The 117,173-nt window shown below is 40.7% G+C and overlaps 4 protein-coding genes and 2 long non-coding RNA genes across 7 annotated transcripts; 1 reads left to right on the forward strand and 5 right to left on the reverse strand.

Annotated features, from left to right (window-relative positions):
• The first annotated feature begins 2,637 nt into the window (after positions 1 to 2,637).
• Positions 2,638 to 39,967, forward strand: LOC306803276 (V-set domain containing T-cell activation inhibitor 1-like). 2 transcript variants are annotated; one of them, XM_079308503.1, is made up of 7 exons: positions 2,638 to 2,823; positions 5,072 to 5,191; positions 23,689 to 23,770; positions 24,187 to 24,239; positions 28,258 to 28,593; positions 29,743 to 29,778; positions 38,535 to 39,967. In XM_079308503.1, the coding sequence occupies exons 3-7, from the start codon at positions 23,763 to 23,765 to the stop codon at positions 38,606 to 38,608; spliced, it is 507 nt and encodes a 168-aa protein (XP_079164629.1). In that variant the 5' UTR covers positions 2,638 to 2,823; positions 5,072 to 5,191; positions 23,689 to 23,762; the 3' UTR covers positions 38,609 to 39,967. The 2 variants fall into 2 exon arrangements, with proteins under 2 accessions (XP_079164629.1, XP_079164628.1); XM_079308502.1 differs by lacking the exon at positions 38,535 to 39,967 and adding an exon at positions 32,932 to 35,145.
• Positions 9,644 to 13,263, reverse strand: LOC306803649. Its single transcript, XR_013774653.1, has 2 exons — positions 13,189 to 13,263; positions 9,644 to 10,537 (listed from the first exon to the last, which is right to left on the reverse strand). It is a non-coding gene; the product is annotated as an uncharacterized lncRNA (long non-coding RNA).
• Positions 39,968 to 41,494: 1,527 nt separating the features above from the next.
• On the reverse strand, positions 41,495 to 48,737 carry GATD3 (glutamine amidotransferase class 1 domain containing 3). The gene is made up of 7 exons (XM_079320562.1): positions 48,534 to 48,737; positions 45,872 to 45,924; positions 45,130 to 45,243; positions 44,686 to 44,805; positions 43,494 to 43,586; positions 43,017 to 43,173; positions 41,495 to 42,421 (listed from the first exon to the last, which is right to left on the reverse strand). Exons 1-7 carry the CDS (start codon positions 48,645 to 48,647, stop codon positions 42,293 to 42,295), a joined length of 780 nt encoding a protein of 259 aa, XP_079176688.1. The 5' UTR covers positions 48,648 to 48,737; the 3' UTR covers positions 41,495 to 42,292.
• Positions 48,738 to 49,989: 1,252 nt separating this feature from the next.
• Positions 49,990 to 64,673, reverse strand: PWP2 (PWP2 small subunit processome component). The gene is made up of 21 exons (XM_079321195.1): positions 64,593 to 64,673; positions 64,379 to 64,491; positions 63,677 to 63,771; positions 63,239 to 63,338; positions 62,625 to 62,768; positions 62,072 to 62,207; positions 61,415 to 61,635; positions 60,800 to 60,943; positions 60,015 to 60,085; positions 59,170 to 59,306; positions 57,931 to 58,079; positions 57,172 to 57,319; positions 56,008 to 56,158; positions 55,694 to 55,874; positions 54,625 to 54,772; positions 53,582 to 53,690; positions 53,206 to 53,271; positions 52,846 to 53,064; positions 51,629 to 51,779; positions 50,524 to 50,598; positions 49,990 to 50,377 (listed from the first exon to the last, which is right to left on the reverse strand). The coding sequence occupies exons 1-21, from the start codon at positions 64,608 to 64,610 to the stop codon at positions 50,218 to 50,220; spliced, it is 2,736 nt and encodes a 911-aa protein (XP_079177321.1). The 5' UTR covers positions 64,611 to 64,673; the 3' UTR covers positions 49,990 to 50,217.
• Positions 64,674 to 66,936: 2,263 nt separating this feature from the next.
• On the reverse strand, positions 66,937 to 104,394 carry TRAPPC10 (trafficking protein particle complex subunit 10). Its single transcript, XM_079305574.1, has 23 exons — positions 104,176 to 104,394; positions 94,953 to 95,034; positions 94,154 to 94,289; positions 92,846 to 93,042; positions 91,372 to 91,567; positions 90,139 to 90,250; positions 88,889 to 89,136; positions 87,033 to 87,179; positions 85,055 to 85,169; positions 84,530 to 84,606; positions 82,587 to 82,678; positions 81,379 to 81,519; positions 80,445 to 80,557; positions 78,918 to 79,432; positions 76,454 to 76,595; positions 75,087 to 75,245; positions 74,196 to 74,425; positions 73,285 to 73,385; positions 72,822 to 72,948; positions 71,947 to 72,117; positions 70,410 to 70,587; positions 69,809 to 70,003; positions 66,937 to 69,008 (listed from the first exon to the last, which is right to left on the reverse strand). The coding sequence occupies exons 1-23, from the start codon at positions 104,252 to 104,254 to the stop codon at positions 68,770 to 68,772; spliced, it is 3,792 nt and encodes a 1,263-aa protein (XP_079161700.1). The 5' UTR covers positions 104,255 to 104,394; the 3' UTR covers positions 66,937 to 68,769.
• Positions 104,395 to 106,244: 1,850 nt separating this feature from the next.
• On the reverse strand, positions 106,245 to 114,315 carry LOC306807768. The gene is made up of 3 exons (XR_013775814.1): positions 109,493 to 114,315; positions 108,451 to 108,531; positions 106,245 to 108,021 (listed from the first exon to the last, which is right to left on the reverse strand). It is a non-coding gene; the product is annotated as an uncharacterized lncRNA (long non-coding RNA).
• Between the last annotated feature and the right edge of the window lie 2,858 nt (positions 114,316 to 117,173).

Below are 117,173 nucleotides of genomic sequence, written 5' to 3' on the forward strand. Positions count from 1 at the left end.
CTTCCAAGCTCAACTACTCTGGGACTGTGAAAAAGTCATGACTGGATTTTGAAAGCCATAACAGCGCTCCTCCTTCAGGTCACTCAACCTACACTAAATTGAATATGATGATGTTGAGAGAATAGGAAGGATAGGAAGAAAAAAAAAATACATTTCTTCCAGTCTTTTCTGTCAAGATAAACAATTATAAGCCAGTATTGCACTGCTGCCAGGTCTTAATTTTCTTTCAGGTTTGACAACACTCAGGGTAGCACAGTGGAACACTGAGCAATCACAACACCTCCCTTCTGTCATATGAGTCATTGATGAACCTGGGAAAAAAAATCATGCCCAACAAAAAGCAACTCCAAAGCTCAGCCACACACAGGAAAGGCTTATCCTGGTGAGCAGTAACCACAGATCAGTGTGACTCCTGTGTATTTATTACTGAAAATCAAATGGAGTAAAAACTGTGGCCATGCCCACCAGACCCACAGCCTTCACTCCATTAAATGACCACAGGTGTCTGTGGCTCCTGCATTTTTGTACACTGAGAGGTTTGGAAAAAATGCATTAGTGATCCATATCTGCTACCTCCTCCTGCAAGATGGACAGTAACAACATGAGAAAAGAATGGAAGACACAGAGGGTATCCAAGCACAATAGTCTTTCCATTCTCATGATTTTTTTTGCTAGGTGGTATTTAATCACCAAGCCAGAGCACTTGGAAGACAAAAGACAAGAAAATTTGTGTTTAAAAACATAGAACCTTAAAGGGATGTAATGGAAAAAGCTGCTGAAATCATTGGACACAGAGGAAAATTACTTCAGCTGATGGTCTAAATTTAGGCTTGTTCAAAGCACATAAAGAAGGAATTAGCCTAAAAAGCATTAAGGAAACACCCTCACATCCTTAAACTTTGTTATGATTTTCTTTTATCTGGAGCAGCACATACCACCTCTGAGTCAGATTCCAGCAATTAACTTGGACAATGCTCGTCCTGTTGTGAGAGGAGCTCTCAGAGCAGGATTAGGATCTTCCAGAAGAGTAGCTCTCAGAAAAGCACTAGGGGAAAAACCACCAACTTTCTCCTGACATTAGTGCAGCCATAGATGGTTTTGGTACTTCATCAGGAATCACAGTCTTGGATGCCTTCCATTTTTGTGTTTCAGGGCTAGAGAGAAAATAACTTCTACAAACTCACAAGTTTATTCCTCTACTGCATCTTCCACCCATCTAAATATGAATTGCATCAGGCATTCAAAGCTTTCCAAAAGTGAAGTGCCTCTGGAAATACTCTGGATTATCACTGCCACAGGAGAGAATGAGCAACTCCATTACAGCCCTGTTACAGTGAGAAATTACATATTGCTGAAATACTACCGTGAAGCTGACTGATTTATCAAGTCTTACTTTTAAAACAATTAAGTAGAGTGTGGGTGGCTTTGTTTGTTTTCTGGTTTAATGAAAGGTGACTTTTTAGACTTTTTTCAATTATTAAACTTCTAGCTTAATATTTAAAAAAAAAAGAAGAAGAAAAGAAAGACCTAGGCCTATTCCAAAGTTTAAGTGATTTTTTTTGTATGAGTGTTACATATTAATATTTAAATTCATCCAGATGATTAAATAGCAAGCTCTCTACTTAGTCCAAATAGAGGAGGAGGTGAGATGAATGAGAACAGTGGTTGTATTACTATTATTTATTTTTAAGAGTAATTATTAATTCATACTCTTTAATAATAATTAAAACCAATGGGTATGCCTTTCATGGCATGTTTATATAATGTGAAGTTCAACACTTAACAGTGCATTAAGAAGTTTGTATATCCATCTGTAAAGTAAACAGAGGGAGATGTCAGAAGGATTCAATTCAATGCAAGAGACATGACCCAGAAACTGGCACTTTGAATAAGTGTTGAACAGAATCCACCAAATATATTTTTTCACAATTACTGAATTGTGAAATTATGCAACCATGTGCAAAAAAAACCCACCCTAGAGAAGAAATGACCTTGGCAGAAAATGCCAATTGAAAGCAAAACAGATTTCTTTATGAAATGCCACAGCAGATTATGCCAGACCCACAGCTCAGCAAGATGCAGGAGCTCTCAAGGAGAAAAGATTCTGCCATGGCTGGCTGAAAACATAAGGGGTAAATATTGCTCAGTACCTGCACATCAAAGCAGAGAGTCAGAGAAAAATCAGTGCTTGATTGCAGAGCAAATAAAAGGGCTTTTTTTGGCCCTGTAGGGTTTGGAAAGGCATTAGAAACTTCCAGGGGATCCTCTGTGCTCGGCTGTACAGGAAACCAAATACAGGAACATCAGTCAAAACTAAGGTAAGAGGTTCTTAATTATTTTCTTTTCTCAATAGAAAGAACTAAGCAAAGTCACAAGTGCCTGCTTAAGCTAAGAGACAAGAGTTTTTTAGAAACTCTGGCAATCCTTGTTCTGAACATCTAGTAGCACATCCATACAAAGAAATGTTTAACTATAGGGCAAAAGGTAGGCAGTCCTGCTAGAAAGAGCTGCAATAATGGAAGGCTGCATTATCATAAATGGCTATGATTTCCCAGAATACCTAATTCTGGGAAAAGATCAAAGGTGGATGTTCCTGAATTTTTTCTAGGTCACTTGCAAGTCCTTACACTAGCCGTACGTGCTGCACTGAGAGCTGACAGTAATTCCATTTATTCCTCAGCTTGGCTGGAAAACCAGCCCCCAATTTCTGAGTCACACTCACATCCTCTGCTCCAGCACTTCCTCATTCACAGCAGAAGCTCCTTGCAGCAGCACGTTTGGGTCTCAGCACATGCAGAGGGAGCACGGGGAGATTCCACAGAGGTAAGCAAGAGATCAAGTTTTCTGTCTCAGCTGATAAAGTCGAAGTATGTGAGCTCTGGGTTTTGATTAAGGTGTTTTACACTTGTCTCAGATGATGCAGCCGTAGGAAAAATGAAAAAGAAACTGTGTGGATTTGGCTTGGGGGTTGTTTTTTTTCTTTGTCATAAGTGACAGTTTGCCAGAGAGGAAAAGTCACAGGCTGGGGGGTTCCCAGTTGTGTAACTGCTCTCCCTGTGCTGGCTCCCAGCTGGGGTGTGCAAAATGGAAAGTGAGGCCACCACTTCAACAAAAGGCATTTCCAACTAATTTCCTCACTGAACACCGCTTTGACTTTATTTCCAATCTTATCTTTTTGCTTTCCCTTAGTCATTAAAGTGACACACTGACAGAAGTGACTGAACAGGGAGTCCCAGTTTGGTCAAATTCAGAGGACGAGCACTAGGCTGAGAATAATCAAATCACACTTGTTGCCTCAAAACCTCACCTGAGCACAAGCAAAGGCTCCAGACATTCAGCATCCAGCAAAAAGGGAGCTCTAGGTAATTTCTCAGATTCACAGACTGGCAGAGGGTAACAGCAGCTGAAAAGGAAAGCAAGAGGTGCCAGAGCAGCACACAGAGCCCAAGGTCCAGGCTGCAGGTAGTGAAGAAATCAAGTGGCAAGACAAAGAGGGCAAACACCTTCACAGAGGGGTTTTCACAAAGTAAGACACTGTGGTTTCTGTTACAAGTGGTAGTGAGCTTTGGAAGGAAAAAAATAGTTAATTAATTAAAGAAACCAACTTTCATTGCACAAGTAGGCTGCAAACAAACTCGGCGCCTTGGGTTTAATAGATTTATAGTACATTACTTAGAAAACAAACCACAAAAGTACACAGCAATAGATGTACAATCCAGCCCCTAGCAAAGGGCATTTAAAACAGATTTCCTGTCTTATAATGTAATTTTATTCTTGGTAGCTCGTTGCTGGCTTTAGAGGGGGCTGTACCCACCCAATTAGTGCAGGGACAGAGGAAGGTAGGAAAAGGACACCTGGGAAAAGCACAGAGCAACAGCTGCCACAATGTCCAATTTCTCACACCTCCTCAATGTAAGCCTGCTACTCAGACAAGGCAATTTTGCCTTTCTGAAAGCTAAATAGAAATGTTTCACCACTTGACTAAAAGTGAATCCCAAGGAAGAAGTGAAATGACAGAGCTATAGATTTCAGTTCTCATTGAACTAAAATGCTTGCCATTATTTGGAGTTTATCTTGGTAACACAAGTGTAAGTAGTGCAAATGTGGAGATCAGCACAGATTTTTTCATTCCAGAGAAATTATTTGTCTATTTCTGGAAAAGAAAAGGAGATGATAGGAAATTTTCAGCTCCAAGCACTCTTCTTGTAATACAGACCAGGTTATTGAAATATTTGGCAAGATGAGCATTTAAAAAAATCTGTTACATTTTTCCCCATTGGGAAAGCCCTAAAAAAAGAGTGCATGGGTACGTACTATATTCAGGATACTAATCTTTGGGTAGAATAGTCACCACTAAAAGTTCTGGACTTTTTTTTCTCCAGAGAAGCCACTCAGTGGTTGAAGGTGTATGAGAAAAATATTTCATTCCACAAAAGAAAAAAACATAGATATCCTTAAAAAAAAAAAATCAACACCACTAGCACAGAGATGAAGTCAACTCTTTAGGGAGGCTCTTGGATTTTCCCACCTTATCATGGTAAATGGCACCTACAGTTTTCTGCTAACATAAAACAGAGACCTGTTGAAGCAGATACAGAAGTCCACAAAAACAGTCAGGAACACCTCATCTCTGAACACAGGCTGAGAGAACTGAGGTTGTTCAGCCTGGAAAAAGCTCCATGGAGACCTCAGAGAAGCTTTTCATGTGCTGGTAAAAAAAGAGACTTTTTACCAGGGCCTGTAGTGACAAGAATTTTAAACTGAAAAAGAGAAGATGTAGGTGACACATTAGGGAAAAATTCTTTACTATGAGAGTGGTGAGGCACTAAAATGGGTTGTCCAGAGAAGTTGTGGATGCCCCATCCTTGGGAACATCCAGGCCAGGTTGGATGAGCAGCCTGGTCTAGCAGATGTCCTTGCCCATGGCAGAGGGGGCTGGAACAGGATGATCTTTCAAGGTCACTTCCAACTCATTCTATGCTTCTGTGATGAGTACTTGAGAATCCTTTGAAAGAGTTTAGCTGGTTTGTCTTTCACCCCCTTCTCACTTCTTTTTTCTGAACTGTTGCAGCCTTCCCTCCCTCTCAGGACAAGGAGCCTGGAGACAAAACTGCCTCCTTTGGAACCTGGCATTGCAAACAGCCACCAAAGTGACAGGTGACATGTCCATGACTGAGCTGGGGTTCAACAGGTGAGAGGAATAAGGGAAGGGAGGGAGAGGAAAATGCATATAAGCAGTCCTCCGAGCAATTAGATATTTTTCTGCTACTGTCCATTAAATATATACACACACTCTGAATGTGACATACTTCACTGAGTATCTCATTGAACACTGACAATTTTTAGGGGCATTTGGGGATATGTATACATTGTGAATGCACCTACAGTCATATTTCTTAAAGATTTCCATTCATTGTTTTCAGTTCAGATCTGATGATCACAGATTTACATCACAGAACTGATTCACATCAATGCTCCTGCATTTTTAAAACAGCATCTCAACACATTGAGGCAAATCCTAACTCCAGAGCAAGGTGTGGTGCAGAGCTGAGATTGTGCTAACAGGAGCTGGAGATGTGCCACTGTCCTAGTGCAGCATTGCAGGGGCATGAATTCCATGTGCTGAAGGGGGGTTATTAATTGCATCACTCCAATACCCGAGATCTCACTCCAAATTCATTTATTTTCTATTAAAAAACAAACAAACAAAAACCCTCTGGTGAGTGGTGCAATCCAGCTTTTGCATAGTGTAGTTGAAGAATACAACTTTATTGTAGGATGGGTAGGATGGAAAAAACAGACAAATTGTTCATCTAGATCACTATGATGGATTATAATCTATAGGGTTCTAACTTTTTCAATTATTTAATCTAGATCACTATGATGGGTTATAATCTATAGGGTTCTAGTTTTTAAAATTATTTCTACAATTTAGTTTTTCATGTCTTTTTCTCTCACATCCCTCATGTATATCTTACGATTTTCCATATTATTTTATTCCACTTTTAATTTCCTTGCAAGGCTGCTGAAAAGAGCAGGCTAAATGAGATGAAGGTGACTACTGTTTGCTCAATATTTTTTTTTGCCTCCCATCAACTTATGAATATAGTTAATTATTGTACAGTCCAAACACATTTCTCAACTAAGTGCATTGAAATGTAATCTCCACCTCTGGCTTCTCTTCTAATATCTGAGCACCCATGTTCTATATTTGCATGTACTTAAGTTCTGAACCAGAATTTTTTTGTGAAAGCAAAATTGCTTTCAGCTCCTTTATCAGTAGTCTTGCCAGGTCAATGATTGCTGTCACCATAGAGAGAGATCAGAGCTAGAGCCAAGCAGATCTTTCCCATTATATCTCCAAAGAAGATGATTTATTTTGACATCAGGAAAGTGAAGAGAATACAGAACTCCACATAATACCTCCTTGAGGCAGACCAGCTTAAACTTGGTTGTCCCCTTACCCAAATGCAATTCACTATCCAGAGGATGACATTTTCTTTAAATAACAATAACAATGATGAATGGGAAAAAAGGAGATGCCCAGAAGCATTTGAGAAACCCACAAGGAGAGAAGAAATGGAGACAGGAGTGTCACCACTTTTCCATCTCTGCCACAGACCCAGCAAAGGCCATTCCATGGTTAATTCACTCCCATACACTCCTCACTCACCCATGATGCTTCTGAAGACTCAGGCTGCAAGCTAAGTTTTCCTGGCAGCACTGTACTTAGATTTTTGAAAAGCAAAGCATGACCCTGTGTGACTCTAAAGGCCCATAGTGATAGGATCTATAGAGCAAAATCTATCAGAGCTTCTACTGTCTCCTATAACCAAATCAATATTTTTTTTTACAGAATTATTTAAGGAAGGATTTTTTTCTTTGTAAGAAAGTCTGTGACAACATGTGAGGATGGGAGTGAAAGCTCCCTTGGGTCGCCATGTTGTGTTGCTTCTCTTGTACTTTTAAAATTCTCTACTAGGAAAAGGAGCAGGGACATGACATGAAAAGCTTTAGGGCTAAAAGGTTTTCCTGAAAAGATCCCCTCTGCAAGACAAGCTAGAGAGTCAGAGGTCAGAATTTCATTTCATTCCTCACAAAGACCCATATAAGTCCCTGTGCTGTAGCACATTTTATTACATCCTCCTCCATTTCTTCACTCACCACAGAGGAATAGAGCAGAAAAGTGTGTTTATTTGTACCAGAGTGCTGTCATCCATCCAATAAGTGGACTCTGGGGAAGCTTAATTCCAAAGATGTTGCTTGGGCCCATGTTAAGCAGATCTTTGCTGAGCACAAATTCTTTTTATGACACCAGCATAAGGCTGCACAAGTGCCTGGATGAACCCTTCAGAGTCTCAAACCAAAAAGCAAAACACCTGATTAAAGAGCTAGCAGGGTTGTGTGGTAGGTCTGTCTAGGGGATCTTTGAATTTCCTCAAGGGAAATTTCTGTCCTCAAAGATTATCCTCCACACAGTTAATTTCACCTTTTGAGAACCTCACTGTGGCTACAATTTTCATGGTGGTCATGGAATGAGGCCATTTTATTGCAGGTGTTTTCCAAACCCTGCTTTCACTGAAGCTGAACAAGTCAACAGTGTGACCTGCACTAAGCTCAGCTTTACTGAGCCTGACATGGTTGGCAGTGTGTCCCTGCTCAGCCCAACCACAGATGTGTCCCACACCTCAGAAGGGAGAGAATGCTCCAGAATAAATCCAGATTTATTAGCTTGGTTCCTGTTTTCTCTTACTCTTCTGTGTTGAGATGCATGAACAAGTTCCCACTGAGAAACAACCCTGGTGTCAAGGGCTATCTTATGGAAACCAGCTCCAATGTACTTTGCATTTTCAGCCCATAATGCAGGGATTTGGGGATGAAACAGCTGCAAGAGAGCTCAGGGAGGTAACACAAATCATGGCAAGGCCACCACTGACTCCCTACCAGCAAGGTGTGGATCAGAGACACCCCATGTCTTGCTCTGGTTAGACCAAGGCAGGGATTTCACCTTGGGCGGCTCCAGAACAGGAATTGCAAGGCTCAGACGTTTTGCCATCCCTGAACAACTGCACAGAAATAGGATTGCTTCAGTTTCTGAGATCTGTGTTCTGTTTCAGAGCTGCTCTGAGGTGTTCACTGTCCTTCAGCTGCCAATTCAACCTCTCAAATCATGGTTTACAGCTTGAGTGGTTATAAAAAAAGCCAACATGTAACACTTCTAGTTGAGCCCTCTAAATAACCAGTCCTAGAAGCACTTTGAATTCCTCACAATCTGGGACATTGAAAGACACAAATTTAACAAGGCTCTTCAAATCCATCTGGTAGCAGGACAGGAATGTAAGGACTTTGAACCACAAATACATGACCAGCATGTTAAGATTTAGAGAAGATTTCTGTGAGTGCTCTGAGGAAATGCTTCAAAACTAGGTCATGTAAACTTCACATACCTTGAGTGCTTCCTACAAATCATTTTTCTCTTGGGTTGAACCCAGAAGCTACTACTTTGTTTTACAGCTGTCAGTTAAAGCAGGGGACAAATCACACCAAATAACTACAAGTTCACTTTCCACAAATGTATCAGCAAGGGAAGGGTGAAAAAAACCCAACTTATTCCATGACATTCTCACAAATGGACATTTGTGTCTGCAAAAAGGGCAGCAGTAATATTTAATGCCATTCCATACTGCTTAAACATCCCAACTCAATGCTCTGTTTGCCTGCATTATTGCCTCAAGATGTTTGGCAGCTGCCTGTAAATTCTGCACAATGCCATACCTAATCAATTAGCACTTGGTACTTTCCCATCTGAGGACATGACATCCCTTTTCCTTTGAGAGTTGGAGTTGCAGTAGGCTGCACAGAAGTTTCATCCAACACTCCACCCCATTGCCCCAGCTGAAGTTACAAGACACAATTTGGCTAAGAAGGAGGTGATGGCCACATCAAAGATCAATCAACTCGAGTTCCCATTGGATGAATCAGCTCTTTTTTACCAATAAGCAAAGACAATTTGGAGAAGGAATCCCTGCCTTTCCAAATCAAAGTTTCTGTGCAGTTTTCACCTCAAGTTTAGTCATTTCTGAAGCCCCAAGTCTGGCCATCTCTTGCCACAAACAGTCAGAACTCAGGCTTTGGGCAAATCGAAAAGATGGGTTTTTCCTGAAGAGGTGGCAAGAGAGGATGTGAATTCAGACAGTCCAGCTGTGGGAACAGGACAGGCTCAGGAAAACATCTCTTCCCACCCACAAGAAGACCCACTCAGTTGCTTCATCTGTCTAAAGTAGCACATTGCAATGACAAAAATCCTCCCAGATACAGCTTTGTTAGACATCTCCCTGGAAGTGTCTACTTCCCTAGAATCTGATGGCAAAGCAGAAAAATCATCTGTTTACTTTAGCAGCAACAGCTGTGCACCAAAGAATATTGTGTTTTAGGAGAGTTTGACTGTAGTGGAAACACACTGATAAGTACTTTGAGACATGCAAATAAGGACTTCCCTTCCATCCAAATGAAATATCCACAGCATTCTACCAGATGCCAAAAGAGCCCAGCCAGATATGGTCCCTGCACATGGATAAATAATGGGTTATTTGGCCTATGATTTTAAACATTTGGTGCAAGAACAGAATAAAGGAAGGTAGTCTTTTCTAGGGAAAGTACAGCAGGCATTCTTTATTAGAGAGACCCAGAGATAAAGAATGATCTCTCACATATTTAGAAACAGTTCCTTCAGCTGGTAGTTTACATGTCTTGCTCTCACAGAAAACAGAGCTATCCACTGATGTTTACAGTTCTCAAAGTGTGTGATATGAGAGAAAGCTCAGATCCTGTCTCTAATTTGGGTCTGTTTACACCTTAAGAGATCACTAAAGCAGAGACTCTCAGAGGAGCTTGGGGGTAACCAGTTTAAGAGTTATCACAGCTTGGATGCTCAGTGTTCATGTCATGAATCAAAGAAATGTGAACAGAGGAACATTTGAGAAGGCTGACCCTGACACTGCACAGCCAGACCCCTCTGCTCAGTTATGGATGGCCTTATAGGTTACACTGGTTCTCTGATATCCCAGGAGAAGATATCCAAGGATTCAGAGTTCCATTAGAGATTTCCACTCACACACACTCTTGATTTTTGACATGGCTGGAAAAAACAGTGCATCTTTTTGCCCTTTATGCTCCAAGGCACATCATGCACCCAGTCAGCAATTAGCTGCCATATAACACACATATTTAACAGTGTTTCCAAAATCACTGGCACAGACATAGCCTCTGCAGTGCCCCAACCCACTTTTTCCTGGATTTCCAAAGAACTGTTGTTATCTAGGAGATGCAAAACCTCATCACTTGTGCACAGCTCCAGCCAAGACCTCAGAGGGTGCCAAAGCAGAGATGCCACAGGCACTTGGTACTGTGCAGAGGAGCTTTGTGTCTGTGGCACTGCAGAGACTGAAACAGCTCCTGCAGCTGCCCAGAGATACCAGATCACACCTGTGGAGCTGCAGCCTGTCCCTGCCCTTGCAGAAGCAGGTGCTGGATCTCCCTAGGGGGAAAAAAAATAAATTAAAATCTGTGTGAGATGGCAACAGAAGAGATTTCACAGGGTGTTATTCAGTAGAAAGGAAAGAGCACAAGTTCAAGGGAAGTAAGGATGAGTGTTGGGAGCAGGGAGATGTCACACAAGGAGTGCTTCAGCCAGAGCACTGCCAAGACCTCCCAACAGCACTGGTGAAGGTAAATGTTGCTGTTTTGGAAAGGAGAGGGCTCAGTCATTTGGGGGAAGGCAAGTTCTAAACTGTGGGTCAGTGCAATGCTCTGCTGAATTTTCAAGCTTTATCTGGTCTGTGCATTTCACACCCTCAATTTCCACTTCAGGGCTAGTTGAAAATAGGCTACAAAACAAACTTCACCTAAAACTTTCTCAGGGGGATTTCCTACATTGAAAGCATAGAACCACAAAGAGGTCAGGCTGATCTTTCACACCATGAAACCTCGTGGTTCTGCACAAACTGCTGCTCCTTCTTTCCAAACCATTGCTTACCAACCTGCTCCAAACAGCATAAGCATCTAAAAGAGATGGTGCTTGGCACCTCTGACACTGAGAAAGTTTCATTTGGTGCTCTCTAGACTACAAAAAAGACATGACAGCAGTGATCCATGTGCTGCTCCCCTGCTGTAGCAGCAGCTGCCTGCAAAGCCAGAAAGTTTCCTTTATGAAAGGACCTCACAGAGTCGATCCAGTGACTCATTGCTGAGTACTTTGCTTGGACCCAGGGCCATATCTAAGGGGACCTCCACCACAGCCCACAGGATGACCCTGCTGACCACTACCAAGTGACCACCAGATGCTATTGCAACACAGGACATCTGGGCAGAATATATTAGCCTGATACCATCTGGCTGCTTTCAGATATTCATTCCCCAGCCTACTTTCAGCTGTGTCCTATTTTCAGAGGAAAAGTATTGTGCTCTCTGGCACTGAACATATACACTGGTGAAAGAGTTATGTGGCTACAACCAAAATGAGCACCTTCTGAAGTAATGAGACAGTTCATTACCAGAGCTCTTTTCTCACTGAACCATTTCACCTTAGAAGACCAAACTAAAATCTATTTTAAAAGTCAGTAACTTTTAGGACTTCTATCCTCCCCTAGTTCTTGGAAGCTATAATAAATTTACCTATTGGGTTGTCATCTTTAGTGGTAAAGTTCAAGGACCATCTTAACTTTTCCCATTCTATCACAACTCAAAGATCAGCACCAGCCAATTGCACAAAGATGCAATTAACAGTTCACAACCTGCTTTCTTAAGAAAAGCAAGGTTTGTGGGATCAAGAAAAACATCTGCTTAATTTTTCCCTCTTCCCCCCAATATCCCCTGTAGCCCTTTGACAAATCTTGGAAAAATAAGAAAAAAACTCCAAAGAGATTCTCCTCTCAAGACAAGAGAAAAGACAAAACTAAGACAGTCCTCTAAAGTTAGCTCTTGAGTCTAGGGAATTTGTGTTAGAGGGCAAAAGCATTAACATCAGGAGACATCAGAGAACCCATGCCAGAATTGATTTGCCCCTTCCAAGCACTCCTGTGGACTTTTCCCACAGGAGTTATGGAACAAGAGTTTGCCTTCCTCTGACACAGCCAGCCTGTTAGGGAATGCAACATCCAATGCAAACATTTCCATGTCAGCTGCTGCCAACTCTCAGTTCTAAATTCATCCTTTGTGAAACCATCTGTAATGCTACTGTAACTGGATTTTCTATTCTCTGTCCTAGTTATCCTAGATAAGGGAAGTCACAGAAAAATTGCAATAAGAAATGTGACAACATAAAAAAAATGTGGCTTTCACCTTTAAACTGGTCCTTCAATTTCTTCTGAGGGAAGAGACCTCTTATTGTCCACTGGGGGAAAGGAGAGAACAGGAATGGAGGAGATGGGTTTGGATTTTTCAAAACCAGAGCTGTTGGTCATCTTCCAACCCTAGAAGGGCAACACTCTAACCAAGTAGAGGTTTCTCCAACAGGAAAGCCAAAACTCTTAACCACCACAGGAAAAGCAAAAGTAACACACACCCCTTGCCATCAAGACACGAGCACATATAACAATAATGAAACTAGTTGCAGTAGACCTAAAGGAGAGACCAGGCAACATAAAAATTAATTTGCATGCACTCAGCCATGGGAAGAATAGGGCACTGTTATCAGAGAAGGTAGGAGGGAAGATTCTTGCCATGGTTCTGAGCAGAAATCCGTAAGTAGGAAGGAAACACAAGTGATCTTTTAGGGAGGTTCAAAAGAAGGGAGGAGTTCCTTGCTTTGCTTCCAAACCCAAAGCCTTTTACTTTGAAAAGCAGCCAGCAGCTCCCTGTGTGACTGATTAGAGTCAGGGATAAAAAAAATGCTATTAGTGCTATTGGGCTAATAACAGAAATTGCTCTTTTGTTGGTGGGACAAGAATGAGACAAGGTCTGATCATGCTTATGCAATGCTTGAGAAATGGGTGCTCCAGATAGAAAATCATTTGGCTGAACTAAATCTGAACCAGGCATCAAAAAGATCTGAAAGCTTTAAGAACATTGAGAAACATTCCAGAGCATGTGGCCTGCAGGAAGTGATTATGATCCCCACTCTTCCTTCTCCTATTTACACAAATTGACTGTTACAGACATTTTCTTCAGATAAAAAAAAACCACACCCACCTCAACTATTCAGCCAAAAAGTCTACAGTCCTTCAGCACCTGGGCAAAATACCTCTGTATGACAGTTCTGCACCTGGAACAATTATTTATACATTAACAAAATAAGTGTGAAGTGCATACAGGTATTTTTAAAGGCTTTAGGATCCTGCTCATATCTACCTCTGACAAACAGTAGTTAATTGGACATTAATATGTCCATGGTTGTAACACAGCCACACAACTGGAAGCTTTCTGCTCCAACACCAGAGCAGCTAGGTTTAAAAGACTGTGTAGGCTTCAGCTTCACAAATATTTTCAAAAAGCAGGGATTGGGAAAGCAATTCCATGGGGAAGAGAGGGTCAGGTTTAAGCCTGCAATATTTGGCAAGTCTCAGTCTTATTTTTGTCACTGGTTCAAGATTCCTTGAACACTAGGACTCCATCTTTTTACTAATACAGAGTATTCCATGAGTATTTTGAGCTTTACAATGGGCATCCATGGAAAAAGCCAAGATTGGCTCCTGGAGAAGGGATCAGTTTTTCTATGTCTTGATTTATTCATCTGTTTTTTTCCTTGCATAAAAGAAAAAGATCCCATCACGTTTTTTTAACCTGCAGAAATATAAGAGATAATTCTGTGGTATTAGGTTGATGCTATGAATCACTTGGGAAAAGTTATTCTATAAAGAGCTCCTTTCTCCTCTGCTCTCACAAACCACAGTCGTGGGTCTGTTTACAAGAATTGTGAGAAAATACACTCAAATAAAACTCAGACACCTTCACTTTTGCTTTAAGAGAGCAATACTCCTTGAGAGATCACCTCAGGCAGAGACCAGCTGCTTTTGGTTCAGTAGCTCTGACATCAGAGAAATAATTGATATCATTGATTGGCCCAGGATTTGTTCCAGGTCTATAAAAACTTTATGAGGAGCAGTTACTTACAGACATGTTCAAACAACTGCATTTTATAGCTGAGTAGAAGAACACTGGATGTGACTCAGAGGATTTCTCTGGCTCAGGGTTTATCTTCCAGGTGTGCAAACTCCCAGCAAAGGACTCTGTCAGTTCAGTCACAAGTGAACATTATTCTCCAGGGAAGAGCCAAGCAAAGTTACACCACCCTTGATTAACCTCAGTTTCTTTCTCTCCTCTCACCCTGAATTTCCATTTTCAGAGCCACCATTTATTCATTCAGCATTTCCACATCCAGTGCAGCAGCTTCAACAGCATAGGCTGCTAATTAGCCTCATTTACCTGTCAGGCTCATCAGTTTATTGATGAATACTTAACTCCCTTCTATAGAACAAATATATTTTCTGAACTTGGTCCAACTTTCTTCCTCATCTTGTCTCATAGGAAATATAAACACAATTATTTAGGCATTACAAGTTAGGGGTGAAATATATTGTCCTAAGAGGTCTGATAGAGAAAAACATAAACTGACTTTGAGCCTTGGTGGGATTGTTGTATGTACCACTAACAACTGCATCTTGTAGAAACAACCTCTTTTTGAGACATTATGCAAATAAAAATAGCTAAGGGAAGAGAGGAATCATAATAAGGAAAAGAAACTGGTAATCCTGGAGCTTGTTGCTAGCAAAAATAAATATCTGCAGGTCAGGATTTTCCCTGCTTTCACAGTACTGGGCTGGAAAGTCATTTTGGACAATAGAAGTTCTCCAGCATTAGTGTGTTATACTTCCTCCTAGAAAAGGCATCAAACAAAAATAATAAAGGCATTTATTGACTATTCTGTCAGGTCAAAGCAGTCTCTTGAGCCTGAAATAGTTTCCCTTCTGCTTCCTAAGAAATTCCCCTTTCTCCCTCTCCCTTGTGATGAGGCTGTAACCACCACCAAGGGAGGGGGAGTGAGGACTCCTCCTTCCTTCCTTCCTTGGGCTGATTACATTTTCCAAGGGGCTTTTAGAATCCTGGCTTGTGTGAAAGGTAACTGCAGACTGGACAGGAAAAAAGCCACACTTCAAAAATGGATTCTTTTGGAGCTTTACAATCTTAACAGCTCAACACTGTCCATAGGGTGATCTGGGTTTTAATAGATCTTTAAGATCATCTCATTCCAACCCCTCTCCCTGGGCAGGAATATCTTTCACTAGACTGGGTTTCTCAGAGCCCCATCCATCCTGGCTTTGGGCCTTTTCTTGGTGTTAGGAACTCAATTATTGTCAAGTTATATCCTCTCTAAGTTTTATGGTGTTCAGCTGCACTCTGTCAAGACACTGGACAGTCAGGATGGAGAGCAAAAATAAAAGGAATCACTTTTATGAGCTTTTAGACACTTAGCAGCATGAAGCAGTGGAAGGAATTGAAGCTGTTGAGATCCCAGGTGTGGGGTAGAGAGCTGAGGTCAGACAGGAGCATTCTTCCAGCATTTCCAGGCCCAAGCTGGAAATGCATCCCAAAAATTCTGCCACTTAAATCACAGAGCCCAGCTGGACCAGAGGGCTGGAGTCTGGCTGGGCTTGGGAAGCAAGAGGCAGCTGCTGCTCCTGTGATGCTCATCCCTCCTCAGCAAGAGGGAGCATCCTGTGACATCTCTGGCAGCCACAAGCTCTGCCTTTCCATCATTTCACACAGCAATACCCTCCTTACCCTGTTTCTCCAAGGAGCCTGAACCAGCCTTGTACATGTGTAGCTGTGCCTGTACCAGGGGCTCCTTTAGCTTGACCTTCCTTGAGGAAGAGCTCAAATAATCATGGAAATTCCAGTGCAAGCAGAGGAGCTCAGCCCATTGAGCCATGGAGCTGCAAACTGTTGGCAGAAATTTAAACTAGGTGGAGACATTTCAGTGCAGGGAGGTTTTGCAAGTAACAGACTAACAACAGGATTAGGCTTCCACCCTCATCTTTAACTAGACAGAATTATGTCACATATTTCTCTAATCCAGGTGGAACAGAGCCCTTTAAGGCAAGTAATAACTGCAAGAGGAGGGAAAGTCCATGAGACAGAGCAAGGAGAAATACCTGCCAGCCACACCCATACTGTGCAAGAACTTTCCATGTATTTCAGTCCATTTTGGTCCTTCTTGCCTGTATCTGTATTCAGAAATTCCTATCACTTGACATAATTAATAAATAATTCACATGTAGAGAAGCAGAGGAGGGGTGTTGAGGCATTTTTATTTCGCCCATCTTCTCTCCTACTCCAATAAGTTTCTCCCCACTTTGTATCTAGCAAGAAACTCACACACATCCCAGTCAATAAGAAGGCTAAATAATATTTTCAGAGATTATGGCACACTTGCACAGACGTTGAGCTACTAATCCAAACTGGATCATCACTCTTCAAAACCAGGTCTCATTTCTACTTCTCCAGATCACCCACTTTAGAAGTATTGGTCAGTGTTGTATCAATCCAAACATTTTCACTGATATCAGTTTAATCAATAATGCCTCCAGGACTCTTTACATAATTTAATCTAAGTATCAGCTCAGCTGCTTGGTAGCTGAGTACTCCAGAGTCAGGCAATACCACTGATTTAAGGGTTAATTTGAGCAGATACCAGAGGAAAAATGTCCCCAGCAAAGAAAAAAAAAAAAAATTGAATCATTATTTCCATGTTAACATTCTAGCTTACAATACCTCTGTAGGTTAAACAACAGTAAAATAAAACATTATGCAGAGAGTACTAGAAGCAGATGTTCAGGCAGGAACTGTCTCCAAAATATGAAAAAATAGATTCAAAACATGAAACATGGATTTAGCTGGATAAATCCTTGTCTCTTTCTGCCTTGTCACTTGGGAGCTCCTTCTTTAAGGCTACAGTTTCCTAAAAAGTAAAACCTCATGCACCTATGCTATTTTCACATAACTAATCTCTTCAAAGATGATATCTTTATTCTTGATAAGAATAAGTTATTCACCAAAAGAGGAAAAAAGAAAATTGTTTGACTTGGAAAATAAAGAGCAGTGGAAACTCTCAGAAAAGCAAAAAGGAATTGAGAAAAATAAGAACTTTACAAAAAGGAACAATGGGGTTTTTGGTCTCATTCCAGAAGCTTCATCAAAGGGCATGAGACCACCACACACCCCTGGTGACAAGGAATGAACCTCAGCCACGAGCACAGGGTCAGGCAAAGGAGGGGATGCACCTCCTGCTGCTCAGGCTGTGCTTGCTGAGGTGTCAGACCTGCAGAACCCAACCCCACAAAGGATCAGGACATGCAAGGGTTAAGTGGATAATGGATAGGTGGGGCTGGGAACACTTGTTAGGGATTTAGAGGGAAGAAATTCCTCCCTATGCCAAGAGTCTTTCCAACAGGAAGAAAGCAGATGAAAGGCACTGCCCTGCCACACAGCACTCTTGAAAAGCTCAGTGTGGCACAACAGTTCTCACACATGTTTTAAGCATGTTTTGAGAAATGGGATGAGGGCCCACTACTGAAAATTACAGAGATGTCCTGCCAAAACTGCCTGATGCTGGCCCCACAGGCAGCAGTGACAATGTCCCTCTGGAATCTGGGTACAAACATCCCTCTTGGATCTGCCTTCACACCAGGGGATTGAGCAGAGGCAGACACAGAAACTTCTCAGAAATAACAGCTGGAAATATGGATGCCATGGGTCGTGGCTGTCTGAGAATTCAGTCAGACCAGACCTAACATGAAACCACCAAGTGCTCACAGGCTGCAACACTTTTGCTCAGGGCTGAATTCTGCTCCCTCACACACCAAGAGCGTGTTTCCTTCCCCCTGAAACTTGAAATGAAACGTGCCACTTTTAGCACCAGTCCCCTGGGCCACCAAACCCTTCCCATTTTACAAAGCCACAGACTACTTCAGTTTAGTCAGAGCTATTTAGAATGGCTCTTCTGAAATCAAGAACATAGTCTAGTTTCCTGAGGCTTCCAGTCTGCTAAGTGTGCGAGGTCATTCAAAGTCCATTTTGGCCAGGCACCTCTGGAGTTTTGCTATTTTCTTTCAAACCCTTGGGAAGATTTGAATTCTACATTTGAATTCTGGAAACTGATCTATTATAAACTGAGATTCCTGCTTTCTCTACAATTTTATTTCCATATACAGAGATAAATTCCTCCCTTCCAAAGCTATTTATTTAAAGGCCAGGGAAGATCTAAGTTCCTGCTGCAGTACCTGTATGTGGTACAGTGGAGCAAACAAGGGGCAATAGGGATAGAAAAGAGTCTGGAACACAAATCTGGTGAGGAGCAGCTAAGAAAAGAAGGGTCAGGGCAAACCTTATCTCTCTACAATTATTTGAAAGAGGCTGTATCCAGGTGAGGGTCAGCCTCTTCTCCCAGCAAGTGACAGGACCAGATGTGGCCTCAAGTTGAACCAGGGGAGGTTTAGATTGGATATCAGGAAAAAAATAAGGGTTTTAAAGCAGTGGAACAGGCTGCCTAGGGAAATGATGGAGCCACTCTCTGTGGAAGTGTTGAGAAAATAAAGAAAGGTGGCACTTGAGGACATGGTTCAGTGGTGAACACAGTGGTTTGACAGCTGGATGATCTTAAAGATCTTTTCCCAACTTTAATGATTCCTTGATTCTACAACTTTCCATCAGGAGCAAACCATGCACCATCACTCATTCATTATCGCCAAGAAGGAAGATTTTTTTCAGATTAGAAATGCCCTTGAAAGTTTTTCAGCCCCCAGAGCCTGTCTGTGGCCACAAGAAGCCTCAGGCAGGCAATGGGAATTTCCAGCAGCATGGGGAAACACAGGAAAGCCCAAAGGCAGCACCCCACCCACCACCTCCACAGCTGGGCTGCTGTGACTGGAGCACAGACAGAGCACACAGAGCCCCACTGCTCAGTAGATAAGGACAAATTCAGAGAATTACAACTGCATAAAGTCTGCCAAAACAAACAAACAAAGCCAGGCCAGCCCCCACAGCAGGGCACCTGAAGAGGAGCCTAACCCCAGACTCAGCTGTCACCACAGCACATTTTGCAGCCTGGAGCCCCAGGCAGTCCCCCAGGGAAGCAGAGGACACCCCTTCCCTGCCTTGGGCCACAGGGGTGGCTGCAGAACACTCACTGCCATCACCCACATCCTTGCTTTCAAATTAGGGTAATTTCAAAACCTAGAACCCTTGAAAAGGAAGCCACTGTTGTTTTTGACTACATATCAGCATGTGTCCCTCTCCAAGATGCCTTAAATCTCTCTCCTTGAACTAATTATAGGACAGGGCTGTAAGTGATGCCTCATGTTGTTTATAGGTTGCTTTCAGCTAAGACCAGAAGTAATCACCCAGTTTCAGTACAGGCTGTTACATCATAAAACTTTCTCTAAGAAACCAGACTGTAATTTCCACTTGCAAACTCACTCATTAGCTTTCTATTAACTACTGGCTTTTACCTAAAGGTAAAAGGACTGTTACTGTGGTTACATGAGAGGAGAGCATTCAAAGAAATGACAGAAAATTGCCTTGATGTGGGTAAGGATTAGCAAGGTGGCATTTTTCAGCTCTGGGTACTCTCAGGATTTCACAAGGTCGTGGGGAAAGGTGCCTCCCCCACCCTCCTACAAACACCAGGAACAGCCACTTTGCATAAATCTGTTTTCTAAAGCCAAAGGCATAGGAAGGGAGGGAAATAAGAAACATACTTGAAAAACTTACCAGTGACTAAGCTACCAATCTTTGCCAGGTGCACAATGAGAAGGTTCCACCTTGGCAGCAGCTCCCACTGCTCTGCTGGGTGATTTTGGCTCATCCTTTCAGAGTTACTGCTGCCTTCTCCAGCTGGGGTCTGCTCCACCTTGTCTGAACATTCATTCAGTGCCCAGTGCTGGATTATGGCAGATGAAATGGAAAAGCTGAAAAAGCAAATCAGTTCCTCCAGTTTGTCTTGCCCACTAATTTCACAGCTTTGATACCAATGTCACACCCTGTGGTCACCACACAGGGAGAGTTTTAGTGCTCCAAGAGCAAAGCAGCATTTAGAGCCTCTCACCCCATCCCTCCTGCACTGGAAAGGGACAATTGGAACCCATTTGCTTTGGGAAACAAAGCCCTGCTATTCTACTGGGGACTCTTGGTTACTTCCCTACTTGATTAATTTAATTTTATTGCAGGCTGAGTTGGTGTGCTTAATAAATGGCCTTGCACATGTGACACAGAAGTTGGATGACAAAGACTGTCAAGAAGATAATGATTTTACAATTTAATTATATGCTTTGCAATTTAATCATACATTTTACAATATAATAATACATTTTAATTGCACCCAATGCCTTAGTTAGTTCAAGTAGGTTGGCATGTTGAAGAGTTATTAATTAGCATTTGAATTCTTTGGGAAGTGATTATTCTTTACAAAGCCTTACTCAGTTAATTATTTAATCTTTGGGGGGAAAAAGTCCTAAATAATCCCTCCAACTGATTTAAATAAACAATGAATGGGTCAAATTTTAAATCAGAAAAAAAAACTATGAGGAAATAACTGCTATTTTCCAAACTTCCATTTCATTTAAATTAAGAAATGGAAAATAAGAAAAATGAAATATCAAATAGGAGCTGTTTTAAGTGCTTATCCATGTGGTGCATGAAATATCTTGCACCAGCTCCACTGAACAGACAGGAACAAATCTCTCCTTTAGGGTACTAGGAGCATCAAGTTCAGTCAGCTCAAACCAGAAGGAAATGTGATTTTCACTAAACAGCACTGAATTAAGCTAAATTAAGGGTCAGGTGCTCCAGCTAGACCCATCTGAAGCATTCCTGTAGTTCAGTTCTGCTTCCTTTAAAAAGACCTGCACTGCTCTCTCCTTTTGCACAACTTCAGTGGGGAAGTTCCACCAGCACGTGGATGAAAAGAGAGCTCGACATTCCCACGAAATTCAGCCACAGTTTGGTGTCTCGAGTCAGATCTCAGTCACTCCCCAGCCCAAAACTTCCAAAGAGGCATTTCTGAGAACCAGAACTCCACAGGGACTCTGTGGGAGTGAGGCAGCCAGAGCAGGGACACAAACAAAGCAGCTGTGCTGGAACCTGCTCTCCTGAGTCAGTGTCTGACCCTCCAGGAGGGTGAGGCAGAGTTCTGGGGCTCTGGTTGGTGGGGTCTCCTGTCTGCTGCTACTGCACCTCTGAAGAGACCTGGCCACACATCCCAACACTTCCAGCTGCTTCTGAATAAGGATGTGGATGGTTCAGACACCCCTTTAGGACCCCTATGGGAACTTATCCCCTAAGAATAAATCCTTCCTTGGGATGACTCTGTGCTAGAGAAATGTTCACCCCCCTGTAGACCCCTGTGTTATCTTTTAGAAGTTTTTATTGGTCTTTATTTCTTCTAGGTAATTGGTCATTTCCTACCTAAAACCTTAAAGTAATTGGATGGGTTTCAGCTTATAATTCTCTTAGTCAGTTTTCAATTCACCTTAACCCTATAAAACCCGTTTGATATTCTATGTAATTGGATTTGCTGTCGAACCCCTTTGCAAAAATAAAGCTGCCTACAGAATTTCTGTGCAGCATTCCCAGATCTCTGCTTCTCTCACTGGCTAAGAGAGTGCTGCAAGCAAAATGAAATCACAAAAGAGGTGACAGTCTAAGCCTAGACCTTGTTTGCATTTAAGCACCCTGTAGCTGACTTCTGCCTTGAAGCAGTCAGGAGTTTGGTTCTATTCAGAACATTTATCTGGGCTTGCTGGGCAAGGAGATTATCATAAGGAGCACCTACCTGTATGGACAGAGGGATACACAGCCACAGCACCACAGAGCATCAGCTGCTAGGGCAGACACCCCCAGCATGGCCAGAGCTTGCTGTGGAACCCCAGAACAGGTTTGCTCCTGGTGTCTCTGCAGCCTTTCATGGAGTGGAGCATCTGCACAAAGCTGAGAGGGCAGATAAACTCTTGCCACAAGCAGCCACGATGAGAGGACAGCCTCAAACTGCAGCTGGGGAGGGTCAGGCTGGCATCAGGAAGGATTTCTTCACAGAAAGGGGTGTTGAGTATCAGAGTGGGCTGCACAGGGAGGTGGTGCAGTCAGCTGGACATGGCCTTCTGCTCTGGCTGACAAATCTCAGAGGCCTTCCCCAACCTAAATGATTCTGTGATAGGAGTGATCATCAGTGCCTCAGTTTCACTGACAACAGATAGGCAAGAAGGAAACAAATATTCCACAAATGTACACTCTTACCTGAAACATCAATCTCCTCCAGTGGGGAGAGAGGCAAGCACAGGATTCCAGCAGGGACAGGCAGGAGACACACTGCCAATGTGAAAGAAGCAGACAGATGGTTTGCACCCAGCAGCATTAATAATTTGAGAGGAATGATGGATTTGTCTTTGCAAAGAAGCAGGTAGATAAGACTAGCACTGAGCGACAAAAGAATAAATGGGATGGATTCCAGTGATTGGTGAATGGAAAAAAAAAAAAAAAAGATACTTGCCTTTACAAACAAACTGTAGGTTTGCTGATGAGATTGGATATTGAAAGATGAAAGAAGCAATGGGGAAAAACTATGAATTCTATAAGAATTAAGAATTAAAAGGGAGGGTTATACATTGGAGGGGAATCTCAGGTGTCAGGTCTTCTGTGAAGTTTGTATCTCTCAAGTACCTCAGCCAGTGGGGAAAGAGAGGGAAATGAGGCCAGGAAATTGGGATAAAAAGGGAGGCTGTGTCCTCCAGAAATTTGAGAGACCCCAGGGGAATGGCCCATGGCCTCTCCCTTTATTCAAATAAAGCAAAAAAGGACTCCTCTGTCTCCTTTTTGGACATAAGCCTCTGGTGTTTGTGGCTTAATTCTCCTGACAAATTCATAACCAGGGCTTGGGCACGAGGAGAAAAACACAAATTCAGGTCTTGCTCACCCCAGGAAGCCACACTGTGCCAGGAGCAGCAGGCAGGAGAACTGCACCAGCACCTTCCCCACACTGAGCCTCCTCAGGGGGAAGAGAGCTGCCACCATCAGCATTACCTCTGGAGCACACAGAGAGGAGCAGCCACTCAGATATTTGTACTCCTTAACCTCTGAGATCCCACAAGGATGGCAGAAGAAACCCCAAACTCCACATTTCTTCCCATCACCACTCCTGCTCCATTTTGGATTTTTTTCCTGACAAAGCACCTGATTTAAAAGCCTCCTCAAAGAAACTCTTTTCATTTTCCTTACAGAGTTGTTATTTTGTAGGTGGATGTGCAGCTTTGGTGGTACTTGGCAGTTTGTAGGATGGTGCCCACAGCTCCTGATAAATACAACACCCATCAGGTTTCTCCACTTTGTTTGGCTGCAGAACAAGAATCCCTTCACTGGGCTGAGAGCTGAGGGCCAGTCAGTGCAGGGCTCGTGACTCACATCCCTCCTACCCAGGAAAATACATTCTTTGTATTGCAAGAGTGTATGCAGAATGTAAACACCCAGTGAATCTACATGCACAGAGTGTAAATTATACATACCCAGAAATTATGTAACAACACACCATGTTTTACACACACAAAGTGAAAGAAAACAGCCAATGGAGCAGCAGTAAATAACCTATTCTGACTTACAAGGAACACTTCTAACAACAAAAATTAAGAGCCTTTCACTCTTTTGCAGAGACACAAGCAGCAGCTCAAGTGTCTGGTGAAGCTCCTGACAGGACACATTCCCAAGGGCTGGGAGGCACAAAAATGAAATGGTAAGCTATGCTTTTCCTTGGGCTGGGAAGGAGCTGAAGTTTGGGAGCAAAGGGAATTTAATTATCAACAGAAAATAATCTCAAAATCAAATGAATGACTCTATAGAAGCAATTAATCTTGTCTAAATGTGAAGACAAGAGGGAAGCAGAGGTCTAGCAAGGTTGGCAAATGAAGTCTTGTCCCACCATGAACACTGAGAAACCTCAGTTCTACAGGGAGGAGATAAAAACCTCCCCAAGACTAAATGGCAAAACAAGACAGGGTTTCTAACCCATCCAGCTTCATATCCAAATTACCTCCACAGATGAGGGAGCTGGGAAAGAGGGCATCAATTACACCAGAGAAAAGGTCTTTGATCTCTGCTCTAGCATTCCAACAAAGCATTTGACCTTTCTCTTTTCTCTCTCCTCCTTAGGGAGACTGCTCTCTGGATGATTGCCTGCTCACTGCTTGCCTCTCTGCCCACAGGTAAATATTCCATACTGCACACCTAGGAATTTGCAGAGGCATTTACAGAAGCTGCAAGCAGAATCTTGGGGCAAAGCAGAACAAATGAATGCCTTGCTTTGCATACATTTCATCACAGTCCAAGGTTTGCAAACACAGGTCATAACCTTCAGATAAACCTCTGTATCCAAAAGAGGTGGTTTTCAAATTTAAGGTGTTTCACACCCATAAACCTTTACCTATAAAGTTTATCCCACCACATCCTTAAAATTACCCCACCATTTCCATAACATTAAAGATGACTTGGAATCTCATCCTTTACCAACCCCCAAACATCTTGCCTCTGCTTAATTCCAGCAAGGCTGACTTTCTGACATTATATGAATTAGATGCTATCTTCCCTGTGCAAAGGATAAAGTAGCACATGTTGTTGAGAGAACCTTATACAAGGTGCAGTTTCCTTATTGACATTTAAAGTCAGGAGTAAGAGCTCTGTGTGTGGCCAGGACTCCTCTGTTTGCCCAGAAATGCCTCACACTTGCCAGACACTGTGGTTAAGGATGGTTAAGTGGTGGTTAAGGATGCTACACTTCACCTGGAAAACAAGGGGGAATCAAAAAAGCCCCATTTTCATGAGCTTCCCTGCACCACACCTTGATTGCTGAAACAGGAGTGTTTTCTCATTACAGGAATCTTACAGATTGGTTAAATTGTCACATCCAACTTCATCTTAACAGGCTGAAACATTTCAGTAATATTTAAAACATCATTTAAAATAAATCCACAAAATAAACTCATCCCACTTTCCAATCAAGCCTCACAACTGCAAGTGAAAGCTGTGTGGCAACATTCATCTTCTCCAAATGGAGAACTGCCACTTCCATGTGCAGACTTAGTTGGTAGATAAGATGAGCACTATTAATCCAGATTTACATACTTCAGCAACAGCTGCCAGCACAAGGTTACTTCAGTTTTCTGGCCAGGAAGCTCCACAGATGCTTCCACATCTCCTGCTGCAGCAGCATCACTGCCTTCAGCAGGACTTTACTCCTCCTCAAGACTGGCTTCTATAAGGACACAAACTTGACCTGCCCTCAGAAATCTGCTTTCCCTATCTACAAAAGACCTCGTGCAGCTGGGGGCTGATTGAACAACTCTTGACAGCAGATTTCAGTCACCTGCTCCCATCCCAGCTTCAGCAGTGCCTCCTCTTTGTCCCCTTGTGCCCTGGTTTTGGCAGCTGGAAGCCCTGAGGGGGGGTGGGCTGGACCCTGTGGGTGTTTGTAGAGTCCTCACAGGTGTCACGAGGAGAGGGAATGGGTGCCTCAGCTCAGGTATGCTAAATATTGGTGTTCCCCATCTTCAGAAAAAGAATCCAGAGCAAATAGGTTCACTTGCAATGCCAGTATCAAATGGAGAGGTGTGCACAGTTAGGAGATAGAACCCACACCCTTTCTCCCTCTTTTGCTCATTAAGAAAATCCTAATTGTCCATTTTTCTGGATAGAGCTACAAGCTCTGTTTATCATATTTTGTTCATCCAAGTGCAGCACCATGCATTGCAAACATTCTCTCTCCCCACAGCACCCTGCAGACAGGACTTTTCCCACCAGAGAAGTTTCACTCCCTCCCCTTCTGGAGGCTCCTTTCCTCCCCTGCCTGCCAAGCCCCTGCAGCAGCCTCAGGCACACTCATCTCCCTCTGTGGTTTCCTGGCCATGGTCAGCCAGAACCACAACCAGCTGTCCCACTTGGCTGTGCCTCAGGGACACTGCTGAGCACAGCCTGTCCCCAGCCCCAGACAGTCAGGGAAGGGGCTCAGGTGCTCCCTCCCCTCCTGCATCCCTGGTGACCCCTCCAGGTGTGCTGGGACAGCTGATGGCCCTGCCTGGGTGTGTCACTAATTGCAGGGAGCTGTAGGATGAGATGTGCTGGGGCAGCAAGGGCACAGCACGGTGGAGGCTGAGCTTTGCTGGAATTCAAGTGTCCTTTGAGAAGCAAAACCTGGTCAGCAGCTCACACTCACAACTTGCTGTGAGTCAGCAACTCACATTTTCAATTCTGAAAATTACAGAGCCACAGCATCAATTAGGTTGGAAAAGACCTCTGAGGTCACCAAGTCCAACCTGATCAAACACCACTGTGTCACGCAGACCAGGGCACTGAGTGCCACGTCCAGCCTGTCCTTAAGCACCTCCAGGGGTGTTGATTCCACCTCCCTGGGCAGCCTGTTCCTAGCTCTAATCACTCTGTGAAGAATTATTTGCCATGGCCAAAGCATAAGGACTGAATGGCCAGCTCTCCACACAACAAGGGGATTGTCCTTCCACCACAAACCAGAAAATCTCTTGGGATATGTGGGTTTTTTCAGCTAAAAGTTGACATTGCTGGGCAAATTGGACTGAGATTTTCAGCTGAAAACTCTGAAAACCAAAGAAAAGCAGATGTGTGCTGATAGAGTTATAACCTAAGACATTTACTTGGCTCTGAGATTCAGTGTCTGGATCATGCTTTTCCTTCTGCTTTCACATCTGGATGAACACAGTGTGACACCAAGGAAGGCTGATTGACATGGAAACAGAGAAACTGCCAGAGCATGTGACAAGCTGAGCCATGGCTGATGTCACTGACTTCAGGGGGAAATCGGGACTCTCTTTGGTCTTTAGCCTGACAAGCAGAGAGCTGATGCAAACCAGGGCACAGGAATGACCCCAAAACAACCACGAATATTTATTTCAATATTGAGTCTAAACTTGCCCCTTATGCTTCACAGAACTTTGGCCATGGAAGCAGATTAAGTTGTTTCATAGTGAATTTTAGCTTTTCTTTTTGGTGCAGTCACAGACTCATGCTGCTTTTGTTCTGCTCCATGCTGGGAATAACTTTTTTCTTCTAAATTAATTAACCAGCATTTTAATTTAAAATATTATTTTACACAGCAGGTTTGATCAGAGTGCTCATTTAAACCCACATTCTGTGATGGAAATACCTTCTTTATAAATACATAAAAACCTTCTTCCATAACCCAATTTTCCCCTAGAAAATGCAGCACTGCAATCTGATAGGAATTGTCCTACGTGATAGTGGCAGACTCACCCATTTTTGGAAGTTTTAGTGTGCTTTCAGCTAACTTGGAAGGATTTATGGAAATAATTGGCATCAAAGTTATTAAATGAACAGTGTGTGTAAGTGGGTGCAGCTGGCTGCCCTGCCTGTTTTCTCACCTGCAGGATCCACTCATCCTGGCTCTTGCATGTGCTGGAATTGGCTGGGAAGGTTGGGAAGGTTGGTAACACCTCTGCTTGGTGTCAGGGACACCTTCCAAGTCCCCCCAAGGGCTTGGAAAAGCCATTTATCTGAAGTGGGAATGACAGATTCTTCTTTCTGGCTGCTGGAGGTTAACACCAAAGAGTAAGAGACAGGGATCAGCAAGAGTGCACTAAGCCAGACCTGCAGAAAAAAGCCCTTTTCTGTCAGACCCTCTGCAAAATTTTGCAGGGGAAGAGGGATGGGAGCCCCCAGCATATTGTTTACAAGTTGGGAATCATGATCTGGTACCCAAATAATGGGACCTGTGGGCGACCAAACTCATCCAGGATTTTTCTCCTGGTCTAGCACTGTTTTCACACTTCTCCTTTTTTTTTCAGCCAGACTTCCTACAGAACCAGAACTTGCTTAATCATATCTCCCCACTCCCTGACCCCTGCATCCCCTTTTCCACTTGTGAACTGACCTATTAATTAAAGTCAAATCAGACACCTAACCCCAAAGACTGAGATCCCCCAAAAGCTGGAAGAAAAACCACCAGCTAAGGGGACAAGCAGAAACAAGCTCAAGCAAAAGCCACACTTGCCAAGTGGAGGCAACCTGCACATATCAACATCTGTCCTGTGCACAGCTGGCTGGGCTCTGAGCACACAGGATGGAAACAGGAGGATTTGGGAGGGAGATGGCAATAGTGATGTGGTGAAGCCAAATTGCAGGAAGGCTGGAGCTCCTGTCCCTGCTGCATGCTGATGGAAGGGTCTGGGTTTGTTCCAGGTCAGCTGGACACCACGTGCCATGCCTTGGTTGGAGAAACTGTGGTCCTGCCCTGCAGCACCAGCCCTCCTGCAGAGCTGGCCAAGTCCATGCTCTACTGGCAGATTGGCACCAGGCAGGTGGTGCACTTCTTTAAAAATGGGCAGGATTCACCCGAGGACCAGGACAAAAAATTCCAGGGCAGAACCAGTCTTTTTCCAGACCAGATGAAGTATGGCAACTTTTCCTTAAAGCTGTCCAATGTCCAGTTAGGGGATGATGCTGAATATTCCTGCATCTACAAACAGACTGAGAGCCACCAAACAAAGAAATCTACAATTAAACTCAATGTATCAGGTAAGATATATATATTTTTTTTTACTACAGAGGAGTGAGTCTGGGGCACCATTTCTTGTTGATAAGCCATATGTGGCCATTGAGAGAGATTACTTGACTTTTTAAAGCAATTTTTTCATTCAGTTTCATTCTGTTCCTTGCTTTTGTGGCAAGAATATGAGAGAAAGAAAAGATAAATCCTCTTTGTTAAGCTTCAGCACTAAAGGCAAGGCACCTGCCTCTTCCTCCTCCCTTTGAGGAAACATAATGGAATAATGTCCCCAAATGTAAGCATTTGGTTATTTATGGGTTTGTACTGTCCTTGATCCACTTTGCCCCAGAGGAACAGGAGAGTTAATGTCACTGTTTGCACGTGGGTCTGTGAAGCAGAAGTTTAATTTCTGGCAATCCAAAGTCCAGGTCACAGACCCTTTCAGAGGGATGGCAGCCAGCTGCTCCTTTCCTTTTCCCTGGCAGATGGAAGATGTGGTTCTGGTGGCATGGCTAGACAGATGCAAAAAGAATTTTTATTTTTCCTCCTTAGGAAAATGAGGGAGACCATAAAACATGTTTGGATAATGCCAAACAACTGAGATAATATGTTTGAACTACCCACAAGCATAGCCACCAGAAGGATGAGGCATTGAGTTTGACCAGCTTACCAAGTGAAAAAGAAAATCAAAAAATAAGGGATACACATCAAAACAAATTATACGTTTTTAAGGTGTCTTGCTGGAATAAATTATCTGGAAATTTTCATAGTTCTCAACCACATAAATTTACTTGTGCTTAAAACACAAAAAAATTGTTTTCAAATAATATAAACTTTTTAATATATTTTTTTAATGCACATAATTCTTGATAGAAAAATGTTTACAAAATGTAAAGTGAAATAACATTTGTTCAAAAAAATTCTAATTGAAATATTTTGCAGCTTTCAAATTGAAAAAAAAAGAAAAAGATGTTCTGAAAATGCAGAATCAAAATATTTCCATCATCTAAAGTCTGGGAGCAGTAAGGTGTCTTTGATATAATTCTGTGATCATAATTAAACTTTCAGTTTGTTTGACAAATGTAGAAAAAAAAAAATAATATTAAGCCTTATCAGTGAAACAGAAAAAGTTCAAGGCTCAACCAATTAACTTTGATTATTGTGGGGTTTTTTCCCAGCTCCACCTATGATCGAGGACCCACCTTCCCCTTCTGGTAAGGCAACACTCCTTAACTTGCTAAGTGTCTGAGTGATTATCCTGTGCTTTATTTTATATCTGCAAGGTAAAGTGTGCTGAATAGAGAGAGTCCAGCAAGCTTGGGGTGCTTGTTCTCTCTCACAAAAAACACAAAACACAATTTAAACACAAAACACAGGTTAGTATCTCCAGCACTGAGACAGACCCAGACTCAGAGGAATGCTGAAGTGCCAGAAATAATCACTAAAAAACAAGGAAGGCAGAGCCACTGGATTTTGGGAGTTAAGGCCTTTGTAAATTACCTTGGAATGAATAAATCAGGCTCATCAAGGTTGGGAGACACCTGCCAGATCATCCAGCCCCATCACCAGCCCCAGACCACATCCCAGATCCACATCCAGTGCCTCGAGCCCTTCCAGGGACAGTGGCTCCACCAGCTCCCTGGGCAGCTTATCCCAGTGCCTACACCACTCTTTCAGTGATCATTTTATTTTCTAATATCTGATCTGAATGTCCCCTGACATAATTTAAGGCCATTTCCTCTCATCCTTTCATTTGAGGAATGGCAGAAGGGACCAACCCCCACCCAATACAAAATCCTCTCAGGTAGCTCTGAAGTTATCAACCAGATCAAGAGATCTGTGGGGTCCTTTTGCTAATAAATATTTAAAAAAATACATGATTAACGACTCCACATAAGCTCTTCTGGGAAATTAAGGTAGATTTCATCAAAGGATAATATTACAAATACAGTGCAGATGTTATGATCTAGGTTTATCCATTCCAGAGAAGTTACTGCACTAAAATAATTTGTAAACACTTGTGGAGTGAATTCAATGCAGAAGGGGTGTCCAGCTTCTAGATACCATTGTCAGTAAGTTCTTCCCTAAAAATCCTCCTTGCAATCCAGATGATTCTTATTAGCATTACAAGATTTAAATTGGCACTAAACTTATAACACTTTGTCACATAAAATCAACAGCTGCAAATTTTTATTTTATTCAGTGGGGCTGGAAGATATGATCCTTTACATAGCAATTATTATATTACATTTAACATGAAAAGTTCTGCCACACTATGGCATTACAGACAGATTAGGCTGCAATAAACTCAAATAGAAACTAAGAAAGAGAAATGTCCCAGTGTATTATCTCATGATCACACAGGAAAAAAAAAAAACAACAAACCAACAGTTCTTGTGCCTGATGAGCAAAAAACAACTTGAAAAAATACAGGAAATATCCATTTTTAGACCTAAGATAGGTAGTCTAGCTGGCTTAAAGGTCATTAAATACATGAAGTTAAATTCAAGATGGTGTTATGTGTGTTCACATTACTTTATAAAAGCAAATAGAACAGGAATTAGAATATCTCCAGCTGTTACATCCCACAAGATATCAGAAATTATTGAGGGTCAAACTTCTTAATGCAGAAACAGTGGAAGATTTTTAAAACCAAATGTAAGTGGGTTGCATTTAAATGAGATAATTGTACATGTGTTTAACTCAGCCCAAACCTTCCTGACAACTACCCCTGAATATAAACTATTTCTTAAAATGGAAAGGCATTTTCATTGAGAGAGAAAAACAAATTATTGGGACAAAAGGGGAGTGTTTCACTTTGCTACAGGAGTACAAACTGATCACACCTTTGAGAGCTGATGGTTCTGGTACTGAGGATTTTGAGGGATTTGGGGATGAGGAAAGAACAAAAGCCTAACTTTATAAGTGTCATTTTTTGCAAAAAGGAAAAATATATTCCCTGTTGTCAACATCTTTTAAAGAAAATCATCAGCCACAGCTCTCCCCACCTTTTTTTTTTATTTTATTTTCAGCAATTTCTTAAGAAAGAGGGAAAAGGAATCTGTTTTATATTAGCTGTTATTTCAGAAGAGACTTAGGAAATTAAAAAATGACCTGCTGAGAACAAAGGCATTATATACAGAAACAGTTCTCACATTTCACAGTCAACCAGATCAACAAATACCACTTTTATGTAAAACAGAAACAATTTTCATCTGTTTCACTATGGGTGCATATCTGTTTGTTTGCTGCATACATTTTTTCCCCCAACTACTTTAAAGAACCAAATTTTATTTTCACTGTGAGTGTTTTGCAAGACTCCTTCTTGGTCAATAAAACTAATTTAACACTTTTTTTTTCTGGGAAAAATGAAAGGACCTGTGCCTGGAAGAAAACAAAAATGGCCAGGAGACTTGTTGCTATAACCTTACATTTATTTCAAAGCATTGCTGAGGACTGCCTGATGTTTACTTGCTCTCTACACATTAATATCACAAACTCCTTCCAGGAATGGGGGAAGCACCTGGCTAGAGATAACTTAATTGCAGTGAGATACTGACAGCTGATACCACAGCAATAGGAGCAACCCAGGTATTCAAAAATCAATATACAGCCTGTTCTTCACAGAGAAGGACTTGGAGCATTTACAGGAAAAATTATCTTCTTTTTAAGTCAGGGGTTAAAAATCTCTTTATTTGTGTTTAAGGGAGCACCTGTGCCAAGGGTAATTTGTGCCCTGTGTCCACACTGTGGGTTTTGTACCAAGAGTGGCACACAGTGCTGCTACCACCTAAAGTGTGTGTTTTAATAGTAGTTTTTTTAATATTTATTACAATTATTTATGGACTCTTAATCAAAACATGTGCCTCAGGTCCTGAGTAGGAAGAATGAAAATGTATTTTGTTGAATTTCAAGAATGAAAATGGATTTCAAATGAATGAGAATGAAAATGTATGAATCCTAAAATCATAGAATAGCTTGGGGTGGAAGGCATCCCAAAGATCTCCCAGTTCCCAACCCCAGCCATGGGCAGGGGCACTAAAGAGCTGCCTGGTTGTTGCTTTTCTCTCAGGATTTTAAACAAGGATTCTCAGTCATCCAGAAAAGTTGCTTTCATTGTTGCTGAGTTTCTGCACCTTCTCTGTGAAAAAGAAAAAATATTATTTTTCCCAGTACCTTGAGACTGTTCTATCTGGACTCTGTACAAACACACAAAAGAGAATTTTGGAAATGAGCCTGAACACATTGCTTTAAAAACAATCCTCCATCATTGCATTCATGCAAAATGTGTCGTGCAAACTTGCAATACACTTTTTTGTGTATTAGCCATCACTGAAGTTCTGACTTTCTCTTGTTTAATTTTTCAGAGCAGAATCAGCTCCCCTCTGGAAGCCCCATGGATGGGCCATGTCTGGCTCTGCTTCCCCTCTCCTTCCTCCTCCTGGGGCTTTGGCACTTGTGACAGGGGGAGCCAGCCTTGAATTTGGGAAGTTCTCCTGCCCAGAGGATCTTCCTGGGCAGGCCAGGTGTGTGGGGTCAGTGTGACATCTGCCCCAGAGCCATGGAAAAAGCACCAAGAGCTCAGAACAGAACAAACTGGGTGTTCCCATCCCACATCCTGGTGTTCCACAAAACCAAGGGCAGCAAAACTCTGAGGTGACAAGTCTGCTTTGTATCTTGGAGCCCAGCTTCAATGCTGCCAGGATGTACAGTTTATTTTGGATTGTGTGGGTTGGCTTTAATGACAGGATAAAAGGCTCACAAAACTCAGATTACAGCTGATGCTGGTGAGATCTTTTGCCTCTCATCTGCTGCCCTTCAAGACAAATGAAAGGAAGAGTGGGGGCAGCTGTGTCAGGCAAAAACTGAAAGTAGGAAGATGCTCCCATTTAGTGAAATGTAAGGATGGAAGCTTTGTGAAACTTGATTATGTGGAACTCCAGCTTCTGTTTTCACTCCTAAGCGTCATGGGCTATCAGTAAGAACCCTTTTTTTCCACACAGAAACGTAGTATTTCTTCAGCAGAAGGGTGAAACTGACTGAGAAAGAGGGTAGAAGTTCAAAAAATATCCACATAGAGGAAGGAAGTGATGTATTACTACAAAATCCACTGCTAAATAAGAAAAAAAAATCAGAAGGCTGAATCCCGTATTATCTCTTTTTTTGTCATGAAATATGGCAAAGTTGGATTCTTAAGCTGGAACTGTGCAATGAGAAATCCTTACTGTGACAATGTTACTCCTTTAAAAACAGTACCTTTGGAGGGGAAAAATATATTAAAACTCATCAGAATAATTGTAATTGATACCTATGCAAACCAAATGGGTTTATTTCTGGAAATGTTCAATTCAGGTAGCAGAGGTGTCCTGTGCAATACTTGGGTGCTGCATACAAACAATGTTGAGGAAGTGCAGAAGTTTGGTTTTTTTGAGGCCAGAAGTGCAACTACCCTGTTTCACAACCAAAATGCATCCAGAGAGCAGAACTGGTCATCAGGAGAGTCTGAACACATCCCTGTTGCTGAAGGAGGAGCAGGGGGAATGATTCACAAAGATGCACAAAGTCACTTCCACATGGAACAGTTGCACCTTTTTTGGTTTTTTTTTCCAATGGAGAGATAAGATTGTTTTCACAAGGAAGGGTCAGAATAAATCAGCTTAAAATGGATGTAAAGTAGACAGTTACTTCTGAATTTCTTAACTAAAGGCCCTTTCCCTATGGTGGATAAGAGAAATAAAATCCCACACACTGCCTGTGCTGGTGCTGGTGGAAGCTCAGCTCATATTTGGCTACCCTGCATACAGAGCAGCTCAGTGGAACAGCTGGGGTCCAACTGCACAGAGAGATTTGTCTTCATGAATTGTACACACTGTGATTGTCTTTTTGTGTCCCACCCTCCAAATGTTTGCTTCAGATTTTGTGTATTTTTCAATACACAATTTGATTACAAATAAATACCTGAAATAAAACCAAAAACCCTGATGGGAGCAATCACTTGGTCTATAAAAGTTCTTTATTTGCATTCCAGTTGTTCCTACAGTTAGAGAGGCTCCTCTGCAATCAGAAGGTTTAAAAGGTAACATCTGTGTAGTTTTGTTGGCCTTAAAAGCCTGGACTGCCTGCCCTTCTAAAAATCTAATAGCCATTTCAGCAGCCCAGCATTTCTCAGGAAATGTTGAATCCCAGAATAGTTGAGGCTGGAAAGGATCATCAAGTCCAACACTTGACTCAACCCTGCCAAGTCCACCATGAAACCATGTCCTCAGAGCCTACACATCTTTTAACTCCCCCAGGGGTGGCAGTTCAGTTAAAGAATCTCAGCATTTTGGTGCCAGCAGTGTGAGGACAGACCCTCTCCTGTGTCCAGACATGGCTCTGATGGATCAGCAGGCAGAGAGACACTACAGACAAATTCCCTTGCCAGCAGTGCCCTTGGCCAGAGGGCTGCCAGGGAAAAACAGTCTGTCAGGAGCAAGGACATCAAACCATATCTAATTTATATGCTAAACTCTATGGTTTGGGTCACACTTGAAAAGAAATGAGGAGCCAGTGGGTTTTTGGAGCAAATTTCCCTTTTGCAAAGGGATGTTGAAACAGCACATCCTGAAATAATTTGCTCTAGCTTTGCTAATTGCATTCCCACATAGTGCTGTATGTAGCAACAGTCCAGACTGGAACTATAAAATTCCTTAGTCATAGCACTGACAGCCACATCAAAAAAGACAAGGTCACATCTTTTAGCCAAGGCAGATGGATTTTTTTTTTTTTTTGGAGGTGCAGGTGTGGTGACATCCTCCCCTCCTTTCCCTTCTCTTCTCTTCCTTTCGCCTTTTCCTTAAACCTTTTCTTTCAGCCTTTCTTTTCTAAACTATGGCCAAATTTTGGGTTTATATGTCATCCCAAGTGCCTTCCAGTCACTTTACATATGACATCTAAAACTCCCTCTGCCCCAATTCCTCCCTTTCCCCTCCCCACATCAGTTCACCAGCTCTGCCTTTCATCCCTTCTGGATCAACAGCCACTGTGTGAATGCTGATTTAGCCTGTGCCAATTACATACTAAGAACAGCATGGAGTTCTACATGGCTTTAAAAAGGTGATTCCATACTTCTTGAGTATGGAAAGAGGTTTGACACAAGTCACAAAAGAAAGTTGAAACAGCAAAAAACAAATAAAACAAACTTAAACCAAAACAAAAATATTCCCACACCTAGTTTATAATCACTTTTTCTCTTCGGGTTTTTTTTTTTTTCCCTAAATGCTTTTTTTGTCTCATCCTTTGAGAAGAAAGAACTATCAGAAATGTATCACTGCACACAATACACTCAGGGTATGGCATAAGAACACAGGCCAAACAGTTTCCTTAAAAGCAAGAATTTTAAGAATGAGGATCTGGAGCAAACAAATGAAGTTGAAGGGGAGGAGGAGAAGGAAGTTCATGGCATTTTCCAAATAATTACACTTACTGATGCCAATCTTTTTTGCCTGCCAAAAATTGCTGTGCTGGGCTTCTTGGCCAGAGATGGGGAAGAGAGACCAAGCCAGGGCATGAGTGGTGCAAGGGCAGTAGCAAAAACTGAGCTGCAAGGACCCAGAGGATCCTGGCAGGGCTGTGCTCAGTACTAAAGGACAGAAGCAACCCCAAGAGCCACCTGCAGTCCTCCCCAAGTAATTCCCCCAGGACACTGGAGGATGCTGCTTTTCACCTGCCCTGCTTCATTGGCATCCCTGCCCACCAGGTACTGGTAGATGTGATGCACTGAAAAATTTAATGTAAATAGGTTTATGATGTAAACTGTTATGTAAATAGGTTATGTAGATTGTAAAACCAAATATGCAAATAGTCTTAAAATTGCATTTAGGGAATCCAGAGAGGTAGCACAGGGTCCCTCTGCACAGCCCAGATGCACCTTTATTGCTGGAATGAAGAGAGGACTTCTGCTGCCTTTTTTTCACAGTGCCCTCCAACAAAGTAGAAGAAAAACACAAGGAAATCCATTTCAGTAACACCTGCATGGCAAAAGCAACCTTGCAATTTCAGCCCCAAATCAGAGCATTTCACAGGAATCCCTTTATGGCACAGAAGGGAGGCAAACTTCCCAATTGCTTTAAACCTAGAATACACTAATGCAGAAATCTCACTGGTAGTATTTTCCCAGTGACAAGTCATATATATAAAGGCCTTTAGATACAGGCAGCTCAAAGCATTTTTATAAATTCAGGGAGTTCCCCAACACTATCCCTGCACAGTGCTGGAAAAGGGTTATTCCTGGATTAGGAAGAGAAAGCTGAAGCAGTGCTAATTTTTCCAGCTGGCATTGTTGACAGATCAAAAACCTGAGTCAAGATTCCTCACTTTGTTTTGTGCCAACAGCAGGAGAAACTTCCTAGATATTGTTTTAGACAGTATTGGGCATTTATTCTATCAAAATCATAATTTCTTGGTCATAAACTGAAAAATTTTAGAAGTCCAATCATGTAAAAGGACTGATGCATTCATTCTCAGAGTGTATTTTGAAATAAAACCCTTGTAATAACTGTACAAGAACAGACAGTTTTAGTAATAGGTCCAGTATAAACATGTGAGCTAGATTATATACTACTTCATTTCCACCAAAAAAAAAAAATTGTAGAACTCAGTTTTTATAGCTGTTTTGAAAAGTTACTGAAAAAATTAGTGTTAATAGATTATCACCTGTAAATCAAGCCCATTAAAATTGGTTTGTAAAGCCATGACATGAAGAAAACTCTGATGCTTCCATGTTTTTTAAAATGCTTCACATGGCATAAACTTTTTATACTTGAGTCCACATACTGTGCTGTTGGGAAAATATAATTTATTTCCTTGTTGTATCATCCATCTGCCTTTAAATTTGGTTATTGCTGTGATTTCTGTGTGTTGCTCTGTGCTGTGTGAGCTGTGTGACTACAGAAGGGCCTGGGTGACCTCTAAACATTGTTTGCAACTCTCCTTTTTTATGACTCAGTTTTGCAGCAGCACTTGGGATATTTAAACATCCCTGTTTATTGTATTTTCCCAGGCCTGTACTTCATGCCATTCCCAGTTGTTATCTACAGCCACCATTTCAATTTCCTGCAAGTGAACTTTTGAGTGACCAGCAGACTTTGAGTTGTCCTTCTTTGGCTGGGTGATGACACAGGAAATGTCTGTCTTGAAAATTCCCTCACTGTGCAGAATGTGAGGAGCACACAGTCTGGACTGTGCCCAGTTCTTGTGTCTTCCAGAGTTTCACTGGGAAACAAGAGGGATCTCTTTGAAAACTAAGGAACACAAAAAAAATCACACATTTAAGGAGTGATCTCCACTTCTCTCACTTGCAGTACCTTGGTGGCCCACACCTACATATTCCATATGGCAGGAGCATATGGCTGATAATATGTTACATTAAAGAAATTTTAAGAGGTCTTTGGACATTATTATTGCCAAAGAATGGCTGTAAAGGACTTTTATTTTTGGCAGTGACACTGGTAAGAGACAACAAGGAGTTAGTTTGATTATTTTTTTCTAAGTTCACAGCAAGGCCAGATTAACTGGTTAATGCATTCCTCTGTCAGCTCCCTTCAGCTTCGTGTGATGCAGGAGAAATGGCCCATAGAGAACATCAGCAGGAAATTAATGTGCACACATTTGATGAATCACAAAATGGTTTGGTTGGAAAGGGCCTTAGATATTATCCAGTTCCTACCCCCTGCCATGGGCAGGGACACCTTCCACTGGACTGGAATTTTCACCATTAATTCAGCTAAGCCTGAGGGCAGTCATTCCATAGCCTGACACCCAGAAGTGGAACAAAGAGTACTGAAAACTACTGAAAACAAGCAAGGAAGGTGATGATTTTTAAATACACAGCAGGAAATCACATTGCTACAATCTTCACTGCAACTTCTGTTTCAGCTTTTGGGATAGTCCCAATCTAGCCCCTTCTCTTCCACTCTCTCTTTTTCTGCAGAGATGTTACCCACCACTGGAATCACCCTGGAGAAAATAACCAAATATCAGCTCCTTAATTCTCTTGAGGGCTAAGGTTCACCCATTCCATAAGCAAGCTTCCCCTTGGGCATTTGAAGCCACAGGAAGAAGAAAACCAGATCAAACAAAAGACTCAAGCCCTGGACTGCAGGCAACTCTTAATTATTTGCAGGTGGAGGATTATCTAAGTTCCCACCCTGAAAAAAAATTTAAGTGCATACTCACACATATAAAATCTGCTAGCTTGCAAAGCCACAGACACTTCAAGAAACAGTGTGTGTCCTTCCAGGGATATTTCTAAAAGTCCTTCCCAACAAACCTTCATTTTCAGTCACATTGGTCATAATACCACTAGTGTTGAAATAAAACCCAAACAAGAAAATGAAACAAAAAAAAAGCCATCCTGATCAAAAAACCCCAAACCTCACTGCGTACCTTTATGACTTTATACTGTACTTTTCTTCATTTTTTTTCCAAGATATCTATATGGCAGGAAAGGGCTAGAGCTTAAATGATGTGCATTTACTACTATATTTTCAGGGGGATAAATAACTGCTGAAGAAATGAATCTTAACAACACAGCAGGACAAATGCATTCATTGCAATGGAATTGGATGTCCTATCTATTATTGTGAAGCTAGAAGGAAGAAATAATTGTTTTAGTTTCCATATGGGTCCAAAATATCTAAAAAGCTTTCCTACAGAACTGTCCCAGGTTATTGTCCCTGGTAAGTGGAACCATACACAGAACATTGTTCACCAAGTGCCCTCTGCTGGCTTTCTATTCCCCCAAAAAGTGTCTCTTGTAACCACAAACCAAAGGGTAAAAAACAAAACAGGCTTCTCAAACCCCGACTCTCATTTCTGCTTTTAGAAGAGAAAAACACCGCTGCCAAATCTGTGAACAATGCCACAGCCAGCAGAGAAACCTTTCATAAAACGGGGTTTGTGTGAGAGTCAGTGAGACAAAAGGGGACAGGCAGAATCACAGCTGAGGCAGAAACTCCTCCCAGCCCTGCAAGTTAATCCTGCCAGCACTAGAAAAGCAACTCGAGCAGCAACACAATTATTACAACTCCCTTTCAGCAGCACAAAGCTCTTAAATGCTTCCCAAAGGATAAGAAATGTCAGGATAAGCCAGGTATTGCATGACTCCTGGTGGAGGCTTCAAGAAGCCTCTTTCACTTCTTATTTCTGGTGGCATTTAGCAAAACATATTAATCATAAAATCCTGCCCACTTGGCTGAAAGTAGTAAACCCCTCACCAGCATCAATCCACTCTATGGAAGGAAAGGAAAATCCCAGTTTGCAGACAAATCTCTAATAATAATCTCTAAATGTATGTGGAATTTCCCCTCCAAATTTACACTGGCTGAAAGCCAAAATGACAACCCTACATCTTCCACCAAAATTAAAACACTTAGCAAACAAACACAACCAAAAAAACCCACACCACCAAATCCTTGAAAAATGTGTGTATCAGAGGTTTCTATTCAGTACATTACTGGGAAATCAGAGAGAATTTAAAAAATGAAAGGCAATTCTGGTCTATGATACTTTCTCTCTTAAAAAAAAACCATTCTCTCTAAATTCAGACAAATTAAAAAAGAAGGGTAAAAGGAGTTGAGGACTTTAAAGAGGCATCATCTGGATGATCCAACCACCAACTTCCCACATCTGCTCACTGATGGTAACAGCAATTTCTTTGAAAGATCATCTTTTTTCTCAGGGCACCTGAATCTGAAGATTGAGCATCTAAGGAAGCTTTGTGCCACCACATCTTCATTACTAGGAACTGTAGATATGAGAAATCTCAAATTCCAGCCCTCAGCTCTGCTGTGGGGAGGGAGTTCATGGGAAGGTTTTGCCCAGAGTTGAGTTCTTGCAGCAGAGGAAGGTGCTGTTAGCACAGGCACAGCAGCTGCTCTTCCACCCTGGGGATTTCAATGCCATTTCTGTTGTGTGATACTCTCTTACCAATTTTCCTTTAAACCTCCTGCAGATGTGGGAAACACATGCACTTTAAAATGTTATCACATGTTATATGAACAATGACCTCCCATCCTCTGCTAAGCCTCTGTGCATAAAATTGATCCTAAAAATATCCACTTTATACAGTGAAGCTCATGAAGGGGTGTTTTTGCACTGAGTTATATAGTGGCAGTGTTCTAAATTGTTTCTTACCAACTTCATACTGAAAATTTAATGAAGAATTTGATGCATATGCAAAAAAAGGTTACAGAGAATGTCCAAAATCCACTTCATGATCCATGTCTACTTTCACAATGACTTGGTGTCTGTGTGATTCCCTTATAACCTCACTGGAGTCGGTGATCTGCACAGACAATCTCTGAAATCCCCCAAGAAAACAGTGCCAGCAATGAAGTACAAATTCAAACCTTCTACATCCAAATGTGACTTTTTTCTTTTAGTGAACAAAAATTAATCATTAGGAGGCTCCAGAAGCAAAAATGCTTATTCCCTGAACCCTGACTGAGCAAGCTGAGCATGGCCAACACTCACACTCAAGCTCCCCTTTATTCACCCCAATAAAAAAATGTCACCCCACTCCCCTGGCAAGTGTACAGCCACAAATGGCATTTGCCATAAGCAACTCAATTTAAGACTTGTAGATTCATTTATAAGCACACAATTCTCCCTTGAATATACAGGTTCACTTCATCAAGTCTGTAATGGAAGACAAATTTGAAGGTAAGGGGTGTAATTTTGCTTGCTTGGTTGTTTGAACTTGAAAAATATTCAAATAGAAATGCTCAATACAAAGTGACAACTTGGAAAAGGTAGACAAGGTTCTGCTGGATTCTATATGGAAAAAAATGCACAAAATTGGTGAACTGAGAAGCAGAAAAAACTGCTAAAATGTATCAACCAGTGTAAGTTATCAAAGGCAGCTCCCAAATAAAAGTGAAAGGACAAAAATAAGATAAAGGCAGAAATTTATTTACTTATACATCATTATTCCAGACATACAATAATACTTCTTTGGAGAAAGCTTTATGACCCTAAAGCAGAGGAAGTTAGGATAATCTGAGATTGTTTATTCCATTCACTACCTGTCATACAATTGCTTTAACAGAGGTGCTGTCCTTAGGAGTTGTGCGTCACGTCAGCAGATATTATTTTCTTCTTCAGTTCAAGACCTTTTAACTCTAATGGGCCAATGGATGAGTTTCTCAAAGTGCTACTGTTGTGGCAGTTGTGTCCTGCTGCTGATTGGTGTTTCTTTGTGAAAGCAGAATTCTTCAAAATGGAAACAAAATCTTTTCATTAATACTGAGTTAAATCAAGATGTGGAAGATGGCATTTCCCTCAGCAGATGACCCTGGCTGTTAGTTCCCAGTCACAGGCCTGAGCTTAGGCACCTTGAACCATGCATTCATTCCTCTCACCTACCCTCAGCTTCTGAAAGCTTTGAGTCTCTTTTTTCCCCCCTTAGAGCTGGTTTGACATTGATGTGTTGGGAAGACTTTGTTTCAGAACACATCCAGTCATCTCTCTCCAGATGGAAAAGCTCAAGAAAATGCTCTGTGTCTCAGCACAGGCTCCTTGTCCCCTGCAATGCCTCTCTCTCCAAAAGGCATGGAAAATCCTGCAGCTGGGAATCAATCAGCTTCATATCAGCATTCACTAGAGTCTGAACAGGACAAGCAGGTGCAAATGTCTCCATTGGTCCATGATATGTTTGATACTATGTCCTAAATTTAAATATTTCTGATTTTATTTGCCAGTTAATTTTAGTACATTCTTTACCATTGCCCCAATGCCATCAAAGATATGGTGCAATGCTGTTTCACACATAAATGCTGGGGTGGTCACCACCTTATTTTTTGTATCCACATGAGCTTCGTACAAAGGAGTTAAGGAAAACACAGCACTTGCAGATGCTGCCTGCAAAATGAACCAGCACTGTGACAAAACCTCACAGCTCCACTATTCTATAAAAACTTCCTCCAAATATGTGATACCATCCAGCTGTAAAGACAGCTGCTACCTATACTCCAAGCTATGATGAGGTATTTTTGCCAGAAACCTGTGGAAACACCAGAAAACCTACAAAATTCACTGATGATAGTAAAATGTCTCTGAGTACAGCCTGCAGCATCAGATTTCTGGAAAAGTATAAGAATCTCATAGAGAACTGACCATCTGTAGCCCACACCAGTTTTATGTGCAAGTTCATCCAGCACTTAGTGTATTACTGGGTGTCCAGGGGAGCTGACTGAGAACAATTTCTAACTCCCAGTGTGGAGTTACACAGCAGTTACAGCAGTAGTTACACAGCTGTGTACAGGAGAGTTTCTAACCCTGCACTGCAATCTGCTACCCACTGCACATTCCCATGAAAATCTATGTGGAAAAGCACAGATCCTACATGTGCTCATTCCTTTAATGACACATTTCTAAACTGTCTCCCAGCATGGAAATTACCAGGAAAGGATATGGTTACTTCTTTCACACAGTGCTTTGCTCCCAGCTCTTTGATGGCTCCTGCAGTCCCAGCATAAGGCCACTTGCCTCCTTCCTCTTCTTCATGGCCCACAGTCACCTCAGCACCAGAGAGCACCTTTGCTGCCAGCACTGGAGAAATGCAGCACAGGCTGCAACAGAAGGAATTGTAAGAGCAATTCTACAACAGCACTATTCCAGAACTTTCTCACAACTGACAAGATTCAAATGGACACAGCTTGAAAATCTGAGACACACCACAAGGAAACTTCTTCTTAGCATTCCCTCAACCTCTCCTTCGACAAACACCTACACATATAAATCTAGAAAAATACATTTAAGAAACAGGCTAAAAATGATAAAAACAGAAGATACTTTTTCCAGTTCCAACAACAGCTGCACATTTCAACAAGACACAGGTTGTCTCCAAGCTCCCACTTTCACACAAATGCCATCCAACTCACATACATACCCAATAGGTTTGCCTGCTTTGTGGAAGTCTTTCAGGACTCGCTCAACTTCTCTGTTCACCTTGCAGTCCTTCCCATCAACAGCAAAGGTAGATCTGTCACAACAAGAAACTTACACAAAGCTCAGTATAAACCTACAAACAGAGGTATTTGCCTATCTGCTGTGAAACTGGCTCCAAAGGATCATCCCAAACTTAACAGCTACTAAAAAATTGGTTAAAAACACTCTGAAGATGACCATCAATGCTTTAGCCAAAATGTCTTTCTTCTAAGACTTTGATCTGCCAGAAAGTTCCTTATTTAATAAAAGCATCTCAAAATGAGAATTATCAAATCAGCTTTCTAGGATAACTGAGAAGTTGAACAGCAATCTTTTCAAAGAAGAAAAGTATGTAAGAAGAAAAGGGAAGTAACATTCACGTTTCTCAAAGTCAACAAAAAAAGCATCTCAGTAGCAAGATAATCAGTATTCCACATGGCTAACACTTTTTGTTCCCTTTTTTTTTTTTTTTGAGACAGCTGTTGTTTTATAATTATAAAGCAACAGGGGATTTTTTTGGTAGGCAGAGAAAGAAACAGAATAATAACACAACAAGCACCTGAAACCATTCAAGTTTTACCTTCATTTCCCTCAGACCCAAAAAGGAACACCACTAGGGGGAGGAAAAAGGACTTCTTAATGTATTATCTAAACTCTTGAATTCTCATCAACATTGTCCAGAGAATTTAAAACAAGACAATGACAAGATTTTGAAAGGAGTATCCTTATAAATTAGGACTTACATATGTAGTAAATAAGGTCATTTATGGATATTGTGTGAATCTTGTTTCACAGAATGACAGAATGGTTTGTGCTGGAAGGAACCTTAAACATCATCTTATTCCAACTCCTTTACCATAAGCAGGGACCAGGTTGCTTTGAGCTCCATCCAACCTGTTCCAGTGCCTCACCACAGCATGCAGCTGCTTCTTCCTATCTCATCTAAACCTACTCTCCTTCAGTTTGAAGCCATTCCCCCTTGTACTGTCACACCAGACCCTTGTAAAAAGACTCTTTCCATCTTCTCTGTACATTTCTTTCAGGTACTGAATGGCTGCAGTAGATGAGCCCAAAGCCTTTTCTTTGCCAGGCTAATTATGCATAGTTAATTGTGAATATTTAGTTGAGGAATCTGAGGCTTAGTTGGCACTCACAAGTTTTTGGCAGCTCCAAATCCACCGGGGAATATCACAGCATCATGGTCTGCTGTAGTGAGCTTAGCCAGGCTTGTGATTTTACCACGAGCAATTCTTGCAGATTCCACTAAAACATTCCTTGAACAACCAGAAATAAAACAATGTGATTAATTAAGCATTTGCACACAGAACAGTGTAAATACAGTTTTGCAGAGGAAGAAGAGGAGGGTGAGGAAGGGAGGAAGCAAGAACACTGGTATTTAGTAACTGAAGTTATTCATGGTTCTGGGAAACACAGGCACTGACAGACTATATAATCAAGTCCAGAAAACTCATGTAATATCTTCTCTCCAACAAAACCACCACAGCTGGCATAAAGCTACCAAAGGCATTCAGCCAAATGCTGCAAGAGGCACTGCAGGCTGTTACACCTGAAGAATGCCCAGCACATCCCAGACTTACCTTGACTCAGCTTCAGCTGGTTGCCCTTTACTGTGGTCAATGACATGCATCTGAGGCACATCTGGAGCATACATCTGAACCTCAGCTCCCCCACGGCTCAGGTGCACCAGGACACTACAAAAATGGAGATACAGCATGCAGAAAACTTTAAGGGAGAGGCTCAACCTGATTGCTAAATCTGCTATAAATATTCCACCAACTGACTTTGAAAGATGAGGAAAAACATCCTACCAAAGCAAGCAACCAGGCACAACAAAAACTTCCTTTTTCCAAGTCCCCAGGTGTTATGAAAGAATCCCACAATTAACATAGCCATTAACATTTAATCTAGGTCTAGGTGACACATCTCTTATTAATTCACAGTGAGAGTTAATTCCACTTAAGCATTAACAATTCTACTGTTAGATTTAGCCCCAGGAATGAAAACTCAAGTGGTTCTGAAATTAAGTCTGTATTTTACTCTCCTGAGATTGAATCTGGAATTCTGAATTTCTATTTCTGAAGAGTCTCTCTCAGACTCATTGTTCTGGTATCACATGCACAGTGCTGCATCTTTGGACAAAAGATGAATCACAAGAATGCAGCCTGAGCTCACAATTATGCTGTGAGAAAACTGTGAGAAAGGTTCATCATTCAGCTCTCAGGGTAATTCTTATGGCCAGAGACAGGAAAACTAAATTAAACAAACTGCTGCAATGTAATGGAGACTTTTCTGGAGCCCACAGTCCCAAAAGGAACTTACGCTGATGCCTCGTGGATTTCTGTGCCATCGTAGACACCACAGCCAGACAGGACCTGCAGTGAGAAAACAGAGTACTGCAGCTGACACAGAACTCCCCACAGGATCTTTCACAAGGTAACATTTTTAAAATAGTTAACAAATGACAATTTAACAAGCTCTTACTATGCCAGTGAACACTATGCTATTAGCACTGGGGTCACCACTTGACACACTGCAGAACTGGTATTTCCTATTTATAGCAACCCACCACAGGGCTCAGAAATAACCACTATTTATTTCCTGGCTTATATATTTATACCACAGCTAATAAACTGACATGTTAACCCTTAGTATGTTTTTATTGTGCACACAGTGGGTTATTCTGAGTGTCATTCATCTTTCTTATGAAGTGTCCACATCCATGTGAAACACTTTCTCATCCAGCTGCACATCAATCAGAAGAGGGACAGAAATGCACTTGAGGTGGCACTTAAAATAAACTACTTTACCTGCTGCTGTATTTTACCTGAGCATCAGAGATCAACAGCTAAATCACTTTCAAAGCAATAATATAATTCTGCTCTATTAGCCTTGCTTTTCTTTAACAATGTGGAAATACTACTTTTAATTTTTTATACACACCAGAGAATAAAAAGCACAAAGCAGTCAGTTACCCTTGTGTGGGTGGAGAATCTGACAATGTAGAAAGAGAAAAAAAAAATTTTAAGCCACTTTAAGAATCAAACAAGACCAAAAAAAAATCCAAAGGTTTTCAAGTTCCTAAAAGTATACAGATGAACTCTTTTGGGGCTTTTTGTTTGGCTTTTTGTTCTGAAAGAAAAAATCCAGTAAAGAAGTCAATTTCCTTTTCTCTTTTTATTGTTTTGGTTTTTCTTACTTTAATCTCTTCCTTCCTAGTTTTTCCCCAGCTGTTTCTTTTTTTGAAGCTTGAGAGTTTTTAAACATAGATACATGAATAGAAACAACTGAAAAGAAACTCACAACTGAAAAGAAACTCATAACTGAAAAAAATCTTAGCTGGTAATGTCAGACTTGAAGGGACTTTCAGGTCACAATACCCAGGTGTCTACTACCATGGGCACCCACCAAATATCACCATCACTTCACCAAATCAGCAAGATACATGAATGTTCTTCTGTCCATGTTGATCCTGTTCTGATATTTAAGAGCTGTCTTTTACTTCATAACTTCTTGTTTTCTCTTTCATTTAGTTTATAGTGAATAAACAGACAAGCAACTATGATAAAATTATGCTCTGTGAGCAACTTTTTTTTTTTTTTTTTTAATTTCAGTGAAACCAAAATACTGAAGCATTATTATTGTATATAAAAACTCTTCTGTTATTTCAGTACCTGCTTGGTAACAAATTTGTCTTTTACCACAGACAAAAATTCACATCACTAATGTAGAAAATCACATTTGTTTTCCCAGCTCTATTTAAAAAGCTGTGACTTGCTAAAATGACACCATTCCTGTTGGGTTACTTTTTAGCCATTTGGACCAGCATTCTGCCCTTTCCCAAGCCAGTTCTGCCCCAAACAGATTTCTTCATGATGCTAATGCCTTCTTATTCCTTTATGTTTAATGCTGTCTAGACTAGGCAAAGTTCAAGCTTCAAAGACTGTCCACTGAGTTCCAAAGCTGTGTATCCATTTGGAACACCACGTCTCTTTTCCTTTGGCAATCTGTAGCTTTTCCATCTCCTTGCTTTCTTCTCTATTTCTAACATGTTTTATGCCCTTCCTGCCATAAAGCATAACTCAATTTAAATATACTCACTGCCAGTACCTCACCCAGTAACACCATAAACTATTTCAAGTGAAATCCTCCTGGGCTCCTCAGCAAAAAAGAGACATGGATCTGCTGGAGTGGTTTCAGTGGAGGGCAGTGAGGATGAGTGAGAGACCGAGGAATCCTACAGGGAAAGGCTGAGGGAGCTGTTCAGCTTCAAGAAGAGATGGCTGAGAGGAGACCTCATTAATGTGTACAAATATCTAAATAGGGGGTGTCAGAGGATGGGACACGCTCTGCTTGGAGGTGCCCAGCAATGAGATGAGAGGAATGGGCACAAACTAATGCAAAGAAAGTTCCACCTGAACATAAGAATTTCCTTCCTGCGCAGTGACCGAGCATTGGGACAGGTTGTCCAAGGAAGGTACGGAGTGTCCCTCAGTGCAGATACTCCAGAAGTGTCTGATGCAGCCCTGTGCCCTGTGCTCTGTGCCCTGTGCTCTGTGCCCTGTGCCCTGTGCCCTGTGCTGGCTCTGCTTGAGCAGGAGCCTGGACCTGGTTTAACTGCGCTCCCTTCCAGCCTCACCCATCCTGCCATTCTGTGGTTCTTCCCAAGCCAACTCCAGACCAACAAAAACTACAGACACCAATTTTTTACATGTTTCCCACTCCTGGTCTGGTTTCCTCCAGGTTTCTGAACTGTAAGCAGGCTTGTCTTCTCGAATTCAGCGTCTCTCCAGCGGTCGCAGCCAGCAGGGGAGGCTTTCCCAGGCCGTCCCCTCGCCGAACCCTCCCCAGCACCGGCCCCAGCGCCGGAGCGACCCCGGCTCAGCGCCGAGGGTGCTGTGGAGAGCCAGACAGCAAAAACACAAACACACAAACAAAGGCTTCTCCTCAGCGCTGCCCCGGCCCGCGCTCCCCCATTACTCACCACAGCGACGCGGGCGGCGCGGCAGCGCCGAGCGGAGGAGTGGAAGGAAGCGAGGCCGCCGGGCGCTGCTCGCCGCAGAGCCGTGCACAGCGCCGGGGCTCGGGAGGGCAGCATGGCTGAGGCGGGGGAACCGGGAAAGGGAGCGGGGGAGCCGGGAAGGAAGGGGAGCGGCTGAGGCCCACGGGAACCGCGATGGCCGCGCCCGGAGGCCGCTGCGCCCTTGGCGGCGGCCCCTGGCGGCGGGGAGGAGCCGCCTCAGGCCGGGCTCCCGTCCCGGCCCTCGCCCTCCGGGAATGGCTGCGGTGGGAAGCGGAATGAGGGCAAAAAGATAACGGTGCGGAAATTATAGGGGGGAAATAAGCAAGGTGGCAGAGGGTATAAAACTGGGAGGAGTTGTTGGGTCCTTCGAGCGCACGGAGGGCCTGCAGAGAGACCCTGATAAATCAGATAGGCAATCACCATGTGTATGAAGTTGGGAAGTGCTGGATTCTGCTCCTGGGATGGGACAATCCTGGATGTGTGGACAGACTGGGGAATGAAAGGCTGAAAAGAAAAGTATTAAACTATCAGGCTGTCCAGAGGAGGGCAGAGAAGATGGTGAAGGCATTGAGGAGAAGCCTTGGGAGAACTTGGACTATTCAGCCTGGAAGGGACTGAGGGGGGACCCCACTGCAGTTACTTTTAATCATACCTCTTGTCTATTCCAACAGTGAAAAGTGGCCAGAAAATCCAGAAGAGCAGAATATGCTGAGGAAATCAATTCTGGATCATTGGTGATATCTGCAGCCCTTTCAGCACGTGGCTTGAAAGTATTACAAGGACAGACCCAATTCTTTGTATTCAGGTCCCCACTCTTACTAGCCAGTTCTCCCATCAATTCACAAAAACAGAGGGAATCAAAAGTTTCAGGTTTTAATGTGTTAATAAACAACATTAAAAAAAAAAGACAAGAAAGGGCTCTCATAAAAAAACCCCAAGAAACAAAAACAAAAAGCCATGATATTTTTAACACATTCTCTTACAGTTTAAGTTACATTATTGAGTTGGTAATGTCCAAACAAATTTTTACTACAGTATCTCAAAACTGTCAATCAAACCTCGACACAAGTTGTAAAGCCCTGTAAATTTTCTCCAATACTTTCTGATATGGGTCCTCATTTCTCCTTGTTATTGAAATCTCATCACATTTGGAGGTTACAGAAGTAAGAAAACAATGTTCCAGAAATATGTACATATTAAATCCAAGTAAAACAACATTTAAAACAAGTTGAGACCAGTACATTTAAAATTCTTTTATCCTTTTTAAAATTCAGAGTCCAGCACAGACAAGCCTGCACTATAAAATTCACTTAATATGCAAGGCATTTTTAATAAAGAAGAAACTTCTTCTAGTCATACTTCTAACTTCACTAAGAACACTTTTTTCTTTTCTTACTAGAAATCAGGAATTATTTAAAAAAAAAGAAATCAGTTAATCAAGAAATCTATATTGTCAAGTTTACAGCCAAACAGTAGAGGAAACAGGCAAAGTGCCATCCATGGCATATCCCACATTTCCATCCCTACCTCCCACAGAACTCCATCACACTGATAGGAACTGATGCCACTATGAGGGCCACTCATTCTCAGTGAATACCACTGCATAAAATACTGTCTGAGGTTTTCTCCCTCTGACAAAGAGTAATTAGGAACTCAAGTTATCCTTATGAGCCTCTTGCATAAGATAATCACTGTCAGAATCCAATTCTTCTTCATCCCCTGCTGTTTCCTCTGCCAGACGTTTCGTGCCCCGCTGCTGTGAAATGGCCAAGGCGTATTTGATGTTGTAGATGTTCCACTCACAGCTGTAAAAATAAACAGGAAAATGCTGTTTTCCTCCTAAAATAAAAACAACTCTAAAAGAAGACTCTCAAAAGTCTCAACAGCACACTATCACCCCCCAAATCACTCCAGGTTTTTGATTTGAACTTTCAAATGTAACAATACATACAGTTTTGAAACATCTTCAAAGTGACGCTGGATGCTCTTCTGAAGGAACTGAATCACAGGGAGCAGCTTCACTGACCTTGGTGGAGAAAACAAGCAATTTGCAGTGCAGTTCATATTACATATGGAAATCTAGGACTTTTCTACACTCTCAAGATTTTAACAAGCATACAACTTCTATGTCAACTTTTTAAGATAATCCTAAAGAAACAAAAGCTCTCTGCTTTTGACTCTGTCCACAATGATTACACTCAATACAAATAATATATTTTTAAAAATATTTTTTCTAATGTCCAACTACATCTTGAAGAGCTAATTCTGCTTGCTGCAGCAATGACAGTTCCTTTCAGATACTACAAGACTTCCTGAACAAGGGGAAATTTGTTTTAAATTGTCTTCTATTTTAACAGGAACAAAAGGAGAGATTTTTGTTCCAGCCATTTCAATAACTAAAACATTAATACCTATGTTAAAGCAAGGAAAGAGTTACACAATGAACTGTTTTTTAAACTGCAGGACTCCTTCTCAGATTACCGCTCACTATTTTAAATTTGTACATTTGCCTGGTTTTGTTCCTAGAAGTCCAAAAATTCCCTATTAGGGGTGGACTGAATATAATCCACAGACCAGGCCAGTGCAGTTGTGAAGTACTCTGTAGGAAGGCAGGGTACTACCCAGCTACAATCACAAGCTAAGTCTGTAAAAATGCAATCAATACCTGCATATCACCTTTCAGTTACATTTAAGGTGCATAACTGTTTAAAAACACAATTGCCAAAATCTTACTATCACTCTTGAAATCACTATGCAGTTACTGTCTAAACAACTCAAGCAAATTTTTCATTTGTTGCATTTGAAAAATATTTCTGCAATATATCTTCTCAAATCCAGCAATGTGTTCCAATTCTGTCATACACACTTTTTAGAATATTTTTAGACCTTTAAGATCAAAACTGTAACTTTTATCATTACTACAGAAGTTGTGAAACTGAAGAGTTTTAATTCCAGACATTATCTAGAATGTCAGTAATTGTTAAGTAAAAGCCTTGAACTAACAGGTTTTTAATTTTAATATCCTTGTCAGCATTTTGATTTTCATGGGATCTCACTTTGTTTTCAGCTTCTGTCCATGCAGCATAAGCAACTTATGAGCCCAAATAAGATAGAACTCCAAGTGACAAGAGGTCTCAAATGCAGAGGCCAGGAACTCCAGTAACTTCTCCACATACAGGTCTGGCAGTGATGAGCAGACAACATCAACTGTGCAAAAAGGAAAAAAGCCCATAAACATTCAATAGAGTTGAGTTACTACTTGGAATAACATAAGAGACCACAGGAAAGCATAAGGGGAAGGAGAAGAAAGCAGCATTTTGGCATGTGGTGGGTATATAGTGCAGTATTTCAGAGTACAGTACCACCATCTCTCAGGGGACAAATGTTCCTTCTTTGAACCTTTCAAACACTACTGCAAGAAATTAACTGCTCTCCAAGTTCTTCCTCCTAGCAGAGAACTCTCCCCAGCAGCTCTCCTTCAGAATTTTTACTTCCACCCTTTCCTCCTCTTTTCTTAAGAAACAGACTTTATTGTTGCTGCTTCTGACTTCATTCACATTTCTGTATTCAGTGGAACTAGTTATGCACAACAACCAGGCATGAAGTGATACTTGAAAAGTCAGCAAAGTCACCTGCCCACACAGGAAGTGTCTGAAAGCTGTTAGCAACTGCACAGCACAAAGAAACACAATTTAGAAGCACCCAAAATAATCTCACATATAACTAAATTACCTCATTATAATAATACACTCTCAAAAATAGCTTTTGCTAAAGAAACAGGCACACAATCATCCTGCTAACACTGGATTGCAACAGCCTCTCCTCAGTTGTACTCTGGCTTTCCAATCATTTTCTAAGCCCTCCACCAGATGTTCTGGAGAATCAATGTCTTTTCTTGTGCTGTCAGTCCCAGAACTAGGCACAGTGCTCCTGATACGGTGCCACAAGTGCTCAACAGACAAGATTCATCACTTTCCTCACACTGCTGATGACATCCTGGTTACTGGTTAATGGTTTTCATCACACAGGCACAGTGCTTAGGTTAAACTTGATGTGCCATTCCAACAACAGCTGCTTCTGAGAAATGACATCCAAAAGCTCTGCCTGCACATCTAGGCCTGACCAAATTCCATGCTCACTAAATGAGCATGAAGTAGATTGGTAAAATCAAAACATAAATTAACACTTAAGTCTACTTTTCCACCTCAACTTATTCTGGCTTGCATATGTGTTTGCAGATAGCTCAGCCCAGTTTCATGGAAGATCCACTCACCTTCATTGCTAGGGACAGCCTCTATGACCTCCTGAATTAATTTCTTTTCATTCAGCTTGAAGGCCATGACAATAGCCAGAGTGAACTCCTTCTGACTCAGCGTTTTGCGTATATTGCTGGGTGTGACATCAATATCCAGCTCAAAAGGATCAAAAATTACCCCAGAGTCCAGTGAATAGAGCAGCAAACCCTCTGTGGTGGTGGCTGCCCAGCTTCGTCCTACAAGAAAAGTAACAATATTTAACAAAAAAGAGAGGAGTTCTAGAATGGGAACAGTAGAGTAATGATAATTCTCCAATACTCTTTTTTGTATGTTTTATATGGAGTAAAAAAAATCTTAAATTAATTGTTGAGACCAACCTGTAGGGCAGAATCGCACACAAGTCACCCTTATTTCTGGTTTAAAGTGTCGATAGCTCATGTCACCTAAAAGAGAAATTTAGACATGATTTAACATACTCACCACAAATTCACAGTTTAGTTATCAGCTCTGACTATGATGTTACCATTGAAACTATGATGTTACCATTGAATAATGTGCAGCATGGTAAAACCTGGTAGAATTAAAGGTAAGGAAGGCACAGTCCATGTCCAAGAGTAGTCCACTACACCTTAAGTGATGGGACCAAATTTTGTAATCCTGATGTCAAAACTGAGCTCAACAAGTCAAACCCTTCTTATCTGTGCCAAAGATTCTGATGCACATAAAAGCAGAAACAACACAGCAAAGCCATACCTCTTTTTACACCAGGAAGAGGGATGGCAACACCTTCGTCACCTCCACCCCCTTCATCAATCAGAGCCATGCTGCCAAATTCAGTCATTTTCCTCCGATCTAAGTATTCCTGGAAAAACAGGCAAGTTCCATTCACTGCACTGAATCTCTTCTCAAACAGCAGAGCTCAGTTTAGACTGTGGTTTCACATAATTATAACTCTGTTCTACTCCAGAGATGAACTGTTTGCTTCCTCACTGCAGCCCTGCTCTTTCTGCCCTGCAGGGTGCATAACTGCACTGTGCTAATGCAAGGGCTGTGTGGCCAGAACACTGCAAATGAGATTTTAGGGACTTCACAATGTGAGATTTTAGGGACCTCCTAAATTTCTAAATACTCCTTTCTAAATACCCATCCCCTCCAGGATTCTGTTTCAGCTGGTTCACTTTCTTTCACCCAAATGTTGAACTACACCAGCTCATAAACCATTGCTGATAAAGAAGGATATTTGGCATCACAGTCAGATACAGCCTGACATGAACAAAGGAACTATAATCATTCTTCCTGGTAAAGGGATGGTGAAAAGGGTTACTGGATTTTTTTTCCTTCTGATGTTTTTCATCATTCATTTTACTTTTGAAGGAATTTAATTTGGCATTTGGAATATTCAGAAAGAGAGACTTTATAAAAGTCAGTGATGTTGTTCTATGTCCACAAAAAAAAACCCCACCTTAAATTCTTTGCCAACACAAACTGACACCCAGGGAGTTAGCTTAGTACAAAATTATGGTAATTTATATTTTCACTTCCATTTTAAGTCTAGTGCCAACTAACTTAGTATGCTTGAGAGTTGTGCCCATTCAACACAAGCACACTACAAATCTGGCAAGAGTTTCAGGAATTAATTCTGTTCCAAGAGGAACATTTCCTTCCCCCTCTCTTGCACAAAAATAAACCCATTCTTAAAAAAAAACATTCATGAATCACTCTTAATGAGATGTTATGCCAAAACCCAAGTCCTGTGGGGGTGAGGAAATGAAAAAAAGACTCCTGTGCTCACATACCTCCATTGCATCTAAAGAATGGTTGCATGAAATTTCGAATTTTTTCATAAGAATCTGTTCCTTGACATTATATATACAGACAAATTTTGACAATCCACCTGCCAGAATAGATTGACCATCTGCTGAGTAGCACAGAGTTGTAAAAGATCTGGTACAAAAAAAAGAGAAAGCAGTTTAGTTTCACTGTCACATCTGAGCTAGAAGACATGAGTACAATGTGAAGACTCAAAATAACCACTCCATGGAAAAAGTGGAGCTCTTCATTCACGTTGTGTACTTTACACACAAATTTAATACAAAGCATTTGGTGCCTTACTATGAATCACAGATAATTCAGAACTTCAACAGCTTTATGAAATACTTCTGAATCTGAGACACACCTCAGTCAATGAGCTCTCAACTACACCATGCACAACATTAAAAAACAGTCAGAAGAGCTACAGAAAAACCAATGCCATGGCATTTTTGAAAGAAGTGGTTGAGAGCTCACCAGTAAAAAATACTGCTTTCTTTCAAAAAAAAATTTTTTTATTTGTTTTAACTGAAAGCAATATGAAAAAAAAGGAGGGGGAAAGAGAAGAATAAAACATTTTGATATACTTTCTGAGAGCACAGAAATTCAACTTGCCTTTAAGTTGCATAGCAACAGGTAATAAACCCCACACTTTAATTATATTCTTTAAAAAACATAATAGTTTGTACATACTAATGGTTGTATGGTAGTATTTCTGTAGGAAGGTATCTACTTAAAAACTTAACCCATGACAAATTAACTACTTGGCCTGAGAACTTAATATTATGTTGGCAACCCCAGTTCATAACTGAGAAAGTTATGAACTTTATGAAAGTTATGAGAAAGAACACGTGCTCAGAATGATGCTGATCAGTAAGAGAACACAGCCAACTACAAAAGGGAGGTATCTAAATGTCAGGCAGGCTTTTAAAATCCAGCATCAGAAATAAGTGAACAGCAGATGCACTCTGAAATCTTCATGCAGAAAACAAACGAATAGACAATTCAGAAGTAACCCAGTGGCACCCTCGTGTCCCTGCAGCCCCCTGCACGTACTTGCCCTTGGCTGCCTGCTTGGCTGTTATCTTATCCAGCTCCTTCCTGCCCATCTGGAGGTCGTGCCTGCCCTCGATGGAGCCAGTCTGCACTGCACTTTCATGATCCCAGAACGTTATCTGCCCATTCAAAGCAGCAACTGCCAGCTCCTTGCCATCAGGACGGAAGGCAACAACCAGAACTGTGACAATAACAATTCAAAATGCAGTCAGATGCTTTTCTAAGAAAACACCCTTATTTTTTCTAAGATCTTATTGACATATTTTTCATAGTATTTTTATATTTGATATAAGATGAAAAATAAAACAAATTACCATCTGAGTTCATCATAAATGTCTCCTTAGTTCTCCAGCTATCCAACATATCCCATAATTTGACAGTCTTATCCCAAGAGGCACTGGCTAGAACACACTTCATTGGATTAAAGGACAAGCTGCTGATGGGACCCTCGTGACCTGCTAAGACCTAAGAAAAGAAGAAAAAAATCACCTGGAATTAGGTGAAAGAAACTGAAATCTGTGTAGTCTGCATTCAGTAAACTCCAGATATAGCCAATAAAACATGCCTGACTTGTCCACATATGTTTGAGATCACTTTTGGACACAGGGCATGATACACATCAGTGATTCTCAATTTTGTATTTTCACAAGTTTTAAAAAAATTCTCTGATGTGCTACCAGTATACAGGCATCTAAAATTACTCCTATGCACACACTTTAGGAATGCAGTGTGCCATTTTCCTCCCTCCTTTCAAAACAATCAGACAAGCTATGAAAAAAACAAGTAATTGCTCTGAGAATTCAGTATCTCCTGCAGCTGGTAACACTTCAGAATAAAACCAAAAATAAAAAAATTAAAAAACAATAAAAACAAAAATAAAAACTGAGAATAAGAGTAACAGAGATTTTAATTTCATGGAGCTCCACTCCTCAAAAAAATACCAAAGAAAGAAACTAAACTCAAAACTCTGGAGATCCAGGTATATCCTGTGCCAAATCAAATACATGAATCACTGAGCTCTTCTACTTGTATAAGATGTATAGGAATGCTTAAGAATTGAAAAATCATGCCCCTGCTCTGCTCCAGCAAAACCCTTCATAAAATCTCTATCAGTCTTAATACAGCAATTAAAATTTCTTCATCACCTGCAGAAAATATGTGGAAAAGAATATCTGTGAACAAGGAGGAAAAGACTCTTGTGCCCATGTATACAGCTCATCAATACTGGTGTTACTTCATCACAAGAAATAGTTTATTACTCAAAATCTTAAAAAAACTATTTCCCACACAAATTCAAGGTGATCTCCATGCAATGAATAAAAAAAATACTGAGAGCAACATAGTGTAGCTCCAGTTTTTGAATATAAATATAAGAAAACACTTCATGTTGTACTGAAACCCCCTGACTAATCCCAAAATTACTGAGTACCACCACACTCCACAGTGTGTGGAGCCCTCCCAACACTGTGGGTCCTTACATCCAGCAGCCTCCCACTCTGCATTGACCAGATGAATATTTCAAAGGAATCCTGGGAACCAGCTGCCACAATCTCACCACTGGAATCCACAGCTAAACAGGAGAACTGACTTGGTCGTGGAGATGTAAAGGTACGGAAATTCCGGTACCTGTGACGAGGTGAGAAGAAATGATGAGAACATTTTAGGCAGATTTCAACCTGTGTTCAACAAGTTTATTTACAAAAGGAGTCCATTCTTTTTTGTAAAGACTTCTAAGCTATGTACAGAAAAAATATTGTTGGTGTAAAATTAGATGTGATGCCTCAGCATGAGTACAAGATTGAAAAGAAGTATGAAAAACTCAGCAGAAATAGGAGACAGAAATACTCTGAGGAGCTTTTTTCTATTAAATAGCATGTGTACATGTTTTAGAAACATGGGCTTGTTTACACACCCAGTTCTGTGCATAGCTGTATTATACTATGGAAAGTGTTCTTAGGCAGATGCCTTCTCCCCATTTGAGTACAGCAAGACAATGATCTTCCTGCATTTCCAGCTTCTCTGAGGAAATTCTTCCAGAATTTTCTTCACAGAAACTCGATGGACTAACAGCATTCCTAATTACTACCTAAATTTAAATCAAAGGCTGAACCAAGCCAGTAAGGCAGTGCTGCTCACCTTTATGAGACTCCAAACAAGCAATCAGAAGTTGCTTTGTTTTGGGGGGAGTGTGAAAGCTGAGGACTAAATGAGAGACAAAAGCTTTCATGCAGAGTTACCTGTGCAGATCAAAGGCACGCACTGTTCCATCGAGGGAAGCACTCAGAACAACGTAACCAGTGGAAGTGAAAGTTACAGCAGTTACACCACTGTTGTGTTCTGTAAAGGTGACAAAACAAAAGCTGCTTGAAGTGTTCCACACTTTCACCTGCAGGACAGACAAAAAAAGAATGCTTAGAATCTCCATCGTCAGTAAAGAGAGAAAATAAAGGAAAGGCAGCAGCAGAGTAAAGAAAACCTAAATCTAGAACTCTCCAATGGCATAAAAGATTTTCAGCAATAGCAGTCAAGAGGCCATAGTTTATCATTAAACCTCTTAATACAATTTGCAACATAAAATCCAAGTGGAGAGAGACACAAAGTTGAAACAAAGTTACTGTTAAAGGAAAGTTACACTTGGTGAGCATCTGGAGCTTCCAAGCTAATACTGTCAAATAAGACAGGTGCCAAATTCAAAACCAACTCTAAAGCCATTACAGAAGTTACAATTGAGATGATATTGCAGTTGAGTTGTTTGGGTTTTTTTTCCCCTGAGCAAATTGTTATGCATTTAGCTTTCTGCAGTTTTGAGACTTCTGGGTTTTGGCTAATTTTTGTCTTGAATGGCAGAAACCATGAAGTGGCAGATCTTTCTCTGACATTTAAAAGTTTTGATAGGAAATCAAAAGCTACTACTGTTGTCCCATTTTTGTGCCAAGACATTGTGGCAAGACCTCTTTTAAACTAAAAGTACCTGCACACACAGCCTATCATTTCAATGCAAGTCATCCATGAGAAGTTAATTTTTCTTTTAAATAACAAGCTTCTGGAATGGTACATTTCTAAAAAGAATACACTTTTTATAAATAATTAGAAATTAATTTAATATTGAAAAACAACTATTAAAAGGCAAGAAGTTGGGTGGCTGAAGTCCATCCCAAAATATCACGGAACCACAAATAAATGAACACTTAATGAATTAGATATTTTTGTGCTTATGGTGACTGGACCTATAATAATTTAAAAACTATCTGCTTGAAAGCATAAGTGATGCAATTTGCAGCCACAGGCAATAACAAAGCAAAATAGAGAGAAAAATCAAAACATTTCAGGGAAGAGAGGATAAAAATGTATGACTTTTTAATAAGAAAAACAAGTACTAGCTACAGTAACAAAGCTTTCTACATAAAATGGGAAGTCAAGCTGCTTTTTTAGTACATTACTAAAAGTTGATATTCCAGCAATAGTGTCTCATTTACCTTGCCATCCTCCCCTCCAGTGACTATGTACTGTCCATCTGGAGAATATGCCAAGGAAACCATGCTGTTGAAATGGCCCTGCTGCTTCAGCACGTAGGACTCACTCTGCCATTCCCACACCAGGAGCTGACCCAGACCTGTAAGCACAGCAGGATTAACCACAATTATCAACACAATGACCCTGCTACTGCAAGCCACAAAACACACAGTGCCAAGTGGGTATAAAAACCCCAAAGGTTAATTTCTGCAAAAAAAAAAAAAAAACAGGCTGAATTCTGCATCTTTCAGTTCTAATAAGAGCTTTTTCCTTTTACAACTTCAAGGCAATTTTTCCAAAATTTTCCTCCATGAGCTGTAACTTGGAATAATGTTTTTAATACTACAACAGCAATGGTATCAACCAGTTGATAAATGAGAAAGAAAAGCAGGGCTACTTAGAAAATTCTGGGTTTCATGCAAACCATTATGGGCAGGGTGGGAATGATGGAACATCCAGGCAAGTTTGTAAAATGGCAACACGTGGCAGAAGAAGAGAGAACATCCCATAATGAATGCAGAAATTAACTACAATGGATATGGGCTCTCCCTAACTCTAGCTCTGTTAGAGCTTTCCTATATAAAATACTTTTTTTTTTTTCCTGTATCAGCAAAATACTTTCCTGAATTATCAGTATTCTGTGAGAGATCCATCAGTGATAGCTGCTTTACTATACCTAGATACCACAGATATGAGACTATCAATTATTTAACCTTTGGAGTCAAAATCAGCAAGAGGAATTTGGGCCTCATGCCCACCACATTCCTTATTTTTCCCATGAATACAGAATAAAAAAAACCTGACAAACCTGAACATCCAAAAGCAATCCAGTCACCAGTGCAGTTGATAGAAATAGAAGCTACCCTTTGGTCTGAAATACTGAAGTAAGAGAATTAACCAATAAACAAACTTGTGTGATAAAACTTCAAGTCTAATATTTATTAATGCTGTTCATGCAAATTGTTTGATTGTTCTACTGAATTTCTGTACCACTGCAACATCAAAAATCACAAGATTAATTCCTTTATTCCACTCCAAACCATCAAATATTCCTTATTCAGAAGGAAGGCAGAGTACCTGCAATCCAAAGATGTGCTTGCCAACACAGAGTAAAACTACCCAAGTTTAAGAAAATAAAACAGGGGGTTTTGTACATGGAAATTGTTTAGCAGGCATCCTACAGCTATGGAAAAGAAACTGATTTGATTTCTCAATTTAGACACAATTTACAGATAACTTTACATATGCAAAACTTTCCAGCTAATATTTTCTACAAAGAAACTGAAAATATTTAAATGAACACAGTTAAAGAAGTCTATAGCCAATAACCATGAGTCCTGAGTAGATTCCTTATTTAGACCTCACTTTTCCAAAATAAGGAGTGGAATTATATGGTGTTTACTACACAAATTTATGATTTTGCCTTTACAGAAATTGCAGCATTAAATAGACGGTCATGTTTTAAGATTTTTGTGCTCTTTTTATTCATCCTTCACAACTTAACATGATGTGTTTTCAGTTAAACAAACATGAAACCCCCTTCCCTTCCCCCACAAAATCCAAACCAAATATAGTGACAACCCCAAACCTCACCTCAAGGAGTGGATCAGATTGAAATCTGGAAGCTCGTGGAGGTGAAAGATTCCAGAGGCAAAACCAGTGACTAAAAGGTGTGTTTTCTTGTGATAGGCTGCAGCTGTCAGGTTATTAAAATCTCCCTCTTTATTGAAAAAATACCTGGCACCCAAGAAATAAAATAAAAGGTGAATATTAAAGAACAATATGTTGTTGTTAGAGATGCATCTCTAAGCAGCTCAGCAAAGAGGCTGATGAGCCACCTTTATGTCATCTCCTGAAGTCAACCAACCCCTTCTGGCAACAAATCAAAGCCTCAAGACTTTGAGAGAGCACAGCAATAAAGATCCCACTTACACTTTCTGAGTTCCAAAAATTAACACAGTGAGTCAGTATTTCTTACATTGTTAAAAAAACAGCTATTATTCTGAAGGTGAAAGGTAGCACACATCATATAATCAAGGTAGACACACAGGAGTTCTATCAGAACTACTTAAAATGGGATCTGCAGTAAATTTCTAAATTCTGGACAGTTTTATACTGCTTTGAATAAGTTATAACAGATGAAAAGAAGAGCCCAGTACAATAAATCCCCATTAGAACTTTGACTTTTGATAACTGAAAACCACTTACTTCGCAACACGTGAATATTTAACTTTATTTCTAGTCTCTTGTTCACTTGGATCAGCTTTCCCATGAATTTCTTCACCCTTTGGCTCTTCAAGCAGCTCTTCATCATCTTCTGCTGCCTTCTTTTCCTTTGCTGCATCCTTAGGGGGCATGGGCTTCAAACCATCCAGCTCAGTGTCACACTGCCACACACACAGAGCTGCATCCTGGCTAATTGTGTACAGCTAGAATACAAACACACAAATTATTATTTTCCAATACCCATGCTCTGTGCTCTGCAAAAACATGAATGTGGACTTGCAGAAGGGTTATCAAGTGGGCATTCTATTCTCAGGATATAGTCCAAGGTACTTTGAACTGGAAATTTTACTTGTCTTGAGAACTGGTAAATTATTTTGCCTGCCCTCTGAAAAGTTTTGCAAGGACCAAAGGCAACTTGAATACCAGTTAGCATTACTGCTAAGCTAAATAATTGTTTCATATTTAAAGCTACAATGTTTTGAAGGGGCAAATTTAAACACACAATTATGGCAGAGCAATCAAGAGACACTTCTGCAGATTCTAAATTCTGAGATACTGTCAAAACAGTCACCTACAGATAAGATTCTGCTTCAGCTCCTTTAATATTAAAATTTAAGCATGTTGTATTATTATACATACATCTAGGCTGTTCTCTTCAAAAAAGCAAGCTACTATGACATCCTTATGGCCTCCAAGAGAGTAGTAGATCAAGTTTGCCCATCGTTCTGCTCCAAACACCCACGTAGACATGTCCTTGCTCCCCACTGCAAAGCACCTGCAAAAGAAAAGGCAGGTTCCAGTTGGAACACTGGACTGAAAAACTCTTCACTGGATGGAGAATATTGAGCTCAAATCTACCAGTCACCACTTTATTTTACAAACAGAGTTGGTAAGCTGAGGGTGGTGACTGTAGCAGAGGCAGAAAGGTTTAAAAACATTTAAAAGGTCAACCACACTCACATTGCTAAGATATGCTCCTTTTATGAATTACTATGCATTTTCAAGCAAGAATCCACTCTCGATCCCCAATATATGCATTTTTTATACTTTCTAGTCTGCCTAATTATATTTTCTAATTAAAGGCAGAATTTTTAAAGCTAGTACAATACTTCAGAGGAAAGAAAATGGGACTGCAATGTGCATTCAAACATCAACATGTGCAGTCAGACAGTGCTTCAGTTTAACAACTCACCTGGAGTCATCTGTCCAGTCAATGCAAGTTGTTTCATCATATGGGCCATAGTAGGTTTTGTCCAGAACAAATGCATTAAACTCTCTTTTCTTCCCAGGAGCATGGTAGAGATAAGCAAGATTGTCTTTTGTAACCACAAATTTCCTGGCATAAAAGGGGGAAAAGACATAATTGCACACAAAGTTGATAAAGCAAACAACTGTTCAGTACATACTGCAATACAATGATACAATACAATAATTAAATGGTTCCTGCACTACTAAAACTATAAAAATTGATTGCTTTTGAACAAAAAACAAAGTATTTGCAGATTGAAATTACCCCCCACTTCAGCATTATAAAAGAGAAAAGTAAAAAATCACTGAAGTTGAATAATGAAATTCTTATTCTCCAAGTCTCAGAATGAAAAGTCTGAACACCCAATTCTATTTCCAAGCCTTTGCTTTTCTTTTCTAGCCCTCTCAGGTTCACAGATAAAGTGACTCTGATCAGCTCAAAATCTCCCCTGCATAGGAAACATTCACAGATTGATTAGGATGTCTTCATAATCACAACTAGTTTATTCTAGGGGCAATTCTGGCTGTTTTGTTCTAAAGCATGCACTCTTTACTTACTTGCCATCAGGGGAAAAGCTGACACTGTGAACTGGCTTGTGAAAATAAAACTGGTGTATCACACACTTCCCAATCAAACTCACAAGCAAGGCAGCTCCCTCTGTAAGGGCAGAAAAAAAGGAGCACGAGAATAATTGAGTTCCCGAAGAAATCATAACCCTAGCAAACCTTTTCTTAAAGATGAGGGGGGAAAACTTTTCAAGACAGTGTGCTTAATATCATTAAAATTAAAAAATGCAATTCAAATTATGAGACACTATCCAAATTCTGTAAACAAGTTATTTTTAAGTTCTGTAAATAAAGATACCTTCCCCAAAAATTCGAATGTCATTTTAATTTAGTGTTAAGGTCGAACACCTAACAATACAGATTTTCTCCTCTCAAGGCTGCATTTTTACCGAATTCTTTTACAAAACAGACATCTGTTTGTGCAAGTACCTTCATCAACTAGAATGGCAAGGCTTCCATCTGGAGAGAGCCCCACACACACAATATTGAGCCGTGTTGCCAAGGGCAATGTCTCACACTTGTTACTGCAACAAAAACACAGAACAGTAAAACGGGAACAATGCAGGAAGAACACTTTCAATCTCAGTGAAATATGCCTTGATACCTGTGAAGAAAACAGACATAATTTGGATGTCAAACCCCCACAACTTTCTTTAGCTGTCACAATCCCATGAAGAAGTGCTGGGTTGTTCTGTGCAGGGGCAGGAGTTGGACTCGATGGTCCTTCCAGGCCAGGATGGTAACTCTGCATAAGAGACAGGCTCCTGCCTGAATGCAGGCACAGGAGACGCTGACGATGCTCTAACATTTGTTATATACAAGAGAGAAGCACACAAAGAAACCATACAACTAAATCAAAAATAAATCTCTTTCTCATTTTTTTTCCCCTCTGAAATACACCTTTACATAATTCCTCGGCTATTCTCCACATGGGTGTACCCACACACCACCGTGACAGCTATCCCACTAGGCGGGCCTCTACCTTTTAATCCTAAAGCAGATTCTTTCCAGGATATTTTGGCAGGCCGAGCACCCCGGGGAGCCCCACGGGTTGTGCTCCAAAACCTCCAGAGAGCTTTATTCCCCCCGAAACCCCCGCGCTGGCAGCGCCAGGCCCTTCCCCGCTCTCACTTCTTGAGGTCGAAGAGGGAGATCCTGTTGCCGACGGGGCTGATCAGCGAGTTACCATCGCGGGTGAAGCTGAGGTTGCCGCGGCGGTACACGGTGCCCAGCAGGCCGGAGAACTGCGGGGGCAGGAAGGGGCAGAGTTAGAGGGGCTGGGGGTCGGGGGAGATGATGGGGAGATGGGGAAGGGATCGGGGGCCGCCCCCCGGCCCGCGCTCACCCGGTACGCGAAGCGCATGGCGGCCACACGTGCGGAGCGCGGCCGAGGGGCGGGGCCGAGGGGCGGGGCCGAGGGGCGGGGCCGAGGGGCGGGGCCTAGGGGCGGGGCCGAGGGGCGGGGCCGAGGGGCGGGGCCGAGGGGCGGGGCCGAGGGGCGGGGCCGAGGGGCGGGGCCGAGGGGCGGGGCCGAGGGGCGGGGCCGAGGGGCGGGGCCGAGGGGCGGGGCCGAGGGGCGGGGCCGAGGGGCGGCGCTGAGGGAGGGCGGGCGGGTGTGAGGGCGGCGCTGAGAGCCGGGAGCGGAGGGGCGGGCACTGGGCCGGGATCCGCACTTGCCTCAGTATCAGGTAGGGAGGGGGGTAGGGAGGGGGGTAGGGAGGGAAGGTAGGTAGGTAGGTAGGTAGGTAGGTAGGTAGGTAGGTAGGTAGGTAGGTAGGTAGGTAGGTAGGTAGGTAGGTAGGTAGGTAGGTAGGTAGGTAGGTAGGTAGGTAGGTAGGTAGGTAGGTAGGTGGTGGAGGTGCTGCCGCAGGCTGTCATTGGCACCGCTCTGTGTCCCCTTTCCCGTCCACAGCCCCGCCGCCACCACCCTCCGCAGCACTGGAGCCGGGGGAGCTGTTGATTTTTTTTATTTTTTGTAAATATATCACGGTATTTATATTTCTTAGTAAATGCCTTGTGGTGGCTGCGGGAGCTGGGCTTGTTTAGTCTGGAGAAGAGAGGGCTGAGAGATCTCATCGATCTATTTAAATATATCCCAGGCGGGTGTCACAGGATGATGCCAGACTCTGCCCAGCACCAGGATTAGGAGCAATGGCTATAAAGTAAAACACAAGAAGTTCCACCTCAAAGATGAGGAAGAATTTCTTTCCATGGAGGTGGCAGAGCTCTGAACAGCTGCCCAGGTGGACACAGAGTTCCCCCTCTGGAGACATTCCAGACCCACCTGGCTGTTCTGTGTCACTGCTCTGGGTGACCCTGGGTTGGATTTTGTGATCTCCAGAGCTCCCTCCACCCTGAATATTCAGTGATTCTGTCATTAGAGTGGAACAACACAGAGTGCCCAGTGTATAGATGTGGGAGGTTTATTTTAAAGCAGTTTAATTGCAGTGGAAAGGATATTGGTGGCCTGTTTTATTCTTTTTAATAGAAGTGTAATAATATAATGAAGAAAATTCATAAGAAAAAGAAAGGGAAGGAACGGGTAAGAGAAGATAGTGGGAATGTAACACCACCCATGGGATCTAGTGATGAGACTTGAGTGTTGTCATTTTGATGTCCCTTGGTCAGAGAGATGGTCACAGTCTTGATCCTTTGGGGATGGGAGCCCACAGAAAAAAAAGTTCCTCGGGTTATGTACATTCAGAATAGATTTGGAAAACCCAGATCTCTCCCCAGGAAGGGAATTCTTCATGTCTCATGTGAGACTGGGGCGTGCACCACCTGCTGAGGGAGAGTTCCAAAAGGTGTCACGGGCTGCTTTGGGGTCCTTGGTTGTCTCAATTTCCCCCTCTTTGTCTTGCCTGTTCCTTGACCCCACTCCTGCACCTGCACTGGGGGTTGTGGACCTGAACAGCAAAACTGGCACCAGAAAGATGCTGCCCTATCTTCATCTGAATGGTTATTGGTGTTTGAGGCACAGCAACCATTAAATCCAGCTCCTTCAACTGGGTCCTCATGTAATCACTCACAGGTGTTAAAGCAGTGTTGCAAAATGTGTAATTTGTCAAAATTAAGTCAGGATGTTTTTTGATGGCTGATCTTTGTATACTTTCAAGCCTATTCAGCAAGGAAGGAGAATTAACTGGTGGTACAGAGAGCAGCATCCCTTAGTTATGTATATGCTGGAACTAATGAGCTTTAAGGATGCAGTAAATCAAGATATGAATGTATATCTATGTAAATGTTGCTAACTTGGCAAAAGACTCAGGTCCAGGTACCCTTTAACTGAACTATCTCCATTGTAATACTTAAAGTCAGACCTACAGGGAAAAAAGACCCTGCCCAGGTGAAAACCCTTCCCTGGAGAATGCACAGAAATCAGCTGGGATTACACAACTTTTGTGGAAATTATTAACCATTCATAATAGAGGGGCTGTACCTGAGAGGTTGCCAACACTGAATTTCTGTGTATAAATAATAGCAGGAAAAGTCTGGAGGGGTGTGCTGGATTTGTAGAATACTGTGGTGCCTCCAGGCTTGTAGAACTCTGAAATAAATAATCAATGTCTCCCTTGAGTGTATAATTGCACACCAGATAACAAATCTGAATTTTGCAGACAAAAGCAGCTTTGATTAAAACAGATGAAGCAGTCACTCCAGACCAAAGAGAACTTACAGCAGCAGAGAAGTTGATTTCTTTTTAAAACATGTATATTTAGAACTGTAACGCTTACAATTTCATTAAACAATCTTAGTACAATGTGTTTAATCTAACAGTATATTACAGAACAATGTGAAAAATGATTTAATAGCAAACCATGAAAATGGAATTAATAATACCTGCAGTGTCAAAGTCACTAACTTGTTACCTTTTCCAGTCAAAGAATCCCAGCAGTCATTCGCACTAAATGATGCTTTGGGTTTTATCCAGAGTAAAATGGTATGATTTCCACAGAGAAGGGGCATTCCTTCACAGAAAGAAGATGCATAATAGAACATTTTCAGCTAGCAGGTCTACTTTATACATCTATTTAGAATTTTTAAATAAAAAATAAAATTAAAGTAAAATGTTTAGGCCAGTGTAGGGTGCCTATTTATTTTTCAACTTGCTTGTGGTTCTTTTTGGAAAGAGGGTTTGTTCTTTATTTCCCCTTTGTAATTTAGCAGAAGAAAATAAAATAATAACAATTAATTTGTCTAATGAGCAGCTCCTCACTTTAGTTCTGCTGACAAGTATTTGTCACGGGACTGTTTCCTCTGTGGAGTCTGTTGACAATGCACCATTATAGATCTGCAAGTAGAAAAGGTCATTCTCACATTAAATGCACAAGTTTCAATATCAGAAGCAGGACATCAGAAGAAGTTGTAATTTTTCCAGTCACAGGTGAATTTGCAACATTCACAAAAATTACACTTTTTTTTTTTTTTTACATTTTTCGTATTTACATTTCAGATATAAATAATGAAATTCTTTAAGTTACATGTTTTAACTTTGCTTCACGATTATTCTACATCTGCAAGCTTTCCTGTATCAAACCAACCTCCTTCTTTCATCATGAATGCACAAGTGTGGCCTCTAATCAGTAATAATTACATTAAGCCTTTATGATGAAAGGTTGACTGTTCAAGTATCACATCATACTGAAATTTTTGCCCCAACTTAAAAAATTGGGGCAGCAAACCAAGCCACTTGGAAATGGTAACAAAAGAAATTAATCTGGGAACTAAATAAGCCAAATAATTTATTATTAAATTCTATCAGTATCTTTCTTTGGTAAGAAATACGCAAGAGGATAACCCAAAGCCCATCCCAAAAAAAAAAAATCATATAATATGTGACATCACAGTGTCTACTCTGTGAAGGAGAAAGCCTCAGAAAATTAAGGAATTTTGTTCAGTTAAGATTGTTTATAGCAGTAGCTCTTCCATGCATCTAAGTATGCAAATGATGGAAGTTTAATATAAAATTGCAATGGCAGGAATTAACAATGATCAAACAAACAAACAAAATAAAACCAAACCAGAAAAGCAACTGTTACACCAGTGAATGTCTTATTGTATGCTCTGTTATGTTTCTGGCACGTGTGTGGAAAAGCCTGTAAATTATTACATAAAAAATTCAAGATTTGGATAATTACATCATCCAACTCTACATTCTAAAATATGTAGGAAGCATGAAACAAATCTTTCAGCTGCCTGACAAAAATAAAGAAGTGGTCCAAAGATTTGGATTTTTTGCTTTTTGTTGCCCTGTGTTGGTTGTTGTGATGCAGGGATGTGACTGCAGGGAGAAAACCCAATAGCTGACACAAAACATACTAAAGTGGCAATATAAACTAGCTGACACAAGCCTCACTGTACACTGAAATTGATACAATTGTCTGGTGCTTCCATGGCCAGTACTGCCGGGTGCCACAGGTCTCCTTGGAGTTAATGCTGCAACGAAGACTGAGCAGGTCATTATCCCATAAAGTGCTTTCATATCCAGTTCCTGACGGGTTCCTGGTCTCCACTCGGAGCTGTCACGTGACATTGACCTCCAGAACGTGGTCATCCTTGCTGGGAATGACAAGGATTTGCATCCCTGTGCTGCTGTTGAAGACCTGGCCCGGGGAGAAGGGCTGGAGCCGGGGCATGGGCAGGCCCTTGTGCTCCCCGCTGGCTGTGGAATGCAGGCTGCCCCTGCTCCTGATGCTGCTGCTGTCAGCCTGCTCATCCACATTCTTGTCCACAGACAGGTTATCGTTCTCAATCCAGCTATCTGTGTGAAAACAAAGCAAAAAAATAAATGGGAGTTTTATTTTAGCAGTTAACTCTAAAAGGTCATTTCAGAGCTCTGACAGTCAGCTGAACTGATGTTCACAGTTATTGATCATCTCTGCTGAGGTGCACACTTCTGGCCAGCAGCAGATGTAACAGAGTGAATTACATTGGTTCCAAAGGAAAATTTCAATAGCATGACCTCACATCTGTCACAAGCTAGAAGGATGCACACTGGCAGCAGCTCCATTGACAAATGGTATGTTGCTTCTCTGAGTGAATTCTCACTGCAGCACTGGGCCTATTTATCAGTATAGAAAAATACTCTACATGGCTGTGGTGATTTAAACTGCATCTAATAGAACACCCCAAATTTTCAGTTCTTTTATTTCACATTCAATCCCTTGAAAACTGGGAAAAAATTTCAAAGCTAATGGAAGACACTATTTAGAGAAAATGGAACTGCAGGATTAGAGGGTTATCAAACAGATTTCATTTCATTATAAATCCAGTGACAACTGATTTGCATACTAATCTTTAAAGGAACTGTTAAGAGAACAATGCATTTATTATTCCTCCTCAGAGATTTAGGTGGCAACCCAAATTCAAAGTTCCCATTAGAGCAAGTTTCAATTAAGGTCTGTGAGTCAAGGTAGCAAAAACACCTGTGGGTATCTGGTCCATAAATGACTGAGTCCATATATTGTCAGTATATTTCTTACTTTGCTTTTCTCTTTACTGAAGAACACAGAAAAAGCAGAGTAATTTCTGTAAGTAGCCACGTGGTCAAAATGTCCTTACCAGCATCAAGCTGCATGGAGTGAGCAGAATGGTGAGGGAGGTATTTAAACAATCTGACATCAGGGAAAGGCAGATACCCAGCAAACAGTGGCATCACTTCCATGTGGACTTTGTGAATTGCTCGAGGTGCTACAGGCATAGAAATCACTCCAGAGCTTTTTCCACACACTGCCCAGTTACTACTGTTGTCAACAACTGCAAGAAAAAAGAGAAAACACTGTAAAGATATTCTGTGGTAAAAATGGAGAGCCCTCAGGATAGTTGTAGAGCACTGTGAAAATCTGCATTTTAGCAGCATCTAAAAGCCCACCAGCTTTTATGTGTGAAGAGCTGTGCAAGGGAACAAAACAGCCCTACACAGAAGAGACCATAGCTGGACCTCAAGCATGAATCCATCCAGTCTGATGAACATTTCTATTCCACTGGAAGGCAGATTAATGGGGAAAAAATAAAATATTTCAAATCTAGCAAAATTAAAACTGCTTTACTAAGCAGCTGTACCCACAATAAAGGAATTTATGCCACAGCAAGCCTGGCAGATGTCATTGTCAAAAAAAAAAAAGGGAAAATTTATCAAAATGCTTAAGAAAAATGCTCTTACCTTCATACATAAGTTTTGTTGTGCAATATCCATCTGATTCTGTTAATGCTTCATCTCTGTCAACCTCAGAGAGCTCAACAAGCCGGGTGATGGACACCTCTAAGGAGCAGAGTGAGCCTGTTTTACAGTACTCTGCATCCAAGGGTGGGAAGATTTCAGTTTTCACATGGTACAGTGTCTGTCAGGAAGAAAACAGTGCTGTTATCAAGAATCAAGGGGTATTTTATTTGTGTTAAATTGAACTGGACAATGGGTGCAGTACCAACTTTACATGTAACAGACACATCCTGTTAAATCTCCTTAATGCAAGAATAAGCAATGTTCACTTCATTATCTTGCTCAGTTTAAGAAAATCATAAAGCATGGGATCCTGGAATGCTGTTCAATAGTGGGGACCTTAAAGACTATCTGGTTCCAACCCACCTGCCATGGGCAGTGACACCTTCCACTAGATCAAATCAAATTTGATTCAATCTATTTTTGATACCAGCAGTGAAAATATAATTTTTTCCTTCACTTCTGTACTTTAACACAGCCTTTCAATGCTCTTAAATGGACACAAATCTTACTATTTAAACAATTTTTATCAGTTTCTTAGTTCCTCCTTTTACAGACCCATCCTTCAGGTTCTGAGTGATACAGAACTAATTCATCTCTCTTCCTTTTATATTCCCTGGAATAACAGTGCCCAATTCAAAGAACTGATTCTTAATTCCTACAAAATTAAATATCTACCAGAAAACCCCCACTGTTTCACACAGGTAGTCTTTTAAAACTCCAGAAATATGCTGATAGAGGTGCCAAAAATGCCAGTAGACAAACACCTGAAATGTTGCTCAATGCCAGCTTGCAACAAGCAGGTAGAAAACACTGAAAACAGACAAAAGGATTTAAAAAACAAGAGTCTTCTCATGATGCTGCTTTTTACCCAAGCAGCACAAAGGGTAACACTGAGTTTAGAGATCATACTAAATAATGTTGGTAAAACTTTCTATTAAAGGAATTCTACCTAGCCTATGAGCTTCCTAGCTGATCAAAGGAATAAAAAGTTTGTCCATAAAGGGAAAGATTAAACATTTCAGATAATGGCCTAGAAAATGCTAAATATTTCATTAGAGGAGCTCATCTCAAGCACTGCAAAAAACTACTCAGATGCTTTCAATAGCAAAGATATTTTGGAAATTGCAATTTGCCTTGGAGAGCACAATCTTAAGCCAGCAGGGAAAAAGCAGCTCAGTAAGCTGCAGACAATCTCCATGGCACCAACCCAGGAAGGTAAAAACAGTAAAAAAATGGAACATAATTAAGCAAAGTGTTTTAGCCCTCATCCCATTTCTGTGGTAAGGATATGATTCCACTGCATCATATCAGGCTGCAGTTCTGTCACTCACAAACTGACTTTTTAATGATTCTAGTAGGTATCAACCTCATGATAGAAACAGAATTTTTCTAATATATTTCTTGATTTTCCCCTTTCACTTATTAGGAAACCATATTCAGTTAAGATGTGCTACCCTATACTTAGAAAAGTACTTACAAAAAAATTTTCCACTTGGAATTCGTAAGTGAACGGCTTCAAGGTAAGAGACTGTTCTTCAGAGGTAGCTGGACAAAAGCTGACTGAAAACAGGCACTGCAAGGAGAGAGGAAGCTCTTTTGTCCACTTCAATTCCCATACAAAGAATATTGATTGCTTACTGTACACCACCTGAAAGAGAATGTTTAGAGTGTTAGCTGCTTCCTTCCTCTGAGAAAGGGGAAATGCACATATTCATGTTTGTGTGTTCTGACATTGGTACAGTTTATAGAAACAAACTCAATAAATCATCAGGGAAATAAGGAACAAAATGACTAACAGTGAATCTTTTTCACAACACATGTCTTTGTAAAAGGAAAGATCTATTTCACTGTCAGAATCAAACATTTCAAGAGGAAGCACTCCACATTCAGTGAAGCAAAGTTAAATTTTATACTTGAAAATATTTAAATCAAAAGTGAAATGTAATAGAATTATTAGTATGTTCTTATATACTTTTTCTAGGCACCAAGAATGAACATTTTAATATGTTCAGACAAGGCTGAAAGAAACTTCAGGATTACCCAGGGAACTTGTGGATGCTCCATCCCTGGAGGTGCTCAAGGCCAGGTTGGATGGGGCTCTGAGCAACCTAGTCTAGTGAAAGGTGTCCCTGTCCAGGGCAGGGGACTGGAACTGGATCATCTTCAAATCCCCTTCCAACCCAAAGCATTCTATGATTCTATGGTAAGAAACTGTTCTGCAACTCAACTGGTTTACAGCTGTATTTAATTGGAAAACTGTCTCCATATGTTGGGTTTTTTTTTCCCCAAAACCCAGTAACAAACTGCAACCATAAGATGAATAAATTGAATAAGCCATCAAGTGAATTTTACCTGTTGAGATGCAGGGTTGAGAGGTACCAGCTGCAAATCTGTACACTCAGCAGAATTTTTTAGGCTGTAGTCTGAAAGCTGGAAACAGAGTTCTGACAAATTCTGTACGCAGACTTGCACATATTTCCTGAAAAACACAACACAGTTTTCTCAATGAAAGCTGAAGAGTTACACTGGGAGTGTCTATGTCCATAAAACAAGGCTGTAAAACATCCTCCTTCACATTAAACAAAACCAAACACAGAAACAGGATAACTGGGTTCATCCTGTGGTCTTATTTCCAAAACCACACATTTGTGTTATTGTCATGAAAGAAAGGAAATGCACAAACTACCAGGGGGAAGACAGTAAAAGCCCAACTTATATATTAAAAAAAAAAAGGCTGCTATAAATATAAGTGATGAAACCCCATCTCCACACTTGTAAGAAAAAAGAAACAATAAATAAATAATGAGTACATTACCGTTTGCCAGCTGACAACAAGGAATGCTTGGCATTAAAGGGTATGCAGAATGTTAATGCAATAATAGTGGAGTAAATCGACCAAGGACAATCAATGGTCACCTAAAGGAAAAAGGGAACACAGTTCTAATTTGTAATGGTCTTTGGCACAATGATTTTGCTTTTCTTCTCTTTTCTAAGTGAGACTTCTCTCATCAAATGCCTATATCTAATGCATCCAGGAGAGGAAGAATTTTTTTTTTTAAATCAGTGTTTAAAAACTAATCTGAAAAAATATAGGTTTTTGTTTGCCTGTGAGTGGGATATGAAATCTCAAAGCAGCTTTTCCTCTAAGAACTGACATACCAAGTTCTAAAGACTATAAATTAAGGAAGGGGAATAGAAGAAAAGATAAAAGGACACCAATGGCTTTTTAGTACAAAAAACTGGTAAAGTATCAAATAAACTGCTGTAAGATCTATTATTTAAATGTCTTTATAATAATTTAATATATTAAATACAAGCTCAAATCATTAAAAAATGCATTTAATGTATATTTATTTTAATTTGAAGCAGCACACTTGACTGCATCTTTCCCATTAATTAGAAGCTGGAATTAAAAGACTACCATGTTATTTTTTACAAAGACACTGGTACCCTTCATGCTTATAAACTGTGTTAGAACACTAAAAGTTAGATTGCTAGCCAAGGAAACAACTAACAGTTTATTAATCACAGTCTATATTTCTGCTTATATTTACAAATTTTTTACATTTTAATATTTGGTATGATTTTTGCATATATGTCTTTTGAAGGAAAATTATAATAAGTACCAACCAAGCAAGTTTTCCCTCACCACCACTTCTTTTTTGTGAAGTGTTTATCCCTGTGATCAAATACATTTCATAATAAAAAAGCTAAACTATATCTTACTTTTTGGTCAACAGTAGCCATGCAGTTGTCCTGTTTCTGCTTCTCTTTGTTTTTTCTGTGATTTTCTTTATTTGTAGTATTTTCCTTCTCCACTGCAGATTCTGTGGCTGATGGCAAATACATGACTTCTAGTTCAAATTCAATCACATGATAAGCAGGAGCCACTGGCAAGGTGATGCTTGTGATCTTCTCAGAAGACTGAATCCTTAATGATGACTCTGAGATCTTTTCTATAATGTGTAGAATGGAAAAAAAAAAAGAAAATCATATAAAAATATGTGGTGCCATAATCACTTCCCAGCAATGTTTATAAAGACAGAAATGAGAAACCATGTTAAAAAACTCCACAGTAACCTCTTCAAACCAGCCAGAATCTGCACATGTTAAATATTTAACTTCCTAGGAGCAATGCTCTAGCCTTTTTTAACTGCAGGAAGGTAGCCACCACATATTATTCCATTAACAAAAAGCTCCTTCTAATGTTCAGGAAAGAACTGAGAGACCAATTTAATAACAAACTTCAAACCAGCTGAAGAGCTATTTAAGCCCATAATATGACAATTATTCAAGTTTTTACAAAGTTAAGTCCCCTTTACAAAGTTAATTCAAGCAACCTGGGACACACACACATGTAGCAGTGTCATGTGTCTTCTGCATTTTTTCAATTGAAGTAAAATTGCCCAGTTATGTTTGCCAAAGCTCATACTACTACTTTGAGGGTGAAAATTTAAGACCTTTCTTGCAGTGAAGTTCTCAGCTGCAAATCCCTAAAATTGTTAATGACTACTGAAAAACAGTGTCAGTACTCTTAATACTGTAAGCACAGGTTGTTTCAGGATGACTGAACTTGCCAGGCTTTTAAAGGGTATTGATTTTCAGTTCCTGGCTTACCCCTGGTGTTGGAGAAGATGACAGCCTTGCTCTCAGGATGGTACAGGATGGGCATGGCATCTGCATTGCTGAGCTGCAGAGTGTCCCCACTCTTCATGGTGTAGTGACCTGTGGTCACTGTGAACTTCACCTTCTGGGGAATGCCAGCCAAAAGGCTTTCTGAAGGACAGAGCAGCAATTGTTAACACATTCCAGCACATGGTTACAATGCAGTAAAGCTTGTTAGCAGGCTGTCACACACTGGGGTAACTTACAAGCGTGGGGTTTTGGTGTTATGGTACAAACTAAACCCAGCTCAGATACAACTGGTGGGGAAACCACTTGTTTCAGCCTGAGAGCCCAAACCCACTGCATCTTGGATGGCTTAGATGAGCTGTCTCTAGCACAGATTTCAGTGAAATACAACAACCCCAAAGAATTTACTAAGCTTTTAAAACTCTTCAGGTTGCAGACAGCTCTGTATTTTCACACCTGTGATTCCAGTCATACCCACATGCTCTATTTACATGATCAGCACAACAAGAAAGCTGTCATTCTGTGTGCACACTGGCAATCAGTTTCATAGGAGTCCCTAATTTGATTTATGCTCAGTATGCCTGTCCTTTCTTTGCCATACACTGCATCTTGGAATGCCAGCACAAAATTCATATTAACTCCTCAGCTGCCACACTCGTTAGCCTGAAAGCAAATCATTATTACCCTCCATTTATAATAAACACTACAACAACTAGTGTTCAGCTGTCCCTGAAACCAATGGATGCATTCAGTATTCATTTTTAGTAAGTTTATTTCATCTTCTCTTGTAGAGAATCCTATTTCTTACTTATTTCTTGTAAATAACAAAGGGGCTCTAGTATTGAGTTAGGAGGAATTTCTTCACAGAAAGGGAGAATAACATTGGAATAGGCTGCTCAGGGAGGTGGTCACTGTCCCTGGAGGTGTTTAAAGGCAAGACTGGATGTGCCATGGTCTGTGTGACAAGGTGGTGTTTGGCCATAGGTTAGACCCAATCCCAAGGTCTTTTCCAACCTAAATGATCCTGCGATCACAAACAGTAAGGAGCTCAGTCAATTAAAAATGTAAATATTCACTTCTAATCAGTGTGGCAGCTCAAATCACACCTGATATTTCAGTGACACTACATGTTCAAATCAATGTTCAAAAGTGACACTATGTCCAGAGCCATGCACTGGAATCAGTTGCTCAAAACCAGCCATCACTGACAGGACATCACAATGGATAATTTGAAAAGCAAGGGTGCATTTTAGACTCACAATGCAGAGTAAGACAAGCTGCTAACACTGAAGCCATGAAACACTCTCTCTAGTCCCACAGCAGAGCAGCTTCAGCACAGGCAGTGCACCTACCAGTCATGGGCTCCACTTTGAGCTGGGGCTCCTGGGAGTACACGTCGTACTGCACGATGGGGTAGATGTGGAGAAGGACAAACTGCACCTTCCCCACTGAAGTGCACAGCTGCCTCAGCGTGTATGTCCCAGGTTCTTTGGCCTTGGAAGAAAAACATTTCACTGGGGTTTTTTTAAGTTGAAGGAAATACTTCTAAAACAAGCCCTCTACTAAAGAATAGCATGTTTTCATCTTATTTTTATCAGGTACTTTGGGTGTGTAAATTAAAACTGCAGATTTCAGAAAACTCAGTTTTCTGAGTAAATAACAAGATTTACACAAAGGAGCACCTTTTGCCCAATTAAAATTGAAGTTCTGTCTGATTCAAGAGAAAACATCATGATTAACAAGCACTAATAATCAGGATAACTGATGTAGTAGCTATGCTCTCGGTTTGTTATTTTGGGTTGTGTTTTGCCTTGTTACTTGGGTGGTTCCCCCCCAAAGTGCAACATATATGAAAAAACATTATTAAGTACCTAAACAATACCTGTGCTCATTTGGCTGATTCATAAAAACAATTATAAAATCCTAGAGCATTTACATAAGGCAGAGCTTTCAGCTCCAGCTATTGATTTCACACACTCCCCACCACACATCCTGAGTCAATGTTTACAAGAAAGTAACACATACATATTTAATTCCCAACTCTTCCCATACAGTGAGTAATGAGATTCTGGATGTTTCTCAGTAAGATTAAAAACAAAAGCAAATCTGTAACACCTTCAGTATATTTATTCTTGATTCTATTTGCTCTTAGGGACTACTATGGAATGGGAAGTGATTTCTTTTTTTCATGTGTCACTTTCCAAGTGGAATACATAAATACCAATGCTGGGTAGAATTAAGTAAGTTATGGAGAAAAGCTGTACCAACTCAACAGTCAAACCTCATGCAGTTATTTACATGGCAAATCCAGACTGAAATTCAGAATTATGCATTTTGACATTAAAGTCACTACATTTTAGCCCTAAAAACCAGAAAAGCATGAGTAAATTAATACATAATATACACATATTTTAAATCTTAACATGGGATGGAAATACTGGTCTAAAGAATTTAGAAAATGCTTTCTGATCTGTTTTCAGGCATGGAAAAATTGGAAGATTGTTGTCAGCATAAATAATGCTAATCATCAGTGTAAGGTCTACAGAAAGGATCAAACTCCCACTGGGTCATGCAGAAGTGGTGCAATAAGCATTACTTTAAGAAAATTCAGAAAACAAGCTGTCAGCAGTTTCTATCCTCTGGCCAGCTGTGTAATCCAGTAGAAGTGACACAGTGTATTACTAAAATGATAATGGATTTCTAGTAAATATTTTGTAAATACTGCAGCTCAAAGCTAGAGAGGCTTTCATTGTTTTATCTAGTCATACACTGTTAAAATTATAGTGTTCTCTGATTTTCCCTTTAAGGACAGGTAAATTATGCCTTAAACAATTATATTGTGGGATTCATACTGAGCAGTCTTCTCATACAAAGTTATTTTCTTGAAAGGAAGGTTGGGAAAATAGCAAAGTTATGTAAGTAAGGGTGTCCATCCTCCAGTGGCCACCAGATTCACAGCAGGACCAGGCAAACTCAAAACAGAGATCTAGCTTTTCATCCATTTCTTCTCCTGATCCCACTAACCCCAAATACCAGCTCAGTACAGTCCCTAACAGCTTTCTTCTAGTAATGCTCCTTAATCTGAAATCCAATTTTACATACATGTGAATTCATTTACAGAATATGGCATTTCCAGCCACCAAGGCCTCTGGTGCAAATCCCCTTAACCTGTCCCAATCCTTTGAAAGGATGAGAAATCTCAGAAGTTAGGTCAGTAGGTAGCTCAAATTCCACAGATGATAACTAGTAATTAATCAGTTAGTTAACTTAGATGATGACTTATGGGGCCAATTTTAATTCTAACATCTTCTAAATTCAAATACTTGTAGCTGATCTTAAATTCTTGCGGGTAGGTTTACCACATCTCCCAAATGAAAACCTCTGGAGAGAAGAAAAAACCCTCTGTCAACCAAATTTAACCACACAATCAGTTACTGAAGGGCTAGAAAAAAAATTCACATCAAAGCTTTTAGATGTCATTCTGGATGACCTCAGCAGTCCAGGCACACTTGGTGAACATGAATTTATCAGTTTAATTTTTGGCAGCAATAGTCAAGATGTTTAAAAATATGTTTAGGAAGGCTGACTCAAATGATTTCAAGTAGAAGAGTCATCTGTATGTTTTAGCATAAACACAACAGCATCCTTTCAAGGGAGATGATGCACAAACAACAAAAAGCTGCAAGGGGAATGGATGATCCAAGTGTAACAGGAAGCAATGCAGGCACCACCCACCAGCACCACACTCTTTCCTCAGCCAGCATTTTCAGTTTCTCTATCGATAGTGCTACAATCACCCAGCCACAAAAAACATACCTGAATGTCAAAGGTTATTTTATTGTCCCCTGGCTCCAGAGTCAAGTTGCTGCACTTGAGGACGTGAGCCCCATCGTCCAGAGTGAGCCCCGAGGGCAGGTCCAGGGAGCTGCTGCTCTCCTGCCGGCGCAGCAGCACGTGCGCGTTCTTGCAGATGATCCCCGCCGTGTTCAGCGCGTTGTCCGAGGGGCTCCGCTCGTACATCTCGCACAGCTCCAGGGCTGGCAGGCTGTTTCTGGACACAGGCAAACCTGTAATTTCACTTGGGAAGCTGATGACTCCGTTGGAAGTTTTGTGCTTGGTGAGCCACTCGGCCGTTTTCCTGTAGCTGTTCTTCTCAATGCTGAAGTGAACGTGGATGGCGACCTGGTCCACCTGCACAGGGATGGGCATTTGGCTCAGCAAAGTCAGCTCGATGGACAACTTTCCACCCACGTGGACAACGGCATTTGGAGGGTCAAAATGCAGAGTTTTCAGCTGGGCAAAGGAGTGCATAGGCAATAAAACCTTTTGACCTAGAAAGACAAAAACAGGGATTTTACTATTCTCCAGTGCTGCTGGAAATGAGCAAAATTTTTCTCTTAAAAATGCAATCCCTAGAATTAAAGGGATCAACAACTTTTCAACAATGAATTGTTTCACAACAAATCGATGCTTTACAATTTTTTATCTTGTGTGAGAGTTAAATGATGCTGAGATTTGTTTTCCAACAGTTACTTAGACTACAATTTCTATTTCCAGGCTATTAAAAACAACTGAATTAAGAGAGATTGTCCAAGCAGAAGTTGAATATTTCACTACTACAGAACACAGTAGTATTAAGCTACCAACTTCCCAGAGCTTGTACATGTTTAACAAACTAATAATCAGGCTGGTGCCTTGAGCCAGCAGCTCTGCTATGCAAGGGATTTTCATTCTCTTTTCTACATTCCAAAAACAACTCTAAGGCAGTACCTAAAATTAATTAAGAATCAAATCTAAAATAACATATTACCTATGGTACATCTAATTATTAAGAAAAATATCTGTGTAAAAATAAGCAGTCTTCAGAGCTACAGATAGTTTTTAATATTAATTTGAATTATTATTAATATCTGACAAGAAGATATTAGCAGCATGAAGAATAAAGAGAGGAAATGGGATGCACAAAATAATAAAATGCAAGTGGATGAGCACAGATCTAACATCAAAATCCAGGAAGTACCATCACAGAGCTGCCCCTTGCATGCCAGCAGTGAGAGACAATGACAGCTTAGGAACTGAAAAAACCTGACACACAATAAGTTATGGGCTGTTAAAGTACAGCAACATAACTGAAGGAAAACAAAGATGTTACAGTATTCAGGATGAAAACGTTAATTATCCTTTCATCTTTGACAATTCTTAATTAGTGTAGAATTATAAATATTTTGAAAAACACAAGCTCAGAAATTATACACAAAATAATGAACCCAGGCAGAAAATTCCTCATCTACCTTTAGGGGACAACCAGATTGGAGTAGCTGAAGTTTCAAGACCCAGACTTACCTTGGTTCTCTGCTTGCTGATTGGTAAAATCTAGTATTTCTTGGCAAAATCTTTTGCGTTCCTCTTCTGTTAAGTGATTATCACCAGCTAAAAGGCTGCTGGTTTGGAGATAACTGATGAAGTTAAGGAAACAGGAAGTAGAAACCCACAACAGTTAGAAATTTGACTGAAAACAAGACATTCAAGTACTGCTTTTCTGATCTTTAGAGACAGGATCTGCTGTTAGCATCACTGCACTTTTCCACTAGAAAACAAACAATGGAAGATTTACCATCATCTGACAGTACTGCAGAATCTCAATACTAAAAATACAACCTACTAAAAATATGATCCATTATTAACCAGTGCAATCTTGCCTCATCTAAAAAGATTCATGAGCATAGAAAATTCATTATTTGACAACAATCCATGCAGTGTGCAAGTTAATGACACAGAGGCTTGCATCACATTGGCCAACATTTAGCACTAAATAATCCTGAATATTCTATTTTATTTCAGTTTACCTGGCTGAGAATCTGCCAGCTGTTACAGCATCACTTACAACTGAGTCATCAGACATTCTTTTAAATTTTAAGTGCTGAGGATATAAATGATCAGTTGAATATTTAGCTAAGAATGCAATATTACTGGCTCAGAATCCTTATGCAGAAAAATTTAGGAGTGTTTAAAGTTTAAAAGTGATGTGAGAATTTGCAAAGGAAGCTGACATGTATAGTGTGTTTCTTGTTGTAAAAGCACACAAACCAACAAAAAATCAGCACAACAGAACAACTCCCAAAAACACACTCTATGGTATCAAATAACTCAGCTGTCTCAACTCAGAATGTCTGGCAGTCTCTACTGTTAAATAAAAGTAAGAGATATGTCAGAAAAATAACCCCAAGCATCATTTTCTCCTGTCAGGATTGTTCTGGATCTGCTTGTTAGAGGATACTTTTCTATCTGCCCAAGCTGCTTCTGACACTCAGCCAGTTGCTTCCTTGTGTGTGTGACCAGCAGTGCCCAGCCCTCAGCAAGGTAGGTTTTCAGTGCTCCTTGAAGATACACCTCTGCCTTCTGGGGACCTTTCTTCCTCCTTGGAAAAACGAAAAAAAATGAGCACAGAGCAATGTAAGAACCTTTGCAGCCATGAAAACTCTACATCTTTTCTCAAAGAGCTGATGGAGGAGGAACACTGCAAGTAAATGCAGGAAAAACTGCAGTGAACCATTATGATCTTTAATTTTCTGCTAAAAGATCAACACATGGGCCTTCCTTTACTGCAATTCACTTAAGCAAGTAGAACTGCAATTAATGTCATTATTCCATGTCAGTGAAAGGCTCCATATGCAGATCTACCCCAAGTCAGAGCAAATGAGGTGAAGGAACTTCCCACAAATGAAACAAAGGCCACATAAAGCTTCTGACAGTTAACTAAAAATTTGCTTACTCAAACGTTCTAAAGCAGAAGAATACTTAAATGAAAATTTTATCACCACACAGCACTTCTATGGCAGTCTTTAAACCCAACATTACTCCCCCAGGTAAAAATTTAATTTAGGAGAATCTGTTTCAATGTGGAGATCAGACTGTTTAAGGGAATATTGGTGGGAAGCATGCCCCAACATATCTTCCAAAAAAACCCACTTATGATGCCCAAATTTTTCCAAATAAGAGAAACAAAATGACACTGAAAAATGCAGGAGGTTTTCTCAGTGGATTTGAAGAGCAGGGATAAAAACAAAAAATATATTTGGAAATCAGGAATAAAATCATTGTTTCACAGGAGGGGAAACAACCATTTTGCAATCATAACTTCAAATATGAAATGCATTACTCTCCAAAGACATGTTTCCTGGCTTTTTTTAGATAGATGCAGTCTATATATGTATTTAGTTATCTTTCCTACTCTTTCCTCCCCAGAAGAAGAAAGGATCAAGCTAAAGAACACAGGACAGTTAAAGCTAAGAGTACAAAATCATGAGATGAGAATTAAGGCGAAAGAGATTGCTAGTTTTTTGTTGTTTTTTTTTTTTTTTTAATACAGCCTGAAATAGGGTTTGTTTACATTTTTAAAATTCCTGCTTAATTACATCCTATCTTCCTCAGGGATAATATTTTTTCAAAGGCAATGCATTTAAGATATTTTAAAGAGTCATTTACATATAAAACTCTGCCAGGTCCTTTCCCACAAGCTTAGCTGAGCGAATTCTTCCAATATTTGTGTACATTTCAATGGTGGCATGGGACAGATCCTGTTTAAAAGAAAAAGAACATTATAAGCTTTATGTATTTTTGGCAGCTGTATGGCCATTTCACACACTCATAGTGACTAAGTTACTGCAACAAAATGCCCAGAATGAGTCACATCTGCCCTGAGCACAAAATACAGAGCAGTTTGTAACAGGTCACCTTCACTCCCCCTGCAGCAGGTTATATCCCATACCTTTGAATGGTAAGTTATAATCAGAATAATTATTTTCACAAGAGTGCCTTAAAGGAATTCTGCTTTCATTCCCAAATTGAAGTTTATCTCTCATATTTAACCTTAATTTCCAATGCAGCCACAGTGTCCAAGTGTCACCTTCTTCCCCTTGTTCCCCTTGCTCCCCTTGCCCTAAGCTTCAATAACAGCAAGAAACCTTTCTCACAAAATTGGCAGTTCCAACACACACACAGTGTTCAACCACCCAACTTCCTTCCAGAGTCCATAATATTCTCTGGCCAGATATGTCAAAATATAAAAAATACATCACATTGTGACAGGATAAAGGGGAATAGGTTGAAACTGAAACGATTTTTTTTTAAAGCTAATATAAATTATCTTAGGTGTGTCTGTAAGTTTTATCTAATTCTCTGTTCTTGTCCACTGAATACAGGGCAAGATTTAATATGGGCATACATAAAATTTATATATTTACATGATAACTACATAGAAAACCATCTTAAGAGTGTATCTGATAACTGAATTTCTGCTGCATAAAAGTGCAGTCATAAATACAAAGAGAACTGGCAATTTCTCTGGCAAACTACAGACCCCACTTAGATTCTTAAATATAGGAAGTTACTACTGAACTTAGCAGAGAACTTTAGGTGCAAGTTGGAAGTGAATAGGTAAGAGAAGCTGGCAACTCTAAGATTTTAATTCTGATCCAGCTACACAACTACTCCTATAAATAAACTGAAAAAAAGTGAAACCCAGAATCTTCAGACAAGACGTTTTGAGACTTTTTCTTTTGATAAAACTTTGTAAAATTGAGTACCACACAGTTTTCTTGTTTCAAAATTAAAAAAAAAAAAAGGAAAAATCCATTTTCTTTCAAGCTTTATCTAGCAAACCTTACTGGCCAGATGCACATATGAGAAATTTTAAAGGAAAATTATTTAAGGAAAAAAAACCAAAAACAACCCAACAAAAAGTGCCAAACCAAGCCCTCAAAAATCAAACACATTGCTGTGACAGCAGGAGTTTTTTGTTTTATTTAAAAATCTTATATTTGAAAAACAAAACCACCAAAACAAAGAAACCTGAAATCATTGCAATGGCTCATTGCAATGGTAGAGAAGTTGTCAGGAAATTAAGATGCACAATATTAGAATCCTCATTGTGCATCAATTTATGCCAGGTGCAACCCCATTATCCACAGATGTCCCACAGATTATATATTAAAAAAAAAATCAACAGTATTAATTTAATAATGTAATACTCATTGCAAAATGCAAACCCAAACCATTTAAAAGGAAGGAAATTCACACATCAATATTCTTCTGGGAAAGAGTCAGTTAATTCTGAATTTGGGATAGCAGAACATGACAGCCATGACATTGGCTTTTTTAATAACTAAGTATACATACCCAGAGATAATAACCTCCAGCTCATAACTGTAAATATTAAAGTTGATGCAAATATTTGAAACTTGGGGCCCTGACAGGGTTCCAGCTGTTAAACAAATCAACCTTGTTGTGCTCAGTGTGCAAGAAATAACCTTTGATATAAAAACATGGAAATACAGATTTATGTCTTCTCAGGTTTGAAAACTTTGGCCCCATTCAATGCACAATGTAAACATGCAAAATTAATATAAATAAGCAAAACTCATACTTACTAAGTAGTGTTTTTCAAAAGCTTCTACAGATGATAAGGCCTCTTTGAGTTTCTTGTAAGGGCTCTGTGATGCATTGGCTTTGGAAAAAAGCAGGACAAGATGTGTCACTTACAAACATTCTGAGAACAGAATCCATCCCCACCCCCATTCCTGCTTTTTCTTCAGTAGAAAGTGGAGAGAAAACTAAAAACTAGTATCACTTTGTAGCTCCAGGAGCAGATTATCTATTTGCACAAGATTAAGAATGCTTCATTTGTTTTTCTAATAATTTTTATTTTAAATACCTGTCTGGAAGCATTAGGAACTTAATTCAAATCCAGTGCTGTTCAAGATTATTGACCTAAATGCTTATAAGTGAACAGTAAGGAGATTCACTGGTAATTTGAAATACTAAACAGACATTAAAAGAACTTGTAAGAGATAAAGTTCTGTGTGTGTGTATGTGGGGATGCTTGGAAATTCTTATTGCTGATGTACTTCTAAGCTGTGCATTTCAGCCAGTGCCAGCTATTGGAAGGACAATACCTGTCTCAGGACGTTCTGCTCCCAGCCCTGCTAACAGATCCACAGTCCTGTTAAGGTCTTCTGAATTGGGTCCCTTCTCTGACACAAGTCCACACAGGTAACCCAGAGATTTTAACTGTAAGAGAAGCCAGATGCTTGATTTCAACAGGCTATAAAATCAATATAAAACTCCTCCTGTTCTATTATAACATTCCATTTTCATTACTTTCATATTATGCTGCTTATAGGATTTCAAAATTAATTGCTATTCTCACAGTATAAATTAACTAATTTAATTAAGGAACTAAATTGCCCATTAGTTGCTGACTCAAATTTAGGAACATGTGCCTAAACACACAGATCCCTACAAACAGAACACCTAATCTGAGTGAATCTTTCTGGTTTTCAACACAAAGCTTCAGATGTTCAGCAGCCATGACCAAAGATTATTTCTAATAGCTGTGTCTGTAATTTTAAAAACTGAATAATCAAGGAAAGCAGGCAAGTCTGCAGTACAGTGATTAGGCAGCTTGCAAATTCACCTGAAGTATTGTATTCAAGTGAAAACCTTCCTGAAAAGGACATTATCACAGCTAACAGTGTTAATACAATTAACTACCATAAAACCCCTTCTAGACAGCAGCTGGTGGCTCAGCACCCAGAATACTGTCCTAAAGAAGCTCTTATCTATTGGCCATTTGGTTAATTTACTTAGAAAACTCCATCAGCCAGAAAGGTAAGCTCACAAAAGAATAAAGGTCACAGCTTGTCACATTACTCCACACCACAAAAATAGGGATGGACATTAACCTTTTTTAAAAAATTTATTTTAAATTCTACTTAATTTTGTCACTAGTTGCTTCATTTCTTCATTCAGTCAGTTCCACCTTACTGCTACTCATTATCCTAAAATTCTTCATTTACCCTTTGTGTTAGAAAAATGATGGAAGGGAAGAACATTTCCAGTTCATGTTGGAACTTATCTTCCATAGAAACATCTAAGGAGCATGGGAAGAATCTGATTTAAACAATTCTTTGCTTCCTTTATTCTGATCTCCACCCCCCTCATTTATTTTTTTTTTAGCAATAACTCTTCAAGGTGAAGTTTCATTTCCCTGCTTTTGTAATAAAAGAAGGACCTCAAAGGCTCAATTAGAGGACTATTAAGTCTACTGAAACCTTACCAAACTATGATTAAAATAAATAGCAAATATTCTACAGGCTATGCAAACAAGAGGGTGAGTCTTCCAAAGATGTTGGTCTTCAAAAACATCCACAAATACCACAGTAGACTATTTCAGTAGATTCTGGAGTTTATCTTCTTTCTAAAATGTTTTTCAATAATGGAAAGCAGTAGCAACCTCAAACATCACCTCTTTCATAGGAACAGAGTAAGTGAAACTTGAAATTTAGAGAAGCAGTGTAACCAAACAGCATTAGAACATTTATGGCAAAGACTGGTAACTGGCAAATTGGAAATTATTTGCCTCTTTCACAAGCCACCAAGGGTAACACCTTCAATGAAGGAAGGGGTCTTACTGCTGTACTAACATGCTGGAGAAATACTGACCTGTGCAAACAGGCTGCTGTAATCTCTATTTTAATATTAAATAAAATTAAAATTTAATATCTCTATTTTAATGGTAAATGCATCCAAATCTGGGCATTTTTTCTGCTGTATCTGAAATTCACATGCCCTCCCTCTCAGTCAACATGGACTGAGCACATTCTGGAGTTTAATCAAACTAGTGATAATTATCAAATTAGTGATGAAGAAAGGAGGGGATAGAAAAAGAGGAGGACAGACCCTTGTAATCCCCAGATTTCAAATGACAGAGGAAGAAGTGACTATAAACATGGATGTCTCATCTAGACTAGACTCAAGACAATGTGCAGAACCCAGTATTAAATTCCACAATAAAAAGGATAAAATCTGTTCCAAGGAAACAAATATTTTATTTCAACATTGTAATACCACCACCCCACATCATTGACTCACCTTCTCTGTGGCATAGCTCCACAGGCCAACTGTGTGGGAAATATTTGCATCTATTTGAGCCCTGTCACAGCAGCCCTCTATTCTCTGTAAGACTTCCAAGCAACTCAAAAACACCCAGCAATCCAAAGCTCCAGGAGGAACTGAGACCTGGAGATGAACAGATAAAATTAACTGGGAAATAAACTATCACCAGATGAGAAAATACTTCAGCAAAAGTACTTTTCTTGATACAACACAGCAAAACCTCTTGGAAGAGTTCACTCTCAGAATACACAAAGCACAGCCCAACTCTTGCTGCCTCCTGAATAATTTACATATATTAGCTCACAAAACATATTAACTAGATTTGACACATTCATCAAGATGCAAGAGAAGGAAAGGAAGACTAATAGGTCTTGGAAAAATTCCAAAAGTCTGAAAACTCAGCTTAAAAAAACAGAGTTAGGAAAAATTTTTGTAAATAGACTACTACTTTCCTAAGGAGACATCAGTTCTAATTGAGACTGAAATGAAATGTATAAAGAAGTGTTAAAAACCTGGAAAAAACAAATTAGTCTCTAAGATTCCTTCACAAAAATAAACTTATTAATCGAAGGATAAGACACCTGTCATGGACAATTAATTCAAAAAGGGAGATGAAAACAAACAAAGAAACACAAAAAGAGAAAGACAGAGAAAGACAAGAGAGTCTGATACTAGAATTTTTTCAAGAATTAAGATAAAGATGAGCATAACTAAAGACATGGAATATAGTCACAATAATGGTGTTTCAAAATCCTGTTCACAACCATGCATTTCTTTTTTAAAAGACTATAAAGTCCTAAAACCCATAATAAACTAGGTGACTAATGGGATAGGAAAGTCCAAAGTATGAGCATAATGAACTTGAAGAAATAATAAAGATCTGAATTCTGAAAGAATTTTCAGGAATACAAAGATCCTAAGAACAGAGTAGGTTAGATTTTTGCTGTGTGTTCAGTGCTGCCAAGCCACTGTAAGAAGTTTGCCTGCATTAAGAAAAAGGATCACAACAGGGATAAGTACAAGCTATGCACAGTTAAGTGTCACTGTCTCACAGGACACTGCATTCAGTTTGGATCACCACAGCAAGACAGCAACAGCAGAAATAAGAGACAGTGCAGAGGAAAACTCCAAACGTTGGGGACACAGGAGAGACCTGGGGTGCAGCAAAAAAGAGAACTGTAGGAAGTGCCTTCAAACACAGAAATCATACTATCTGTGGGAATTAGTTTGAGAGCACATGAAGGTGTCAGCAAAGCATCTGAAGCAGATTTGCAGTTTTTAAATGCAGATGAACAGATGGAACATACTACCACGTCAGACAGGCAAAAGTTAGCAGCTGCTGTTATAATGGCACAGATAAAACTAACAGAGCACCCATGGGATGAGGATATGGGTAAGCCACAAAGTGATATTCAGAAATAATCTCTTTTTTTTGTTACAGGGGATTAGCCTGCATAACAGCATAATAACCATTCTGCCTTATTTCCTTCAATACAACACTACTATAGACTTAAATTATGGGAACTACAGTTCAACAGATTGGTGAAAAACCCATGAAAGAAGCAGGCAAATGACTACCAGCTTAGAGAATAGCTTTCCAGGTGAAGACTAAAACACTTTAACTAAACAGATTTGGTTCCCAGATGTGATGCCTCCTATTTCTTGCCAAAGACATCTTCATGATGACACAATCAACTGCAGCACAATTGTTATTACAGCATCATTCTGCTAATTCCCAGCCAGTGCTCACTGAACAGCTAAACTCAAAACATCTTGTTAGGTCATCACTGGATGAAATGATTCACATAACGGAATGGATAACACTGACTCACTTCCAGCAGCTTCAGTTCCTGCACACAGTTGTGGAGAAGCTCCAGTGCCCGCTGGGAAACCTCCCATGGCCTCTGCAGGAAGATGAGCAGCGTGCACTGCCGGGAGAACAGGTAACTGCGCAGGTCCAGCAGCGTCGCCTCCTGGTTCTGGATCAGCTCCCTCTTCTCCATGTCTATCGGTTTCCGCAGGATTAAACCGTTCCAGCTCCTCACTGGCTGGCAGAAAAACGTCAGCCAGTTTGCACCATCTAAGTAAACAAGGGAATAGCCAAGAGTCAAGCACTGCTTGCTAGGAAAGCCTCTTCATCCTTCCTCCAGAGCCTGGGAGCTGCCTTAGTCCTTCCCGAGTTTGTCAGATGGATAAATGACTTAATGTCTTAACTTCAAAAAGCAAACCAAAAAAATACCAGAACTTCCACAGCAAGGTCAGATAACTGAATTTCACATTCAATTCCCATAGGCATTTTGACTTAATTGTATGTTTGTTATCAGTATAGTGGCAACCAGTTTGTAATTTATTTATTAGCAATTAAGCCTACCTGAAGTTCAAAACAAACAGGCTTTATCTGCTGAAGTATTTCTTACTCAGCCACCATGGATGGATGTGCCCCCACTGCCAGGTATTGCATTGGGTTCAGTCAGCACAAATGTATTTCACTGCAATTACTCCTGCACTATATTTTCACCAGATTCATAAAACATATCAGATTAAAGATGTTATATAACAGCATGTGCTTTAGCTCATTAAAACAGTTCAAAGCTATTTGATACTTCTTGCATGGTAATTTTACCCAAAAATGAAGTTAAATCTTCTGCAGTGCAGATTAAGCATCTATTTCTATTAAGTTGAGCAGTGATTACCAAATATCTTGTGTAATTTGAGGCAACACTGAATGCACTTTTCCAGGAAGCTCTTTACTGAAAAACCTAGCAGTGAGCTGTAAAAACAGCAGCTGTATCTCAGCCAGATCAATACTTGTGTCATTTCATAGTTCAGGGCTCTGGTTGTAACAATCATCCCATTAGAGCAAAACACAGGTTTTCATTAAAAATTACTTCTAAGCCTCAGAGACCAGAAACAAAATTTTGTTAACACTGTAACTGATGGACACTTGTGTTTGCACACAGCATAAAACAAGAGCACAAACTGCCTGGTGCAGCCTCCCTGTGACTGCCCAAAGCACAGGGCTGCTCAGCACAGTGAAGGAATTCAGACACTCAACATTTATTTCACATTTTCAGACACTTACCACCAGCCCCAAAGTTGACAACATACTGAGAGAACAAGGCATCCAGCTCATCATACTGCACCAGGGCATCCTCAAACTGCTGCAGCATCTCAAACACAAAGGCCAGCTCTTCCTTTTGGCACACAAGCAATACAGGGAACATGTTATTGACATGATTCATGTCTGGCATTACAGCCTGTCCCCATCCATCCACAGAGCTCCAGGATCTACTTTTTCCAATTTTCATTTCACATATACAGACAAACTTGCCATTGGAGCAAATATCTTCCCAACCCAGGGAGGTTCACAAAAGGAGATTAAGTCATACAGCTCTGCCAGTAAATTCTGATGTGTATCCAGATCCTGATTGAAGATACTGCTCACAGATCTATTAAAAGTTTGAATTTAAATAAATAAATGAATAAATGCTGAAGACTCATCTCCCATAATAGTACTGATGATTTCCCCTCAGTTTACACTGTGAAGCCATCAATTGCAGCATATCATAAAAGGGTTTTTTGTACACAAAGCCAAACTGCTAAGTAGAAAAGGCCTCATAATTAGATATATCCTATGCAAAAGATAGCACATGCATTCAAAGGAGACATGAGGATGTGGTGAAGGAGAGATCAGCATTGTACAGGGACCAGAAAATTCCAAAGGAATCAAGATCTTTAATCTTATCAAACCAGAGGTTCTTGCTTTTCTCTAAATCAGCTAATACAAAAATGTATTTAAAACTAGATTTATATACTAATTGCATTTATGACTCTATAAAATAGGATTCACTCTCTATATTTATTACTTCAAACAGACACTTTTCTAAACATCACCTCCATAAATACTGATAACAATCTGAGCAAAGAGCAGCATTCATATTAAATACCAATTGCAAGTTTGAGTGTGTATGCACAGTAATGGGACATTTACCCCAAATTCAAAATAAACTAAAACACTTTTTAGATTCAATTCATTTGCTTTAATTGAGGTTCATAAAACTCTGACAAGCCTGAAGAGATTCTGCTTTTTTAACAGCAGGAAACTGTATTACTGCATTAACTGTATTAAAAGGTAACCCAAACCTGCTGCAAACAGGATCAAAGAATGCTGTTTTTAAACCAGTCTCCATAATTCCTGCCTCACCCTCAAACAATGATCAGAAAATTAAAAGTACCAGAAGTCCAACCACAATGAAACAGCACCATTTTTAAAACTGGGACTCAAGTATTTTCTTCAATACCAAGAGACTCTTACCTGAACCATGAAATACTCGCAGAAGCTCCACCCTGGCTCAGTCCTTTTCTCTCTCAGAGTTCTCATGTCATCTTCAAACTTGCCTAAGTTTTTGGTAAAGGACATGAGAAGTAATGTCCTGAGTTTGGTCAGGAAGGCATTCCAAGATTCCTGAGAACGGGAAGAGTCTTTCAAAGGGTCAGAAAGTACCACACATCTGTAAAGAGATTGATAAAACTGTGTTTGAGGAGGAAAATACATAATTCACATATAAATGTCCAGCTGAATACGGTGCATACCTGACAAATAGAGAGTGAACAACATTCAGTTTTCCATTCCACATTAATCAGAGGTAAAAAAAACAAGGTTGAAGTTATGTTTGTTTGTTTGGAGGCAGCTATGTTGGGGTTTTGTTTTTTTGGGTTTTTTTGGTTTTTTTTTGGTTGGGGCTTGTTAGCTTTTACATGTGATATAGCTCATGAGAAGAGTTCAGTGTTTTGCCCAGAATGAGAACACTACAGCTTTTTTTTTTTTTTTAAGCAGCAAATGGATACATTATTCTAACTACTTAAATACAAGTAATGCTGTAGCTATCCTAGAAAAGAAAAGTCTGCCTAGCAATACAAATCAGCAGAACAGGAAATATAGCAATGCCTGACAAAGGCATATAATTTTGTATTATACAAAATACAAATCAGGATCTATTAGATCACATATATTCAGCCTTTTCTAACTCACTTGAAATAATCATCCACAATAGATTCTTGAAATATCTCAATCTGGTTTTACACATCCTGTGTGCTAAAACTTCCTCTGCTTTTCTCAGAAAATAAGCAGATCCCATTAATTGACAAATAAATCAACTTTTTCACAGCATCTTCCTTCCTCAGTTTTTCTATCACAATTTATTAATGTTCAAAAAACTAATGATTCTCTAATGACAGGAAAATCTCTCATCCCACTAAAATACTATTTCTTGTTAGAAAATCCTATTTTGTTGGCTTTAATGAAAGCAAGAATGGTTTCATACATTCATTACTATTTCCTTAGAATAAAAACATCTGAAGAAACTGGCCTTATGTCAACTATCTCAGAGTAGAAAGGTGATTAAATGAACAACAGAAAGAAAGCACAATGGCAAAAAATAACCTCTATTGGCTTCATATTCCCTACTCACCTGTAACTCTGCTAAGATTTTTGCAAGGAAACAAAAAACCCTGAAGGTCTAACAGCTGATTATCATCACACTGTTCCCCTTAAACCTCTCTTAACCAGGAGGAGATAGATGAAATCTAACTGAAACACATTTCAAAGCTTCTACAAACCCAGGAAAACTGAAAAATAAAATTTCTCCCTTCAAAGCACAGACCTCACAGAGCCACCAGTCTGAATGCTGGACACCAAGGGAAGTCTTTAAATGAGCAAGGAATGTCTTGCATAGAGGGCTGAGTTTATAAATCAGCACACTGGTCAAAAGATGAAAATGTCTGCTCACCTGTCACTTTGCTTGTTACAGAAGTCATTCCTTATTTTATCTACTATAGAGGTTCGGGGAAGGATATTGGTTTTGTTCTTTTTCTTGGCATCACTCTCAACCACCACAATCAGCCAGTCCACTGAGCTGTGAGCTTTGAGAACATTCTGCCACTTGGTGATGTCATCCTTGACTGTGGTTTTGTACACTTCCGTGTCCTGGGATGAGAAGTGGTGAATCATCAAATCAAACAGACATTCTGAACAATTTCAAAAGGCAAGTTTGGTTCCAAAAGAAGGCAAACAGAAAGACATATCAAATGGAATTAGTGACAGTAAGTTTACTTATTGAAAAAAATCCAATGAGGTAAAGCATAGTAAAATTCTAGGCTTTTAATTTAATTAATTTCCAGTATTTTGGTTAACAGCAAATATAGTATTTGGTACATTATCATTCTTTAGATGACTGAGATTATGATCTTTAGACATCATTTAAGCTCTTTATTTTACACCTTCTGGAGCTTTACAGTAAAAACATGTTTGAAATAACAAAGCTGAATTGTTTTATTCTCACATAACAACAAAAGTGTGATATTTGCACCTTCTGCACTGCTCAATTATCAACCTGTTTGAAAGCTTTTTCACAAAAATAGTTTTTTTTTAAAGCAGAAGCATTGTTTGGAATCATTCTGCTTCTGGGTTGGTGTTAGATAAATTCAGATAATTCTTAAGACTGTTCTGGATTCTTTTTGACTGGTCACAGATCAGATGTCACCTGTGTCCTTCAAGTGGATAATTAATTCACAACAGAGGCAAATCAAAAGGCAGTGAACTGGAGATAAACAGGATTAAGACATTCCAAATCTTGCCCAGTTAAATTGCTGACATCCACCAATACCTGACACACGCAAAGAAGATGGAATTAAAGAAAAGAAAGCAGATCTTTAGATTTCAGCACCAACAGATCATAACTGAACGACCCTGGCCACATTTCAGTGTTACAAAGAAAGTGCAGTGTGCCACTGCAGGATCACTGTAAGATCCTGGGGGGTTTTGTTACAAAGTACTGAAAACAGGTTATTCAAATGCCTGTCCTCTTAGTGTCAAGTAACATTACAAACAGATACTGCTTATGTCAAGAAGTGCTCAAGCTAACTTTTATTTCCAGCAATGTATCAGGTATGCATGCTTATGCAACCCAGGGCTTAAACAACCCCTGAATTGTTTTGGCTTTCTGCTTGTGCTGTCTGTTATTTTAATTTACTGCTCATGCTTATGTGAACAATTTAACTTTTAAATCTTAGTTTTACCTTACTAGTTTTTTACTTACACAACATTCTGTCCAATAAATATGAAGAAAGGGAAAAGTCAAAAGAGCCTTATTCCCCTCTTTGGGCAGTAGCTCCTCTTTAAACTGAACAAAGTTGGATTCCAGGTGGATCATCTTCGGAGCACGGCCATAAGACCTACAGAGTTTAAAAACTGATGTTAGTGGGCAGAATAGGAAAATAAACATGTGTTGTGGGGAAGAGAAATAAACTGAAATACTCTTGCACTGGAAACCCACAAACTACACTCAGTTTGTATAACTAAAATTTGGTATTGCTTGAAATGAGATAAAAGCTCCTTTTTGAATAGGAACTAGAAGCCCTTCAGCTTTCAGTAAAAGATTTTCTGTATCCCTAAGACAAGTAGAAAATACCAAATAAGAGAATTCCCAAATATTTTTTCCAATCACAAAACAGTGCCATACCAAACTTTCTGAAGGGAAGTACATCCAATTCCATGTAAGTTCTACCTATATTCTCACTGAGAAGAAAGCATAGCACTTTCAGAACACAGCTGCCAAAGTACATCAAAGCACACCAAGACAAACCCAGAAACCACAAAATCAAGAAGAGAAACACAGCATTACTATCATTTTTCCTTAGGCAAAGTTGAAGGGTTGAAAAAATCATCCCGAAGTGCTCAACATTCACTTTGATTATCCAATTTCTCCAATTTCTTCAAGTCAGTTGCTCTGTTCAACTCAATTTATTGTAAGGGCTCCTCAGAACACAACAAATACACATTTACCCAAGTCAAAACCAGACACTGAAACAGAATCACAGAATAAAGTGTAAGTTTACCTCCTCCATTCCATGGGTTCTCTAGGAAGCTGCTGAGAAAGTGTAGGATACAAGGAAGTAAATAAATTCTGATCTCCAGCACCTAAAAGTGAAAGGCATTAATACATTAGCATGTGCAAATTATTGAATCTATATTAATATGTTATTCTACCAATGGTCTGCTGTTATTAAGAACATTTAATTTTGTCTGCTGTGTGGAAATAGGAGTCCAGCACTGATCTAGATTTTTTTAAATCACTATCAAGACCTAATGTAACACTTTTAAGCAGGCATTTAATACATACACAGTTACCAGCTTCCTATTAAGATTTTCCACAGAGCTACATGATCCATATACCAAAGAGAGTATCATAAAGCTGGTCCAACTCCAAAAACAAAACAAGCAGCTCCTCAGCTGGAGTAATTGGCTTTTTGGGTTTTTTTTTAAAGTATATTTAAAAATACTCCATAATTTAGATTTTCCAAACCAGAAGACTGGGTAGAGAGTAGTTCCCTTCCTTCTGTAGCTGGGCCTACGCTGAGATAATTTGGTTTAGCACATGTTCCATTGTTTACTGGATGTGATTCCTCTCTCCTCATTTTCTGGAGCTGTTGTTAATACAAAAACACCTCCCTGACTACCACACTGCTCTTGAAGTCTTCAGAAACATGAGGTCTGTTAACACAGTGCAGGTCTCACACAACTACGTTAAATACACCACCACTGCAGGAGCTACTTCTGTACAAGTCAGAACAAAATGTAGTGTCTACCACAAGGAAAAAAATAAATTGCCAGTAACCTTTCAACAACAATTCTTAAATTCTCTTAGGTACAGGGAGGATATGACAAGGACAAGACATTAAGATTTTAACAGCCTTATAGGCAATTCTGCTATTTTCTGGTGGTTTTCCTTTTCACAATCATTCTGCACACCAGAACAGGAAGATCTTCTTCTCACCTTCCTGTGGAACTGGAAGCTGCAATGAAGAAGTACCTGACATCCTTTCTTCTCCCTCCCACCCCACAATCTCACACACAAGAACAAAGCCAGACATTGCCTCCACCTTCCTTAGCATTCTTTAGTTCATCTTAGAAATCCTTTTCTTGTCCACTCTCCCCAATTTTCTCATATATATTATTATTCTCACACATAGTATTTTGATGACGAGCACTATCACAATTCTATCGCCACACAATAAAGTATATTAAAAAAATTAAAGTTTAGAAGTCTGATTAAGTGCAAGAACAAGCAAAAACAGCTCTTCTGATGCCTGATCTCATTAGCTATTATTCAACAATGCAATTTCATCAAATAGCTAAAAAAAAAAACCAAAACCAATTAGTACTTTAGGCCTGTTTCTCCAGGAAAGTACTTTATGCTTGATCCTTCACCTTCATCCCCACTGAATTAAGTGTACCTACCAAATGCTATTTAAGACCACAAACAAATGCCCTGAATGAATACTGAAACCAGCATTAGTCGTATTGTTAATGCTGGTTTATACCAAGTTACACCTCTGTGAGCCAAGCTCAGAACAATCTATTGATTTGCAACTCATTACTGCCCACAGAGAGTGAAACATGGCTTAGTGACTTAGCAGCAGCAGCACGATGACCACATCAAAATCACAGTCTGGAGCTCGAAGCCTGCTGGAAAGAACAAGCCACATATTTTACCTCTGGAGCATAGCAAAGTATTTTTTCTACACTGCACCTAAAAGTTCAATGTATGCCACAAAAATATTCCTGAATTCAACATCTTAAGTAAAAAGGACTACTATTGAATACAGAGGAACTAAAGGATAATGTGTAAGCACCCTGCTATTCCAGACAGCCACATCACATTATCAGCTTAAAACGGGTATATTCATTTTAAAACCAGTCAGCTTTTCCTCCTGCATTGGTTTTTGAGGGCATATCAAATACACATAAGAATGTGTTTTATGATCAAGGCAACACAACCCCGTAGGATTAAAAGAAAAGAGAGAACAGACTTGCAATGTGAAATACACTGGCTGTCTTTGAACACAGACCAAAGCTGCTACCACGTATTTCCAACTCCCAAAGGGCTGCAACATTTCATGTTCTGCTGAACTGGACCCTGTACCTACTGTAATCAGCACGTTTGAGAACACTAAAAGTGAAGTTATCAGCAGGCAACCCCAGCACAGCACTGACACGGGACCAACACTGAGACCAGCAAGTACAGCAAGGAATTGTAAGGGCTACAGACTGGCAAGACACACAACAAACTGTGAACTGGGTGCTGCTACTGGGCTGCAGGGAGAGAGGGGAGCACCTCACAGCAAGCAGACAAGAGCATGACCTGCACAAATAACAGAACAGAAAGTCCCAAAAGATCACTATTTCTGGAGTGGTGTTGAGCAAGATTCCTACGACTCAAGAGACCTCAAGCACAGCAGAAGTCGCATTTTCTTCTCTATATATATGCCTCTGATACCTCAGTAGTTGAGGTGTCTATGATCTACTTTCCAAAATATTAAAAAAAAGGGAAAAATAAGGAAGAAATAAAGGAGAAAATACAACACCACCACTACAGGAATTTTTGCTTGTATCTGACTGAATTCTATGAATTTAGAATGAAGCATTCCAAAGCCCCAAGTAATCCTGGAATTCAAACTTAGAGCAAATCCAAAAAGTCTGCACAAAAGTCTGATAACTGCTTCAAAGATTATTTTGTAGGTTTTTTGGTCATTTTTTGCAAGTTGGTGAGGAGGGTGTTTTGGGAGAGTAAAATAAAAAAGAAAAAAGATGATGACTCCACGTATCACAGCAAATTCATTTCAGTGGATTGGTCTCAACACTAAGACCCAACCCAAACCATTCTATGGCTGTCAGTAATGGGGCCACGGTGTAAATGGTTATCAGACACAACTGAAAAGGCCAAGGAAGAATGTGCATATATGGGAAGGAAAAGTAATTCTGGAATCCTATCATAATTAAAGCCAAGAAGCCTTCTAGAGAAGGGTTTTCATCTTCCAGAACCAACAGGCAAATAGGACTGAAATATCCCACAGAGATGATAACTAGGGAGTAACATCAGAGTCTGATAACCTCTTGGTGCACCTACCCAGCTTTTAAACTATGAATGTCTGAATTAATCTGCTCCCCATCTGGATGTCAATAAACACACCACAAATTCAGAAAGAACACAGTAACTCAGTGATAGCACACCAAGTTCAGGGTGCTTCTGCACATGAAGTGGTAGCACACAACAACTGAAAGCATTATGTTCAAGTGATATAAGTCAAGAAGAAAAGCCTCAGGAGAAGCACAAAGCACCTGTTTCCTTTCTGTCCACATGACAAAGTTCAAAAGGCAGGGCCTTTGGCACTTCCCTAAGTGCTGTGGGTGGAGAACAGATGAGAGCAGCCCTGAGGAGAAGGAACTGGGGGTGTTGGTCGAGGAGGAGCTCAGCATGGCCAGGCCATGTGCACCGACAGCCCAAAGAGCCAAAAGTGTCCTTTGGTGCATCCAAAGCACCGTGGGCAGCAGGGGAGGGGGGATTCTGCCCCCCTGCCCTGCTCAGGTGAGACCCCACCTGCAGAGCTGCCTCCAGCCCTGGGTCCCCAGGATGAGAATGACATAAACCACTTGGAATGGGACCAGAAGAGGGACACAAAGGTGCTTAGTGCTGGGCCACCTCTGCTATGGAGAGAGGCTGAGAGCTGGAGTTGTTCAGCCTGGAGAAGAGACCTTAGAGCCCCTTCCAGTGCCTCCAAGAGAGCTGGAGAGGGACTTTGTAAAAGAGCCTGGAGTGACAGGGCAAGGGACAATGGCTTTAAGCTGAAAGAGGGTAAATTTAGACATCAGGAAGAAATTCCCTGAGGTGGTGAGACCCTGGCACAGGCTGCCCTTTCCCTGGAAGTGTTCAAGGCCAGGTTGGATCAGGCTTGGAGCAGCCTGGGACAGTGGAAGGTGTCTCTGTCCATGGCAGGGGTTTGGAACTGAATGATCTTTAAAGCCTTTTCCAATCCCAAGAGTCATGTGATTCTTTCTTCCTTGTCTTTCTTCCTGACATTTTGGTAGATCAAATCAGTGCAGCCTTCTTCCCTTCCCTCCTTCCCTATCTAGGACATTTGTTCTACTCTAAATTTGTACAGGAACAATGAAAAAAAAAAAAAACAGAATGACCATCTAGCCATGGCTTCCAAAGGGAATATGTACTTTTTGTAGCAGCTGTCTAATAAATACCGAAGAACCATAAAATATTGACATTCTTTAGGTTCATGCCTGCCTAAAATCACCAAAATCTCATATAATCTATTTTTTTTCCTAACCATTTCCAAACTTCTTAGATGCTTAAAGGCTTTGTCACTACACTATCTAAATATACCACAGTGATTTTTTTTTTTCCTCTAGAGGAAATTATCCTAACCCACTAACTACACAGGCAGTTTAAAATAAAAACTCCTTAGGTCAGATGACTAAAGAAGACAAATATTTTCCTTTGATACCAGTCAACTAAGATAAAAGGCTTTGAATACCTTTACAAGAACACAGGGCCAAGACTACACTTCAGTGTAGTTTTGTTTGAATTTTATCCCCAAGTATCACTAACTATAGCTAATCTTTCTGACCCCACTTATTTTTCCACCAGTTGAACATTCTACTATGAATCTTTTTTCTTAAATCACTAGCCTGTAAGAAGTGGATCTACCTGAAGTTTTGTGTGGTTTTTATATTTACATCTATTAAAGGTCCTCTTTTCTCCCAATTCAAAATCATATTCAAAAGAGGTCTAAAAACCAAAACACAACACAGCTAAATTGCTATATATAAACCATAGCTGATTCACTAGAAGAAAATCCTTTTAGCAAAACTTCACTGTTGCACTTCTAAATCTGAAAACCAGGTTAACACTAACAAGTATTTGCCACTTTTTCTCATGATATATGTGATCAAATATTTAAGCACAGAATAATGTATCAACTACACAACAGTGATGACTTACAATACAGGAGTTCTGGTTGAGAAAAGGGAAAATGCATTTATAGGATATAGTTGTTAAATGGTCTCACTAGCAGCAAATAATTCTAATCACTTGGGCTACATCCTGCTTCTTGATGGCACATTTTTTATTACATCTATCTACTAGTAACAGAATAACTTTTGAATCAAGCTCTCCTAATCCCAGAACAATATTCTTAGCTGTAAGTATTTATTTTCACCACAAAAAGATGCAAAATTCTTCCCTTTCCCACCCCTTATTTTCATTAACCTTTCTGTTCCAGACAATTGCAAACATTTTCTATTCTTTTATTCTTTCTATTTTCTATTCTTTCTATTCTAAGCTTTCACTGATGGTTTTTCTGTTGCTGTATCACAGCACATTCTGAACAAGGACCAGATAAAAATGATGCATACCATTCTCTTCAAAGATTACAGAGAGACCCCCACAATATATAAAAGTCCATTGTGCTAAAACAGATTATTGCTAGTGAGAGCAAACATGCAAACACACAATATAAACAGACAGTAGACAATATCAACAGATACTATGAGCTGATAATGGAATATTCCATACTGCATGAAGATAATTACAAAAGAATAGCTTGTCAAGAAAACTGTGAAAAACCTATTAATTACTTCATTTAGCAGAATTGCCTTTAGTCTTCAGCCTTCTCTTCATATTGATAGAGCTAATAATTTAAGGGCAAATCATTTACATAAGGATGAGTTCTTTAGTTGATATATATGTGCAACAACATCATATTGAAGCTCCAAAGACTTCCTCAAAGTTTCAAATAGGATTCCTGAGAAAGAAACAACAATGGGTTTCCTAGGAAAGCCATCTGCACTGGTTTATAGATTTTGTAAAGTCAACATTGTACAGAAACTACTCAAGTTCAAGATGTTTGATACAAACACTCAACTTGCCTCTTGAAAAAAAACCAAAAAAAATAATGATGCAAAAAATAATCCTTCTACAGCAGTGAGAAAGCTGTAAGATGACTCAAAACACTTTCTAAGCTTCTGGTGGCAATGAGGATAAATTGCTACAAATTTGAGTTGAGAGTTTTCAAAGTAAGGTGCCAGAGAGAGCAGAAGCACAGCTGGACAGTGAAACTCCCCAGTGCCTTTGCAATCCAGTAAGACTGACAGTGTAAAAAATATGGCTCAAATTAATTTGGAATTGAGTCATCATGGCACTCAGTCCTACCTGACAAGAGTGATTTAACACTCAGGGGTGCTGCCATACTGAGAAAAGAGAAAACATGTTAAAGAACAGCAGCTTTCTGTGAATATACTGCTCTTCCCAGACTTGGAAAATATGGTTGCCTGTATGCCTGGAGAAAGAGTCTCCAGAAGTTTGTCTTGCCTTACCAAATTCTATGAATCTAAAAACTCTCAGTTAAAACTACAGGTGTTTCCAGTGATGCAAACACAATAAAAACAAGGGTAAGTCACCTATGCAAAGCTTCTGAAGGCAAAACAATCAAGTTACAGCACTAACATGAAAAAAGTACTGACAAAAACTGCATTTGCAATTGGCATCAGGTGTTCAAGACACGTGGAACCTGCCATTTTTTCCATAGGCCAAACCTGTACATAGAGTGCTGAATTCAGGGTTGTATCAATATAACAAGTAACTGCTGTTACAATAGAGACTAAGTCATAGATTGGAAAGCATAACTCTCTTTACCAAAGAAGCATTCCTTTCAGAGCACTGTCAAATTTATTTCAGGTAGGTAAAAACACCTGTTTACAAAACAACTCTGGTATGCAGTGTTGAAAAGAAGTTTCACTATGGACAAAATTCTCTCTTCAGTTCTCTCTTACTAAGAACAAACCCTAAGACTTAACAGGAGTTATTTCATGATACAGGAGTTTACCTGACAGAGATTAATCTCAATCTTGCAGCAAAAGGAAGCACTTATGTTCTGAAAAGCACCCTCACTTAACCTTCACTCTTGGTTTATATAATCAGAACCCAGCCATCCCCTCACTTATCCCCCACCTGCACCTTCTGGGTGGGACACTTACCCCAGACAGCTCCAACTGCCTGAAACTGGAACCACAGACAAAAGATAAACTGTGTCTGTTGAGCAGTTTCCAACACCATGGCTTTTAATGCTTTTTGCAACAAACCAACACCAAGTAAATTGTTTCCCTGGAAGGCCAAGCCTCAGCTCTCTGTAAATCTCTGGCAATACAAAGCTTAGAGGAGCTTTCCTTCAAGTAAGCCATTATTGGTGAATGCACTTATTTGAAATACTACAGTCTCTTAAGTACTCCACTTCTCCCAACAGAGAGAAAAGGAAACTAAAGCAGTTCTAAAAATGCATTCCCCACTGAAATCAAATGTTCTGTTTAAAATGTAGCAAGTCACTCTTACTACATTCACCAGAGAGGTACTCTCTGAGCACTTCTGCTGAATTATCTTTAACTACTGAATTAGGCAGTCTCAGACCAAGCCACTCCAGTCCTCACCTGTAAAGATACTGCTGTTGTGCTTGTCCAGAGCACAGGGAATGATTGCCTTGGTCCAGGAGTGAGGCATAGAAATGACACATAATGCTCACCTCTTACCTCATTTGTAAGCCTGCTCCTACCATACTGGATGGGGCTGAGGACAAAACATTTTACAACCATGATGTATGCTCACTCACCACACAAAACTAATATTGTTTTCAATATCAGACAACTGGGATTGACTGAAATCTGGTTAAATTTTGTGTTTGGAATTTTGAAAATTTCCTTGTGCAAAGAGGCTAGAGTTCTTTTCAGCACCTACTAACAAAAAACCCCAAGGTTTTACTCTGAGGTAAAACTTTCTGTACTTCAACAGACTAAAATGTTACTTTTCAAATAAGACTGACCTGCACCACCAAGTCCCCCTGCCACACACATGGAGATTCTCCAATTCTGAATACAAATAAAGCCAGATAATCTAAAAAGCAAGCCCTCACAGCCTGAACAGCAGCATGAACACCAGCAAACTATATCCTCCAGATGTTTCTGACATGCACATTTTTCTGACTTTAAATCTGAAGTGAAATGGATTTCAAAATTCTTGAAATAGCTGAGTAGAGAAGATTCAGTACAGATCCTGTTCGTTTCAGCTTATGAACTGCATCCAAAAAAAAGGAAAGAAGTTTAAGATAGAAAAAAGCACATTTATAAAATAGTCTGGAGAAAATACATACACAGAGAGTTCCACAATTACACAGCTACAAGGTTACAGCTGGATACTTTTTCTAAGGTCTAAGACCTTAATTACCAATAAATGCTTACTCCATAAAAAGACAACACAGAACTGTGAAACAAGTTTCTATTTCACAGGCACATAAAGCATTCCCAGTGTTCTAGTGATAAAGTGCAAATATGTATTTAGTTACATCATCAGTAGAGATCCCTCTGACTGAGACCAGCCACAGGCTACCTTTTGTTAAAAAAGCAGAATTCTCTACGCTGATCTCATTCACTTTACCTTTTTATTAACAGCATTATGGATGTAGTTAAAATAAAAAAGACTATTCCAGTTAGAAGGAGCCTACCAGGATCATCTGGTCCAACTACATGACTACTTCAGAGCTAACCAAAAGTTACAGCGTGTTAAGGGCACTGTCCAAATATCTCTTAGACACTGACAGACTTGGGACAGATTTGGACACCTCTCTAAGGAGCCTCTTCACCCTTCTGCTGTTAAAGAAATGCCTCCTAATGCCCAGCCCAGTCCACGTGCTTGTTTTCAGTGAACTCTGAGTGCACCCTCTATACCTGTAAGAGCAGGGGGCTCATGTTTACACCAGGACCACCTGCCTGTCTCGGATACCTGAAAGGACAAATTCACCGCTGGAAGTACGAGATCTCATTCAACTAAAGCGCCTCGGGGCTGGAGCCAAAGCACAGCAGCTCCATTGTAATGTCAGTGGGATCGCATCGGTGGGATCGCCGCAGACGATGCCTCCTGGCAACTTCTCTTAGCACCAGCAAAGCCACACAAAGCCCGCTGGCAGGAAGTTTGGGGTTCACGATTTATTCCCGTATTTTACCCTCTTCCCCTAAACACCTCTGAGCACGACATTGGGTTTGTTATTTACTACAGAAACAACCCCAAGTTCGCCCACTGCCATTAGGAAGGGGGGGAGCAGTGAAGAAGCAAAGCTCGCCATCAGATCCCAAAAGCAGGCGCCCCCAAGAGCAGCCACCCCCTCCTGCCTCCCCCGGGCCCTCGGGGGGCCCCGGCCGGACCCGGGCCCCGGCAGCGGCACTCACAGGTCACGATGGGCTTGTTCTCCATGGTGTAGATCACGGGGGGCTTCTCCCTGCCCTCCTCCTCCTCGGCGGGGTCCATGAGCGGGCGGGGTCGTCAGCCCCGGCTCCCCCGCCCGCCCGGCGCCATGGAAACACCGCCGGGGGGCTGGGCCGGGCCGGGCCGAGCCGGGCCGGGCCGGGGGTGGTGCTGCCGCTGCCGCCCCCCCCCCCCGCCTCCCCCCCACCCCCTTCCCCGCGTCCCCGCAGCGCCGCTCCGTGAGGGGAAGGCGGGCGGGAGAGGCTCATCCGCTTCCTGGATCACCGGGCAGGCATTACCGCTTCCGGGGAGCGCCGCCGCCGGGGAACCCGGAAAGGGGCGATGCGGCCCGCAAGGGAGGGAGGAAGGGGCGGCGGGCCCGGCCTGCGGCCCCGGCAGCCGCGGGGACCCGGGCGGGGCTGCCCCTGAGGGGGTCACAGCCCCCCGGGCCGCCCTCACCGCTGACCGCCGGCAGAACGGGCAATCACGGAATGGTCGGGGCTGGAGGGAGCTCTGGAGATCGCCCCGGCCATCCCCTGTTCGGGCCATCCCCTGTCCGGGCCATCCCCTGTTCGGGCCATCCCCTGTCCGGGCCATCCCCTGTCCGGGCCATCCCCTGTCCGGGCCATCCCCTGTCCGGGCCATCCCCTGTTCGGGCCATCCCCTGCCCGGGCCATCCCCTGCCCGGGCCATCCCCTGCCCCGGCCATCCCCTGCCCCGGCCATCCCCTGCCCCGGCCATCCCCTGCCCGGGCCATCCCCTGCCCGGGCCATCCCCTGTTCGGGCCATCCCCTGTTCGGGCCATCCCCTGCCCGGGCCATCCCCTGCCCGGGCAGGGTCACCAGAGCAGTGACAGAACACATCCAGGAGGGTCTGGAATGTCTCCAGACACTCCCTCCCTGTACGGCTGTTTCAGAGCTCTGCCAGCCCCAATGGAAAGAAGTTCTTCCTCGTGTGTTTTACTTTATGGCCATTGCTCCTTGTCCTGTCGCTGGACACCACTGAAGGGTCTGGCACCATCCTCCTGGGAGATATTTATATGGATTGATGAGATCCCTTCTCAGCCTCTCTAGACCAAACTAGCTCAGCTCCCGCAGGCTCTCCTCATAAAAGAGATGCTCTTTATTCAAATGAATCTTCTTTAAATTCGTTGCAGGACTTCTGTGAGGCTTTGGTGGGCTTTGTGGGCAGCTGCCCCATGTGTCATTCCCATGGCTGTTTCTGGCTAGTTCAGTGCATTAGTCATCATATTTTCCACTGACTTCAAATATATAAGTGAATATGGCCCTTGAAGTTTAATGGTGTGTAATGTGGGGTTTTAAATGCATGGAGATAATAACATCCCATTACACTTCTGTTGGGTCTAATTAGTGGTATTAGATCCATAAAATTGACCCTTGCTTTACTTTAGACTGAGATGCTATTCCTTTCTTTTAAATAAATCTACTGTTCACCTTGGTCATCTGCACTTTCTTCAGAATCAAGAATCCTAAACTTATAGGATTTGCACTTATTGTCTCAAATAAAAGACCTGTAGGAGCATATTGAAAGTAGACTACCACAAGGGGTAAAAAATGGAAAACGCTGCATACATGTGTAAAACCAAATGTAGTCTCAGGTAGGACTATAAGTAATCTGTGAATTGATCATAACTCTTTATTGCACAGTGACATTGTGCTCAGGTGGATTGGGTGTTCAAATATTCACAGAAGTGGTTTAGAATTTTCTTTCGGTAAAACCTCAGTCCTTTCTTCTGGACTTAAAATGTTGATTAAAAAATAATTACAGCATCCTTGTAATATATTTCATCCCTTAATAGTGCTGAATACTCCGTTTTATCTCTGCCATTTTACTGTGGGGATTATTGGTTGTTTCCTATTTGAATATTTTCACCAACATCTTCACAGAAATTCACTTTCACCTTGGTTGTAACAAAGCTTGCTTCCTTGGCACAGTCAGACTGTAAGAATCTTAAATAGCACAATAAAATGTTTTACCTGATTTCCAAATTTAGGTGAGCAGCTGGACATGAACATTTTTCAATGCTGTGAAAGTCAAGACATGTCATGGTACAATTTTATTTTTAAAATGTCAGCACTTAAACACTGTTTTACAGCATAAGTGATAAGTGTAGGGCAAAAATTACTTACTGAAACAGAAAAGAAAAAAACCCCACTCTTTATGCATTTATAAAAAGTTAGAAATTCCTTCCAGTAAGCTCCAAAGTAACTCATTTTGTGCATCTGTCAAATGGTCCTGAACAGGACAGACAGGGAAACAGGTAAACTCAAGTCAAATAGATTTATCCATTTTTCTCAAATATTAGAGCTAAGGCAAATAATTTCATTTGGATTAACATTTTAATCACTATGGAATTTGATAATTCAATTTCCTATATAGTTTTTATGTTGCAGTATAGTTGTTTCTATTTAAAACAAACACAAAAACACTTTTTGACCCCCCAAAACAACCAACCAAAAGAAAACCCCTGTCCTAGCTCTGCTTGCTGTTTTTGATAGCAAGTGAATCAAATACATTTCCATTTGTGTTTTTTTCCTAAACAATCCTCTCCCTCCCAAAAAACAAGACAGACTCATTATTATAGGCATGAAGATGAAAGAAAACAACTTTTCATTGTCTCAGGTGTTTGACAAAAATACTTGAAAGTCAATTTGACAGGGAAGTGAGATCAACTGGTCTCTGATGGGAAAAGGAGATGTTTTGTAGGAAACTGCACAGAGGAAAAAATTGAGCATTTGGAAACTGAGACTTTGACAGTGTTGTACTTTTACTTTGCATTTTGAAATGAATGGATGAAATTTTCCTTCTTGGGAGAATGTGGGAAATGGAAAAAGGGACCACCTGAAGGGCAACTGGAATTTTGCTTTTCCTCTTGCTTTTACACCAACTAAAATACTCTCTGTCTCTACTAGAAATCATTCTATGTCTTAAGTGAATATTCATTTTGCATCCACAAAACATAATCATTACAGACACCAGGCTACTGTGATGCTACAGTTCACTTCAATTTTTCAACCTCATATGCACAGCAAAATAAAATTTAATTCTTTCCTACCAATCAGTCTCTTTAGCCAAGCAAATTCTCTTCACCATTTCAGACTGCTGGGCATCAGGTACCTAAAACTTTTCTGTTGCCACATTAGCAGGGCAGAATTATGCCTGCACTTTGAATGAGGAGTCAGTCAGAGAGGAGGAGCTGAATTTGAGGTAGTTCATGGCCAGGCAGAGCCTGTGCAAGTGCTTTTACCTATCAGCATTATCATTTCTATTCCAGCCACAGGCTTAGTGCCCAAGTAGGTCACCTCTGGGATGGATCTTGACTTTGAGGCAGAGTATAAGGGAGCAGATTAATCTAGGGGGCATCTGTATAACTGGATGGAAAGACTGCATGCATATTACTAAACCAGGAAGAGCTTCCTGGTTTCCAAGTCTTTGCATCTCATTTTCCTGTGGAATTCAGGTGTGGACAGAAGCAGCCTTTCTTTGGATCCCTACTTCACAGCCTGGATTCTGCACAGAGCAGAGATGTGCTGCTGGAGCAGAGCCATAGAACACACCATCAACACTCTGAGGTGGGTGTTTACAGGAACAGGGCTCTGGCAGGAAAAACAACCTCAGAAAAATAGACTCTCTCCCAAAACAAGGCACAAAAACTCGTTGTATGTACACACACACATCACACTCACTTGGTTTAATTGCACTTCATTAACTGTTTCATCAGCAGGAGCTGGTGTCTCTTCTTGCAGCTTTCACTCTGTGCACTCTGATCATGCAGCCTCATCACTTCTCCCTCAGCTCACAGCTTTTCTCTGCAATAACATTTATAAGTTACCATACAGAATTCAAAATTTTCTCCTGTCAAAATTTTGCACAGTTGTTCTTCTGTGATGTTTCTTCTTATTGATGACTTGGAGATCTACACACCCAATACCCACTGCCACAGATGGCAGTCCCATCAGTACTACCTGGCTGGGTTTAGGTAAGGTAAGAAACTTCATGGACAGTTTCTGTGGCTTTTGGGAACTCTCCCTCCTCCTAGAGGAGAAATGGAGTCTGACTTGAAAGGTGGGAATTGTTTCACAGGAGGAAACTGGTTTCAGAGGTGCTGTTTGTGTGTATAGTGTGGTGGTTAATGTAAACCAAAGGTTAAATTTCTTATTGTCCTGTTCTGTCATATTTTATATGCACAAACCTAGTGGCACACATGTCAGGCAAACAGAGAAGTCAGCATCCCATACCTTTTTCTGCTCCTGAATTTCCATTTCCTTCTTTTTTTCCCTTGCTCTTCTTCTGTTACTGGTGTGTTTAAATGATGTGCTCTGCAAGGCAGGACAAGAAATTTCATTGTAAAATATTTGGCAATTGAAATTGATCAAAATAAAACATCTGCACCCTTAAGAACCATATCACAGAGATTAATGCTCAGTAACTGCAAGAGAAGCAGCAGTGGTTTTCTGAGGAACTGGATCCTGTGTCTCAGGTCTCCCAGAGAGCAAGAAGGTTAATTAAATCCTGGCTCTTTGTTATAACATTAAATGCTAAAATATGATGTCAGTCTTCAGGTCTCTATTGGGACAACTCTTGGTGAAATTCTTTCAAATATTTAAGCAGCAGGAAATTGAAAGGAAAGCACTTAAAGTATATCCCTAATTGCCTTATGTTTTGATGTAATGTCCATTACAGGGGGAAGTTCACATTTGAAAATGTTCCTGCTGAGTTTGAAAATCATGACAACCATCCTATTTTGGGGAGGCAGAGAGAGAAAAAGATAAACAGAAAGAATGCTGCTGATGAAAGGAAATGATCACTAGCAGGTGAGGGTTGGATAGGAGGAAAGTAAAATTCTTATGCCAGGTTACAGTCAGGATGAAGACAACACCAGCAGTGTTTACAGGGCAATTTAATTCCCCCTCTCCAGTGTTATGTGACTATAAGATAATCAGGGCCCAAGGGTATTATGGTAGATCCCAGGATCCTGGGATTTGCTAGCAATAACAATAATGAAGTTCTTGTATCCTCTCATTCATAAAAAATCCAAGTAAAGATTTGCCATGAAAAATCTTATCTTTATTTTCTCCATATCTGACCACACTCTAACATTTCTGCTGGATGTAGTGGGTTGAATCTGGCCAGCAGCTACACAAACACTCACTCTCCCATCACCAGCAGGACAAGGAGAGAAAAGAAGGCAAACAGAAGTGGGAATACTCATGGGTTGAGATAAAAACAGTTTTTTAGGTGAAGGAAAGAGACAGAAATGAAGCAAAGGAAATCACTCACCACCTCCCACCTGCAGACCAGCCATTCTCCAAGCAGAAACCACCTTGGAAGCCAGAAATCTCCCTTTCTCTATCCCAGACTTTCCTGGTGACCATGACCTTATGGCATTGCATTGTTTGTAAGGAAAAGCCCTTTGGCCAGTTGGGGTCTGCTGGCCCAGCAAAGCCCTTTCACAATCTTTGCCTATCCCAACCTACTTGCTGGAGAAGAAGGGTGTCCAGTTCTTTGTTTTTACAATAATCCCATTTAACAGATTGGGTTGGTGTCCCTGAGATTACTTAGTGTAGGATTATGCCATTATGAGATATTAATGAAATAATATCCAGACTTCGACATATTGTCACCACTACTTAAAACTGAGCCTGTAGATGGATGGACAGTCCTGGGTGCAATGGCAGGAGAGAGCTTATTTCTTTTTTTACCAAAGTTTTAACTTCTGTCTGACCTGAAAATGATTGTAGAAAAGAAACTTTATGGAGAAAATGAGTATTTGAGTGTTCAACAGAAGCAAGGTTTGGAATGAAAAACTGAAGGAACTTCTAGAGAAAGCCTCTTGTTTCATGCTGAGCATCAACTTTCACCTCTGGGGAAAGTTCAAACAACTTTTTTCCAATAAGGTTAAAGGATAAATCTTTGCATGTAAGGATTTCTTAAATTTTCCTTTGATACTTTTTGTAATTAATATTTAGGGAAAAATGGATATTGGAGTCCATGGGCTCCCAATGAGATGACCATCACTCTATACAGTGTTTGGGATAAAAAATAGAACAACATAATAACTCTAACTAAGTTTTACAGAATTAGTGAAGGAAACTTTGCCCGAAGAAAAAATACTTCAAGGAGTCAGTAGAGAAGCAAATGCATAGTTTTATGTTTTCACTTTGATTTGTGGCAGCAATCAGAAAACCAAAAAGCACAGAAAATTTATGTGAGGGAATTCTGTTTTTAACTGATTTCATGAAATCACAGCCACCTGCAGAAACAGAAGAAAAAAAGGCAAGATTTTTATATTTGGGAAAATAATTTTATAAGATTGTAAATTCATTTTTTAAAAATGAGTACTTTAAAAGCTACCTTGTCTTTTTGAATTAGTAAGTCAGCCACAAATCATTAGTGGTACATAATAATCAGAATTTTGGCTTTTTATTTCATATTGTTGAGAATTAGTCGTTGACAGAAATGTATTTAATAGCAACAAAACCAGTGTGGGAAACCTATTTCCATAGAAGCTCTATTCAAGAGCATTTTCATTCCATCCATAGATTCCTGCAGCAGAATCTGCTGTATATTGTGAACTGTTCCCCATGACCAGAGTTAGGAAGAAATGGGAATGCAGGGAAAGAGACAGAAACTGTGGAACAGCTGCTCTGTGTCCCTGTTCTGAAACTTGTAAATGGCCACAGACAAACCAGAGGGAGAAAGTTGAAATGTGGGATCAAACACCTTCAAGAATGGCCAGGAAAAATGAACAGCCTTTAGAAGGAGAGAGAAAAAGAGAAATCATAAAAATTCTGAAAATATTTAAGAAAAGAGTCTACAGAAATACTGGCCAGCAAGCCAGGGAGAGCAGCTGCAGCAAGGAGAAGGAGATTTGCTATTTGTCCAGCATTATCTTCACAATCTTTTCAACATCAGTCTGTGCCTTCTGGGACTCCATGAATCTCCTTTCCTGGCAGTGCCTCTCTTCTAGCACCCTTGAACAGACTTTCCTCTTTCTCCTCCTCCAAACAGTTTGCTTTGAATAGTTCTCTAAAATCCTGTTCATCCAGGGAGGCTGCCACAAAAAGGCAATTTGAGCTACCAGAGGCAGCTCTACCTTGCAGACACAAGAAAGGCATCTGGACTCAGATGAAGTGCTGAGTGTGTTACAAGCACTCCAACCCAGCTCAGTAAAGAGGAAAAAGTTCAGAATGTGAAATTTTGAGTAGGAAAGTAGAAACATCGTTACCAGGATGTTGTTACGTGTCTAATGGCACCAGCAACTGCTCTTGCTCCCCCTGTACCACATGAACCACATAAAAGAAAGAGGAAGAAGCAGCTAATTAGATAAAAAGCTAATTCTGAAGACCAGAGGAATATGTCATTTACATCCATTTCCCAAGCCACTCAAACATATTTAGTAACTAACTAGCAATAGTGAGGTGATCTTGGAGCCTTTCACAGCTCTCTGAAATCAAGCAACTTTTCAACCAGTATGGGCAGAAACAAGGTCAGGTTCCAGCTCAGAGAGGCCCTCAGGCCCCAGGAGTTCCTGCAGCTCTGGACTATTTTCAGGATAGACCTGAGCTGCAAAACAAACATTTCAGCTGCCAGCAGGGAGGCACAGGGCTAATTAGCAAGTCTTGAACAACAAGATTCAAACTGAGAACATCCAGCACTCTCCCTGTTTTTAATGGATGCTACTTCTCTGTGTCACCTGCCTCTGCTCCATGAGCATCCACCTTTTCCCTGCTATCCAGCCCTGCTGAGCATGGAGCTGTAGTAGCTGTCAGGAGAATATCAGCTCAAACTGTGTGAAAATGAAGATCAACTCTCCTCACTCATGACAGAGGTTTGTGTCAGGAATTTTTCATTCTCATTTTTGCCATGAGTACGAGTGGCAGAGTGCCCAAGGCAGAATCCCAGTACAGTCACACCCCAATATAATTCTGAACTTCCTCTTGAGACTGGAGACCTTTGAAGCAAAGGGTTGTTTGTCTGGGAAGTTAACCTATCCTGAGAGGAGTTAAAAGCACAGAAAGATGAACATTTGAATACTGGCTGTTCTTTGGAAAAGGAGGAGGTAAAGGGACACCACCATGGGATGTTTCCATGCACAACTCAAGTACAGGGGCTTTGGTACCACCAGCAGCAAGGTGATTTCATCACCAGGCATAGGAAACCTGTCATGGCCTGCCATGAGGGCCTGGAGAGAGCACAGTGTATTTAACTTGTGCACAGCCAGGGAGCTCCCTGCTCCCAGCTCACAAGGTAACCCACTGTTCTTTTATCAGCTGTACTCTGCAGTCTGACTCTCTCAGCTGGGGACTGGCAACCCTTTCCTCCACATTATATTAATTTCTATTCATTTTTACTTACTACATGATTAGAAACATAGATGTGTGGTCACTTAAGAACCAAATTACAGGAAACATTATTAAAATACCCCTTTACTAACTAATTATGCTTTTGTACAAACATATCATAGTTCTGCTTTGGTACTTTGTTTATTGTCCTTGTTAGGAGCAGCTTCTGAAGAGTGCTGAAGTTGCTAAGAATGACACAATAAAATTTCTAATTCAATTTTCTAGACAATAGGGATCTATTCTAAGGATTGTCTAAGGATGATTGTTTAATCTCTGTCTATCACACCAGCCCGAGGAAGAGCTCACACGTGTCCAAGGGATAATGCAAAACTGATGGGAATAAGGAAGGAGGGACTGTTAGAGTGAGTTACACAATTGCTTAAATACTCTTCTCTGCATTCATCAAGGGAAAGCTCAATTCCAAATTAGAATGTAAAATTATTAGTTATTAAATGAAAATGCATTATTAATTAGAAATTAGATTCCCTTGCAAGCTTATCTTAGGCAGATCCTCCCTGGGTGGCAAAATTGAAGTACTACAAGAATAATGAAATCTGAAGAAGAAGCCCAGAAAGCCATTCATAATAAGCATAGAGGTAAATATTCTGATGAGAATCCTCCCCTTCAGAATCCTTATTTTTATTTTTGTGTCCTGCCATGAGAGCAAGACCCTCTCAGAAGGTTAAATTGATGGGGTATGTGTGATTTCATGGTGAAGGAGGAGGGCTAAACAGCCAGAGACTCAGCAGTAGTGTACATTTTGAGATCATAAAGACATTCAGGCCACACAGGCTATTTCCACCACAGGTTCCTATTCCAGGCTTTGATCCTATTAGACCCTGGTGCTCTTAGTAATAAAGCTACAGAGACGGCTGTAAAACAAAATGTATCATTGATGGGAGAGAAAGCACAATGAAATCTCTCATCAGTTCTTGCTCTGACCACCACTGCCTCCCAAATAATACAGCAGCAAATATTTCTAACAGATGATGCTGTTTAGATCCAGATCCTGTAGCAGCACAGGTACTGAGAGCCTTGCCCTGAGCACTAAACTGAAGGTGAATAAAACTAAGCTTGAACTCTCCTCAGTGAGCTCTTGAGAAATGAGGTTTCCTCTTGCAAGTGGAACAACAAAATTCTGAGATTTCATTTTTGTAGAGATGCTGTATAGTTAAGATGTTTTGTTTTGTATCTTGAGTAGGAGTGAGTACTGTTTTGTCACAGGTTGAGCACCAAGTATAAGACCCTTTACCCTTCTGATGGGTGGAATAGCAAATCTCCTTGTCTGGGGGAGACAAAAGGGAAAATCTGGGTTACTGATGGTTTGGGCAACACTTCTGAACCTGCACTGAAATATCTGAGAAGCCCAAGGGAATTAAACACTGACTCCCATCAGACTGAAAAGGAAGTCATGTGCCTAATCCTATTAGTGCATGTAAAATTCCCAGACCTAACATTAGCTCCAGAGGTTACTCCACTGAGATATCCCTTTGAGAATAAGCAAAACCCCCATATTGCCTCTGTGCAATTTGTTCTCCCTAACCACGTTATCGCTTTGGAGTTAACAGCAATAATTTATGTTCCATTATGTGCAGTACTTAATTTAGATAGGCCAGCTGCCTTCTTGCATGGCTGCCAGCAAAAGAGTGCACACCCTCAGGAAATAACAAATTTGCAGGTTTCCCTTGTCTGCCTTTCTAATCTTACTGGAGTTCTGGGTCAGGGGTGCTGGGAGGATGTGGTTTCTTTCTTCCCATCTAGCAGGGAGCTAACCCTGGTGTGAGCAAGTTTCCCTCCCAAAAATACAGAGTTCCAGTCTGCTGCACAGGGTTGTGTCTTGTCCATACCTCACAGCTGAAGAATATTCAAAAACCTTTTCATAAAAGCATTTCTTAGCAGTTTGAGGTCTTTTCCTTAAATAAATCAGAAAAGAAATGGGATTTGATAGGTAAACTCTTATTGTGTTCAGTTAGAGTCTTGCTCTGGACCTACCTGCTAGCAGAGAGAGGAAGCAGTGCATCCTTCTGGCAGATTATGCCATTATAATCCCAATAAATAATCTGTATTGAAAGCTTTCAAATTCTTAACACAATAAATTAGATTTTTTAAAAAATCTGAATTTTGCCATAAAACTTTGCAAATTATGGGAATTATTTGTGCTAGGTGGAATATGAGGAGAAGAAAGTAGCAAAACAGAATTTTGACTTCCCATTCAGCATCAATTGTATTTTTCCTGTACTTCAATTTTGTGCAATTGCTAAAAGTCTTTCACACCTGGGACAAAGCCAGCTGTGCCTAAAAGCCTTATTTGGTCAAACATGACACTTGCAGCAGTTGTGGGAAGAGAGGAGTAACCTCAGAGAGAAGGAATTTCCCCCAGGGAGTCCCAGGGGATCAGCTCAGCTCTGTGGCAGAGTGGAACCCACTTCCATCACCTACAGAGCAGCTTTGCTGCACAGGGGCAAAGGGCAGCACTCTCCTACCTTTGACAAGGAGCTCCGAGCTGATAGGAAGCAAACAAAAATTAGTATTTTCCTGAAAATGCATGTGGAATTCATATTTCATTGCATCAAATGTGGGAGATTTGTATGTCTTCCCATACTGGTTAGTTTCTTTCTTCTACTGATCTTCCTTATAAACAGAGCAACTACTAGCACTTAACTACTTGTAACTTCATTGGAGAAGTGAAAAAAAGAGATGTCACAACTAGGCCAGCATTGAATTTGGCTTTTGCAAGTGTTGCCTGACATCAGCAAGATGAAAAACGAAGGGAGTTCACACCACAAGGCACAGCAAAGTAAAAGAACCTGTCCTCAGTGTTCCCTGTACCCCATCAGCCACGTGCTGTGTCTGCACAGAGGCAGTGGCCACAGATGGCACAGGGACACCTGCTTTTGGCACTCTGCTTCCTAGCAAACACCTCGGGAAGCAATGAGCTTTGTCTTTGCAGCAGAGAGCAGAAATGCCTGCTCCAGCCCTGTCAGCTCAGGTGTCACCATTCCAGCTCCAGCAGCATCATCATAGCAGTGCTGTCCCTTTGGCACAAACCTTTATCACAGCAGAATGCAATGATGTTGGCAGTATAGGGGATTTCTATATGTGCATGTATTGATATTATAGATGCTATTTTTGTGGGTGACCCATAACCCCTACCTAGCAGGAGAGAAGGCTCAGTGGAGATCAGTGAGGGTGATGGACATGGGGAATGAATAATGGAATCATAGAATTTTAAGAGGTTGGAATGGACCTTAAAGATCATCTAGTTCTGATGATGAACCTCCCACTATCCCAGGTTGTTTAAGGCCTTATCCAACCTTGCTTTGAACACTGCCAGGGATGGGGCATCCACTACCTTCCTGGACAACCTGTGACAGGGCTCCCCACTCTCACAGTAAAGAATTTCCTCCTACTGCTAACCTAAATTTCCCCTCTTTCAGTTTGTGCCCATCACTCCTTGTCCTGTCTCTGCAGTTCCTGACAGAGTCCTTCTCCTGCAGCCCCTTCAGACTCTGGAAGGTTCTCTGAGCTCCCCACACAACTTTCTCCAGCTCAACAGCCACAACTTTCCCAGCCTGTCTCCAAAGGGAGGTGCTCCAGTCCTCTTATCAAGGTTGTGGCCTCCTCTGGACTTGTTCCAACAATTCCACATCCTTCTTATGTTGGGGGCATGAGAACTGCAGGTGGGGTCTGAGCAGAGTAGAGGTGGGGAATCTCCTGGGACCTGCTGCCCACGTTCCTTTTGATGGAGGCCAGGACTGGGTTGGTTTCTGGGCTGTGATTGCTCACTGCCAGTTCACCTTGAGTTTTTCATCAGCTATCACCCCCAAGTCCTTCTCTGCAGGGCTGCCCTCAATCCCTTCCCCACCCAACCCTTAGGTGTGTCTGGGATTGCCCCAGAGCAGATGCAGGACCTTGTACTTTGCTTTGTTGAGCTCCATGAAGTTCCCACCAGCCCCACCTCTCAGGCCTGCCAAGGTCCCTTGCTGTGGGGTGTGACAAACCACAGCTGTGGCACTGCAAGCTGGCTTCAGCTCTGTACAACAGGGACCAGGGGTGGCCTTTAGTTCAGATCAGCAGCTGCCAACACCTGAGTGGATCAGCTGGTGGTCTAAATACCTCCCAAAATTACACTAAGAGAAAGGGAGTTAAATAAACATTATCCTCTCCATGCATCGGATGGCTGAAAGAACCTGGGCAGAAAGCACTGGACTCTGACATATAATATAGGAAGTGATTAAATCCAGGAAAACATTTCATTAACCCATACCACAGCTATTAGTCTTGTATCTACCTACAAAATCCTGTTACACAGTTTTGTTTCACAGAGGAATCTGTCAAGCTTCTCAGGAACAGACTCCAGTTTTAGAAGCATGTAGACAGTGCATCAGCCTGTTCCTCACCCCAAAAGCTCTCTGCCCAACACAGCAGCACTCAGGAGGCTGGCACATCTGAACCAGGAACAAGCTCCCAGTGCAGCAGCTGCTTGTATCTGGTGTGGAGGACACAGCATTGCTTTTATAGAATTCCAGGCTGTTTTCCCAAATACATTAATGCAGTATTGGAAGAAAAAGAGTGGAATTAGTGAGATGAAAGTACATACAGAAAATGCCACCACC

This window comes from Erithacus rubecula (assembly GCF_903797595.1).
Source record: "Erithacus rubecula genome assembly, chromosome: 1".
Classification (NCBI taxonomy): domain Eukaryota; kingdom Metazoa; phylum Chordata; class Aves; order Passeriformes; family Muscicapidae; genus Erithacus; species Erithacus rubecula.

Bases quoted from the DNA above. Each gene is read 5' to 3' on its own strand.
- LOC306803276 (XM_079308502.1), top strand. The intron at 24,240-28,257 runs GTAAATATTCCA...GGTTTGTTCCAG, and splicing joins GCTTGCCTCTCTGCCCACAG to GTCAGCTGGACACCACGTGC. The intron at 28,594-29,742 runs GTAAGATATATA...GTTTTTTCCCAG, and splicing joins AATTAAACTCAATGTATCAG to CTCCACCTATGATCGAGGAC.
- GATD3 (XM_079320562.1), bottom strand. From the start codon at position 48,647: ATGCTGCCCTCCCGAGCCCCGGCGCTGTGCACGGCTCTGCGGCGAGCA. The intron at 44,806-45,129 runs GTAAGTCTGGGA...TGGTTGTTCAAG, and splicing joins CCAGCTGAAGCTGAGTCAAG to GAATGTTTTAGTGGAATCTG. The intron at 43,587-44,685 runs GTGAGTGCCAAC...TTGTTGTGACAG, and splicing joins TTTGGAGCTGCCAAAAACTT to ATCTACCTTTGCTGTTGATG.
- PWP2 (XM_079321195.1), bottom strand. The intron at 56,159-57,171 runs GTAAGGACCCAC...TTCTTTTCTTAG, and splicing joins AGAGTGGGAGGCTGCTGGAT to GTCTTAGCAGGTCACGAGGG. The intron at 55,875-56,007 runs GTAATTTGTTTT...TTATTGTCACAG, and splicing joins ATTTATGATGAACTCAGATG to TTCTGGTTGTTGCCTTCCGT.
- TRAPPC10 (XM_079305574.1), bottom strand. From the start codon at position 104,254: ATGGACCCCGCCGAGGAGGAGGAGGGCAGGGAGAAGCCCCCCGTGATC. The intron at 93,043-94,153 runs GTAAGTAAAAAA...TTCTCATCCCAG, and splicing joins TTTATTGGACAGAATGTTGT to GACACGGAAGTGTACAAAAC. The intron at 81,520-82,586 runs GTAAATGACTCT...CGTTTTTCCAAG, and splicing joins GACCTGGCAGAGTTTTATAT to GAGGAAGAAAGGTCCCCAGA.